At 57.6% G+C, this 121,896-nt stretch overlaps 2 protein-coding genes across 6 annotated transcripts; both read right to left on the bottom strand.

Moving 5' to 3' along the window:
- Window positions 1–666: 666 nt before the first annotated feature.
- Window positions 667–72,572, bottom strand: NACC2 (NACC family member 2). 3 transcript variants are annotated; one of them, XM_081238193.1, is made up of 6 exons: window positions 72,408–72,572; window positions 30,892–31,850; window positions 6,477–6,641; window positions 4,192–4,297; window positions 3,796–3,893; window positions 667–2,342 (listed from the first exon to the last, which is right to left on the bottom strand). In XM_081238193.1, the coding sequence occupies exons 2-6, from the start codon at window positions 31,775–31,777 to the stop codon at window positions 1,837–1,839; spliced, it is 1,761 nt and encodes a 586-aa protein (XP_081094319.1). In that variant the 5' UTR covers window positions 31,778–31,850; window positions 72,408–72,572; the 3' UTR covers window positions 667–1,836. The 3 variants fall into 3 exon arrangements, with proteins under 3 accessions (XP_081094319.1, XP_081094320.1, XP_081094321.1); XM_081238194.1 differs by lacking the exon at window positions 72,408–72,572 and adding an exon at window positions 33,212–33,317; XM_081238195.1 differs by lacking the exon at window positions 72,408–72,572 and adding an exon at window positions 32,750–33,069.
- A 16,316-nt stretch (window positions 72,573–88,888) lies between these two features.
- On the bottom strand, window positions 88,889–92,872 carry TMEM250 (transmembrane protein 250). Of its 3 annotated transcripts, none has more exons than XR_014016024.1 (2): window positions 90,576–91,151; window positions 88,889–89,247 (listed from the first exon to the last, which is right to left on the bottom strand). XR_014016024.1 is itself a non-coding variant. In XM_081236502.1 (2 exons), the coding sequence occupies exon 2, from the start codon at window positions 91,073–91,075 to the stop codon at window positions 90,656–90,658; it is 420 nt and encodes a 139-aa protein (XP_081092628.1). In that variant the 5' UTR covers window positions 91,076–91,156; window positions 92,505–92,872; the 3' UTR covers window positions 88,889–90,655. The 3 variants fall into 3 exon arrangements, 2 of the variants coding, with proteins under 2 accessions (XP_081092628.1, XP_081092627.1); XM_081236502.1 differs by adding an exon at window positions 92,505–92,872 and having other exon boundaries at window positions 88,889–91,156; XM_081236501.1 differs by adding an exon at window positions 91,481–92,495 and having other exon boundaries at window positions 88,889–91,156.
- Window positions 92,873–121,896: the final 29,024 nt, after the last annotated feature.

Genomic DNA, 121,896 nt, shown 5'->3' with positions numbered 1-121,896 from the left:
TCTGGGCCAGGTGGTTGGTCCAAAGCCCCAGCAGGAAGGAGCTTCAGCCCCTTGGGCCGGGACCACAGGGCTCGGCCCTCCCTGCGTCAGTGCCCACCCAGGGTCCCCCGACCCCGGCCCGGAGCCATCAGTGCTCTCTGGAGGGCAGCCACCTGTCTGGCCTGGCTGGAAGGCGCACCCGCCCCCCACCCCACCCCACCCAAGGTCTCCCCCAAGGGCCCTCCACAAGGGGGGGCTGCAGTCAGCAGGACAAGCCTAAGCCCCCTGCCCTGCCCCCCAGGCTGCCCTCTGCTGGGACTCACACCAGGGCGGCTCAACTTTGTGGGTCAGGGGGGTTGAGCCACACCTGCCTGACAGGGGGACGAGACGGGGGGTGGGGGGAAGCAGCAGGCCCGCTCAAGTCTGGGGGTGGGGCGTGCCTCTGGCCAGGCCTGGGGGCTACCTGGGACTCGAGGGGAAGGCAGCCCCTGGACGTCTGGACACGAGCACTTCGGACAGCCTGCGCCCCTCCCCGCAAACAGCAATTAAATTTCACAGTGAGCTTTCCAGCCTCAAACCGACACTTCCACGCCCCCGCCACCCCACCCGCCATGCATTCCAGAACCCGTGCACCTGCAAACCGCCCCAGCTCAGGCCTGTGCCCACCACCCACCCACCCACCCACCCACAGCCTCAGAGGCGCGCATACCGCAGGGCTCGGAGCGCATCCGGGGAAGTCCAGCACCGAGGGGCCTGGCTCCAGCCCCAGCCCGGCCCCGGCTCCCTTCCTCCGGAACACACCCTGGCTGCACTTCAACAGGAGGTGAGTGGGACCTGGTCAGGGGGCAGGGGGACATGGTATCCAGGTGGACCCACCCCCAAGCCGTAGTGGGTTGGGGCAGGGACCCCAATCCTCCCCAATTTTTTTGCTCTTTTGGGTCTGAAAGTTTCCAAACCATACATGAAATAGATCTGAATTAAGACGAAAACAAATAAACAAACATAAAACCCAACGTGGCTGCGGACTGCGTGGGCTGCCCCGGGGCAGAGGCCCCACCTCACAGGATGGTGGGCAGGTGGCCAGGCGGGTGGCCAGGCTGGAGCCAGCAGGTGCTGGGGCCGGTGGCCCACGCCCTGGGTCCCAGGTGGACCAAGGGTCCATGGAGCCGCAGGGGTCGGGCAGACCCCACGGGCGCGGGGCAGGAGAGCAGACGCAGCCACGATCGCTTCCACTGCCCACAGTGACCAGCACGGCCCATCACTGTGTCGTCACCACCGGCCCCGCGTACGCTCACACACGCTCCGCACACACACCCACACCCCACACGCACGGCGGACCCGGCGGGCCTGAGCCCCGAGTCTCAGGAAGAAGGGAGAACAAGGAGTTTGGCCCCTGGGGGCCCAGCCCTGGCCCGTGGTCCCGGAGGAGTGGGGGGGTTCCCATGGGAAAGGAACGAGGGTCCCAAGACACGTGCTCCTGCCCCACAGGCCCCTGGCTTCGCCCCAGGCAGAGGGAGCTGTGGGGGCAGGAGGCCGGGCACCAGGGTCTGGCGGCCTCTCGCCCCCTCCCCGCACAGGGGGAGGGAAAGCTACAACGTGGAGACTAACCTCTCGAATATCAAAAAGGAGCCCTGGGACCTTCCTCGCAACTAGGTCGCCAGGGGCCTAATCGTTTACAGTATAACGAATGCATTTGTTTCCTTCATGAATTTTAAATACAAGCAGAATAAAAATCACATTTTTTTCAGGCAACAGTAGCAGTTCAGTAGGTAAGTGGCTTGATCACATTTGTCTGTATTAGTAACGCATGCAAGCAGCTTCAGTACCCGCCTTGGCGCCCGGTCCGGCCTCGGGCCCCTACAAGGTCCCTGCGTACGGGCCCTCCGGTCTCCTCCCTGCGGCCGGGGTCGCGGGCCGGCTGCTGCTGGCGCTGCCCTGCTCGAAGGGCTGCGGGGGGCTCTGGCCCTCGGCGGGCAGCGGCTCGGGCGCGGCCACCTCCTGGACACCCGAGCCGGCCCCGTCGGCCTCCGAGCCGGCCTCGAAGGTGGGGTTGGTGGAGGCGGCCAGGTCGACGTTCACAGCATCAGTTCTCAGGGCCACGATGGTGGCGGCATCGCCCCGCCGCTCGGCGTAGATGCGCTGCTCAAACACCTGCGCGGTGGCGGGCGGGAACTCGGGGTCCAGGGGTGCGCTGGCGGCCGAGGAGCCCATGACCGTGCGGTACATCTCCACGCCCTCGGGCAGCATGGACTTGATCTTGGGCAGCCAGCGCTTGCGGACGCGGCGGGCATTGGTGCACATGTCCGCGGCGATCACATTCATCTCGCTCTCCTTGAAGCTGGGGGCGAAGTTCTGACAGTACACTGCAAGGACAGGGCGCCGGGCGGCGGCGTGAGCGGCCACCCACCGCAGGAACCCCACGATGCCAGCCCTCCGCCTCCTGAGGGGCCGTGGGACTGAGATGCCCTGGACAAGCCAGCGGGCAGAGCGCTCTGGGCTGGAGAGGCCACCGCGGGGCCAGTGGGGCAGGCCAGGCACCTCCAGGGTCTCCTCCATCCGCTCCTCTCTGGCAAGGGAGACCACAGGGCCACGAGGCCTCTCCTGGGTCAGCCTGAAGACCAGCAGTCACCCTTCTCACTGCTGGAGGCCCCGCCCTGCTCCTCTGGGACAGCCTGGGGGAACCTCCAGGGGAGGGGCAGTCACAGCAAACAGGACCCCAGCCTGCGGCTCTAGCAGGAGCACAGAGGGCCCAGGGGGCTCTGGCTCCTCCGGACCACTGGCTGGCAGTGCGGCCTTGGGTGGGCCCCCAGCTCTGGGCCTCGTTTTCCCACCCTGTCCCACCCACCTTGCATCCTTGGTCAGACAAGCCTTTGGGAATCCCTGCTCTGGTGGAGTGGGAATCGGGGCAGGACCTGGGCACCCACTCAGCTGTGAGGCTCGGGTCTCTCTGGGCCCGATCAAAGGGCTGGCAAGGAGTGAGGAGGGGGCCAGCTGACACCCGTCTTCAGCCCAGTCCCTGGCCCGGAGACCCCAGCCCAGCAGTGGCATCATCATCAGCAATAACGATACGCCCTCTGCCCCCTTCTCCTCTAGGAGCCTCAAGATCCAGCTCTCCGAACAGCACGGAACCCAGAGGCGGGTCCCCCAGGGTGAGCCCCCCCAACTGTGAGCCCTGCTCTGGGGCAGCACCAGCTGCACCCCCTCTCGGCATCTTCCCAGAGCCGCTGCCGGCGCCCCACCCATGCTTTGGGATGCGATTACTGGCTGCAAAGGCCCCTCTTTGCTTTAAAACAGAATTAGCCTCACAAGAGAGATTTTTTAAGCCAAAAAACTAAGACAGTGTTTCGTGCGCCGACAGCTACAGGAGGACGTGCTCCTGGCTGCACTGGCCCGTGCCGGGCACCGGTGGCTTCCTCCTCGTCTGGGGGGTGCGGGGGCGGCGGTCTGCCACCGAGATGGACCAGACTCCGCCCCCACGGGCCCAGCAGCGGGAGGCAGAAGCGGGCCGAGCAGATGGCAAAGGCTCAAAATAACCCCAAAATGTAAATAAGCGGTTTTGTTCCAAAAGGAAAATTAGATCTATTTCACATATTAAAATAGTTTCGCAGCTGAATTCATCACGCTTGGAAACCTACCAAGAATCTTAACACCTCGAGACCGGGCCCCCGCGAGCTGCTCTTTTCTCCCCTTCGACCCTGCGGCCCGGCTTGCGCCTGGGGAGAAGCCACCTTTCCCAGGCTGACATCCAAGGGCCTGGGGGCTCCTGGAGCTCCTTGAGACGCCTCCCCACCCCCGAGACCCCAGTCCTCCTCTTACATTTCACAGCGTTCAGGACGCGGCTGTCCAGCGGCTTGCGGCTCGGGTCGCTGGTGGACGAGCGGATGCCCGTGCCACAGCTGTTGGCCAGTGTGTTCCTGGCGGGAGGACAGGAAGGGGGGCAGCGTGAGGCCGCCGGCTGGAGGGGACGCACGGGAACGGGGTCCCTGCCTGCATGCCCCACCGCCCCTTAGGGGAAGGAGCCCCCCCACCCCAGTGGCGTGGAGCCGGTGTGGTTCTTCACTTTGGCGGGGGAGGTCCACAAGCCCTCCCCAGACCCAGGTCTGGCCGACGGCCTCGGGCTGACACCTGTGAGGTCGGGAAGGTGGGGGACCCTGGACGCACAGCCTTGTCTAGAGAAGATTCTAGAGACCGCAGGGCCCGCGGGGGACCTACCTGTCGAAGAAGGTGGCAAGGAGGCGCCGCAGCAGGACCTTGTGCTTCACCCCTGCGCAGAGGTGGCAGTTCATCAGCTGCCCGCGCGTGATGTAGACGCCAGAGCCTGCGGCCGCCAGACACAAAAGGGAGGCCCTCAACCCCAGACCCAGGGCCACGGGCAGCCCAGGGGCTGCTGGGGCCAGGACGGGCGGACCACGGGTGAGGGGGTCGGTGGGGGAGGGTACGGGGCAGCCCCCCTCCAGGCCTGGGACCCCGAGGGGCTGGGGAACAACGCTCCAGGGCTTCCTCGCTGCACCGGGGCCCTGTCACCAGAAGCAGGCAGCCTTGGTCACACGCTTCAAAGGGCTGTCCCCAAACTGCCCTCCCAGCCTCGAGGGCATTGCCTGGAGCTGACCTGCATCTGGGTTTGGGAAACACTCATCTTGCCTCTCAGTTCCCCCGAACACCAAGGAGCCGTGGGCAGTGATGGGAGCTGGAAGCATGGGGGTCGGGCTGCAGCTCCCCCCTGCCCAGCACTGACCTCTCCGGCTGCCGGGACGGAAGAGCCAGCCCAGGGCAGAGACAGGGCCAGTGAGCCCCGCAGTGCTCTCCACCCCGCAGTCTGGCCAGGCCGGGCCCCCACCAGGGCTCAGGCCAACTAAGGACAGGGACGACAGGAGCCTCGGGGAGGCCTCTGTTCACCCTGGACGCCGCCCGTGGAGAGAGGAGCTTCCGGCGTGAAGAACACCGAAGGGCAAGGGAATGCCGGCCCCACTCGGGAGCCTGCAGGGCCTCATCTGGGCCTTTGTCTACGATCTGACTTTTTACAGGGCACGTACTGAATCTCCTCATTGGAAAACATGAACAAGGCAGTGTTCCCTTCTGGGCAGCGGGGGGCAGGGCAGAGATGCGAGGACCCCCTGTGAAAGCTGCCACTCCGGCTTCGGGGGGCCTTCCCCGGCTTAACGTTTTGTTCCCCACGAGCCAGGTCCCCAGAGAAGCTCACAGGCGCCGGTTAAGAAGCATGTGGCTGACTCTGGATGGAGACCATCGGGCGTCTCCGGCCACGACACACCAAGGGTCCCGCAGGGCCTCACCCCACCCAAGGTCTGCAGAGCCTCAAACCCAACAGCAGGGCAGGCCACCCTGAGCCACACGGGCCAGACAGCCCCCTCGCTGTGGGGAGATCTGTAAAGGGGGGCTTAGCAGGAGGCCTGGGGCCAGGTGGGGCCTGGCCAGGGAAGGCGGCCGGCCTGCGCCCTTCCCAACCCCAAACTGATAGACAGGCCTCCCTGGGGACCACGCCCATCCCCAGGGTCCTGAGAACCCGGCGCAGCCTGATGCTGGTGCTCCCTGAACAGAAGAGCTGGATGCTGCTTGGAACGATGCCAGCCAGCAGGGGCGGGGGGCTCGGGGCATGGCCGGGGGTGTCCCCACCCCACCCAGGTCCACCCAGACCAGCCAACACCGCCCAGCTGCCCTCCTGTCGGCTGAAAGGCGAGGCCACCTGCTGAGGCGTGGTTCCAGAAGTGGGGACGGCTCAGGCAGAAAGAACCCCATGATGTTGCCAGGGGACGGCAGGCGGGTGCCGATCGGAGTGGTGGCCCAGCAGCTCACAGAGGAAGAGGCAAGGCCCCATCAATTCTCAGCTTCCCGCCAGACAGCCTTAAAAGTCTACAAGGAGGGACTTCCCTGGTGGTCCAGCGGTTAGGACCCTGCACTCTCACTGCCGAGGGCCCGGGTTCAATCCCTGGTCGGGGATCTAAGATCCCACAAGCCTCACAGCACAGACGAAAAAAAATCTACAAGGAGCTGTGAGGCCAAATGAATCCCAACACTGAGAAGATAAATATTTCCGACAGGCACGAGCACTAAGGGGCTTTGGACCCCATCGTGTTGTTTGTTTTTACCGAAGAAACAAGTCCATTGCTGCCCGGGAGCTGCCGTTTGGAAGCTCTGGTCATTACCCCTCGAACGAGGCAATTGGACACTTGGGGAGCTGGTGGGGGGACTTGTAAACTGTACGGGACTTGGTTTTATCCACGACCTAAATTAAAACACAATCATGATTGCAGCCCCTGCCAATCAGAAGCCCGACCAGCCCAGGGGATTCAATTAAAATGCTAAATTAATTCAATTGAATAACTCCTCTTAATGACACATTCTTCTAAAAGGAAATTAGAGGAAATTTAAGATGTTCTTTTTTTTGACTGACTGGTGATGATCCATTGTTTATAGCTCGGAAGAAAAAATAAACGGCAGGGCAGCTGCATACAATAGACTCGGTGGGGGTGAGGCCTCACCTGCCACCAGCTCCAGCTTCTCGCCGGGGTCCCCCTCAGAGTAGAGCTTGGGGTGGCAGCGGTACCCGATCTGGCTGATGAGGCTGGCGGGCAGGGCCACCAGGTCGCGGCGGATGAGGACGCAGGAACGGCTCTCCAGTGGCACGGGCTCCGGCTTCTCTTGCACTGTGGACCCAGAGGCCACCCAGTCAGGGACACAGCAGATCTCCCCTCCTGCCCACCCAGGCCCAGGCCAGGCCTGCTGCATGCCCGCCCTCCCTGCCACCAGGTGCTGCCCCTGCCGGGAGGACCCGAGTGAACCGGAGAGCAGAGAAGGCAGGCGAGGGACTCCCAGCCGGCCTGGGAACAAGTCGCTGGGGGCCTGGGAGGCTCCCAGGGTGGGGGTGTCCAGCAGGCTGAGGCCTGCAGGGTGAGCGGGAATGAGAGCTCAGGGCTGGGGGTGGGGGCAGGGAGGGAGCGGCCCTCGAAGGGGACGGGGCGGAGGGAGGGCACGCGGGGGAGGGGAACAGACCTGCCCGGTCAACCGCTCCCCAGCCTGTCTCCTCACAGCAGCCCCGTTCTACAGGTGGGGGGGAAGCAGCCCCCCTGCGCATGGGCACCCCGCCCCCAGAGGCTGCACCATGCATTCCTGGCCAAGAGCAGCTCCATCAATATTCGCCAACAGTAAAGCCAGGCGGTGGCACAGCCGGGCAGTGCCGACACTGTCTCCACACTGGCTCCGGGCCTCCGGGCTGCCTGGGGATGTTCCTGACAAACCACTACTGGGGGTCATCCAGGGACCCCCAGGCGCGCCAGCACCTGCAGCTACGATGGGGCGGCGGGGATGGGGAGTGGGGGAGGCACCCTCTGACGTCCCTGTGTCACACCCAGAGCCCAAGCACCACGCACAGGACACCAAGCAAAGGATGGCCTCGGCCCCGTCCCCCCCGCCCGGCCTCCTAACCACCCACCTACCCACGGGCCCTCTGGAGGGGCTCAAGGCTGGGCTGGGGGTTCTTTCTCAGGCTCATGGTGGGGGGCTAGTCTATCGGGCACTTGCTGGGCACCCAGCACACCCAGGTGCCTCCCCAGGTGCTGGGAGGCCGAGGGCCTGCCCCCTGCTCACAGGGAGTGCCCAGCCCAGAGGGTTCAGCAGGTGGCCAGGCCGGGTGAGGGCAGCGGCCACGTGGAGGCCCCCATGGTGGGCAGGACCCCACTTCACCAGGCTCGGCGCCCCAAGACCCTACAAGCAGGCCCCACTTCCTGTCCCGCGCCTGCCTCTCCACCCCCTCCTCATTTTCCTGCCCGGCACCAGCGGCCCGGGCAGCATCACATGCCCGGCTCCCACTGCAGGGTCAGCTGGAGGCCTGTACCCGGCCGGGCTCTACCGCAGGCCGGCCTCCCCATTCAGGCTCACACACGGCCATCCGTCCAGCACTCCTCACCCTGCGGCCCGCACTCAAGCCATCCCGGCCAGACACAGGGCAGGGGCACGGCCTCCCTCCTCTGTGTCCCCAGCACGTGGCGACCCTGGGTCACTCCTGGGAGGGCCACCTGCTGCCGGCAGCTGTTGTCGTTGAGAAATCACAGCTGCTCCAGGGCGGGCCCACGCCACACACCTGGCTGAGCAGCAAGACCTGCAGGTGAAGGCCCCAGGGCCCGTCCCCCCGGCGGGCACCCAGGCAGGGTCTGCAGGTTGGAAAGGCTCCAGGCTGCTCTGATGGCCACCCGGGGTTGGGTTTTCCTTGCTGAGGGAGGCGGCTCTCATTAGCAGCCTCAGTGACCACTGTGGGGGAGAGCACCGCTTGTAAAACCTCCTGGGGCTCAGACACCCAGAGGGCAAGGCTGGGCTGGAAGCTCTCCTCCAGCAGGCTCAGGGCAGGGGCCGAGTGGCAGAGCCTGTTGCGGAGGTCCCGAGGCCACTCCAAGATGGTCAGAGGCAGCCCCTTGGGCTGGCCAGTGTCCCATCCCCTCTGCACTGTGACACCCCCTTGGGGTCACAGGGAAATTCAGCAGAGGCACCTAAGTCTGGGGGAGGCCAGGTGGGGCTGGGAGAAGGACCTGGAAGCCCTTCAGGAGGGGGAGGTTGGCAAGAAAGGATGCCCAAGCCCCAGACCTGGCACAGTGTGAGCATGGATTAGCCCCTAGTTATCGCTGCACCAAGCTCTTGTGGGGGAAAGGTCAGGGCTGCCCGGTCCCTGAAGGGCCAGCACCCCCCAAACCACAGGGCGAGTCCCGCGGGAGAAGGCAGGATGGTCAGTTCCAGCCCCCAGGATGGGTTGGGGACCCACCTGTTGCTCTAGCCCACCCGGCCTCGGTCTGGAATCACCCGCTCCGGAGTCAGCCCCAGTCCCCACCAGGGGACCCCCAGGTCACCGGTCCTCCTGTCCCCTCGGGGCTCAGCCGTTCCTAAGGAGGCACCTGCCAGCATGCACAGGATGAGGGTGGCACGCAGTGCCTTCGGCCTGGCGGCGGCCAGTTCCAGTTCAAAGGAGGGAGTTTTCCTGAATCGGCCAAGCCCTGGGCGCGGCTGCAGCCCAGCTCAGGGCCGAGGTCAGAAGGGGGGCCACTTGGGGGGGTCGGGCAGCATTGCCCACCCGGCATGTTGGGGGGACGCCGGCAGTGGGTGGGGGCAGATGGGCAGAGAGCCGCCAGAATCGTCCAAACCCGGAATTACCCAGGGGCTCGGGGAGCACAGGAAAAACAACCCGGATGATATTTTAAAACATAATTGCCCGCCCCCCCCCCAAGCCTGCTGTGATTACACTCGCAGACGCAGACTCGGAGCAGGGCGCCAACGCTGGTGCCGTGGCATTTACATAAAGAGCGCTCACCAGCAGAAATAATCCCCATCTACAACTCCTCGGCCACGATGTTTCTCCAAACAGCAGAAGTTGTCTGCGCTCCGCACGACGCCCCCCCCAGCCCCGGCACGGCCCCCCCAGAGCCAGAGGCTGTCCGATCCAGAAGAACCAAAAGAGCCACTTCTATTTCTGCTTTGCCATGTGCCGGATACTGCACCGGCTAAAAATACCCTCAACAGAGTGGCGGCTCATCTGGAAAGGTGCTCCGAATTGCTTCACGTGCCCCCACCCCTTCCCAGTCCCAAATTACCCACCACGGCCCGAGCTTCCAGCAGCCTCCTTCTAGGGAGGGGTGCCGAGTTACAAACAGGTTCTGGAAACCCAGGAGAGTCTGTGCACCAGGGCATAGTGACGGGGCCCCTCCAGTCTCCCTGGTGGCCTCTGGCGGGGTCACTCCAGTGCCTGACGGCAAGGGTGATGGGAGAGCCCTCGGCGGGCTGTGGGCAGGGGTGTGGAAGCCTGCAGAAACCCCTCGGATCACACCCAGGTCTCCCTGAGCACAGGGGGACCCGGCAGCCTCCTGCTGTCCCAGGACCGGGGCGGCCGCCTGCATCATCAACGACCCCGGTTATAACCCTTTATAATGTTGGTTTCTAGGATCTTGGGCTCTAAATATTTAGGCCCCGTGAAATTTGGAGAGAAGCGCATGAAAGCAATTAGCTGTTTGTATCGGGGGGTGAGCAATCGCTCTGTGTGTAGGGAAGGTGAGTCACGGTCGTAAAGGTCCCGATGGAACGATCTGGAACAGCAGCTAATCTGGGCAAACGGGCAGCAGGGACAGAGGCAGGCAGAAGCTTCCCTCAGACCACAAGGGCCGAAGAAAACACCAGTGTGTCCACAGGGTGCATGGTGGGCCCTGCAGGGTCTCTAACTAGAGAGGAAGAGGGGTCCAGGCTGTGCTTTCAGGGTCCGGCTGCCCCCACCATGACACCTGCCTGAACCCAAACAGGGGAGACATCACACAAGGGAGGTGAGCCCGACACGGACGGACACAGCCTGCAGGACCCACTCGTGTGAGGTCCCGGAAGGAGTCAAACCCATGGAGGCAGGAAGTGGACGGTGGGGCCTAGGGCTGGGGCGGGGGGAGGGGAGCAAGTGTCGAGCAGGGAAAGTTCAGGAAGATGAGAAACTTCTGGAGCTGATGGTGGCACAACGCGCATGTGCCTGATTCTGTGCACTCACAAGTGGTCTTAACAGTAAATCTTACGTTAGCTACACTCTACCACAATAAAAAAAATTTTTTTAGAAGAATGAATGGGGGACTTCCCTGGTGGTGCAGTGGTTAAGAATCCACCTGCTAACGCAGGGAACACAGGTTCGAGCCCTCGTCCGGGAAGATCCCACATGCCGCAGAGCAACTAAGCCCGTGAGCCACAAGTGCTGAGCCCGCGTGCCACAACTACTGAAGCCCGTGCGCCTAGAGCCCGTGCTCCGCAACAAGAGAAGCCACCGCAATGAGAAGCCCGCGCACCGCAACAAAGAGTAGCCCCCGCTCGCCGCAACTAGAGAAAGCCTGCGCGCAGCGACGAAGACCCAACGCAGCCAAAAAAAATAAAAAAAAAATGAATGGAAGGAGGGAAACCGGGAGGGTCACGTTGACCTCAGTTCTGAACGTCCTCAACCTCCTGAGGGTCAAGGACTGGGAATCTGAAGAAATCACTGGACCCTCTCCTTGGGCAACACACACCGAGACACCCGACCACAGGATGCTGCCATGTCCAGGAGGCCCCAAAGGGCCCCTGTTCCCGTCCCCAAATCCATAGTGTGTCCTAGGGAATCACCATCAGAGACAGCATAAGCGGTCCCCGCCCCCGGGAGCCCCGGCAATGTGGGTGACCACCGGCAGGTGCCCGAGCTGCCCTGGTCCAGCCGCAGTATAGCTTTGCTGAGGTTGGGTGGGGCGGACAGGGGACAGAAAAGGTGATGCCCACTCCACAAAAGTGTATGCCATTTGTTCAGATGGCAGCGTAAGAAACCGAACCCCTAGTTCTTAACTATATAGAAAACTACAACTGAAAACAAAATGGAAAGGAAAATGCTGCACCACACCACCCAACACTGGCTGCCCACAAAGCACGGTGACCAGGCCTGCCAGACACACAGTGCACGGTCCAGAGACAGACGCACACAAGTCCGCTTGGCCGATCTGTGGTAAAGATGCACACACACCCAAAGAAGAAAGCGACAGTCTGCCAACAAACGGTGCCAAGTCACACAGGTCACACACAGGCACAAACCCATGAGCCGAACCTCACACCTTATGTGAAGATGAACACAAGTGGGTTGCAGATCTAAACATAAAACACAAAACTACAAAACTTTCACCAGAAAATCTGTGATCTTGGGTTCAGCTAAAAGCCTAGACATGACTCCAAAAGCACAATCCCTAAAAGAAATTAAATGAGAAACCAAACTTCATCAAAATGAAAAACTCTTGTCTATAAAAGATGAGAAGACAAGCCAGCTACCACCGACCAAGGAAAGATCTGTGAACCACGTGTCTCCAGGGAGGCCTCTCAGAACTCAACAGAAGGAAAACGAAAAACCCATTTTTAAAAATGGGCAAGCAGAAACTAACACACCATTGTAAAGCAATTATACTCCAATAAAGGTGCTAAAAAAAAAAATGGGCAAAAGATCTGAACAGACACTTCGCCAGAGAACACATAGATGGCAAATAAGCAGATGAAAAGATGCTCAACATCCTGAGCCGTTAGAAAAATGGAAATTAAAGCCACGCTGAGACACCACTGCTCGTGTTAGGACGGCTCAGTGGGACCGGAGCGCAGCACATGCCGGCAAGGACACGGAGCCACTGGAATGCTCGTCCCGGTGGTGAGGACACTGGAAACCAGGAGGCAGTTTGTTATAAAGTTAACCATATGCATAGCTGAGCCAGCAATTCCACTTTTAGGTATTTACCCAGGAGAAGAAAGAAATGAGGGCTGGACGCAACGAACCCCGTATAGAAATGTCCACACCCGCTCTGCACACAGATGCCCCAAACTGGAAACACCCAATGTCCTGCGTCAGGGGAAGGGACAGCCAGGAAGCCATCTACATGACAGTCACCACAGGGCCACAAGAAGGAACCAATGATTGATGCACAACTTGGATGGATCCCAGGTTCACTGCGCCCAGCAGAGGGGCCAGTGTCCAGGGTTATCTCCCGGGCAGGTCCATGTGTCGGACACGCTCCAAAGACAGAACCATGGGGACAGAGAACAGTGGCTGCCAGGGGATGGGGTTGGGGGGGTGACTGTTGGAGCAGCACGGTGGAGTCTTGGGGCCCTGGGGGGTGGTCGATGGAGCTGTTCTGGGCGGTGGACACTCAGGCCACACCACCCCATGCCCAGGCGGCCGCCCAGCCCTCCCCAGTCCCCTCCCACTCAGCTCCGGGTGGCCTCCACTCATGACAAACGCACCACGGGTGGGCGATCTAGCCCATCTCTGCAGCTGCCAGCTCAGTGCCACCCAGACTGGCAGTTTTGAAAGGGCCACACCCGTGAAGGACATCTGTGCACTGGACACACCTGTATCAGCATCCCAGGAACAGGGCAGGTGGTGGTTCCTACAGATGCACTTGGGCCCAGGTGGCTGGGGGGGGTCACCACAGGCATCATTCTGTATTTTACGTGACACCAACGTAACTGTGATACACCACCGACTGTAAGATGCATCCCATTTCTTGGATCTAAAACGGGGGCACGAAATGCATCGAAGAGCCAATGCAATTTGGCATGTGGGGTAAAAAATAGCAGAAGTCTGGCAGGGAAAGCCAGTCAGAAAGAAAAATAAAGGTGGAAACAGAAACACAAGGCCAAGAGTCGGGAGGACCTGTGTGTAAACCCCAGCTGCCAGGACACAAAGGGACACAGCGGGTCTCCAGGCCTTGTGCTCAGGAAGTTACAGGCATAGCTGCTGGGGAAGACGCGGGGCCGAGAGACCAGACCCTGGACGGTGCTCCAGCAGGGCTTTGCGGCCAGTGCAAGCCTGCAAGGCGGCCACCCGACCTGGTGACCGGCCCCGCGGGCCGCAGCTCGGTACACTTGCAACTCCCTCTGGGCAGCTCCCGCTCCCCTGAGTGAAAGCCCGTCCCAATGAAACCTGGTGCTGCCCCTCCCCAGGCCCAGGGTTCAGGGTTTTTTTGTCTCCTGCACCCAAATCTGGCCCTAGGAGACCCCACTGGTCCCCTACCTGGTCTCCTCACCCCCCCACAGTGATGCCACAGCTCTTCTATCGCCAGTCTGACCATGTCCCTTTTCTGTTCTCCATCCTGTCCAGTGCTGACCTTGAGAAGCTTGCAGCCTCCCTGCCCACCCGTGGATGCCAGGCCGACTGTGGATGCTTCTGGGGACCAGAGTGGGAGGCGGAGGGGCCATGCGGGAGAACGGCTTTTCACTGTATGGTCGTTCTACATTCTTTAAGATAACGAGCACACGTTAGCTACACAAAACTAAATGCACTGAACTTGTCAAATACCCCGGAGACGCCCACTGTGAGTAGGAGGCAGTAGCCAACAGTGGACTGAGCCCCTCGGCAAGAACGACTCTAAAAGCTGCAGTAAAAAGAGTTGCCCGGGGCTTCCCTGGTGGCGCAGTGGTTGGGAGTCCGCCTGCCGACGCAGGGGACGCGGGTTCGTGCCCCGGTCCGGGAGGATCCCACATGCCGCGGAGCGGCTGGGCCCGTGAGCCATGGCCGCTGAGCCTGCGCGTCCGGAGCCTGTGCTCCGCAACGGGAGAGGCCACAAGGGTGAGAGGCCCGCGTACCGCAAAAAAAAAAAAAGTTGCCCAGTAGAGAGTATCATACTAAGTGAAGTAAATCAGACAGAGAAAGTGGTATCATGAGATACCACTTATATGTGGAAACTTAAAACATGATACAAATGAACTATTTACAAAACAGAAACAGACTCAACAGACATAGAAAACAAACTTACGGGGACTTCCACGGTGGCACAGTGGTTAAGAATCCGCCTGCCAATGCAGGGGACATGGGTTCGAGCCCTGGTCTGGGAAGATCCCACATGCCGCAGAGCAGCCTGTGCACCACAACTACTGAGCCTGCGCTCTAGAGCCTGTGCACCACAACTACTGAAGCCCGCGTGCCACAACTACTGAGCCCACAAGCCACAACTACTGAGCCTGCGCTCTAGAGCCCGTGAGCCACAACTATTGAGCCTGCACTCTAGAGCCCGTGAGCCACAACTACTGAGCCCATGTGCCACAGAAGCCCGTGCGCCTAGAGCCCGTGCTCTGCAACAAGGGAAGCCACTGCAATGAGAAGCCCACGAACTGCAACAAAGAGTAGCCCCCACTCGCTGCAACTAGGGAAAGCCCGCGTGCAGCAACAAAGACCCAACGCAGCCAAAAATAAAATAAATAAATTTAAAAAAGAATGTGGTGTCCCATGTATGGGCTGGACAAACACTGAGATTTGGGGCCTGCCGAGGAGGCGGTGCTCTGGGGAACACCCAGGCTTTCAGCCAAGACCTGGGAACAGCCAGGGCCCAGGAGGAGGGCAACCAGCAGCTCCCAGCCTGACTTACTCCAGGAGGTCACATCACTGCTTGATAAATCCGACAGCGGCTCAGGCAGACCTCTAACAGGTCCCAGACCTCTTTGGAGCAGCTCTGCTTAGAGCTTCCAAAATGTCTTCACACAATGTGAAGCATTCAATAAAAAATTACCAGCAATACAAGAAAGCAGAGCCAAATGATTAAAAAAACCCACAATTTACAAAGAGACATTAGATCAGACCCACGGGCGATCTGTAACAGGTTAAACAGGCAGACACTGCCTTTCAAATAACTACTCTTAATTTGTGCAAGAAATGTACAAGATGGAGAATTTCACCAGAAAACTAGAATCAATAAAAACCATCAAATCCTAGAAATATGATTGGTTGAAAAGGAAATTAAACAGAGCAGATGAGAAGATTAGTGAACTGGAAAATAGTTCAATCCAAAACTTCCAGGTTAAAGCAGCAGAAGAAAAAAGAAATAGAAAAGTCATAAAACAGAATAAAAGTCACCTGGAATTCCCAGGACGCGGTGAATGCACATCACGTGTGTCACGGGAGCCCGGGAAGGAGGGCGGGTGCGTGTGGGAAGCTATCATGACCCAGAACTCCAAACTGATTAAAGACATGAAGTCACATGAAGAAAGTGATCCCAGATAAGAGGGCGAGAGGGTAGGGAATTCCCTGGTGGTCCCCAATGGTTAGGACTCGGCGCTTTCAGTGCTGAGGGCGCAGGTTCAATCCCTGGTTGGGGAACTAAGATCCTGTAAGCTTCGTGGTGCGGCCCCTCCAAAAAAAGAGGGCGAGGGTAAAGCAGGAATATGTGGAAAAAATAAATGTGCAGCTAAGTATAAACACAACTATTTAAAATGACAATAACAAGAGGGCTGGTGCAGCTCAAAACATGCCAACAACCCCAAGCAGTGTGACAGGGGCACAAAGAGGCTGAAGTGATGGAGGCCTCTGTGAGGCTCCTTGAAGGAAGGCTATGAGTCAGGATGAATGCTGAAACCTCCAACCCTTAAGAGACCAGTGGACAAACTTACAACAGGCATGGAAAAGCAAATAAACAGAGTAAAATGCTTGATTAACCTGAAAGAAGGGGAAAAAAATGGAGAAACAACAGAAGATCAGAGGGGACAAAGGGAAAATAGTTAAGATGGTAGATGAAACCCAAAGATACCAGTAATTACATGAAATGTAAGTGGACTAAACACTCCAATGAAAAACTGTTGTCTGGATTAAAAAAACAAAACCCCGGGGCTTCCCTGTTGATGCAGTGGTTGAGGGTCCGCCTGCCGATGCAGGGGACACGGGTTCGTGCCCCGGTCCGGGAAGATCCCACATGCCGCGGAGCGGCTGGGCCCGTGAGCCATGGCCGCTGAGGCTGCGCGTCCGGAGCCTGTGCTCCGCAACGGGAGAGGCTACAACAGTGAGAGTCCCGCGTACCGCGCAAAAAAACAAACAAACAAACAAAAAACCAAGAGACAATCTTAAACAAAAGAAAGTTTGAAGGCGAAAGATGGTGGAAAAGGTGCATCAGGTGAACACCAAAGAGAAGGGTGCCAGGGCAGCTCTGCTGATGTAAGACCACGCAGACTTTAAAGCAAGAAACTTTCCTGGTGCTACAGGATATTTCACAATGATAAGAGGGCCAGTTCACCAGGAAGATGAAACAAGCCTGCAATTGACAGGCACCCAGATCAAAACTTCATCATAACAGGCAGAACTAAAAGGAGAAATGGCAAACCTATAAGCCTATCTGGAGATCTGAACAGCCCACCTCTTGAGCCAACATAAGAAGATAAAAGCAAATCTGAAAGAGTGTGCAAGATTTGATTTAGTTATTGGTGCAACATAGTTTCTGTCTAGTGCATATGGAACATTTGCTGGGGCACAGAGTCTCAAAAGACGTCAGAGCAATGAAGTGGTCTGAATATATTCTGTGACCACAGGAAATTTAATTCAGAAATTACAACAAATAGATGACCGGAAAATCCAAAACATGTTTGAAAATTTAAGCAACACACCACTACATAACCCAAGGGTCAAGAAAAGAAAAATCACGAAAGCACTGGGAAATATTTTTGATTGAATGATAATGGAAATACAACATGTCAAAATGTGTTGGGTAGAATTAAGCCGTGCTGACCAGGAAATGGACAGCCCTAAAGGGCATATATTTTAAAAGGCTGAGAAATCAATCGATCAAAAAACTAGGAAAAGAACAGCAGATTAACTCAGAGGAAGTAGAAATAAATTGAAATTTAAAAAATATATATGTAAGTACAGTTGACCCTTAGACAATGTGAGGGTTGGTGCGCCGACCCCCCGAGCAGTCGAAAAGCTGCATATAACTTCTGTCTCCCCTCCAAACTTAACTACTAAGCGCTTACTGTTGACCAGAAGCCTTACATATGCAGTCAGTTCACACACATTTTGTATGTTATGTGTATTTGTACTGTATTCTTAGTCAGCTAGAGAAAAGAAAATGTTGTCAAGAAAATCATAAGGAAGAGAAAATACATTTACAGTACTAGACTGTATTCACCGAATATCGTAAGTTTACATCGTCTGTTTACAAGATGAATCATCTGTCTCTCAGTACCTGCATCAATATTGTCTTATGTGATACGGAACGCTGTAGGTATTATACGTGTTACCAGCACTAGACATCGAAACGGAAATGTGAAAAAGAAATGCATATTTGTTTACAGGTACTGTATTTATTGCAAAAAATCCGTGTATAAGTGGACCCATGCAGTTCCAAGGTCAACTGTATACATAAGAGAGAAAAATCCAAAAGTTGGTTCTTTGAAAAGACTAATATGTTGGAAAATCTCTAGCAAGACTGAATGAAGGATAATGAGGCAAAAAGACACAAATTAACAATATTAATTGTTAATATTATATTAACATGACACAGCAGATTCTACAGAACAGGGGTTGGCAAACTTTTACTGTAAAGGGCCAGAGGGTCAATCTTTTAGGCTGGGTTCTGTTGAATGTCCTTCGTTTTTGCTTTTTTTCCTTTTACACATCTCTTTAAAAATATAAACAGCACCCTTAGTTTGTGGGCTGTACCAAAACAGGCCATGGAGCAGATCTGCCCCATGTCACAGTTTGCCGCTTTCTTCAATAAACATTAGGAAGATTTTAAGAGGATATAAGTAGCAGATTCACGCCAATAAATCTAAAAATTAGATGAAACCTGTAAGCTTGAAGAGAAACACAACTTACCAACACTGACACAAGAAGAAAAAGAAATTTGAACTTGGACCTAATAAAGACATGAATCTAATAAATACTGTCCTGCAAAACACTCCAGGCCTAAGTGGCTTCATGTGGGCATTACTTCAAATATTTAAGAAATGGACTAATGTTATACAAACTCTTCCAGGTCATTTTTAAAAGTCGGGGGAAGGGTGATAATTCTCGAATCATTTTATGAGGCCAGATAACCTTGCTGGCGAAAAAGGGAGAGATTATCTTAAAGGAAAATTAGAAGGCACCCTCTCTCGTCCACATAGTGGCAAAAATCCTAGAGAAAATATGAGGCAATATGAAAAGCACGGGCTTGTCCCACACAGCCGGTGGTCCAGGCACTGGGTCCAAACTCCCACTCCTCTGATGTGGGTCTGGGGTACCTACACTGGCGCCCACACTGTGTGTGCCTTGTGTCAGTGGGGGGTATGCAGTTAACAGGTTTCCCTGTTTAGGCTGAAGCTCTGTGGGGGGCAGGGGGGCACCCCCAGCAGAGGCAGGGGCTCCACACTCAGGGTCTGGCCAGATGGGAGTGGCTCCCTCGATTCAGCAACTGCTGGACACCTGGCAACCCAGCTGAGGCCTCCTTCTAGGAGATGAACACTGACTGGGAGTGGTCACAGCTCCAGAGAGCCCCCCAAAAAAGGCAAAAAAATTAGGCAGTTGAATCCAGAGGTATGTAAAAAGGATACTACATCACAACTAGGTTGAGCTTATTCCAGAAACACAAGGTTTTTTAATATTTGAAAAAGCAATTTATAACATTAACAGAGCAGAAGAGGAAAACTATATGACTATTTCAATATTTAAAGAAAAGGCTGAGGCTTCCCTGGTGGTGCAGTGGTTGAGAATTCGCCTGCCAATGCAGGGGACATGGGTCAAGCCCTGGTCCGGGAAGATCCCACATGTCGTGGAGCGACTAAGCCCATGCGCCACAACTACTGAAGCCCGTGCACCACAACTACTAAAGCCCGTGTGCCACAACTACTGAAGCCCGTGAGCCTAGAGCCCGTGCTCCGCAACGAGAGAAGCCACTGAAACCAGAAGCCCTCGCACTGCAACAAAGAGTAGCCCACACTCACTGCAACTAGAGAAAGCCTGCGCACAGCAACGAAGACCCAATGCAGCCAAAAATAAACAAACAAATAAATAAATAAAAAGTCCCATTAAAAAAAAAAAAGAATCCGCCACCTGCCAATGCAGGGGACATGGGTTTGAGCCCCGGTCCAGGAAGATCCCACACGTGCGAAGCAACTAAGCCCACGAGCCACAACTACTGAAGCCCGCGCACCTAGAGCCCATGCTCCGCAACAAGAGAAGCCACAATGAGAAGCTCACGTACCGCAACAAAGAGTAGCCCCCGCTCACCGCAACTAGGGAAAGCCGGCGTGCAGCAATGAAGGTCCAACGCAGCAAAAAATAAATATAAATAAATTTTAAAAGGAAAAGGAAAAGCAAAGAGACTTATGGGACTTCCCTGGTGGCACAGTGGTTAAGAATCTGCTTGGCAATGCAGGGGACACAGGTTCAAGTCCTGGTCCGGGAGGATCCCACATGCCACAGAGCGACTAAGTCCGTGCACCACAACTACTAAGCCTGTGCTCTAGAGCCCACGAGCCACAACTACTGACCCGCGTGCCACAACTACTGAAGCCTGCGTGCCTAGAGCCCATGCTCTGCAACAAGAGAAGCAACTGCAATGAGAAGCCCGCGCACCGTGACAAAGAGTAGTCCCCGCTCGCCACAACTAAAGAAACCCGCAGGCAGCAACAAAGACCCAATGCAGCCATAAATAAATAAATAAATAAATAAATAAATAAATAAATAATTTTAAAATCCCCTTAAAAAAAAAAAAGTAAATCTTGAGCCCCATATCACACCACATTAAAAAACAAATCAATTCCAGATATACTACCGAGAGAAAATCCTTAATAAGAAAGCAGGAGAGTCTGAATCTTGACTGTTAGAGGGGAAAACAGACGTAAGGAAGAGAGGAGGCTGGGAGAAGCCTAGGACATTGAGTTAAATTTGGAGATATCAGTACAAACTCGTGATTTTTAAGTATATAAATCCCTAGCTCTGACTACTAAAAGGGTATAAAAACAGCACCCTAGTAGCAATAAGCAAATGTAGCACCCAGATCTTGGTTCCTAAATACCATTTCCCACTCAGAGGGAAAAGAGCTGACCCCAGGGCTGGGGAACAGAAAGCATACGATGAGCCTGGGATATTTTGCTGAAAAAGACAATATGAAAATGCTTAAAAAAAAAAGCAACTTTATACTAACACCAAATATACAACAACAATAAGTGAAGGAATAAAATAAATAAGCAGGGGGTCTGGAGAAGCTCTTCCCTACAAAAGACCACTAACTAATAGATGTAGGAGTTATGGAGCTCTGATCACCACTTTGCAACCATCAGAGTAGTGATCAATCCAGGCAAGAATCATCAATAAACACTAAAAGGGTTGGGTGAAAGGCTAATGACACACCTCCTCTTCTCACAGTGACTCCACCTGGCAGAGATCACCTTGACCAAATCACCTGAGGGGCCATCACCAACACTGAGCCAGACCAGGGTCGTGGCGGGAGAAGGACACAGCATTGCTCCTGTGGAATTTCAGCAGAAACGCACACCAGGCACCCAATCGTGAGACGAAACCCAGCAAACCCTAACAGAGGGACCTTCTGCAAAACAGCCAGCCCATGCTCTTTCAGAAGGAAAGTCTCATGAAGGATAAAGGCTGAGAATCTATTCCAGAATAAGAGGACTAAAGAGAATAACCAGAAATGCAATGTGTGATTCTGAACTGAATACTGGATCAGAAAAACCCAACATGACCACAAAGGACAATATTGAGACGACTGGAGAAATTTAAGCATGGAAATTTAAGCATCGTTGATTATACAGTAGTGCTGGGTCAAAAGTGAATTTCCTGGGGACTTCCCTGGTGGTCTAGTGGGTAAGACTCCGTGCTCCCAATGCAGGGGGCCCGGGTGCGATCCCTGGTCAGGGACCTAGATCCTGCACACATACCGCAATGAAGATCCCACATGCCGCAGCTAAAGACCCAGCACAGCCAAAGTAAAACAAACAAACAAACAAAAAAAACCCTGAATTTCCTGAGTTTTGAACACTGTACTGTGTTTATGCAAGAGAATGTCCCGTTTGTAAGCACTGCTCAGTATTTTGGGGTAAAAGAGCATAATATCTGCAACTTGCCTTCAAATGGTTCAGAGAAAAAAAAAAAAACCTATACATAAAAAAAAAAAATGATAAAGCAAAATGTGGCAAATTCTTACCAGCTAGTGAGTCTGAGGGAAAGGTATACAGTAGTTCTTTGTGCTTATCTTGAAACATTTCTATAAATTTAAAATGATTTCAAACCAAAAAGACAACTTTAAGGTACACAGAAGAACATCACACTGATCTGGAGGTAAAGGAAGATTTCTTTAAACAAGATATAAGAATAGCTATTGATAAAGAGAAAAAAGTTAATAAACTTACTACCACAAAATTCTATTAAGAAGATGACAAGTTGCAGAGTGGGAGAAGATATTTACGACACTTGTCTGACAGAAGAGGTCTATTCCGAGTACATAGAAGCTCACGAAAAGCTGTGAGAAAAGGACACACAACTCACTCTACAAAAGTGTGAGAAAGAAGATTTAAATGGGCACTTCCCAAAGGAAGACAGACACGCTGCCAAGAGTATGAAAAAGCACTCAAAATCATTACTCATTATGGAAATTCCACTTAACTCCACCATGAGAGACTCAGGACAAGACTGCTAGGGCTCAACATCCACGATGTCCAGCACCTGTTACAAAATTAATAGATATGTGAAGAACCACAAAAAGGTGATCCTAAAGAGGAGAAAAATCAGTAGGTAGAAACAGACCAAGAAATAACAAAGTGGACAGCATTAGCAGGCAAAGGCTTTAAAACCAGCTATAAAATACAATCAGAACTTTTAAAAAAATGTAAAAGCAGGAACTCAATGAGGGCAGAAATGGAACATACAAATAAGAACAAAACAGAACTGCAGAAAAGATCAGCAACCATGAAGAAACAGCAATGGAAACCACTCCATCTAAAGCCTAAGCAGAAAAAAAGGCTAAAAACGAATAAATAAACAGAGCCTTGGGACCTCAGGGACAAAAACATGTTTAATTGGAGTTGTGGGGGGAGGGGCACAAGATATTCGAAGGAATAATGGTATAAACGCACACGTCCAAAAAGCTCAACAAAATGTAAGCAGAAATAAAAGCTGCCTGAAAAGAAAAGACAGAACTCATACAGAGAAACTCAGAGAAGAATGACAATGAGTTCCCGAGGAAAAAAAATGCATTTCAGAAGACAAGGGCTTCCCTGGTGGCGCAGTGGTTGAGAGTCCGCCTGCCAATGCAGGAGACACGGGTTCGTGCCCCGGTCCAGGAAGATCCCACATGCCGCAGAGCTGCTGGGCCCGTGAGCCATGGCCGCTGAGCCTGTGCATCCGGAGCCTGTGCTCTGCAACGGGAGAGGCCATAACAGTGAGAGGCCCGCGTACCGCAAAAAAAAAAAAAATGTGTATCAGAAGACAAGAGAACGTCTACTGAAAGCAGAAAGTAACAGTCAGCCTAGAATTCTACATCCAGCAAAAATACCCTTCAAGAATGAAGGTGACAACTGTACAATGAAAACGGACTAATTTTATTATACATAAATTATACTTCAATAAGGCAGATTTTTAAAAAGGTGATATAAAGACCTCTTTGTAATTTTTCAGAATTCACTACTAGTCCATCACTAGCTTGAAGGAAATTCTCTAAGCAGAAGAAAAATAACACCAGATAGAAACTCTAATCTATACGAGGTACGAAGAACTGGACAAGGTAAATATGTGGGTAAACATAATAGGCTTTTTTTCATATTTTAAATTTCTTAAAAAAAATTAGACATCCACATGGAAAAAAAATCAGAACCTCGATCCATGTCTCACACCTTATACAAAAATTAACTCAAAATGGGCCACAGACTAAATGTAAAACCCAAAGCCATAAAACATCTAGAAGAAAACACAGGTGAAAAAATTCTTATAATCTTATTAGGTAGAGAATCAAATACAACACCAAAAGCATCATCTGTAAGAGAAATTACTGACCATTTAAACTTCATCAGGGGACTTCCCTGGCGGTCCAGTGGTTAAGAATCCGCCTTCCAATGCAGGGGACGTGGGTTCGATCTCTGGTCAGGGAACTAAGATCCCACATGCCGTGTGGCAACAAAGCCCGCGGACCACAACTACTGAGCCCGCACGCTGCAACTAGAGAGAAGCCTGCTTGCTGCAAAGAAGAGCCCATGTGCCACAACTAAGACCCGACGCAGCCAAAAATAAGACTTAAAAATTTTAAAAATAAACTTCAACAAAATGTTAAAATGTCTATGAAAGACACTAGTAAGAGAAAGAAAAGACAAACTGCAGTCTAGTAGAAAATGTTTATGAGTCACATACCCAGCACAGGACTCTCACACCTAGAATGTATAAGGAGTACACCATATCAACAACACTCAATATTCAAACCACCCAATAAAAAGAGGGCAAAAGACTCGAAGAGGCACTTGACCAGAGCAGGTATACAGATGGCAAATAAATACACAAAGGGTGTTCCACATCATTAGACATTAGAGAAATACAAATTAACACTGCACTGTGACACCACTATAGACCATGAGAATGGCTTTTAAAAAAAAGACAAAGCCAAGTGCTGACAAGATCATGGAATGACAGGAACTCTCCTGCTTTGCTGGTGGTGATATAAAGTGACAGAACTATTTTAGACAAGAGTTTGGGCAATTTCTTATAAAGTTAAATATGCACTTACCATATGACCCACTATCTCATTCCTAGGCCAATTTACCAAATAGAACTGACAATTCAAGTGTGCACAAAAACCTAGATGCCACGTTTGTAGCAGCTCAATCCATTACCACTAAAAACTAGAAATAAACCAAAGGTGCTTCGACTGGCCACTAGATAAACCCATCATGGGAATACTATTCAGCAGTCAGAAAAAAAAAAAAGAACCACGAGCTCACACAGCACGAATGAACCTCAAATGCATTGAATCAAAAGGCCACACACTGTGTGATTCCACTGATGAGACAGAAAACAGACCAGTGGTCGCAGGAGTTGGGAGAGAGGAAGAAAAGACTACAAAGGGGCCGCAGGGGATGATAAAATGTGGGAGGTGACTGCTCTGTATCATGATTGTGGAGGGGATCACATGACTGTATACGCTTGTTTAACCTCAGAGAACAATTTGCCCCAAAGGGTAAATCCTACTCTAGTTAAATTTTAAAAGTGACTAAAAGTGGAAAAAAGACAACTGTCTGTTTCAAGTAAAAACAATAACATCATCGTAAGGCTTATAGCCTGTGAAGAAGTAAAATACACGACAACCATTTCACTAAGGACCGGAGTGGGGAAATGAAAACACACAGTTTCGAAAGTCTGAGTTCCACAGGAGGGGGTGATATACCTGAGAAGGTTGATGGGATACGTCACAGATTCATGAGTCAGCTCCAGACGGCCGAAGCACGGAGGGAGTGGGGGGGGGATGTCTCACCACTAGGTCAACAGCAGAGCTAAAGAGAAACTCTGGAAAAATTCAATCAGAAAGTGGTGGAAAAGAGGAAAAAAAGAAAACATGACTAATAAAAAACTAATAGTGAGATGACAGACCTGAAACGAACCCCCTTGAAAATTACACTAAACGTAAACGGTCGAAAGATTCCCAAAGAATCCCAAAGATGGTCAGACTGGATAAAAGAGCAGATCTCAATCATGTGCTACCTGTAAGAATTGAGCTTTAAGACACAGGTAGGTTAACAGTAAACGGATGAAAACAGCCAACACCAGGTAAATAGTAAACACGAGAGCGCTGGCACGGCTATATTAATACCTGCATAGATCAGAAATGGATAAACTCCTTGAAAGACACAAATTACCACGGCTCGAGCAAGATGTGAGCGATAGCTGAACAGTTCTACATCTAAACTAACAGAATGTATAATTGAAAACCTTCCCATGAGGCACAAAAACAACAACAAAACTGCAGGCCCAAGTGGCCTCACTGGTGAATGAATTCTATCAAATGCTTCAGAAAGAAATAACATCAAACTTATACAAACTCTTTCAGAAAATTAAGGAGAAGAGACATAAGGTTAGCATATCCTCCTACAAAACCAGACAAAGATACTACAGGCAAACTATGGATAATTAACCTTCATGAACGTAGATGCAAAGTTCCTTAAGAAAACATTAGCAAATTGAATCCAGCAATATATAAAACAATAAAACATAATGACCAAGTGGGACTTATCCCAGGAGTTCAAGGGTGTCAACATTTAAAAATTAACTGATGCAATACACCACATCAGTAAAATTAAGGAGAAAACCCACATAATAATTTCAGTAGATGAACAGAAAAGCAGTCCCACGTGTACGTGGATGTTCACAGCAGCACGATAACGGTCACACACGACTGCCACTGGTGGCATGTCCATGGCATGGGAGAATACCATCAACCACAAGGACCAAGGACCCACACTCAGAACCACACGGATGAATCGACCTCAAGATACAGTAACTGAAAAAAGTCAAAAATAAAAGACTCCGTTCTGTGAGATCCCACTTAAGGAAAAATGACAGTGATGGAAAGCAACGGGGGCTGCGGGGGTGGGGTGGGATGGGGAGGACGCGGGGAAACATGTGAGGGAAGTAAACTGTTGTGTATCTTGACCATGGTACTTGACTGATTACAATGGCCAAACTCATCACCTGTACACTTGAAACTGGCATATTTTATTGCATGTAAACACTTTAATAAATAAAAAAGACAGGGAGAAAAAGGCGGGACTGCCCACCCAGCACAGGGAAGTCTCAAACTCATTCTGCTGACGAGACAGCCGGACCAGAGTGCAGACAGCCTGACTCTGTTTACGTGACAGACAAAAGTATCCAGAGGACAGAAAGCAGATCCAAGGCTGCCTGCGGCTGGGGGTGGGGATGCCAGCAAAGGGGCGCAAGGGCCCCCAGGGTGACGGACACATTCTCCATCTGATGGATCTCAAATGGGTAATTTCATACCCGTGTCACCGAGGTATTTAAGTTACACCTCAATAAAACCGGTTTAAGAAGAAATCTCAGGGTGTTCGGGGGTGTGAGGGTTAAACGTGACACTGCATGGAAGCTGAAGCCAGGGAGCCAGGGGGGCCGCCCCCGGAGGCCCTCAGGGATGAGCCCCAGATGGTGCCTGGGGTGCCCGGCCAGCCCTCAGGGTAGCCTCCGGGGTATACAGTGGGACAGACACACTGGCGCAGGCAGCTCCTTCGCCTGGCCTGAGCTGCCAAGATACTGCCTTAAAAGAGCGGGAACCCCCCGAGCCTGGGCAGGCCGTCCCCACCTGGGAACCGCTGTAGCCAGGCCAGGGGTTGTGCTGGGCTCTAACGGTGCAGACGCTCCTGGCCCAGGGCAGGAGGCAGTGTGGGAGGCGGGGAGTGGGGCTTGCAGAACCCATCCTGACTGCTCCCACTCTGTGGGACCCCCAAGCGACAGCTCATGAGCTCTGAGCTGTGGGTGGGAGCAGCCGCCAACCAGGCTTCCCAGAGGCTCTGCTGGAGGGACGCCCTGCCGTGCAGAGGGGGAACGCTGCAGGCTTGGCCCGCCCCCGTAAGACGGGACAGCAGCCGCGCTGACCTCACAGGCCGTGCTGCGAAGGCCTGGCCCGGGGCAGGGCTCTATCTTCCCGCGTGCAGGAGCCACCTGCGGCCTCTGCTCAGAGCGGCGGAACCCGGGAACAGACGTGCTGCCGCATGCCAGGACCCCCTCCCGCGCACCACCAGGGTCCGTCCCACGTCCAGGCGTGGGGACAGTGGGCAGACCCGGAGGGGAAGGGAGAGCAGGGCCACACGGGGCCACCAGCTCACTGGCCACCAGCAGGGCACCCCGCAGCAGTCCCCTCCTGGGCAAGGGTGAAGGTGAAAGCTCGGGGCTGGTGCGTAAACACCTAGGCAGGCCTGTGGCTCAGAAGCCCGTAGGGAGCACATCTGCCTGCAGGATTCAACATCTGCCCAGTGAGGGGGGCGGGCCTGGAGGCCAGAAGGGGGTCAGAACCACAGAGAACAGGGGAGGGGGCTCCCCCCCGCACCCCTCAGCCTCACTCCCAGGCCGAGGGGCAGCCTGCCCTGACGGTGGCCCCCTGCCACGATGAAACACCACATCAGGGTCCAGTCTGTTGTCTCTCTGTGTCCACAGCGGGCGAGGGCAGGGACTACGCCCATCCTGGCCACCACTGCTCGCAGCCTGTGGGTACAGATGTGCCCAAAGAGTGTGAACAAGGAGAGACCGTGGGAGCAGACCCCTCACGGCAGGGTGCCCTTGTGCCCTGCCCGCCCCCAGAACCAACACCAAGGCCCCCAGACCCGCACTGCCTTGACGGGGCGGCCCCTGGCTCCTGCCCCACTCCCGGCTAGAGGCCGATGTGCAGAGAGATGCCACTGGCTCTGGGCCCTGCGGAGCTGAAGCGCGAGCTGCCCTGAGCCCCGGGGTGGGGGGCTGAGCCCACTGCGATGTGGGGTGAGTCTGATTGGCCTCATCACTGTTAGGGCCTTCCCAGTGGCACCTCTCCTAACCTAACCAATTAGAAACCACCCACTATCCTCCAACAGGGAAGTGGATAAATCAACCATGGCATCTCCACGAACGGACGACGACACAGGACTTGGACAGAATGGAGGAACACACAGCACGGAAACGGGAAACCACGCGGGGGCTGCAGGGGGGAGGGATCAGGAGTCCATCCACTCATCTGTAATATTCAATTCCTCGATTTCCACAGCAAGAGGCCCATCACATGGGAGCTGCTCACAGCTCTTCACGGGGATGAGGGTGGGGACGGGGTCTCTAGTGCAGGGCTCTGCGTCCTTCGCTTTCCTGCACACGGCGTGCTGGAGAGAAGACCCCTGAAGGTCACTCAGGCCACCCCCTCGCCTGGCAGGTGGGAAAACCGAAAGGAAAGGGACTCCTGAGAACCCTTATGTGCCAGTTCACCTTAGAAACATTCCAATTCCACCAGCTCGAGAGCCCTGCCCAATCCTTGTCCAGGCCCCAGCACGGGGCACCTGGCTATTCAGCTGTCCATGCGGGGTGTGAGGATGCCCCCTGGCCAGACCAAGCCAGCACAGAGGGAGCCTGGGGTACGGGAAGCCAGTGCCCAAGGAGCAGCCAGCCTTTGGGGACGGGCCCCTCTCTGCCTGCCCGGCCCCCATGGACCCTCCCCCCAACCCTCTTCCCAGCGCACCCGGTGACCAGTGATGCCAGCAACGTCACTGCCGATAACCTAGATTTTAACCAAGAAATCACACCCCCCCTCCCTGCCCCACTTACGGGCTCAGGGAGGAGAAAACCCAGACCAGAGCCTCCAGAGTCCTGTTGGAGACAGGCTCCCAGGCCACCGCCCCCAGTCTTGCAGCTTCCCTCCACCCCGTCCCACCTCCAACGCTCCCAGGGATGTGGGATGAGGGGCTCACAGGCCTTGGCTGACCTGTGCCCGGCCCCAGTAGGACCCAGCAGCTGGTCTCAGTGCAGGAGGGGCTGGTGAGAAAGCGCAGTCACAGTCAAGGCAGTGGGGCAGCTCGGTCTCCCAAGCCGCACCCCGGGCTGTCCTCGGCCACCTCCCTTGGCTCCTTGGAAAATCCAAGGGTGCAGGTGGGCCACAACTGTTCAGGTGAGGAGAGGGTCCAGGCTCATGCAGCCAGAGGGGCAGGTGCCCTCAGACGGGCTACCGCCCTGCACCCACACCCAGCAATCCCAACACCTGTGGTGTCTCTCACCATCTCGTACACACCAAGGCCCGAGGCCACACTGGCGGGAAGGGGGCCATACAGGGAGGACCCGGGGGTGACACCTTAACTAGGGTCCTCTCCTGGTTTGGCACTGTACCACCAGGGACCACCAGTGGGCAGCCCCGCCCCTGGGCCCTCAGCAGATTCTGTCCTGACTCCTCCGTTGAGCCGTCCAGCTGCTGGCATTGGCAGGGGGGTGGGTGGGGCGGTCCTGCAGGGTTTGCCCTGAGCCCGTGTAGCCTGTTTTCCTGGGGAAGGGGCTTGGGAGCCACCCCAGCTCCCTCTGGCCCAGTCTGGGTGCCAACAGATCTTTCTACTCCTGGGGGCTGTCAGGGAGATGGCGGGGTCAGGCAGAGGAAACTGCACACGGGTGGTTCCCAGGGTCCCGGCCAGGCCTAACCCACACCAGAGCTGCGGGCTTCTTGGTGTCAGGAACACCAAGCCCTCCCCCCTACCACTAAGAGAAAACCCAGTCCAGACGGAGGTGGTCTGTGTGCTAGTACCCTGCACAATTCATACAAATATGACAAAACGCATTCAAATAAAGTCATGAGCCCTGGGAAAACCAAGGCCCAGGGCCCCTGCGGGGGAGCTGCCCAGGGCAGTGCCTCCCCCGCAGCTCTGAGAGGGACCCTGAGAAGGGCCCACGTCAGCCAGACCAGAGACGGAAACCCAGCCGCCCAGTGCCACATGGGGACCGGCTGTCCCAGCAGCCCGAGCTGGCCAGTGCACCAGGCTCCCTCTGCTCCCGCCCCCCAGGACTGATAGACCAGCGCCTGCCTGGAGGCGGAGGAGTGGAGGGGGAGGGGGAGAAGGGGCAGCGTCGGCCCCATCAGGACGCGAGGACGTGGTGGGTCTCTGGGACAGAAAGAGTCCCCAGACTGCCCTCTGGGGCCCCAGCTCTGGGATGCCACTTCCCACTGGCAGCACGCATCCGGGCCAGTCACTGGACACGGGCCCCGCATGCAAATCAGGACAGGCAGCGGGCCCAGGCACACAGCCAGTTTTCGGGGAACAAAACAGAAGGGAAGGGGACACCTGACCTGGGGCCTCAACTACGGGACCCTTCACATAGCAAATCCTGAACCGTCTCTGGCGATCGTGATGCAGTTTACAGGCAACACCAGGCATCGCAAATCAGTGCGTGTTGGGTTTACAGATCCCAAATGCGGGAGTCCCCCCCAAAACAAGTTGAGGGGCAGCATGTTCAGTTCAAGAGGCACCCTCTGGCCGGCCACTTGGTGCTGGCCCCAGGGAGACGGCCGCGACTGCGAGGGGCCCAAGGGACTCTCTGGCCTCCCTGAGTCAGAGGGAAGGCAGAAGCACATGGGTGGGGAAAGGGCTGAGATCAAAGGCAGCGAAGATGGGCCTGCCGGGGCAGGCACCTCAGCGACAGGGACACTGAGGCCTCAAGCAGGTGAGTGACCAGTCTGGGTCACACACTGCCCTGTGAGCCCTCAGGCAGGTCCCTGGTCCACTGAGGCCCTCAGTCTCTTCATCAGTCCGGTGCAAGCCAGGGATCTGTCCCACACGCTACACTGCGGCTGAACTTTCCCGTGGCCGCTCATCTCACCCAGGATGAGTTTAAAGTCCTTAGCTAAGGCCCTGCAAGACGGACCTGGGTCCTGCTCCTGCCTCGGGTGTCAGCTCCTGCCAGCTCACCTAGTCTGGGCTGGGGACTGTCCCCGTACACCTGCAGCACAGCGGCCACCCTGAGCTGTGCCCCCGGGGTGCCCTGGCCCCCGGACGTGCCCATCTCCCTGCCAGGCTGTGAATGCCATGTGGTAAGGCCAGGCTAGCCTCGGTGCCCACACAGGAGGTGCCGGGAGGTCCGCCCGTGCCCGCAGGCGGGCGGCCGCAGTGGCGGCGTGGGCACAGGTCCCCACCACGCGTTACCTGCGTAGCTGCCCGTCGCCTTGATGTACATCTGGCCGTACTGCTCCTCCACCATGGTGTCGTAGGCCTCGTCATCCTCCTCGTCCTCCTCGTTGTGGTAGGAGGTGGGGCTGTCGGTGGTGGGCAGGCTGCTGGCGCCCGGGCTGGTCCGCTCCCCCTGGGAGTACTGCGCCTGCTGGATGCTGGGGATGAGGGTGGCCAGGCTGGGCACCCCATAGTAGGAGACCCGGGGCAGCTTGAGAGGGGCCGTGCCTGCCGCCACCGCGGGGCCCGTCGCCACTGTCGCGCCGTCCCGGGTCCCCGTCTCCAGCGGGCGCTTGGGGGCCAGGCCTGGGCCTGCAGCCAGCGGCAGCTCCATGGCTTCGTGCTTGACGCGGGTTAGCAGCGGGATGGGCACAGAGGGGGACACGACGTAGGGGGGCGCGGCGGTGACCGGCTGCAGCTGGTTGCAGGGGCTCTGGGGCTCGGAGCTGGTGTCCTCGATCATAGCGGTCTGCGAGTCGCAGTGGGGTGAGCTCACCTTGAACATGAGGTCCGTGCCGCGCTCCACGATGTGCTGGATCTGCAGGAAGCCGGCCGTGTACATGACCACGAGCTGCTCGCTGGCCGCCATGGTCAGCCTGCCCGTGTAGCAGAAGGACAGGATCTGCTGGAAGCAGGCGGGCGGCACGGAGCCCGGCAGCTCGAAGGCGCTCTTGCTGTTCCCGCTGAACAGGTCGCGGAAGTAGAGGCTGCTGGCGGCCAGCACGGCCCGATGGGCCTTGAAGGCCTGGCCCTTGACCACGATGGACACATCGCAGTAGAGGCCCAGCAGACGCTGCTCGTTGAGGCAGCCGAGCACGGTGTTCCCGAAGTTGGGGATCTCGATGTGCAGCATCTGCGACATGGCGGGCGGGGGCGGGGGCGGGGGCGGCGGGTGGGCCTCAGACTCAGTGCGGGAGCGGCCGCGCGGGGCGCATCTGCGGGAGAGAGGGCGCCGCGGTCAGGCTCGGGCTCCCGGACGTCCAGCGGCCCACCGGCAGGGCCGGGCCCCGCACCACCCCGCTCTGCCCCAGTGCCCGGGCCCCCCTCCGGGGCACCCCAGACCCTCCAGCCGCCACGAGCCAGACCAGGTGTCGCCGCAGACCCGGCTGACGGTGGGACCCTGGCAGGGCCGTCAGTGCCACCCAGGATGCTAGAAGCCCCAGCTGGGTTTCCAGCCGGGGTGGGGTGGGGGACCCACACCACTCTGGGACGCTCCCAGAGTCCACCCAGCAGAGTGCGAAAGCCCTCGGGGCCGGGAGACACCCTGTCCTGGCAGAAGACGAGAACAGGCCTGCAGGCGGCAGACAGACAGGAGGACGGGAGGACGGGAGGACGGGACGGGGCGGTCCACCCACAGCACTGGAGGGGCGAGGGGCGCGTCCGCACAACTCTTCTCCCAGGAAAAAGTTAGCAGCAAAGGAGCCCCTTGCCGCTTGTCCCCTGAGAGGGGCCTGAACCCAGAGCGAGGGGCAGGGCACCGCGGTGTGTGTGGCCGGGGTCTCGTGGTGGCGGGCTGTTTCTCGGAGGCTTTGCTTTCGGTTTGCTTTTCCCCTTTTCCCTAGAGCAGCTGTGCAGAGGGCCCGCCAGGGGGGGCATTCTGCCCCGCCGGCTGAGAAGCCGCCCCTTCGGCCCTCGGGAGAGGCGGGCAGGAGTGGTTGCCCAGGGAAGTGAGCTGAAGCTGGGAGAACTCAGCCTCTCCGCCACCTCTGCTTGCCCTCCAGGCAAAAGAGACCTCGAGCCAGAGGGGCTCCGAGCCGCGCCCGGCTCCCCCAGCCCGAGCTGCCTCGGGGACCCGGCTGCCAGCCCAGGAGTTGGGAGCCTGTCGCAGCCCCACCTGCGCGCCCTCCCGGGCCCCCAGCTCCCGATGCCGGCCGATCCCTGCTGGCTCGCTCCCAGCCCAGGTGATTAAAGGGGTCGTGGGGAGACAGGGGAGGGCCGAGCAAGGGATTGGCCGTGGTCGGGATGCTGCCGGCCCGCCGGGTCTGGGGATGGGGCTCCCGGGCTGTGGATCTGGTGTCCGACTCAGAGAAGCGGGGCCGGGACGGACGGGCCGGAGAAGGCGCCGGCCCAACTCCGCGCAGCCGGCGCCCCTACAAAGGGCCGCTCGGTCCCGCGGGAGCAAAGTGCGGGCGGCCACAGAGGCGCCGGGCGGCCGGCGGAAGGAGGGCGGAGCGCCGGCCCGGCCGCCGACAGGAGTTGAGCAGGTGGGCGGCCGCCCGGGGGGAGGGCCCGCAGTGCCCCCGCTGCGGAGAAGTTGCCGGCCTGGCCGGTGGCACCGGCGGCAGGGGAGACCTACCTTTGGCCGCTGCCGCCGTGGCCCCGGCACTGCCCACTCAGCCTGGCAGGGGCAGGCTCGCCCGCACGCCGGCCGCCCGCAGCCGCCAGCTGCTCCGGGAATGCAGCAAACGGAGCGGGAGCCCTTGGGGTGGGGAGGGCGAGAGGAGCTGCGGGGGGAGGAGGAGGGGGAGGCGGGGGGGGGAGGAGGATGGGGGGAGGAGGGGGACAGAGAGTCTCGGCTGGGCTGGGCCGCGGCTCAGCTGCACCCAGCCCGGCTCTCCGGGGCAGCGCACAGCATCTAAATGAAGAGGCCGGATGCAGACGGACATTCAGGCAGCTCTGGGGAATGAATAGCCGCCTTTGATTTGAGAGCCGAAGTAAATGCCAGCTCCCAGCCCCGGCTTTAAAAACAGTGGAGTGTTGGTGCCAGAGGAATGCACGGCTCCGGGTGTTGGTACAAGACAGACTTTTGATGACTCACTGCAATGCAAACAAAGATGGCAGAAATACTGTACTGTACGTGGAGAGACGCTTCGTGGTGCCACGGCAACTGAGACAGCCTGGAAATTTATAGTGCAGTTTTGCATATGAATTACCCAGTAAACTGCCACCCTGCCATCCAGTACAGCCCGAGTGTCAAAGCATTTAAACTATGCCAAACAGTCTGCAGGGCTGGCAGAGCGGCCTAACTCCTGCAGTGCAAGGTGGGGGGGGGGTGCCGGGTGGGGGCCGGCGAGGGGGGCAGGGAGGCCAGGGGGTCGGGGCAGACAGGGCAGAAGCTGGGTGACCAGGGGAGGAAAAGAAGGGAGATGAGAAAATGAGGCAGAAAGAGGTGAGAACAAGGGGCCAGGGAGGAAGAGACCCAGCCCCCCTTCCCCCAGCGCCCTGCGGGCCCCAGTGCCCCCCTTCTTGGGGTCCCAGAGCAGCAGACCCAGCTAGTCCGGCCCCAAAACCCCAGGTAATCACCCTGTCCCCCAACTCCCCAGCCGGGGCAGCTCTCTTAAAGAAGTACAACTTTGTGATTACAACGGGGGGCCAGGCCCGTGGTGACCAGCAACCAGGAGCCCCAGAAGGACCCGCCCTAGTCCCTGATGGACCTGCCCCAGAGAGGTGGCAGCAAAGGCACTGCCCTCAGGTGACCCGTGTGGCCGGGCCACTGGTGCGGGGTCCACAGTGTCCGCCGTCTACTGAACCTTTCCTGGGCGGGGCGGCTGTGCGGTGCGCACTGCCTGTTTTGCTGCAGAGGACGGCACCTTGTTCTAGGCTCAAGCCCCCACCTGCTGGACAGCGTGGGCCCTGGGGCAAACCACTGGCCTGCCCAGCCTCAGTTTCCCTGCTTGCCACCAACTGTGGCAGCCTGCGAGAAGGGGCAGGGTTGAGAGTGGACATGGCCCAGAAAGGTCTGTGTCCTGCAGCGCCCAGCACGGCCACCATCAGGTGATGCTGGGGCAAGGCAGGGGGGCTACAGGCAGCACCCCCCCACCGTCCCTTCCAAGGCATCCGGAAAGAAAGAGCCATCTGGCGCCTGCCCATTCACACACCGTGGGCTCAGCTTCCGAGACCAGATAAAAAGCTGCTGAATGGAGAGAGGGAAGAAGTCCAGGTGTAGGGAAGCCGCCCAGCGAGCAGCGGTCAGCAGAGGTGGCTTGGTGCCTCCTGCATGGGGCTGCTGACGACTCGAGGGGTGATGGCAACACAGGCCCGCACGTGGAGCATTAACAGAAATGGTCCCCGCTCGGTGCTCTGGGGACCCGGGGGCTGTGTGGGGAGAGAGAGCGGGGCTTGGCCAGGCTTCCTCCTGCTCGAGGCCTATGTGGGGCGGCCACCATCTCAGCACCAGCCAGGTTTCACATGCTGGCTTGGCCTCGGCCACCAGGTGACGGACCGAGGGCCCTTACGTACCGCACTCTCGGGTCCACATGGATGCCCGGGTCTGCACACCTCCCCTCACCCCCACTGGGTAGCCTTGCCAGGCCCCCCAGACTGGGCTGTGTCATCCTGGTGGTCCCCCTTTCCTGGGGTCCAGGAGAAGCCCACTAGCCCCAAGATGAGGGACTGGGGCCTCGGGGGGCGGTGGGGGGGCGGTGCAGGCACAGCCCCATGTGCCTGCCCAGCCACAAAGGGGGGCAGACTGGGCACACATGGAGCCAGTGTGGAGAAACAGCGGGACACTCAGAGGCCCAAGGACAGTGGGGCCCGTGATGGGTAGGGAAGGGCAGGGGCCAGCCCTGGCCTGGGTGCAGGACACCCCGCCTTCCACCGCCCTACACGAGCTCTCCCCTCTGCTGTGCTGCACCCAGGCCCTCCCTGGGTGGAGGAGAGCTGCCACCTTCAGGCCCCTACTTCACTGCCAGCTCCGCAGGGAAGTCCCCCAGGTGCCACACGGGAGCTTGCTGAGGCTGGGAAAGTCTGTCCGATGCCTGACGGGCGTTTCACCCAATGCTGGGCTCAGCCACGGAGGGCCGCAAGAGAGGAGCTGTGCGGCCCAGGGACACAGCACAGTGGGGCGGGCCGCCACGGGGCCCCGTCACCCACCACCGGGAGCCTCCCAGAGAGTGAGGTGGGGCCTCCTGAGCCAGATGGGGGCTCTCGTGCCGTGAGAGGGGAGGGGGTGACCAAGCCTGGCTGGGGTGGGTGGAAGCTGCAAAGGTGCAGTGTGCACTGGCCCCCAGAGGGTCCCAACTGCCCAGGGCTGGGCAGGGAGCAGCCAGGATCTGAACTGAGAGCGGCGGGGGACAGCGAGGTCTGCGGAGCCGACCCTTCCAAGAGCACCTCCTGGGTTCCGCTGGGAACCACCCCACATGCCAGGCCCGGAGCCAGCCTCCTCAAATGCAGGTCCTATGGCCTCCAGCAGAGGACTCTACGTCTGGGATGCCCGCCTGGGAGGGGGGTCACGTTCACCCTCCGGTGGTGACCACAGGGTCGAGGCAGACGATGTTATGAGGAAAGCGCTCGGCTGGAGACCGGCACACGGTTAGAGACCGGCACACGGTTAGAGACCGGCACATGGTTAGAGACCGGCACACGGTTAGAGACCGGCGCACGGCTAGAGACCGGCGCACGGCTAGAGACCGGCGCCCGCCTAGGCCCCGTCTGTGCTTCATGGGTCTGCCCCCCGGGGCTGTGGCCAGACCGTTCACCCAGAGAGGGGACCATCCTCCCCCTGGAAGGTGACGGGGCTGTCTGGCCCCGGGGATGGGGACAACCAGCCCTGTTGTTGCCGTGTCCTCAAGCCACCTGTGCGGGTGAGGCCGCCGCCCCACGGCCCAGCCCAGGACAGCCCAGCACGAGCTGGTTTCAGGTTGCTTTCTTAGAAGCCTCGGCCGGAGCGAGAACAAAGCTGAACTTTAGGAGAAAAGAATAAAATAAAGGCTTGGCTTACACACCCAGGACTGTGAAAGCAGGACGTGCCGAGGGCCGACCCATGGGCAGTGGCCGGAGAGGAGAGGGGCCAGGGGCCTGAGCTGGCCTCCCCTGCCCAGCCCTACACGACCTCCTTCCCCTTCTGTGCCTCTGTTTCCCCACCCCCTGCTACCCAGGCAGCACCACCTCTTCTGTTTCCCTCCACAGCAAGACTCCTGTGCCGTCCACTCACGGAAGGTCCTGAAGAGCCGGAGGGAGCATCTGAGATCCTATCTTTGTTCATCCTGGCCATCCTCAAAGCCACTGCACCACGGAACCCTCCCCCTCATAATGCCCTTCAGAAGGGAACCCACTTTGGGACATAACAAAGCCAGAGTCCAGCCCCTGCAGTTGTGCTAGCCTCAGGGGAGGCCTGTTCCACACAGACTCTAGACCTCCCCAGGAACAGTGGTGGTGGGGGGTGTCTCTTCTCTGTGGACCCTCCCTTAGGAACGGCTGGGGTTATGGGCTGTCCACCAGAATGCCTCCCAGCCCCCGGCGGGCCATGCACCCACAGGTGGCCGAGAGAAGGATGTGGGGCTATGAGCCCCAAGAGCTGCAGACACGCATGCACACAGGGGCCAGGGGGCGTCAGAGTCCAGCCTCCCCCACCCACCCCCGATCCTAAAGGGCCTGCTACGGCAGGGGCACGGCGCCGCGCGGGAACGCAGCGTGTAATTTCTGCAGGAGCACCACCAGCGAGGGAAAAGGAGGCGAGACAAATTAAATTAAATTAAATTATTTTGCAGGATTTAATTTTACCAATCTAATAAGCGGACTGGACCTCGGCAAACGCACAGCCATTAAACACAGCCACCGCAGGGGAAGAACGGGGCAGGTGTGCCCGGGAACATTCTGGCAGCAGAAAAAGGAGCCCCTCTCACCCCCCAGCACCTAGCCCCCAGCTGGGGGCCCATCCCCGTGGCAGCCCCGCTGCCCGGCCGCCAAGCCCTGCCATCTCAGGACCTCGGGAGAAGCCGGCCTGGCAGCAAGGCCACCTCCTAAAAGGCAGGGCAGGGCGCTCCAGAGTTGGAGCCAGGCTCCAGCGGCCACATCCCCCAGGGCCGTGTCCTGCAGGGAGGTGGGCAGGTTACTGAGTCAGCACGAACACACGTGGGCTTGTCGGGGCATCAGGAATACCGCCCAGGCTGCCCCGCGGAGGCTGTCAAGAGAGCGTGGGCGGGGCGGGGTGTCGCTCTGGACAGCAGCCATCAGAGCGACGGCCTTGCTTTCCGATTCCGATTACGGCGCAGGCTCCAGTTACCAGGCTCTCTGGCACCCCCATCTGCAGTCCCCCGTTGATGCTCTGGCCCAGCTGTGAGCGCTGCTCCCCCGAGGGGCAAGGGGGAAGCGGTCTGGGGGCTGACCCTTCGGAGGTCCAGGTGGTTGTCTGAAGCAAGGCTGCCCGGCTCGGGCGTGCCAGGCCCCCTGAAAGCTGGGCGAGGCACCGGCCTGCTTGAGCCTCAGGTTTGCATTAAACTTTTAATACCCCACAAAGCAGGGCTGGGCTGTCAGGGGGCCAGGCTGCTAATGGGAGGCCCCGGGCAGGGAACCAGGGCTCCAGGGTAGGGTCTCAGCTGCTCGGAGCCCCTCCCCACGGTCCCGACGTGTGTGCTTGCCTCCCAGCCCCACCCCCTCCAGGTGGGTGCAGAAGAGGAGGCTGAGGTACCCAGAGGATGAGCTTCCTGCCCAGGCACCCCCCTCCCCCCCTGCCTGCTTTCAACACCCATGATCCCGGGCACCCGAGGTCATCAAGAGGGTGGGGACTGACCCTGCTGGACAGAGGGACGCTGAGGCCTGGACTTGCCCCGGGCCTCCAGGACTCTGCTGCAGAGATGAGAATTCCACCTCAGCCTCTGCGCCTGGCTGTCCTGGAGTCCCCTGTGCCCGGGGCAGGGGGCGCACAGGCCTTCGAAACCTCAGGGCCACTCGGGTCCCGGGCTGTGGCCACACCTCCAATACACCCCGCCCCCCAGCTCACTGAGCCCCAGCCTGACAGGCAGAGGCAAGAGGCCTCCTGTGTTCAGCCAGGCACCTGGGCAGCCTCCACCCAGACCACAGCCTGGACCGGCATCAGGCATAAAAGCCGGTTTTAACTGCACTAACAAATGTTTGCCTAGAAGCTTTTTTTTTTAAGGGCAGCCTGCCAGAATCTGCAAATTCAAAAATGTGCTTATCAGTCCGTCCCCTGCTGCCCCGGAGGGAGCCACAGATGCAGGGCTGGTCCTCAGAGAGACGGAGCACACACCTAAGTTCCCTGCCGGCCCTCCAGACAGCATCCCCAGCCCCCTGAGGGCCCAGGGCACTGGGTGCGGCACCCACAGCCAGGCCCCATCAGCCCCACTGGCCGCAGGACCACGGGGGCTGGGCGGGGGCTGGGTGGACGCCCTCCCAGATGGGACAGCGGGCCCTGCGTCACACAGCACGTGGCCCATGCGGTGGGCTCTGAAGAGGGTCCAGCCTAGGGGTCTGGGTGGCCCAGCCCATCCCATGTGCGGGGGGACAATGCAGCTGGGGCTCCTTCCGACATGCCACCGCCCACCAGGCATGACTGCTTGCCACCAACACGCCAGCCTCTGACCCTCCGCTCAGATATTTCGTGAGGAGAGGGGGTCGGGGGCCAAACAAACAGGGCGTGAACCTAAAGAAACAGTAGCGGCCGGCCCAGAGGGAGGGCAGTGGCCCCCATGAGCCCACCCGCCCACCCTGCACCCACCAAGTCCATGGACTAGCCATCAAATGGTTCCAGAAGGCTTGGGAAGAATTAAGCAGTGTTTTGAACAGAGCCGACAATCTCTCTCACCCGTCTTTGTAACTTAAATACCATAAGCTTGAAGAGCGTGCCCCTAGGGCATCGTTTAGTAACTTAAAAAGCCAGATCCATGCCTGCAGACGGCACCCTACGCCTCCCTCGCAGGCTGAAGCTGGGTCTCCCCCCTGCACCCAGGCTGGGGGCACTGGGGGGCCGGCACTGAGGGGCCCCTGGAGCCAGACTCGCCCCCCTCGGCTTTATAGCACCTTGCTGTCCCCTCCGAGGGCTGACGGGGGTCCTGAAGGCGGCCAGGTCCCGGGCGGCAGGTGGAGGGGGCGCGTGCCAGGCCCGGCCGGTCACCCAACTCATTAAGGACGGCGCCTCCGCACACACTCCCATCTTTAATATTCATAGCTCCCCTCATCTGCATATCATGCCATAAATAGTCGAGGTAAGACACAAAGCTCCCCTGCATTTCTAATTATGCTTAAAAATCTAATGTAAATCAGACCGACACAGAAATACTAAATCAGCTGCTAGGGTGCGGGGTGGGGGGGGAAATAGGCTGAGACGGGGTCACGGCGCACCAGCTCCCACCTCCACGCTCCCGTCAAGGTGGTTGCTGGCGGGCGCTGGCCCAGGGCACCCCCCACCCCACCCCACCCCCGGCCTGGAGCTGGGCGGCGGTGTCCCAGGCCACTCCGTAGCCAGCCTCACCCCTGCGGCCCTAAAGAAAGAGACAAGTGTGGAGCAGGGGATACGCCCGCGGCACCTCAGGGACCCCGCCGCTCCTCCCCTGGGGCCGGCCAGCCTGTCCCACCTTCTCCCGAGGGGCTTCCGCCACCGTGCCTCCTTACCCTCCACACTGGGGGACACCCAGCCACCCACCCCACCCAGGGGCCCAGTTCCTGGGCTCCCCTGCATCCACATTTAACTGGCTCTCCAGATGGATCTGAGTCCACAGCAGAGGAGAATCAGAGCAGATGCGCCCCCAGCCCCAGGCAGTGCCCCACTCTGGGGATGGAATTTGGCAGGCAGGAGGCACAGCCAGAGCACCAAGCCACTGAAGGGCTTGGGGACAGGCCTGGACGTGAGAGTGGGCCCCCTGACCCCCGAGGGGGCTCCAGCCCTGCCCGGACTGGAGAGGCCCGCGTGGGCCTCGGGTCTGCCCTCGGGGCCCAGTCCCCCTGTCTGCGGGGAGACACAGCGTAGGGGCTACAGAGCTGAAGGCTCCGGGCAACTCAGAGCCCAACACAGCACCAACCCTCATGGGGTGGGGCACCAGAGGGGCATCCGGGGCCCTGGTGGGCGGCACTGACACCAGATCTCAGGGTCCCTGAGGGCTGAGGTGCAGCTGGGGCAGTGGGGGCACCTGGGGGCAAAGCTGCTGCCCAGGGAGCCCAGGCGGTGCGGAGCCAACAACAGGTGACCCGGCCTGCCTCAGAGCACACGTCTGTGTCCGTTCCTGCAAACAGACCCCAGCACCCCGGCCCACATGTTCCCAGGCAGCCCCGAGCACTAGCGCTCAGCACACACCCTGCCCAGCCCTGGCCCCGGCCCCCCCAAATGCAGCCTGGAGTCAGGGCCCCTGGGCTGGTGCACCTCTGCCTGTCCTGGGGTGCAGAGGCGGGGCCCCCAGAGGGACCCGCAGGACACACAGGCCCGAGTGACACGGGGGTTACCCCACTCTGCCTTTAGAGAGAGACGCAGAGATGCCTGCTGCCCGCATCTGCCTGGCATCATGCCCAGACCTATTTTTAAGCCCATTTACTAGAAATCCCACAAATTAAAGGAAATACGGATAATGCAGTAAGAATCCTGGGGGCCAAATAAAAGCTACACATAATTGTCCTCGTGCTCCAGAGTGAGAATCTCAACCACAAAACCAGATCTCCCCGAAGCACCCCTGCGATGCAGACACGTCCTGGGTGAGGAGGAAAGTCCAGCGCGCAGGCTGAGGCCAACAGCAGGGCCATAAAAGGCAGTTACCGGTATGAAAAACAAAGACCATAAATACAAACACCCGACTTTACAGCCGGGGAACACCTATCACCGGCAGCTACTGACAGCGTGTCGGGTGGCGTGTTCTTTCCTAGAGGTGCGTCCAGGCTGTGGGCAGGACCCCCGCTCCCGCTCCCGTGGAGGCAGCTCCTCCGTGGGGCAGGCTGGGGGGCGCCAGGCGGGGACCAGGGGACCGGGGTCCTCCCTCCCAGCACCTGGCCATGGCCACAGCTCTGTCGCTTCTGCCCCCCACCCCACCGAGTTTCACGTGGTTCCCAAGACAAGCCAGGAGGTGGGGGCTATGGAGACCCAGATCTCCAGAAACCGAGGCTCAGGGAGGGGACCAGCCAACTGTGTTTGCCCGGGAACGGGGTGGGGGCTCCGTGGGCACCCCAGGAAGGGCCAGGCCCCCCAGGACAAGCTGGTTGGCTGAGGTGAGAGGTTGAAATGCCTCTCATGTGGTCCCCCAGGGTCAGGCCCAGTCCTCCTGGCCTCCAAGGTCGAGGGCCGTCCTGTAGGCTCACAGGCTCACCAAGGCCTCAAAGATGTGAGCAGGACAGAGGACAAACAGCCAGGTCACTCCTGGGTAAAAAGCCTCAAAGACGTGCCTGGGTGGGCACCAAGCCCCTGCAGACCCTCAGGAGCCCCAGGCATGTCCTCCCCAGCCCTCCCCAGCTCGTTCCACCTGCCAGGTATCCAGGTATCCAGGTATCCAGGTATCCAGCCACCCCTTCATCAGAACCTCCCCCACTGCAGCCTGAAGCCCACCAGCCCCGGACACACCAGGCGCCCTGAGAGACTGTGGGTGTCGGGGGCTGTGCACAGGTGGAAGGGGAGCCCGGGACGGGGAGGTGGGTGTGTGCATCTGTGTGTGTGTGAGAGAGAGAGAGAGAGAGATGTCCCTGAACCCACACAGTTCATCCTGAGCTGTCACTGGGTGGGGATAAGGCCCACCGGTCCCATCACTTTCTAGGATGGAACAGACCCTCCCCTCGGGGGGCTCAGGAAGAGGAAGCAATGCCAGGTGGGTCAGCTCTGCCCCAGGCCTGCTCCCCTGACCACCCTGGAGGTGCAGGAAGCCACAGCCACACACTCATATCCCCCCAGACGCTGGGTGGTCTCCTGCTGCCTGGGGGGGTGCGCGGTGCTACCGATGCGCCAGGCACACTGAAGTGGGTCACGGGTCCCTCCAGCCACTGGGACCACAGCGAGGGCCCTGCAACCGACACCGCTGAGTACTGGGAACTCGCCTCACTCAGGTGCTTCCCCCGCTCCACAGAGCACGCGGCTGATCCTCACGGGGACCTGGCCGTGGAGGCATCACCTGGGAGCCCAGCCTGCAGGAGAGGCTGGTGGCAGAAAGAAGGGTAGAGCCCCTGCAGCACCTGCTCCAGCAAGACCACCCCGGCCCCTGGCCCCGACGCCACCAGGTCGGGAAAGGCCAGACGGAGAGGCTCTACCTGCCCCGTGACGGGCAGGCAGCCGGGTGGGGGGCAAGCTCACGGGACACGCAAACGTCAGCTCCAGGTGGGTGGGCGACGGTTCACATATTAGAAACTTGGAAGTTAAGCAAAATATCGACTGCTCGACGCTTCACCATCCCAGGGGCTGCCCAGAGGCTTATCCGAGGACGAGGACCACTCTTCTGCCCAGGCTCCGCCCAGGCTCTGTCCAGCGACATGCACACGCATTCATTTCTTCGTCCAGGAAAGATGCAAAGATATCTCTCCATAAAAGAGACACCCCCAAAGGTTACGGGTTCTGCCCTGCAGGACATCAGCCAGTTTAGGGTCGGGCCTGGCAGGTCCAGGACATCCCGCCCCCTCCCCGGGGGGGCCCACCCTGCCGCTTCCTTCACGTCGACGTAGACACGGCCCTGACATGCACTCTCCCTGTATCTGTAGGAGGGTCCTGTTTACAACCTTTAAACAACTATACCTGACAGGTACCCAGGTGGACTCGCCTGCAGGAACAGTCCGAGCTGGTTGGTGGCAGTCTGTCAGTCCACCTGTAACCTAACGTGTGGTTTGGGCCACGTCCCTTTTCTGCGGTGAGGACCAGGGACGAGCTGTTACTGGGACCACTAGGCTGGTCTCACAGCCACGCTGTCCAGACCACCCCAAGGAGGCGGCAGCGAGTGGGGAGACTCTGTAGGGAGGATGACGGGGTCCTGTCTGTCCCCACCGGTCATCTATTTGTCTATTTGTCAATCAAGGAAATAGCTCATGTCCCCTGCAAAGGAAAACATCTCTCGGAGACAGGGAGAAGAGACATTTTCCATGTTTATTTCTGACCCACGGCTGAAGCGGAGGGTCCCCTGTGTCTAGACTCGAGGGAAGCCCTACCTTCACACTGAGGGTGGAATTTTTTCCTCCCTCTGAAGAGTATCCAGGAATTACAGACTCTTTTAAGAGCTGCGTCCTCGCCGGCTAACAGATGAGCAATTTTATATGCTAATCTTTTCAGAATTCCCGGAACATAAACGTAACTTCTAATAGTTTAAATGAGCTAGCATGTAAAGGGGAGGGGACCCTTTTCAGAGAAACCACTAGACCAAAAAGCACTTCCACATAATACCCCAAATTCCTGCAATCAAGGGGAATCCTGGGCAAATCAGACTGCTTTGATAATGGGTTAAAAAGACAACACAATGTCTTTTCCCTGATTTGTAAATCCGGCGCATATTTTAGTTTCAAGATCTAGGTGTGTTTTCTCATGAAGAAAGGAGTTAATCTGAATTTCCTAAACTCTATATACTGTTTCAACCAGAGAAGCTAGCATCTCTTTTACATGATGCTCAAGATCACGGAAACTATAAAATTATAAAGTCAACTATACTGAAGAACTCTGACACGCTGATATCAAAGTTAATTGTGACTATGTAATACTGGAATACTGCAGTGTTGCTTTAAAACCTCTGTCAGATAAACAACACAAAACAACAACAATACAAAAACAAACAAGACAAAAAAAACCCTCTGTCAGACGATTCCAACATCTGTCATCTAAAAACACACAGCACATAAATAACACATAAAAACACTCAGAACCTAAAAAATACTCAACCAGCTAGGAATGGGGGGAACTTCCTCAATCGGATAAAGGACATGTGTGGAAAACCCACAAGTAACATCGTAGCCCACGGTGAAAGACTGGATGCTGTCCCACTGACCTCAAGGACAAGGCAAGGAGGTCAACACTGTACAAGTTCTACATCTGAGTGAGGGAAATCAGGCAAGACAATAAAATAAAAGCATATAGTTGGAAAAGAAAAAGAAAAAAGAAAAACTATCTCGATTCACAGACGACATGATCTTGTACAAAGAAAGTTCTAAGGAATCAACCAAAAGACTATTAGAACTAAGAAACAAGTTCAGCAAGGTTGCAGGATATAAGATCAATAGACAAAAATCAAATGTATTTCTATACACTTACAATGAACAATCTGGAAATGAAATTGAATAAGAAATTCCATTTATAATGACAACAAAAAGCATACAAAACCTAAGAATAAATTTAACAAAAGTAGTGTAAAACTTATACTTTGAAAACTACAAAACTTTATTGAAAAGATCTAAAGATCTAAATAAATAGAAAGGCATCCATGTTCATGGATTAGATCTAATATTGCTAAGATGGGAATACTCCCCAAATTGATCTACAGAGCAAATGCAAACCTAATCAAAATCCCAGCTGACATCTTTGTAGAAATTGACAAGCCAGTTCTAAAATTCATATGGAAATGCAAGGGACCCAGAATAGCCAAAACAATACTGAAAAGGAAGAACAAAGTTAGAACACTAGTACCTCCCAATTTCAAAACTTACTACAAAGCTACAGTAATTAAGAGAGAGTGGTGTTGGTATGAGGATAGACATATAGATCAATGGAACAGAATTGAGAGTCTAGAAATAAATCCATGTGTCTATGGCCAACAAGGGTGCCAAGACCATCCAGCGGGGGAAAAACTGTGTTTCAACGTATGGTGCTGGGACAACTGGATATTCACATGTTAAAGAATGAATTTGGGCCCTTACCTCACACCATACACAGAACTTAAAGTGAATCAAAGATCTTAATGTTAAGAGCTAAAACTGTAAAACACTAAATCTTTGTGACCTTAGACTAGGCAGTAGATTCTTAAACACCAAAAGCACAAGAAAAAAAAAAAAGATAAATTAGAATTCACAAAAATTAAACACTTTTGTGGTTCAAAGAATACCACAGGGCCTCCCTGGTGGCGCAGTGGTTGAGAGTCCGCCTGCCGATGCAGGGGATACGGGTTCGTGCCCCGGTCTGGGAGGATCCCATATGCCGCGGAGCGGCTGGGCCCGTGAGCCATGGCCGCTGGGCCTGCGCGTCCGGAGCCTGTGCTCCGCAACGGGAGAGGCCACAGCAGTGAGAGGCCCGCATACCGCAAAAAGAAAAAAAAAAAAAAGAAAAAAGAATACCACAAAGAAAGTGAAAAAACAAAAAATGGGAAGGAATATCTGTAAATCATATTTCTGACCAGAGACTTGTATGTAGAATATATAAAAAAACTCTGGGGCTTCCCTGGTGGTGCAGTGACTGAGAGTCTGCCTGTCGATGCAGGGGACAAGGGTTCATGCCCCGGTCCAGGAAGATCCCACATGCCGCGGAGCGGCTGGGCCCGTGAGCCATGGCCACTGAGCCTGCGTGTCCGTAGCCTGTGCTCTGCAACGGGAGAGGCCACAACAGTGAGAGGCCTGCATACCGCAAAAAAAAAAAAAAAACCTGACAACTCAACAGTAAGACAAATAACCCAATTTTAAAATGGGTAAGAGACATTTCTCCAAAGAAAATACATAAACGTCCAATATGCATATGAAAAGATACTGAACATCGTTAGCCATTAGGGAAATGCAAATTAAAACCACAATGAAATAGCATTTTACACTCACTAGCATGGCTATAATAAAAAACACATTAAAAATGCAGGTGAAGATCTGGTGGGATTGTAAAATGGTGTAGCCGTTTTTGGAAAACAGTCTGCCAACTCTTCAAATGGTTAAACACAGAGTTACTACATGACCCAGCAATTCCACTCCTAGGTATCTACCCAGGAAAAGTGAATACATATATTCACGTAAAAACTTGTGTCTGAATGCTCATAGCACCGTTACTCATAACAGCCAAAAAGTAGAAACAACTCAAACGTCCATCAATGGAAGAATGGATAAAGAAAAGGTGGTCTATCCATATAATGAAATATTGTTTAGCCCTGAAAAAGAATGAAGTACTGTCATGCTACAACATGGGTGAACCTCAAAAATATCATGCTAAGTGAAAAAAGCCAGACACAAAAGGTTACGTGTTGCATGATTCGATTCATATGAGATGTCCAGAACAGTTTATGGAGACATAAAGTAGACCAGTGATTGCCTAAAACTCGGAGTAGTGAAGTTAGGGAGGGATGGAGGAAATGAGAGTGACTGATGAAAGATAGGGGGTTTCTTTCAGAGTGATGAAAATGTTCTAAAACTGATTGTGGCGATGGTTACACAACCCTGAATAGACTAAAAACTACTGACTTGTACACTGTACGGGTAAATTATATGGTATGGAATTATATCTCAATAGAGCTGTTACTTTTAAAAAACACACTCGTGCCTTGTGACCATCTAGAGGGGTGGGATAGGGAGGGTGGGAAGGAGACGCAAGAGACAGGAGATATGGGGATATATGTATATGTATAGCTGATTCACTTTGTTATAAAGCAGAAACTAACACACCAATGTAAAGCAATTATACTCCAATAAAGATGTTTAAAAAAGATAATAATAAAATAAAAAACACAGACACAGGGCTTCCCTGGTGGCACAGTGGTTAAGAATCTGCTTGCCAATGCGGGGAACACAGGTTCGAGCCCTGGTCCGGGAAGATCCCACATGCCGCAGAGGAACTAAACCCATGCGCCACAACTACTGAGCCTGCGCTCTACAGCCCACAAGCCACAACTACTGAAGCCTGCACGTCTAGAGCCCATGCTCCGCAGCAAGAGAAGCCACAGCAATGAGAAGCCGGCACACCACAACAAAGAGTAGCCCCTGCTCTCCGCAACTAGAGGAAGCCCACATGCTGCAATGAAGACCCAATGCAGCCAAAAATAAATAAAATAAATAAATTTTTTTTAAAAAGGAGGACTTATACCCTTCTTAAAAAAATACAGATACATCAAAATAAAATTTTTTTAAGTCTTCAAGTGACCCACAGGAAGGCAAGGGAAAAAAAAACAGAGAAACAATCAAGAAGAGAAAACAGAATCAAAAAATAAAATGGCAGGGCTTCCCTGGTGGCTCAGTGGTTGAGAGTCCACCTGCTGATGCAGGGGACACGGGTTCGTGCCCTGGTCCGGGAAGATCCCACATGCCGCGGAGCAGCTGGGCCCATGAGCCATGGCCACTGAGCCTGCGCGTCCGGAGCCTGTGCTCCACAACAGGAGAGGCCACAACAGTGAGAGGCCTGCGTACCACAAAAAAATATAATAATAAAATAAAATGGCAGATTTAAGCCCTGACATATCAATATTTCCATTAAATGTAAATGGCCTAAATGGACCAATTAAAAGACAGAGATTGGCAGAATAGATTTTTTTTAAAGACTCAATTATATGCTATCAACAAGAAACTCACTTCGAACACAATGATAAAGGCAAGTTAAAAATATATATATATATATACATATATATATGGCTGAATCACTTTGCTGTACACCTGAAACTATGCACTTTGCTGTACACCTGAAACTAACTTGATTTAAATCAACTATATTTAATAAAACTTTGAAAAATTAAAAAATAAAAAGGGATAGAAAAAGATAAATCATGCAAACTTAAAAGAAAACAAGGGTTTCTATATTAATATCAAATAAAGCAGATTTCAGAGCAAAGAAAATTATCAGAGACAGAGAGGGACATTTCACAATGGTCAAGGGGTCAATCACCAAGAAGACATAGCAATTTTGTGTATGTACCAGACAACAGAACAGCAAAATATATGAAGCACAAACCAGTAGAAAGAGAAAAGAGAGTTGGGGACTTCAAAACCCTCTCTTGAACAACTGAAAGAACTAGAAAGTTAATCAACAAAGATACAGAGAACTAAACATCAACTAACAGGATCCAATCGACATTTACAGAACCATCCACCACAAAATAGCAGAATACACATTCTTCTCAAGTGCCTATGAAACTTACACCAACATCCTGGGCCAGGAAACAAACTTCAAGAAATTTAAAAGAACTGAAATCATACAGAATGTGTTCTCCAACCACAGTGGGATCAAACTGGAAACCAATAACAGAAAAGTAACAGGGAAATCTCCAAACACTTGGAAACAAGCAACATTCCTCTAACTCATCCATGTGTCAGAGAGGAAGTCTCAAGGAAATCAGATTAAAAGAAAATGAAAATACAATATATCAAAACTTGTGGGACACCACTTAAGAGCTGTGAGGAGAATTTACAGCACTAAGTACATGTATTAGAAAGAAGGAAAAGTTTCAGATCAATAACCTAAGCTCTCATCTCAAGAACCCAGAAAAAGAACAAAATGAACCCAAAATGAGCTGAAGGAAGAAAAATAATAAGAGCAGAAATCAGTAAGACTGAAAACAGAAAATCAGTAGAGGGGGAAATCAATGAAATGAAGAGCTGGTTCTCTGAGATCAATCAAATTGACAAGCCTCTAGCAAGACTGACAAAGAAAAAAGAGAAAAAAGACAAATTAATTACCAATATCAGAAAGGTATTGGGGGTATCACTACAGACCCTGCAGATGTCGAAAGAATAATAAGGCAATAATAGGGACAACTTTAACACATAAACTTGACAATCTAAATTAAATGAACCAATTCCTAAGGGGGGGGACTACCACAATGAACAGAGCATTCAAATAGTCTTATAACTATTTTAAAAGTTGAATTTTTAATTTCAAAATTCTCAAAAAAGAAATCTCTAAGCACAGATGGTTTCCCTGGAGAACGCTACCAAACATTTAAAGGAAAATCAGCACCACATATATACAATCTTTTCCAGAAAACAGAATAGAAAGGAACACTTTCCAATTCATTTTATGATTTATCCCAATACCAAAACCAAAGATGATACAAAGAAAGAAAACTACAGACTAGGGTCCTTCATGATACAGATGCAAAAATCCTGAACAAAATATTCACAAACAGATTTTAACAACATTTAAAAGGAATTATATACCATGACCAAGTGGGATTTATTCCAGGGATGCAAGCTGGTACAATATCTGAAAATCAGTGAAACCACATGAAAATGTCATTCAATGCATAAGAAGAATTTGACAATATTCAACATCCATCCATGATAAAAACTCTCAGAGAATTTCCTCAACTTGATATAGAGCATCTACAAAAATCTTACAGTTAACGCCTTCTCCTCAAGATGGGGAACACAGCAAGGATGTCTGCTCACCACTCGTACTCAACACAGTGTAATGAAGCAAGAAAATGCACACAGATTGGAAGGAAGAAATAAAGCTGTCCCCGTTTGCAGATGACAGGGTTGTCTTCGTAGACAACGTCACAGGATATAAGATAAACTGTATTTCTTTGTACTAGCAATTACTAAAATTAAGAATACAATACCATCTACAATCACTCAAAAAAAATATACCTACATGTAAATCTAACAAAACACGTACAGGACTTACATGCTGAAAACTACAAATTACTATTGAAAGAAATCTAGGTCTAACTAAATGGAGAGACATACCATGTTCATGGATTGAAAGACTCAACACAGTAAAGATGTCAGTTCTCCCCAAATTGATATACAGGTTTAACACAATTCCTTTCAAAATTCCAGCAAGATTTTTTTGTAACCACAGACAAGATTATTCTAAAATTTATATAGAAGGGCAACAAAACTAGAATAATTAAGACCATTTTGGAAAAGAATTACATGGGAGGAATCAAGTCTACCTGATTTCAAGACTTACTATATAGTTACAGTAATCAAGACTGTAGTGGGGGGGACTTCCCTGGTGGTGCAGTGGTTAAGTGTCCGCCTGCCAATGAAGGGGACACGGGTTCAAGCCCTGGTCCAGGAAGATCCCACATGCCGTGGAGCAGCTAAGCCCGTGCGCCACAACTACTGAGCCTATGCTCTAGAGCCTGAGAGCCACAACTACTGAGCCCGCGAGACACAACTACTGAAGCCCACGTGCCTAGAGCCTGTGCTCCACACAAGAGAAGCCACCGCAATGAGAAGCCCCCGCAATGAGAAGCCTGTGCACTGCAACGAAGAGTAGCCCCCACTTGCCGCAACTAGAGAAAGCCTGTGCACAGCACTGAAGACCCAACACAGCCATAAATAAATAAATAAATAAGAAATGGTAATTAAACAAACAAACAAAAAGACTGTATGGGGATAGACAGACAGGCTAATGAACAGAATAGATAACCCTAAAAAAGACCCACAAATATGCCTAACTGATGTTTTACAAAGATGCAGAGCAATCAGTGGAGGATTGCCTTTTCAGCAAGTGGTGGTGGAACAACAGCACGTCCAGAGGAAAAAAAGTGACCCTGAAGCTAAACCTCATGCTGATACAAAAATTAACCCAGAATGGAGAAGAGCCTAAATGTATAACTTAAAACTAGAAGAAAGTATAGGAGAATATTTTGGGGATCTAGGACTATGCAAAGAATTATTCCATAAGGAAAAACTGATAGACTTGATGACTTTATCCAAATTTAAAACCTCTGCTTGGAACCCCCCAAATGCAATAATGTTAAAAAAAAAAAAAACAGAATCTGGAACAAGACAAGAATGCTCACTCTCACCAATCCTATTCAACATAGTATTGGAAGTCCTAGCCACAGCAATCAGACAAGAAAAAGAAATGAAAGGCATCCAAATTGGAAGGAAAGAGGTAAAATTGTATGCAGATTACATGATACTATATATAGGTAACCCTAAAAACTCCACACAAAAACTACTAGAACTGATAAACAAATTCAGCAAGGTAGCAGGATACAAGATTAACATACAAAAATCTGTTGCATTTCTTTACAGTAAAAATGAAATATCAGAAAGGGAAAGTAAAAAAAAAATCCCTTTGAAAATCACATCAAAAAAATAATATACTTAAGAATAAACCTGAAAGACTTATATGCTGAGAACTATAAAACACTGACAAAGGAAACTGAAGATGATTCAAAGAAATGGAAAGATATCCCATGCTCTTGGATTGGAAGAATTAATATTGTTAAAATGGCCTTACTACCCAAAGCAATATACAGATTCAACGTAATCCCTAACAAATTACCCATGACATGATATTTTTCACAGAACTAGAACAAATAATCCTAAAATTTATATGGAACCATAAAAGACCCAGAATTGCCAAAGCAATCCTTAGGAAAGAGAACAAAGTTGGAGGCATAACCCTCCCAGACTGCAGACAATACTACAAAGCTACAGTAAGGTGTTGGCACAAAAAAACAGACATATGGATCAATGGAACAGAATAGAGAGCCCAAAAATAAACCCATACACCTACAGTCAATTAATCTTCAACAAAGGAAGCAAGAATATACTTCAGAGAAAAGACAGTCTCTTCAGCAAGTGGCATTGGAAAAGCTGGACAGTTGCATGTAAATCAATGAAGTTAGAACACTCCCTCACACCATACACACACACACAAAAACCTCAAAATGGCTTAAAGACTTAAATATAAGACATGATACCATAAAACTCCTAAAAGAGGACATAGGCAAAACATTCTCCGACATAAATCATAGCAATATTTTCTTAGGTCAGTCTCCCAAAAAAAGGGTGTGGAGAGAAGGGAACCCTCCTACACTGTTGGTGGGAATATAAATTGGTGCAACCATTGTGGAAAACAGTAGGGAAGTTTCTTAAAAGGTTAAAAATAGAGTTGCCATATGATCCAGCAATCCCACTCCTGGGCAATATACCCAGACAAAACTATAGTTCGAAAAGATACATGCACCCAATGTTCATAGCAGCACTATTCACAATAGCCAAGACATGGAAGCAACTTAATGTCCATCGACAGATGAATCGATAAAGAAGATGTGGTATATATACATACAATGGAATACTACTCAGCCAAAAAGAATGAAATAATTCTTCATTTGCAGCAACATGGATGGACCTAGAAATTATCACACTAAGTGAAGTAAGTCAGACAAAGACAAATACCATATGATATCACTTATACGTGGAATCTAAAATGTGATACAAATAAACTTATTTACAAAACAGAAACAGACTCACAGACATAGAAAACAAATTTATGGTTACCAAAGGAGAAAGTGGGTAGGGAGGGATAAATTAGGAGTTCAGGATTAGCAGATACAAACTACTATATATAAAATAGATAAACAAGATTCTACTATATAGCACAGGGAACTATATTCAGTATCTTGTAATAAACCATAATGGAAAAGAATATGAAAAAGAGTATTATAGTATCTTGTAATAAGCCATAATGGAAAATAATATATATATATATATATATATCTCACTTTGCTGTACACCAGACACTAACATATCATAAATCAACTATACTTCAATTAAAGAAAAATCACAGGAGAATATTGATAACAGGAAAAAAATTTGCAGTATGTTAACTGAAGACACCAAACTGTAAAACCGAATGTATGCTCAGAACCCAGTTTTTAAAATAAATAATATACATACACATGTGCTGGAAAAAAGAGAGAAAATTGGCTAAAGTCATGGAAACTTCTCATGAAAGAGGACACACAGATGACAAATTAGCACATGAAAGATGTCCACCACCTTTAGCCATCTAGGAAATGAAAATTACTACAAACAGATGCACTACAGACCTATCAGAATGCCTGAAACAAAAAACAGCAACACACCAAATGCTGGCAAGCGTAGTGGAGAAGGACCGCTTACAGAAGCAGAGACCCAGGCAGTTAATGACTGTCAGAGGGTAAAGGGCGGGAGAGGAGGTGGGGGGCTACGAAAGGGTAGCCCCAGGGAGCTCCTGCAAAGGGTCCACTGCGTCTCTCAGTATTATCTTTCTTAATACCAGCTGTAATAAGATATAACCCATACATTATAAAATTCACCCATTTCAAGGGTACTTCTCTCCTTTCTATGGTCAAACAATACTCCATCATAGGGATGGACCACTTCTGTTTATCCATCCATTCTGTACTATTCACAGCAGCACGTGAATCTATAATTATCTCAAAATACAAAGTTAAAAAAAAAAGCAACTGTGTGGTATATCAACCTAAAATTCCCGAAATCCTCATTCACTTTAACACCCTATACTAATATTAAATTTAATTAACTACTAATGTTTAGATAGATGGATAATTTGTAAGTATAGGATCCAAACACTGGTCAGTAAGCCGAGCTTTAACACACACACTCTGCTTCTTACGCGTGTTCATCAGATTCCATGTCCAGGTTCCTGGCCACTTTAACAAGGTGTGAGAGGCACGTGTGTGTGTTGGGGGGATGCTGACAGGTGTGCTCTGGGTTTGCCTGATGTGCTAAGACGTTTACATAACACAAGCAGGTCCCTATCGTGTCCCTCCTATCACCTGCAGCCCTCTTGATCAGGGAGAAGTTAGTTACGGGAGTTAAAAGGCGCAACTAATAAAATGGGGTTACTAGCAGTGCGGCTTGTCACATCCAAGCACAGCGAAGGGTGTGTTTCCCTATCACAGGGAAAAGAGGCATTCTGCCCTAAAGTGAAATGTCTGGTTGCCCCAGCACGTGAAAGGGGATGGGGAAGATCAAAACTAGGACGGACACAGGGAACACTGTGGGAGGTTCACAGAGAGGAATCTTTATTTCCTTGGGTTTATAAAACCCGGACATGACGGGTCTGAAAAGAAGCCACGAAACGTTAAAATTTGGGCCAAATTTGCTTGGTTTTGATGGGCTTATTCATAAGACAATTTTTTTAAGGTGCTTATGGATCCTTTACTGCCAAGCATTGTATTTTGTAAAACAAGAACCTGGTGTTGTGTGAAAATGGTGACTGGTGCTGGTGTGTAGAGCCTGCATCACCGCAGGACGAGGAGACCTGGGTGCCTCACCGCCACCCTGACCACTCAGCCAATTGCCCCAGAGTAACTTTCAGTACTTTGCACTAGTCACATCCTTGATATTTTTTTTTAATTAACATTCTTCTCTCCCTAAGCAGTTAAGGTTCCTTAGAAAGGTGTTAAAGATTATTTTTTTTAATGTGTTGTCCCTTTGATTAATAGACAGCCAGGCTGAAACTATTCAGTGTTCTACTTGGTGGAATACCCACATCTCTTCTGGTAACGATACCGATTTCATCTTCCCCAAATCAGACCCTGAAATAAATGAAGTCAGACTTTACATCTGACTGTTCTCTGTAGTTTCCCAGAGTCAATCATAAACTACTGTTTTCAGCTGATGAATCTGGGGAATGCTGGATTTGATGTCCTGTAATTCTCAACTCCATGGGAAGAACTGCCCAGGAAGAGGCGTCAAATCCAGAGCCAGCCTTCCGGGGCTCAGCTTGGCCCATCCAGTGCCGTCCATGGGAACAGAAACCTCACGTGTTCCCTTCCAGGAGCTCCACGCTGGCCTCCATCCTCACCGTCCATTTATGCTCTTACTCTGGGAAACAGCAAGCAAACCCTCATGCTATGGTTCTGCTCGATGCTCCTGCAGGATGTCCCTTCCTCCAGGCTGGCACTGCTCGCTGCCCTGTGAAAGGAGCCGATCCCATCTGGTCATCCACGGGCGGCTTCTGCTCCCTGGAAGCTGCAGGCCAGAAGGGGGCTGTCCACAAAGAGGGACATACTTGCCCACGTGCGCACCTCCCAAGGAGGCACCCTGCACGGGCTCGCCCTTAGACGGCTCTTACCCGACCATGGAAGGGGGCCGGGTCTCCAGATGTCTTTAGGTCCACGAAGTGATGGACTGCTGACCAAGGTCCAGGCTGACCACAATGAGCAAGATCTAACTGTGGGGTTGGTCTTGGAATACTGGGTAAGAAAAGCCTCCTCTTCCATCCCAGTGCAGCTCGAGCCCTCCAGGCAGTAGATTCACTTCTGCAAACTAGACAAAACGTCCTGTACACTGTGTGCCTTCTCCCCAAGGCCTCAGAATTCAGAAACAAATACTTTTCCAGAGTCCCTTTACCTTTCATGGTAATGTAGCCATCTGCAGCAGTTCCATGGGAATCTGGTCTCTTTTATCCCCTGATGGAGCTGGACAAGCCGATCCTGCAGCCGAGCCTGAACCCAGGGCCACCGCCGGCAACACGCATGGGCTCCCAGGCTCTGGGGGGAGATCAGTAAGTGCAAAAACCCACCTCTGCAGTTAGCGAGCTTCTTGAAAACGGACCTGAGCCTCCTTGTGAAATGCAGAGAAACTGACCAACTTTAGCAGCTGCCCCGCGCCGGACAGCTCTGGTGTTGTTCTCCGCAGGGTGCCCTCTCACCACGGCGTGTGATGCATCAGAACACAAAACCCACTTCTAAAAACTATACTTGGGGGGCTTCCCTGGTGGCGCAGTGGTTGAGAGTCCGCCTGCCGATGCAGGGGATACGGGTTCGTGCCCCGGTCCGGGAGGATCCCACATGCCGCGGAGCGGCTGGGCCCGTGAGCCATGGCCGCTGAGCCTGCGCGTCCGGAGCCTGTGCTCTGCAACGGGAGAGGCCACGGCGGTAAGAGGCCCGCGTACAGCAAAAAAAAAAAGAAAAACTATACTTGGAAATTATGATCACAGAGGGATGCTGAACGATTATCAAAAACTTGGAAATACGGTAAAGAGGGACTGTGCCCTTTCCATGTCACAGGAGGGATCAGCCAACGAGGCCACCAGGACTGTTTCATTCTCCAGGGGACTGTAGGTACCTCTGCTTGGTTTGATCTCTGGTATTGATTATGTCCCAGACGCTGTGACCTGTTAACTCTTAAACAAGGCTGTGCCCAGAAGAGACGCAAATGATGATTTCTGCCCAGGAGCAAAGAGCGCTCACTGCCCAAGGGGGCTGGTGCTCTTGCCTGGGGGACACTCAGCAATTGTGTAACTAACTGAACAGTCTGAGTGCAACGTTCTTTCTTCAGTGACTATAAATACACTCAGTTCCTCAAACGCTCTTGGATCGAGCTTTCCTGCTCAGACCATGAAATATTACTCAGCCTTAAAAAAGAAGGGAATTCTGACACGGTGTACGACATGGATGACCCTGGAGAACATCATGTCCAGTGAAATAAGCTGGTCACCAGAAGACAAATCCTGTAGGATTCCACCCATGGGAGGACCTAGAGAAGTCAGCTTCATGGAGACAGTGGGGGCCAGGGGCTGGAGAAGAGGAGGGGGAGTGCGAGTTTTGTGGGGACAGAGTTGAAGTTTGAGAAGATGGGAAAATTCTGGAGTCGGATGTGGTGATGGCTGCACAACGATATGAATGTACTTAATGCCACCCTGAACCATACACTTAAAAATGGTTCCGATGGTAAACTTTATGTCATGTATACTTTACCACAATTAAAAAAAAACTTTTTAAAGTTATACTTCATCAGAGCTACATGTGAAAGGCATAAGAATCAAACTTCAAAAATAAAAGAGAAATGTGACCTTTGGTAGAAGGGTCCCCAAGAGGACACAAACAGCCCTAATCATAAAGGAAATTGTTGATAAACTGTATTTCATTCAAATCAAGAATTCAAAGAGTCCACCATTAATAGTGAAAAGACCACAGGGATGCGATGCCTATAAAACGAAGGCGGTGTGGTCAGAATATTTAAAGAATTCTACAAGTCAGTCAAGGAAAGGGAGGCTCAGAAAGGGGGTAGGGAGGCAAGGACTTGAAAGGGGGGAGGGGGCTCACAAAAAGAATGCCACAGAAGGCAGGCAGGGCACCAGTCACCGGGGATGCAAACAGACTCCAGGCACGCCACACACCTGTCCTGGGCAGGTTCTGCGGGGCAGGGGTCAGCTGCACGCACCTGCACCCCGGAGCCTCCTCGTCCCCCCCGGTGTTCACCCAGCATCTGCACCTGTAAGCTTCCGAGCAGAGGGTGTTCATAATAGCCCCAAAGCGGAAAGAACCCACAGCCCACAACAGACTAGATACTGAAATCGTGGAAGAGTCCCCGGGCAACACCACCCACCAGGACCCCTCCAGATCCATTCCACGGGACGCGTCTGAAAGTCTCAGTTCTGAGCAGAAGCCGGGCCCACTCGTCTCCGGGAGGTTCAAGAACAGTAAACTCTTCCAGCCACTAGAGGCTCAGGATTCGGGGCGCGGGGGGCTGGGAGCCGAGCCTTCACCTTCACCCTGGTCACACAGGTGTGTTGGCTGCATAAAAATACATCAGACTGTGGCTTCCCTGGTGGCACAGTGGTTAGGAGCCCGCCTGCCAATGCAGGGGACACAGGTTCGAGCCCTGGTCCGGGAAGATCCCACATGCCGCGGAGCAGCTAAGCCCGTGCGCCACAACTACTGAGCCTGCGCTCTAAAGCCCGCAAGCCACAACTCCTGAGCCCACAAGCCACAACTCCTGAAGCCCAGGTGCCTACAGCCCATGCTCTGCAACAAGAGAAGCCACCACAGTGAGAAGCCCGCGCACCACAACGAAGAGTAGCCCCCGCTCGCCGCAACCGGAGAAAGCCCGCGCGCAGCAACGAAGACCCAACGCAGCCAAAAATAAATTAAGAAAAAAAATACATCAAACTGTGCGCTTGAGATCTTTGCCCTTTTCTGTAGGCCACACGGCCGAGTGTGCTTAAGATATCCACTTACATGGTAATAAAAGGTAGGCGGAAGCAGTTTGAGAACCGAACAGTGAATTTAAATATTAGTTTGTACTTCGTTACACAAAGGTGTGCTTTTTAAAGGAGAAAATCACATAAATACGATCACTCTATTAATAGTTTTTTGGTCATAAAATTTTCAGTGCTGCATATAAAAAAATCCATGCACAAGTTTTTAAAAATATAGTGTCGAGGGCAGAGGGGGCAATGCCTACCCATAGACACTGCGTCCACAGGCCCAAGGCCCAGGCATGTGCCCCACCCTGCAGTGGGGCAGCCCGGGTCTCCCCAGGACCCTCACTCCCCTAAGCCCTGAATCCAGAAAACCTCAGGTCCTTTGACCTCAGAATCCAGTTTCCTTGAGAAGAGCAGACACGTGTGTGGGGTGGGGCGGGGGAGGGGAGGCTCCCTAAATAACCCCAGGGCTGGTTTCAATGGCCTGAATTCCCAGGTCCTGTGTCCTTTTTTAATTCAAGTTCAGAATAAATACCATTACCCCATTTTACAGATGGGGAAACTGAGGCTCTGGGTGGGGAAGGAACTCGCTCACTGGCCTGAGACCTGGAGCCTGGATCTTGAGAGTGGACACGAGACCTGTTCATCCACAGACAGGACTCAGGATAAAATGCTCCTGGGCCAAAAGCAGACACCAGAGAGAGGAGGATGAAGGCCCTGGGCGTTGGCCACAAGGGCTGAGCAAAGCCCAGAGGAAAGAGCCACCAAGGTGGGTGGGGTCACGCGTCCTCAGGGCCACAGCACAGTCCCCTGCCTGGTTTCCTCTGCCTCATCCGGGGAGGAGGGCCCCGGGGCCCCTGCGAGCGTCAGGGGAGCTGCAGGGGAGGCTGGGGGTGAGCGCTCTTGAGGACCACCTGCCCGGGGGGCCTGGAGAGCCGGGTGCCACCCTCGCCAGCAGGCGGCACTGTCACTGCACGCGGCAGCCGCCGTTGCACCTCTGCGATTCCCTAACGGTTCCCCTGGGAGCACCGAAGGTAAATATGTAAATTTGACTTCAATCACGGCTTTTTAAAACAAAGCACACACTAAATTAATTTAGGGCACAGAACCCGAAAACTACTCGTGCGTGTGTCTGAGCCTCCCGTCCCGGGCAAGGGGGACCCCGAATGTGAGGGGGCCAAGGGGGCAGGGGGCCAAGAGGGAGGCCCACCCGCCGGATCCCCAAACGTGAGCCGCAGCGGGGGCCTGAGCCTCGGAGGCTGAGCCCGGTGGCATCAGCCAGGGGTGCCGCCCCTCAGCTTCCAGGCAGAGGACACTCCCTACCGGTAAGCGGCCCGACGGCCAGGGCCGGGCAGGCGGAGCGGGGTCTGCAGACCCCGGGCTGCCCAGGACCCCCGGGAGGGCCCAGCTCCCTGGTTCCTCAGCCCGTGACCACGTCAAGGCACAGCCTGGAAGCAGGACCCGGCCCGTGGCCTGCAGGACCCCAGGCCCGCCCAGCTCACCTCTGTCTCCAGCCCTGTGGGCTCTACAGCGGCCCACGGGTCAGCCCACCGAGTGGGGTCTCAGACAGTGTTGTTAAGGTCATGGTCGGTGCAGAAGTGGCCCGGCCCAGACTGCACGGAATCAGCTGACAAAGGACACTGGTGCCCTTGCTCGTCATATTTTTCAGGGGGTGGCGCAGGTGGGGGCTCTCCTCTCCAGGCACCCGGGAGGGGGTGCCCTCCAAGACCCCAAAGCAGAAAGGGCTCGGGGAAAGGACGCCAGCCAGACGCCTGAGCCAGGAGGCCTGCGGGTGGCACAGACTCTCCAGCATCCCCGGGACCCGCCAAGCACCCTACACACCTGGGATGTCACATGTTTCCAGATGGTGCACTTTGGGGCGAGGGGGCTGGAAGGCAGTGAGAGAAACAGACCGGTTCCCAGCACTAGTGTTAAGATGACTTTAAGGATAAGTAACCACACCTGTGCCGTTCATCACCATGACGACAGCACGTCTGGGCACATCCGGACCCCGCCCGGCACTGGAGGTCCCTCTGGTCCCTCTCCGTCACAAGCAGCTGTGACCGTGGCCCCAGGAAGGCCCCGTCTCCGCGTGAGCCTGGGCAGGAGCCAGTGCACTGCTCCTCCAGCTGCATGGGGGCAGCGGGGCCGGCCTGGGGGCCAGGAGCCCCTCCAGGAGGCACGGGGATGAAGGGAGGTGCTGGAGAGGCTGACCTAGAAACACTGCAGCCCGGGGTCAAGGCTCTCCAATAGTCTCGGGGAAAATAAACAGTCTGTTCACACGTGTTCGTATGTTCTGGAACCAACGAGGGACACAGGAAAGAAGAGTTCCCTAGAAAAGAGATCAAATCAAACTCCGAACTGGGATGGCCACCTCGGGACCCTCCAGGCTCCCAGGCCGCTGGAAACCCAGAGGGAAGGGCGGCCGGGTGGACACAGGCCGGCCAGCTCCCAAGGGACTACCTTGGCCCACCTTGTTAACCAACGCCCTGCAAGCATCACTCCCCTGGCCACCCAGGCCAGCCGAGGCCAGGGCAACAGGCCAGCACCAGCCCCTCCTCCTGCTCAGGCCGGGCAAGTGCTCCCCCTGCTACAAGCCATCCGGGAAGGCGGTGCCGGGCACCCGCGTCCACTGCGGCTATAACAAATTCCCTCGTGAGGTTTCTTGGAAATCAGTGGCTGCAATGTAATCACAGCTGCCGGGGCTCGGAACGAGCCCGCTCGGGGGCTCTGTGCAGTTATAGTTATTACGAAAGCTCAGTTAAGAAACACTGAGGAAGAACTGAAACCTTCAGGAATACCCGAGAGCCAGGGGAGGGGCGACCCCTCACCCCCACCCCACCCAGGACGAGGACACGCTGCCCCTTCCTGCTGGTCCCTCATGCGGCCATCCTCACCCAGGGCCAGTCTGTCCTGACCCAGCTCCATCCACCCGGATGCACCTGGCCCAGGTAGCCGCTGCCGCCCGGGGGCTCTGTCTGTCTCTGCCCCACCACAGCCCACCAGGGCAGCACCCAGGAACCCCAAGAAACCCACGAGTGGGCACAGCTATCACCACCCCCGGCTCTGCTCTGTGACTCACCCCTCGGGCCCGTTTCCTCCCATGACATGAGCGGGTACAAGACACTCTCCAAAGACGCTCACCACCAAAGCAAGACCATGACCACCTGGTACTCCCTGCAGAGGGTGGGGCCGTGGAGGGGCTTCTCCCAAAGGGCCGTGGGGGTCTGATGAAAGGGAGCAGCCAGCGGGGCCATCCCAAGCCTCCACCTTGTGGCCTTGTGTCCATGGCTGGACCCGCCTTCTCCCTGGTGCCCGTGGGGTGCCCTCACCCAAAAAGCATGGGGCAGGGCCCCCGGAGTCACGCCGAGCAACACACACAGGAGCCAAGGTGAGGCCTCGTGGGTGCTGCGGAGCAAGGCCCGCGCCGTGCGTGGAGGCCCCACCTGCCCCCAGGCAGTGCCTCCCCTCCTGGCACAAAACCCCACTCCTGGAGCCCCCGGTAGGAGGAAGGCTGGGCCCTGCCCACACGCCTAGAGACAGGCCAGCGGGTGGAGGGGTCCCGGACCGCTACGCCCAACACCCGTCAGCGGCCAGCCGGCCACCGCAGAGCCCTGGTCCCACCATCCTCGTGCAGGTGAGGCTGGCTCGCAGCCAGAGCGGTCCCACCGGCCACTCCCAACCTCCAGGTGTTTCCTTCCGTCCTTCTCCCCGCAAGGAAAAACAGACATGTTTGCCAGAAGCAGCCGATTTTATCTTGCTAACTTCACCCTCACATATGGACCACTTCTGACCAGGGTTTCATGCCGACTGCCTCAACCCTGTCAAACCTCGGAGCCAGAGGGCTGATCCTGTGGGTTTTGAGGCTGCGAAACTCCTACCACTCCTAACTCCTGCTCCATTAGACGTGCACGCTGACATGAAAGTCATCAGACCAAACCCCCTCCACGCCCTCGTTCAGAGGGAGAGCCCTATGCGGGCAAACAGCCTTTCTGGCACTGGGCTGGAAACCCACAACCCTCTGAGCTGCAGAAATGGGGCCATCCCACCAGACAGGAGGCCTGGGCACTCCAGCCATCCCCAAGAGAGCGGAGCCAGAGGCCAAACAGCCCGGCTGGGCGTTCTAGAGGAGCGGCACAGGAGGTCAGAGGGCAGGGGGCCCAACCTGAGATCAGGAGACACGGGGACAGTACGGCAGTTCCTTCCAAGATTGGGGAGGGGGGAGCAGCCATGGAGAAAAGGGAACGGGGGCAGGTAGACACTTTGGCCTTCACCCTTCTGCTCGGGTGAACAGGGTTCCCCAAATTCATGTCCGCCTGGAACCTCAGAATGGGACCATAAGTAAACCAAGGTCTCTGCAGGAGCAATTAGTTAAGATGAGGTCTTAGAGGATTTAGGGTGGGCCCTGAAGCCAACGACTGGTGTCCTAAGAAGAGGGAAATCTGGACACAGGAGAAGCCGTGTGGCCAGGGGCCGGGAGAGGCGGGAGGGAGCTCGGCCCTGCGCTGCCTTGATGGGGGGCTTCTGGCCTCGGAACGGGAGAGCGTACACCTCTGCTGGTTCAGTCGGCCCAGTGGGCAGGGCTGTGTCTCAGCAGTCCTAGGAAACTCACAACCCCCCGCCCGCTGACGCTGACCTTGACCCGGGATCTGAGGGAACGGGGACCTGCTGGTTTCTGACAGATCTGCTCAGACTCAGACAACATCTGCCAAGTACCGGGATGGCCCCGGTGCAGCCCCAGGTCGGGAGATGGAGGACACGCGGGAAGTGGTGCTAGGGAAGCCGCTTCTCCCCGACCCCGCTTCTCCCCAGGGCTCCTCGTGGGCAGGAGGGGGCCAGGCTTGGGGACACCCCCTACTTCATCCTCGCAGAGCCCCACAGCCCAGAGGAAGAGTGGGCCGGGGGCTATGACAGCAACAGCCCAGAGCCCAGCTCAGAGCTTCTCCATGGGGGACACTGGGGGGACGTGGCCACTGACGGCCAGGACGGGACCCACCTTTCTGGGAGCAGCCGGTGCTGAGGAGACCCGACACCCCTCACCGCTCAAGAGCCTCCCGTTCCAGGGCCAAAGACCCAACTCTCCCCCGCACACAGGGTCCTGTGCGGCCCACTGCTCAGCCCGGCCCCACACCCCACATCCTGCCCTGCTCCCACGCACACCCCTGGCCATGACCCCCATGCTGGGGTTGCCAGACAAATTCCCCCAAGTGACTGGACAAAATCTACCACGGGCCACCTCCAGCCGGCAGGACAGTGGCATGGCCGCAGCACCGCTGTCCGAGACGTGCCCAGACCGGCGGCATTCTGCAAAACTGGCCTGGGCTCTGGGGGCAAGGTCACGAGAGCCAAGGAAAGACCTCAGATCTTGAAGGCTGAAAAAGCCTCACAGACACAACAAGACTTGGACAGACATGAGCACATCCGTGTCCACACAGCGCCATTCACAACAGCCAACCGTGGAAACAGCCACGCGTCCTCGGACAGAGGAAGGATAAACCCAACGGGGTCCATCCACACAGTGGACTAAACTCAGCCTTAAAAAGGAAGGAAATCCTGACCCAGGCCACAGCAGGGACGAGCCTCACAGACATCATGCTGACAAAAAGCCAGACGCAGAGGACACATTCTGTGTGATGCCACCCATGTGCGGCCCTAGCGGAGTCAAACCCACAGAGACACAAAGTGGACGGTGGGGCCCGGGGCTGGCAGGGGGGAGGGGAGTGAGCGTCTAATGGGGACAGAGTGTCAGTTTGGGAAGATGAAAGAGTCCTGGAGACAGATGTGGTGACGGTTGCACAACAATGTGAATGAACTCAATACCCCTGAACTGTGTGCTTGAAAGTGGTTAAGATGGTAGGTTTTACGTGTAAGTAACCAGAATTTTTTTTAATTAAAAATTTAAAAGCAGACCTGACAGGTGCCTGGGACAGGAACACCACAGTGACCCTCTGGCTGTAAAGGGCCCAGGCGTGGCGTGGGAGCCATTGGAGCCGTTCAGTGACCGCTGGAGCTGCGGTGAGGCGGGCAGCGGGCAGCCCTTGTTTCAGTGGGTCACCCAGCAATAAGGGGCCGCTACTCTCAAATGGTCTGGAAGAAGTTCTGTGTTCGGTACGCGCAGTTTCTCTGTAAGTTTAATATCGTGCATCTTTTAACTCTTTCCTCAGGCATCAGAACTAGCGTCCCCAGCTGCCAGCGCTGGGCAGAGGGTAGGGGCTCCTCCACCACACTCAAGACCTGTGACAATGACAGCGGAGCCAGGAGGCTGGAGGAAGCCAAGTCACCGTGCCTCCACTCCGGAGAAGGGGTGCCTACTCCTGGGGAACGCCCGCCCCCTGGGGTCCACCCCAACTCCTGGCCAGACGTCCTGAAAACCCTCAGAAATGAGTCTCTGAACGTGGCGGGGACCCTCCTTCTGAGCTTGAGCAGCAAATCACGTCCTGTCCTCCCAGGAGAGAAGCCCCATGCCAGGCGGCTGGTGGGGTGGGGTGGGGGAAGGACAGAGGAGCCCCCCTAGCAGAGCTGGGGGCCAACTCCAAAGGAGGCCTGGTGGGGGGACTTCCCACTTTCCCTGGGTTACTGGGAATGTGAAGAAAGGCCCAGCGCAAAACTGCACGGCAGCCTCCCAGGCCCTCAGGCCCTCGCCCGGCCGGGCGGTCACCTGCACTGGGACCAAGCCGGGGCCGCTGGGCTGGCAGAGCTGGGCGGGAAGAGGAGTGAGGGGGACCCGAGGACCCTACTCTCCTCCAGGAGAGACCCTGAGGCCCATGCCACGAGCCCCTGCCAACGTGCCCCCTCTCAGGCCTGCCACAGCTGCCTGAGGTCTCGGTCCAGGAATGGCAGGGCCCCCGGGGTCTAGAGGCACAACGCCTGGGTGCCCCGCCTCCCCGCCTGGACGCCGGGGCCTCCTCCAGACCCATCCTGGGCACCCACCTCCTCCCGAGGCATCTCTGCTCTTACTTTCTCTTTGCCTCCATTTCTTGGCCATTTCTTCTCACTTCATGCCCTTAGTTTTCTTCTGTGAGACGGAAGAGACACGGGGAGGAAGGACTTGGAGGGCCGCGGTGGCCCCAGTCTGCGCTGCAGTTTGGGGTCCAGCCCCAAGGACTCCACTGAGACCCACCTCCCTCTCCTTTCCAGGCTGCTTCCCAGGACAAGGATGGGCTGCTAAACTGGGTTATGACAATTAACACAAATTCTGCCTCCTGTCCCCAAACTTATGTAACCGCAGACACTCTTGTTTCAGGAAAATCCTTCTCTGTCAGTGGCCCCATTTCCCGCCCTCAACCCCAGCTTAGCTCCTGAGCCAAAGTTCCTTCCAGACTTCCCAGCCTGCGCTGGCCCTTCATGCCCGCGGTCCAGGCGCTCGTCGGGGCAGTGGCTACTGTCCATGCGTCTGGCTGCCCACCCTCCTGGGCAAGCACAGGGCGGAGCCAGACGGCCAGCAAGGCCGCCCCTACTTCTGAGACTGCCCCTCGCCTCCAGGCACTAAAGGGTTTCTGCGCCCACCTGGCCACACCGGGTTGACTAGGGTCCCCCCAGAATTCACGTCCATCTGGAACCTCAGAATGTGACCTTATTTGCAAACAGGGTCTTTGCAGATGTAATTAGTTAAGATTTTGAGATGGGAGTGATGCGTCTACAGGCCAAGGAACGTCAAGGATTGCCAGCACCATCAGATGCTGGAAGAGGCCAGGATTCTCCCCCACTACAGCCTCCAGACGGAACCAGCCCTGCCCACACGTTGATTCTGGACCTCTGGCCTCTAGACTGTGAGAGAGTAAATTTCTGTTGCTTTAAGCCCCCAGGTTTACGGTCATTTGTTAGCCAACCCCAGGAAACTGATCTCACCTCCACCCCGTTACACCCCAGGGTGACCGCAAGGCTCGCGCCCCTTCCAGCCTGTCCTCTCCACCGGCAAACAAACATCGCTGCCCTCCTGGAGCTGAGGGACCCCACAGGGAACCCCCAGAGCAGCGTTCACAAAATAGGGGGGATGCACCACCCTTGGTGAGGGAGCCACCTTCAGACTCGAGGAGGGGGCAGGTGTGAGTGGGCAGTCAGGGCCACACGCCAATCTCACCACCGCTTTCCCACGCGTCTGCCAGGGCCCGACATGGCAACACTCACTCAACAAACAGCACAGGGCCCAGTGGTGAGCCTGGGGGACGTGAGCCTCCAGCCCCTACCCTGCCCTGAAGCCTCCACTGGGTCCATCCTGCCCCACTGCTCTCCGTGTCCCCCCCACCCCACCTCCTCCCAGCGCAGACAAGGGGCGAGGGCTGGTGTGGAGGCAGGGGACAGACTCGGCCCAGTGTCCTGAGACTCGGCCCAGTGTCCTGAGACACGGCCAGGAACCGACGACGGCTGATGGGCCAGCGATGCAGGGGTGTCGCCCCGGGGGGACCCGCCTGTGCCCCACACCCCACGCACATCCCCATCCCGGCAGAAGGTTTCCCGGAGAAGCCAGTGGGCAATTTGCATAATATTCTTTGCAAGTTAATATCAGCCTCTGATAATGATCTCGGCATAGCTGGAGCGCTGAGGCGGCTGTTACAACACTAAGTAATCATATTTTAAATTATGTTTCCCTTTATAGAAAGGTGTTGCAAAAACACACAGACATGAAATCTGTTGCAGCCCCCTGCCAACCACCTGACCAGATTCCCAGCGCCACGGCTGTCACCGCAGCACGGGGGCTGGCGAGACCCGGGCCGCCCGGGCCAGCCCCGCGCCCTACACTGCCCGGGCCTCACCCGGGCCAGGGGTGCGTCCCAGCAGGGGCACCGCCCAGATCTGAACCACCACGGGCTCCGGCCATGGTCAAGGGTGAGTCCGTGCAGAGAAGTTAACGGAGCACCTAGGGCACGCTCTCATCGGGGGTCCCAACTCCCCTGGGGGTAGGCCAGGGGGGCGCTCCCCATCCCCACAGCCGCCAGCCCCTGCCTCGTGCTGGAGACTCCAGTGCCCACACCACCAGACTTCCAGGCGCGTGTCATGTGGCGGACGCGAGATCCTGAAAACTCAAAACCAAAACCATCGGCGCTTCCAGAACTTCCCTGTTGCAGCCCCTCACCCAGCACCTGGACTCGGGGACCCAGCCCCAGAAGGCGAGCTCAGCCTTGACCCCTGCACACCCACAGCCAACTACGGCCACGGCACACCCTCCCGCCACGGGTGAGCCGGTCCTGGCGTGGACGCAGGTCTGAGCACACGGCCACACTCGGTCCCCCTGGGGGGGCAGCAGGAGCAGGGCCTGTGTGGATGGAGCGGCCGGTCACCCACAGGGATGCAGAGAGGACCAAGGCCAGGACCTGGAGGAGGCAGGGGGCCCACGGCCGCCCCCAAGGGGAGCCCCTTCTCTCCTTTTCTCTTCATGCAGGAGCGGGGGCCACCACTCAATCTCTATTTTCTTAAAAGCTTTCTTTTCTTTTTTATTAAAAAAAAAATCCAATTATAGCTCAAATCTCTCAGCAGGGGTCAGTGTGGAATCAGAATAACCAAAGTTAATGGACACGACACAGGCAAGATTAATGCCTGAAGGGGTTCAAAAGTTGTAAGATGCAGATTTCATTAACATTTTAATTGTAATGTATCTTTTTAATCTTCTCTCACCCTAATGGCTTTATATGGCCAAAAGAAAAAAAACTGCTGACAACAACAAAAAGTATCAATACACAAAATTTAACAAAGGCGCTTAGCAGTGCAATGGAAACTAAATTAAAGGAGCAAAACTATGTTAACACTGTGATTTTTAACAGCACAAAAGTCGGAATGTAGCAGAGGCGGCTGCTTCTCCTTTCTTGGCGCAGAGACTGGGATGGGCGAGTTAGGAAGACAGGCGGATGCCCAGGACTAGGGTGGGGACGCCCCCCCACCCCCTGCGGGACCCAGGACAACCCGGGGGCACAGGGACCAGACTTCCTGCAAAGACCACCAGCAGCGCGGCAGGCCCTGCCCCTTCCCCACTAGCTGGGCTCCAGGCAGTGTCCAGGAGGCGGAGGGAGGGAGGCCCTCCTCCAGAAAATGCCAGCCATCTCTGGGGATGGGGAGGGGCCATCTAGGGGTGTCACCATAATGAAGGGGGCATTTTGTGGGACAGGGCTGTGGGTGATGAGCAGGCATCCCCCCCAGCCCACAGCGAGGGGCCCTCGGTGGCTCTGGCCTACAGGGCAAGCCACGTGTTATGGCCTCCAACTTTCAAAAATGGTGTCTCAAGAAATACACTTGGCCCGGACTACCAAGTACCCAGGAGATTTTTATTTTCAATCAACAAACACTTCTGGAGCACCAAACCTGTGCCTGCTGCTATATCTGATGCTTCACCCCAAATCCAGCTCCCCTCAGCACGCCCCTCACCCAGGGCTAGTCCGCCCTCGAGGACCTGGGGGCTGGGCCTGATGCTGGGCCCGGGGGCCAGCCAGCCCTGGGCCTGGGACACAGCCCCACGGCCGGCCGGGCTCACTGCTCACCCCAGTGACTATATATGGGCACTTTCAGGCCCCTGCGGTCCCCGCCCCCGGCCCTGCTGCTTCCCAGGCACACAGGCAGACACGGGGCGGGGCCCAGGAGCTCCCGGCCCATCCATGGCCATGTGCCCTCCTGGATGCCAGGGCCCAGGGCCAAGGGGGAGGGCGAAGATTCCTTCAGAGAGACCCAGAGCCAGCCTCTCCTTTCCGTGGGACCAGAGACCAACACCTCAGAGAAAAGTATGCCTCCATCCGCCCTGGAGACTGAGAAGCAGCCTCCCCTTAAAGGGGCATGAACCCCTCACTGGCTCTGGTCCACTTCCAGGGAGGGGGCGTCTCCACAGGGCCCCCAGGCCAGGCCTGCTCACCTTTGGCCTCCAGCAGTAGCATCACAACACACAGGCCGGGGTGGGGCTCAGAGGGGTTAAGTTACCCACCCAAGGTCACAAAGCCTCCAGCTGGATGTGACCTGAGAGAGACCTCAGAGGTCCTGCTCCCAAGTGCCTCCTTGCCTGGACCCAGGTCCAGCCAGCGGAAGCTGGGGGCGGGGCAGGCCCCAGAGAGCCCAGCGTCGCATCAGATTCCAGCTCCATTCCTCCTGCTCAGACAGGCTCCCAGGCCCGGGCAGGGGTGAGTATCCCCCACTGTCCATGTCCTCACGGGGGCTGCCCCACTCTGAGGATGCCAACCACAAAGGCGGCCACCAGGGAGCCCGGCTCCCAAGTTCATGTCCCAAACACCTCTGTGCCTGCCCCACCTGCCGAGACCCTCACCCATCGGGCGCCTTCTTCCAAAACCTGAACTTTAAATGACAAAGGCCAGAGGCCAGGGCAGAGGAAGGCCAGCTCCCAGTGAGCAAGCAGCTGCAGGTGACAGACACAATGAGGGAGCCGGGGCCAGCCGGGAAGCATACTTTGCAAATGATCTCATCGAGAGCCAGGCCTGGTGAGAGCAAGGATTTGCTAAAAGAGAAACAGAGGTCGCCAGGATCCCCGGCTCTCAGGAGGCAGGCTGGGTGGCAGTGGCGCCTCGGGCCTCGGCTTCGCTAAGGGGACTGCTTCGCCCCGCCAGCGGCCTGGGTCCCTGGAGCCAGGATGGCGGGGGGCGGGATGTAGGCTCCCAGGCACAACCTCGGTGGCTCGGGACACAAGGAAAGAGTGAGGGAACGTGGGTGTGGAGGGCAGGGGAGGACACACAGGCTTCGCCCGGGCCACGGTGTGAGGGGGTCACTCTTATCTCTGAATTGAGGTGAGGACACCAACGAAGATGCTGTCTCTGATCCTAAATTCTGGCCCCACCTGGAAGTACCCGAGGGCCAGACTGCTCACCTCGGGGAGGACCAAGGGGATGCCTGGGAAAGCGTGCTGGAGGCAAATGAGGCATTCGGAGAGGCGTGGGCAGGGTCCAGAACATGGACGGGCCGGGCAGCGCTCTCTGCAGACCCGGCAGGCAGGCAGGCAGTGAGAGGCCCTGAAGCCCCTCACCAGCCCCGAGTCGGACCCCAGACCCAACCAGACTTTACAAGCTCCCGAAGTGGGGCTGCCCACAGCCAGGAACAGCTCTGGGTCCAGCCAGGGACCGGTGGCCCCTGTCCCTGTGGAGGGAGACACCCCTCCAACTGTACCGAAGACATTGCTCCCCATCAAAAGACCGGGCCTGAAGGCCAGGTTCCTTGGGCCGGGACACCCCTCGGGGACACCGGCCACGGGAAGGAGCCAGGCCCAGGCCAACTAACACGATAGATCCTCAGCTGGAAGGCAGTTTGTCTTGTCCCAACAACCCAGCCCGGGTCAAGTTCCCCAAGTGCGCCTGTTACACGGGGGTCTGCAGGCTCTTGGGAGAAACACGCTGGAGTATCAGGAGCAAAGGGCCGTGATCTGGGCCGCAGTTCCTGCTCAAACGGCTCAGCAGACGTTCCCCACCCTGCCCCCAGCCAGGGCAGCTCATCTCACCCCCAACACCCCAGCAGGACAACAGAACCCAGGGAGGGACCAGGCCGGAGAAGAGCCAGGCGAGACGGGACAGGGTAACCTGGAAGGGGGCAGATTGGCCACGGGTTGCAGGGACAAGACTTGCCTCCCGGGGCGGAGGGAACGAGACCTCAGGTGCCTCAGACTCCAACCCTACTGACGGTGGGTGCAGTGGATGGCGCCGGAAGGCCCAGGGCCTGGAGGGAGTCCGAGTCCGGTGCAGCCCATACCTGGCTCTGCATTCCTGGGAACACAGACCTCAGAGGAAGAGGCGTGGCGTGGAACCCTGGGAACATCCTTGAAAGGGTCAAAGCCACATTTCTTACTTTCTGTCCCAGGAGGGGTCCCAGGCCCACCCCAGCCCAGGCTGCAAGTCAAGCACGCTGAGCCCTAGAGGCAGAGGTGCCCGAGGAACCTAGACTGTAAATGCCAGCTCAGCACTTGTCATCACCACCGTCTCTCTTATATGAATAATGCATCTCACGTTTTAGTTGGAAAACAGAGAGAGGATTTAAGGGTTCTGTTAAAAGTCACCCACGAGCCCACCTCCCAAAGACAGCCTCTCTGAGTGTCCCAGCACATCCAAAGACAAAGAACCCAGACGCACTCCGGGCAGCCAGGGTGGCCTGGTGTCCCCATGTCAGAAAATGCACAAGCTTTTTCTCCGGGTCCAAGATTCTGCAGGAGGCTCGGAACGGCTGCAGAGCAGAGGCCGGCCGAAGCCGGCTCCGAGTCAGCGCGCTTTCAGACACCGCGTCCGGCGCCCACCCCGCCTGGGTGTGACCACCGAGAACCGATCTCTGCCACCGAGAGGGCACGAGGGATATCCTGTTCTACGGCTGTGCCCCTTCCAGCCAGCTCACCGAAACAGCAGGGGGCCAACCGCCCTGGGTCTCGCCCCTCCCATCTCCTTCACTCAGGCTCCAGCCAAGGTACCAACAAACGGTGGCTTGTCCCACGGGAGAATGCCAACGGCCTTCTGGGAGGGGTGGACACCACAGAGGGCCACAGGGAGAAGGGGAAGGGGGTTTGTTGGAAGGGGGATGGCAGTGCCCGCTGCTTTGATCCTTCACCTAACTCCTTGTTTCCTCATCTCTAAAATGGAGCCAACACTTGAAGATACCTCTCCTGGGGTCTGTGGGGGGTTTAGACGACACCCCGCACGGAGTGCTGAGAAGCACCTGTGCTGAGACCAGGAGAACCGCATCCTTTGTCATCAGGGCAAACTGGGGGGGAGCGAGGGGAGAGGGGTCTAGAGCTCAAGAGGGAAGCGGAGGGGAAGGTGGGGGGATGGGAAGGGGAGACCCGGAGAGAGACCCGGACCGGACCAGACCAGACGGGTACAGGGGTGTGCGTGCAGGGTGCTCAGAAGACCAGCTCTACCAGATGGCCAGCCCACGCAGGGGGCTCTCCCCCCGCCCAGCCCCCCACTACACAGGACAGGCTCAGCTAGAACACACAGCCAGGGGACACATGGCTGGGTGCCCAACAGGTCCCTCCCTCGGACGGCCCGGGAGGGAGGGGCGTGTCCCCGGGGCCGTGTCCCCAGGCCGAGCCCGCGCGGGTTCCCCACCCCAGAGGGCTGGGCTCCGTCCGTCCGGTCGGGGAAGACCGAGTGTCCCGAGCGCCCCGAGAAACCCGGCAGGAGAGGAGACGCTCGGAGCCCGGGTGCCCGCTCGGCGGGGCGGGGCGCGGCCCGGCCCGGGCGAGCGCCTCCCCAGGCCCGGACGCCGCCGGCCAGCTCCGCGGGCGGCGCGCGGCGCGAACTTGGGCACTGCGGCAGGCGAGGGCGGGCGCGCCGCGGAGTTCGCGGGAAGTGCGGCGGTGGGACCCGCGGGCGGCGCGAAGTTGGGGTACCTGCGGGCGCCGGCCCGGTCCGGCCTGCAGCAGGAAGTGCTCCGGCGGCCCGGCGCTCCGGCTCACATGGACTTTCTCCGGCCGCGCCCAGCACCGGGCCGCACCGCGGCGGGCGGGGCGCGCGGGGGAGGCGCCGCGGGCCGTTTAAAGGGACAGCGCGCCGGCCGCGCGCGCGCACTCGCCGCCCTGGGGCGCGCCGCCCCCCCGCCAGGTGGGCGCCCTGGGAGGGGCAGGGGCGGGGGGATCCCCGGCTCTGGGGGTCCGGGGCGGGTAGGGGGCGGCCGCTCCGCGACCCCTCCGTGCGCCCCCTCCGCAAACTCCTGGCGTGCGACTCTGCGCCGGGCACTGAGCCGGGGCCGGACGCGGGAAGGGCAGGGGCGCCGACCCACACCCTCTCGAGGCGTGGAGCCCCCGGTCCTGGGGCGCCCCCTCCCAGCGGCGGCCTCGCTTGCACGGGACAGCCTCCGGGATGCTGGGCCAAGTGGGGCCGCCGGCAGGAGCGGGTGCGCGGCCTCGGCTGCACCGACGCTCCGGAGGCCGGAAAGCGGGGACGTGGGAGCGCCCTTGGGCGAACCGCGCGTCGCCGGCGCCTCCTGCGCGGATCCCGGTAACTGCGAGCTGCGTAGACGCGGCGGGGGTCTGCTTTCAGGCCCGGCGTGATCTGGGCTCATTGGCCGTTAGTGACTGCCACCCCCCGCCGCCCGTGGCTCCCGGTTTACTCGAGGTCACCCTCCTGTGGACAGAGGTGAGGTTTCAAAACAAGTGCGCAGAAATAAAATCAGCCACAAACCGGAAAGGACCCACAGAAGTCCCCCTCAGTCGCCCCACCCTAACCTGAGGCCTGGAGTCAGGACAGGCTGCAGTGGTCCTCCAAGACTAGAGACCTCCTGGCTCCCTCACCCCTACAGGGTCCGGGCAGGAAAATGGGGGTGGCACCAGGACAGCGGTCCTGAGCGTAGCGTCACCAGGAGGACGGGGTTGATGTGAAGAGCAAGATGCCCACCCCCACTTCCACCCCCGCTGAGCATATTCTGGGCCCCTTGGGGGTCAGAGGCTGGGGCTAAAGCCCTGCAGGACAGTTGACGAAGGTCACTCCTAGGACAGTGGTCAGAAGCCCGGTCTAAGTACTTCTGTCCCCAGTCTCATGGTAGGTCCTTGACCTTGGTCGTGGACTGACCCCTGACCCCCAACTTGAGGGTCTGCACAGAAAGCTTCCCCCCACCAGCTCACTCCTGCCTTGCCCTCTGGGCGATGGGTATGAACCCTCGAAGACTCTCTGAGCACACCCCCAGAACCCCACTTAGATCTAAGCTTGTCCCAGGTCCCACCCCCCCCACCAGCCCAGCGTATGCCCCAGCCTGCAGGGCAGTCTGACCGTCCTGAGGGGCCTCTACCGGTTGCCGGCACAGTCACGTGGGTTGGCGTGTGGTCCCAGCCCAAGAGGTGCACGGAGAGAGTGATAGGTAACTGCCACCCGCTCAGCTTAGGGACCAGCTGAGGCCCTGGGCCAGGAGGGAGGCCATGCCTTGGCCTAGGGCAGCTCAGCAGCCCCAGGATTGCAGCTAGCTACTGAGTGTTATTTAGGATCTCGGGGCCCTGGGAAACCGGGGCTTCTGCAAACAACACCTGTGAGCAGAACGTCTAGCTGCTTCCAGGCAAGGGGTCAGGACTCAAGAAGCCCTCCACTAGGCACCAAGGTCCTCCCCTGCCCAGGGCTGGGGTTACCGTGTGGATGGGGTCTAGAGGTGAAGATGGGCAGGGGTGCTGGCTGTTGTACACGCTCCCGGTGGGAACACACACTCGCCCGGTGAGCTGCTCACAAATTTGCACATTCCAGTTGTTTTCCTCACTTGTATTTTCTAACTATTAAAGAGATTCTTTCTTCTTTAATGAGGGACATTTGGAAAGTGTTGATAAGTTTTTAGAAGACAACAGATAACCAGAAACCAGTCCCAAGAATAAGGGGCTTCAGTGCAGTTTCACTGTGCGTGTGTGTGCGTGTAAACCACACTTGCACATTTTCAACGCTACCGCTGAATACCTACTAAAATCCAGGCCTGGGCTACATGTTCTGCGTGTTATCTAACACAACAGTTCTTTTTTTTTTAGATGTTGGGGGTAGGAGTTTATTAATTTATTTATTTATTTTTGCTGTATTGGGTCTTTGCCTCTGTGCAAGGGCTTTCTCCAGTTGTGGCAAGTGGGGGCCACTCTTCATCGCGGTGCGCGGGCCTCTCACCATCGCGGCCTCTCTTGTTGCAGAGCACAGGCTCCAGATGCGCAGGCTCAGTAGTTGTGGCTCACGGGCCCAGTTGCTCCGTGGCATGTGGGATCTTCCCAGACCAGGGCTCGAACCCGTGTCCCCTGCATTAGCAGGCCACTCAACCACTGCACCACCAGGGAAGCCCCTTCGCAACAGTTCTATAAAGTTGGTTCTCTATTCCTATCTTACTTATGAGAAAAATGCAGCTTAGGAAGAAAATGCAGCTGGGTTGGGGGTCCCTCACTCCGGGCCCCCAGCCGGCAGGGTGGGGCGTGGTCCTGCGAAGCCCCATGCCTCCATCTGTTGGTCGTTAGGACTCTTAGACGCTACAAACGATTAGCCTGGGCTGGCTGATATACAGGCCTGGCAGCGGCCCCAGTCCCCTCTTGAGGGATCTGATCAGCACCGCAACCCCCCTGAGATGCCAGCGAGGGTTTTCTCAGCTCAGGGAGGCCTGGCCTGGCCTCTGGTCCTGGGCTTTCATGGCCTGTAGCTTGATTTTCCCCCTTTTATCCAGAGAGCATCAGGCTGGGGAAAGAGGGTAGTCACAAGAGGTAAATCTGCAAACAAACTGATGAGCAGGGTCTCAGGGGCGGGGGCTCTGGGTGCACTTGGGAGCAAAGCCTGGTCACCTGTCTGTCCTTCCCTGGACAGTGGAAGTGTTTGGTAGCCGGCCAGGTGCTGCTTCGGCAGTCCTGCAGGTGGCTGAGTGCTCAGCGGAGGCCTGTTGGAGCAGCGGCTGGATGGAGCCGGGCTCCTGTGGAGGGAGGGACCTGAAGGGACGCCTTCCTCCTCCGGGCTCCCCGTGTCCACACCAGTCAGCTGAGACCACTGCGCCATGCACCCAGACTCTGCTCACTCTACTCTTGTCCTGGGCTCCATGTAGCACGGGGCTCCCACCCTGGGGGCTGTGGTCTTCAGGGATGCAGGGATCCCTGAAATCGAATGCAGACAGGCGGGTCTGCCCCAGTTGGCCTCACCAGTTCTGGGAAGAGGCTTGCTTCCTCCACCCAAGGCTCATCTCGAAGACGCATTAAGACCCATCAAACACACCAAGCCCAAGTCTCACTTAGCCAGGCGCTTCCCCGACCTGTCCACTTGGGTGGCTGATAGATGTCTCAGTGTGACATGGCTGAACAGACCCTGACTGTGCCCCAAAACTGCTCCCCCCACACACAACCTCCGCCTCAGCAAATGACGGCTCTTCCTTCTGGGAGCTCCATCCTTCAGCAGCTCAAGCCAACCTTGGATTCTCCTTCCCACTCTTCTCACACCCCAGTCCTGACAGCTCTGCCGCAAGGCTGTGTCAGGAATCCTACCCCTTCTTACCACCCCCGCTGCTACCTTCCTGCTCCGCCCCCCCCCCGTTCTCAGGTCACTGCAACAGCCCCATAACTGGCCTCCCCGTCTGCCCTCTCTTGCCCCTGCCTGGGTCTGTCACCACATGGCAGCACAGAGATGCTTCTAAACATGTCAGATCACGACCTTCCCCCGCTCAGGTCCCTCGGTGGCCCCCAGCTCACTTCTCACTCAGAACGCAAGCCCGAGTCCTTACAGTGGCCGGGACCTGGCTCCTCATCCTACACTCACCCCCGCTTGGTCGCTCTCCAGCTCTAGCCTCACTGGCTTCTGCATGGGTCCTCCACGTGCTGGCATCCTGCTGCCCCAGGGCCTTTGCACCTGCTGTTCCCACTGCCTATACCTTCTTCTCCAATGTCTTTGAGGCTTACCCTATCACTTCTTTTGGGTCTCTGCCCAGATGTCCCTGGACCGTGGGCCTTCCTGACCCTCCCATATGAAAGAGCCAGTTGGGCCATTGCCAGTCGGCTCTCCCTGACCCAACCCTGGTACTAATCCACTCTGACGTTCACAGCCCCCGTCTCCCCTTTGGGCACAGGCTCCCCGTCTCGTCCACTGCCCTGGTCTTGGGGGGTACCACGCACAGACAAGAGGCCCACGGACATCTGCAGAGTGTGAGAGCCTGAGGGGTGCTGTGTGTTCACTGACGAGGGGCCGGGACCACCCACCCACCTGCCTGAGTTCTTGGTGCCACTTTCCCTTCCTCAGAGTGTCCACGGTGCCCGGTCAGCAGGAGGGGAAGGAGCAGGCGGGGAACCCCAGGGTCAGACCCTCGGCCAGGACTGCGGGGCTGAGAACAGACTCCAGCATCAAAACCGGCAGAGCAAGAAAGCAGCGCTTCCCCACGAGGGTCCTGTCGGCTGCCCTGCGTGAGAGCCAGCAGCCGAGACAGCCCCTCGGCCCAGGCAGCCCAGAGAGCAAAGGGAGGCTTGTCTGCCTTCTGGCTTGACCTTTGCCAGTAGGACACGGAAAAGCCTGGGGTGGCATGGCCAGTGTTTACATTCTCAGGGGAAGCCTCTGGTTCTGGGGCAGAGGGTATACCTGACTTCAGGTCCAGTCCCTCCTTGGAAGCTGCCCCCAGGTGGGGGCTTCCTGGGCCTTGGTCGGGAGGGGCTCGTGGAGGGTTTTCCTGCAAGCATCAGAGCATCTGTGTTCCCAGCTGAGGCACAGTCAGCGAAGACCCCCACCCCAGACCAGGCGACTGTCAGGAAAGCGGTGAGGCTCCCTTTCCGGCTCCGAGAGGGGCCCTGGCCACCCCATTAGTGGCCGCACGCCAGCAGCCCACAAAGCACCTCTTTGTTAGGACACTGCTCCGTGCCAACCAGGCCATCCACTCGCGGTTGGGCTTTGAGCAGGGCCCCCTCCCTCCCCTAGACCCACAGAAGTCAGGCCCTCCAGTTTAGCTGGGTTTCTGCCCACCCCGTCCCTGGCTCGGGGTTCATCGAGGCCACCCCCTCTTTTAATACCAACCCTTCGGCTGACCTGAGGAGCCCCCCAGGAAGTCTGCCAGGACCCCAAGGTGCCGACCACCCAGGCTTGGAGGGGAGCATGGGGCTGCTCGCCATCACAGCCTCTCAGGGCGATGACAAGCCGGGACAGCGGGCACGGACCTCCCCGGCCACCCAGGGCCCAGTCTACCCACCAGCCAAAGCCCAGCACAGGCCGGTCAGGCTGGGCACCTCTCCGAGGAAGGCCCCAGCTGCCCTCCCGAGGAAACTGTCTCTGCTTTTGTTCCTGGCGGAGCCTGGAGATCCCATTTGCCCGCAGGGGCACGTTGTGTGCAGATTCCAGCACAAGGGACAGGACGTTGGGGAGGTGTTGGCTGGGACTTGTGAGTCTGAAGGGCCCCCCCCTCCCCGCAGATCCTCCGACAAAGCGGCTGGCAGCCTGGCCTCCTGGAGATAAGCACCCCTGGCTGCCCAGAGACCCCCCTGGTTCCTTGGCCACCACCTCCACTGCCACTGCTATTTTTCTGGCAGTTATTCTGGAGAACCAGTGAGACCCCCGGGGAAGGGCCACCCCTCCACCCCCCAGGTGTCCCTCCACTCCCCTCTGGGGTCGTGCTGGGCCACGGGCACCTGTGGGCACCCGTGGGCACTGTTGGCACTTTTCAGTGTCATTGCTGAGCTTACTCTGAAGCCTGGTGTGGCCTGCAGTGCCCAGCGGCACCTGGCTCTGCCTGCCAGGTGCCCGTCATCCCCTGAAAAGCCTACATTGGGGGGCATCCGCCTACATCAGAACTGGGACCGAGCTTGTCCTGCAGTGAATCTGGGAACAGACTCCCAGGGCTCCAGGCCCCCAGCCAGCCCATGTTCCCCTGTGGGTGGCAACTGGACCCCATGGGGGGGTGGTTCTTAAACTTCTGTGCACCCGATGGAAAAGTCCGGTTGTACTGCAGACATGGGAGCTGGGGACCAGGGTGATGCCCAAGGACAGAGTGCGGGGGGGAGAGAAGGGCTGGCGGGACCCCACTTTGTGTCTCTTCTGTGCTCAGTGACGTGTCACCTGGCCACTCCGCAGCCTTGGTCCCCCCCCACCCACGCACACTGTCTTCGCGGGACCCAGGCTGCCTGACTGTACTGGCTGCTCCCCCGTGCCTGTGGCCGCAGGGCCTTTGCACCTGCAATTCCCCTGCCTGGGACATCTCCGCTCTGACGTTGGCAAGTGAACTCCGGCTGGTTCATCCTTCAGGCCCGGGTAATTCACCTGGGCCCTCGGGGAAGTCATCCCGACCCCCCAGCTGGCTCTCACAGTTCTGGGCCCTCTCCTTGCGGCCCTACATATGGCTGAACCGCTACGCTTGTGAGCAGATGGTTTAGTCAGGAAGAAGAGACAGGACTTGCTCAGAGGGAGGCTCCGGCAGCCTGGGTGGGCTGCAGGCGAGGCTCTCCCTGAGGCTGCAGGGAGCACACCTGTCTCCAGACATCAGGTCCTCCTGGAAGTCCTGCTCTGTGTCAGCCCTGGGACCCTGGAGAACGTGATGGGCCAGGGCTGCTCCCCTGGGGCTGCTGTCCTAGTCAGGGAGACAGACAGCTAAAAAACCCCAAAATATCACGGACTGAAAAGTGCTGTGCACACAGTGAGATACTACTTCATCCATTAGGATGGCTAGGAAAAAAAACAAAAAACAAAAAACCCAGAAGATAACCAGTGCTGGGGAGGATATGTCGGGAGACGAGGGTGCAACGCTGGTGGAAATTTAAGCGGTGCCGCTGCCGTGGAGAACCGTGGGCCATTCTTCAAAACATTAAACATGGAGCTACCGTATGATCTGGCAATTCCCCCTCCTGGGTGTGCACCCCGAAGCATTGAAAGCAGGGTCTACGAGAGATGTGTGCACCTGTTCACAACAGCCAAAATGTGAAAACAGCCTGGGTGTCCACAAAGGGATGAACAAAATGTAGTGTATATGATACTTTTGATGGAATATTGTTCAGCCTTAAAAAGGGGAGGAAATTCTGATACAGGCTGCAGCATGGATGAACCTTGAGGGCATGGTGCTGAGGGAAATGAGCCCAACACAGCAGGCCAGATCCTGTAGGATCCACTCAGAGGAAGCCCTAGAGGAGTCACATCCACAGAGACAGAAAGTAGATGCAGGGGGGTGCTGGGGTGGGGGGCAGGTGGGCAGGGCCGAGGGAGCAGGGATCCAGGTATCACCAGGAACAGGCTCTGAGGGGGCGGGGCCAGGTGGCGAGGGGCGGGCCAGGACTCTGCCTTGTTCTGACCCGCCTGCAGATGAAGAGGTCTCCTGGCTGCTGGGCAAAGGAGAATGTTCTGCTAGACCCGCTGGGGCCTCTCCTGGGGTCCAGGGAGGGCTGAGGGGCATGGACTGGATCTGGAGGGGGAGCCAGAAGGACCGAGGGATCGGGGGTGCAGCGCTCAGACTGTTGCTGGGAAGGTGGCCCGTGATGGCCATTTCCTCAGATGAGGAGGTGGGAGAACAGTTTGGGGGTTCAAGCCCCCCGTGGAAATGACAAGTGGCAGTTGTTGCTCCTGTGTCGAGGCCCTGGGGAGTCAGACCAGGCTCAGCTGGGGGTCAAAGGCTCGGGGACGGAGGCCCCGCTGTCACCGGTGGTCACATGGTCTACCCTGACCTCTCGGCATCTGGCCACAGGGCCGACCCTCCCTCCTCCTCCAAACACCTTCTAGTGGCTTCCGGAGCCACGCTGCTGTCCTGGGTCCCCTACTCGCTGTGCTTCCCCTCTGCCCTCCGCCCCAGGCCCCGATACACGAATCACAGCGTGCAGGGCCCCAGGTGACAGGTGTGCGTGTTAGGGTCTGAGGTGCGCTTGTCCACGCCGGGGTCTGTGGGGAGTGTCCTGGGGCTGGCCTGGCCTGCCCTCCCTGCTGCAGGACCCGAGCCCTTGCCTGGGACTCACGGGCCCTGCCAGCTGTGCGCCCAGGGTACGCGGGGGATGGATGGGAGGCTGGGCCGGGGAGATGCTCTGGCAGCTCAGACCCCAGGCAGAGACACAGAGTCTGGGGTCTGCACTTGAGACAGCCCCGGGGCTTCTACGTGAGGCCGGCCCAGAGCGCTGGCCCAGGGTCTGGAACCCGGTCTGGTCCTGTGAGGAAAACCAAGTGCTTGGGGTCTGAGGCACATGCGGCTAAAAATCATTCCTTCTCCAGGGTGGTGGGGTCCGCACAGGGAACTGAGGGGAGGCCCACAGGGCGCGGCCATGAGCAGAGCCTTCCCCGAAGGGCAGGGGCTGGACTCACCCCCGGGTGCCCAGGGGTCAGCTCTCACCCGGCCCGCTCCCCAGGGTGGTACTCAAGGGGCTGAATGCTGCCCCAGGCCCTGTGAATCGGGGCCTCCGCGGGGGGAGGAGGTGACATGTCCAGTTGACCCCATTGGCCTCTGACCCCGCTGGACCATCATTCCCGTGCCCCTGGCTACAAGTGGGCCTGGCACCTCCTGGGCCTCTCCAAGGGCAGCCTCACCTGCTGGGTAGCGGGTCGTGAGGTTTGGGTAACAAATAAAGTCCACGTGGCCATCCCCTGGCCCTGGGAATCTTCCCCCAAAGTGGCGGCTTCACTGAACTCCTAACACCTCACCGTGGGCTGGGCTGATCCCTCGCCCTGGGCTGGGGGGTTCCCCACGGAGCCCTGCACTTCTGGGAATCGAGTGCCCAGCAGCAGTGCCCCCATGATGGCCGAGTCACCCTCTGAGCCCCCTCCAGCTCTGTCTGCTCCTGGGCCCACCACAGGCATGGCCTGACCCTGGGAGAGGGGCGTGGAGGGGCGGTGCTGCCCAAGCTGGCTCTGGGCCTCTGGGGATGGTGTGGGGCCTGGCCAAGGCCCGGTGGGCAGTGGGGAGCCCGAGAGACACCCCAGCGTGGCTCCGCCCCGCCTGCCGCGCCTGCCGTCTGGCTCAGGGACGAGCTGAGGCCTCCCGCCTGTTTCCCAGGTCCCACGGAGGGGCCGGGACCCACTCTCTGCTCAGGGGTAGGCACAGAGAAGGGATGCACAGGGGCCTCTGCTCTCCGAGCCCGACCCAAGTGAGACCCTCCCACGCAGACCCTCAGGGAATCAGGGCAGAGAGGGGAGCCATGGTCCAAGGCCCACAGCAGGTCACCAACAAGCGTGGCCCTGAGCAGGCAGGAGGATGGATGGAGGTGAGGTCCCTGCACTTTAAGGCACTGACTATCCGTACCCGGGGGGCTTGGGATGGCAGGGATGACCGAATCCAGCCCTGCCCTTCAGTTTCACGGTCCCAGTCCCTGCTGGCCATTGACATCACCGTGTCATCTTTCTTTTGCCCTGGGAAGTTCCGGGCAAGGACCTGGTAGCTCAGATCCAGGCTGCCAGAGCGGGGTGTCCAGCCTGGGGGAGGGGCGGGTAGGTCTTTTGGTCACCAGATACAGCCTTAGCTCAGGCCTGCGCTTTGTGCTAACAGCCAAGTCCCCATCTGTCCCTGGTCCCATCGCCGCTGGAGCCCGAGCCTCACCAGGGAGCTCCCGCCTCATGGCCGTGGATCTGCCAGGGTCCAGGGAACGAAGCCCTATAGGCACTTCTGTGCAGGAAAAGCCGATCCAGGGAACTAGGTGCCTACAGAACCACAGGAAGGGGAGGCTTCTCTGGTGGCGCAGTGGTTAAGCATCTGCCTGCCAATGCCAGGGACATGGGTTTGAGCCCTGGTGCAGGAAGATCCCACATGCCGTGGAGCAACTAAGCCTGTGCCTTACAACTACTGAGCCCGCGCGCCTAGAGCCCTAGAGAAAGCCTGCTTGCGGCAATGAAGACCCAACGCAGCCAAAAATAAGTAAATAAATTTATTTTAAAAACACAGGAAGGGCCAGGAGGGAGGAGCCGGGCTGAGTATCGGCCACAAAGAGCGAGGAGGCTGAGGGTGCAGGGCGTGGCCACCTCGCCCTGTGTCCGTGGGGACCTGCCCTGCTCCTCTCGCCCCTACCCCTGCCTGAGCAAGCCACTGGCTTCTCCTGGGGCGGGAGTCGCCTGGCCCCAGGCAGGCTGCAGGGGTGCCGACACCTGGAGATGGTGCCTCTCTCCTTGACAGCCTACCAAGCTCCCTCCTCTTTAGTCTCTACAGTGGGAGGGACGCCTGCCCCGGGCATTCTACTCACAGCTGAAGGACTGAGCAGGCACTGACTGGGTTGAGTACCGTTTATCACATAATCCACTGCCCTTCCAAACCCCAGGCAGAGCGCGTTCATTTCCTTCTGTTAATTCCCTTTACGGACCAGGAAGGAATGCCCACCCCTTTCAGGTCCTACTTGTGGCTCCAGCATGGGTCTGTGATGGAGACACAGATTGGCTTCGGAGAACCGGGGATTCGTAAACACCCCTGGCAGGGACCCGGTATGCTGGGTTTTCCTGGCAGTGACTCGGTGTCAGCACACAGACCCCACTCCAGCCTGGTGGCTAAGTCAGGGCACAGTGGTGGGGGGTGGGGGGGGTGGGACAAAGCCAGCAGGTGTGAAGTCAAGCCTGCAGCTCAGGACTGGGTCCCTGTTGGGGAGGGCGATCCAGAGGCCCACCTCCTGCCCTCTTCCTCTCTTACAGATCAACCCCCAGCAGCCGGGCCTAGCAGTTCCACTGAGGGTGGGGTCCTCATTCAGGGGCAGGAAGTTGCCGAAGGCTACTCTGGAGATTAAGGCTTGCTACTCTGGAGATTAAGGCTTGCTCACCTGGGCCCAGACTCCTCCCTGAAAGCCCTTCTCTGGGGTCAGCCTCTGCTTCCACTGGACCGTCTTCTCCAGCTGGGAGCCTCGTCCAAGAGCGCACCCATAGCTGGGGTGCAGGAGTCCGGGACTGCTAGGGTGAGGCACCGCCTCCCAGACCCCGTGTGGCCTTGGGCTGGAGCTGCAGCTGGGGGTGGGCCACCTGTCTGCGCAAGGGCCTCTGGCCCCTTCCCCATCCCCTCCAGGCCTCAACCTGGCCTGCACAGCAGGTGCACCTGCCAGAGTGAGGGGCCTGCGGTGCCCCGGGCCAGCTGAGGCTCCTTGGCAGGCGAGTTTGGATCCCTTGCACAGAAGGAAACTGGGTGAGTATTTTGGTTTCTTGTTGGAGGCTGCAAACCCGTGGCTCTCTCCGCACGTGAATTAGAGCAGCACCATTTTGGTTTCTGGATGCCTCCCCGCGGTTTAAATTGGACGCTCCAATCTTCTTCCTCTTTTGTCCTAAATTTCCCTCTAACATTTAGTGCAGCTGTTAAGCAGCTGCTGCTGCCTGCTCCCGAGAAGGCTGAGGGCCAGGCGGCTGCGGTGACTCACCCCCTCCCAGGAGGGACAGCAGGGTCTGGCGCGGAGTCATGCCAGGGTGGGCACGGCAGCTTGGGGGGCAGTCAGTGCCTCCACAGGATGCAGGTGAGAGCTGGGCACACGCTCCCCGGGGAGGAGGACAGGATACAGACAGGACTTGGGAAAGGCTTCAGCCGCTGCAGCTAGAGACACCCAGGTGAGACAAGCAGAAGGACTTCCGGGGGCCAGGTCCTAAACAGTGGGGCCACCTTTCCAGGAATAACTCAGCAAAATGCAAGCACCCATGCCCGTGGGCATTTCTGGAGGGAGACATCCCGCCCCTGAGACCCAGCTTACAGAGGCCTTGAGTGACCCTGGACACTGTCGTTGAGAAAGTAGAGGGCCTACTGAATGCGATCCCTGGGGATGCGGGGGCACCTATGGTCTGAGTGTGTGTGTGTCCCCCAGGTTCATATGTTAAATTCTAGCCCCCAGGTGACGGTATTAGGAGGTGAGCCCTTGGGGAGGTGACTAGGTCATGAGGGTCCCACCCTCAAGAACGGGGTTAGTGTAGTGACCTTACAAAAGAGGCCTCAGAGACTGTCGCCCCTTCCACCACGTGAGGGCTCAGGGAGGACGGTGTCTGTGATCTGGGAAGCTGCCCTCATCAGACATCGACGCTGCCCACCCAGGACCTTGGACTTCCAGCCCCACAAGTGTGAGAACAGATGTTTGCTGTCTACGAGCCCCCAGGTCTGCAATATTCTGTCCCGAAAGGGCCGAGACGGGACAACGCCATTCACTCACTCGCTCATTCGTTCGACCACTGTGTGCAGAGTGCCAGGTCTCCTTGAGAAGGTCCTTCTACAGGCTGTCCCCTCGGGACGTGTCTCTGAGGTCAAGACCAGGGCCATCCAATCTGCACCCCCCAGCAGGGCCTGCAGTCCCCACCCCTGGCTTCCGGCACCTTCCTGGAGAAAGGAGCCAGGAGACCTCGGCCACAGGCCGGTCTGGGCCGCAGGGGACATCAGAGCCCGCTGCGCCCTCTTCTGCAGCCCCCGCCCCGGGAGGAAATGCTGGCCTTGGGCTGTACTCCCCAGAGCCCTCTCCCCGCCCCTCTGGGAAGAGCCGTGTTCAGCAGCTCCGTCCACTCCGGGCTGTGAGTCCAGACTCCCTTATCTCACAGGAGGAGCTGGTGGTGGAGAGAAGCAACCCCTCCCTCCCCAGGGGCAGGGCACAAGGCCCCTCCCCACGTGAATGGGCTCCGACGACAGTGACCAGCTGACCCCAAGCAGGAAAGGCAAACGGAGCCAGGACACTAGCCTCCCAGCTGAGTACAGCCCACTGTCTTCTGGGCAGGAGCACGTGGATAATGGCCATCAGGGGCCTCCCATTTCCAGCGGCCCGAGCCCCCCAGCGCTGTCCAACAGCACCTAGAGGGAGCCCTGGGCGCAGAGGGTGGCAGGGCCGGGACCCGTCCACCTGCCCTGCTCAGAGCCTGGGTGAACAGGGTAGGACTTGAAACTGAGGACACACACAGGCATGTACACGTGTACATATGCACACACAGGCACGCACCGGCCAGCTGCATGGCAAGAGGAGGGTGGTGGGTCAAAAAGGGCTGCAGCCGCTCCGAAGTGCACCTCGATGACCTGTCTGCTCGGGACACGGGTGGGTATCGAGCGCGGGCTGAGTCAGCCCAGGGTGTGGATTAGGAGGACAGTCGTGTTCATGGGGCACTTTTATGCACTGAGGGAGCTGGGGAAACAGGGTCATGGCAGTACAGTTTGAAAAACGTACAAATAATTCGTGTTACCATTATGTCACCGTGCCGTGGTAAATGACGAATTCCCACCTAAAAGCCAGATTTCTATCATCGAAGGGCTGCCCACACCCACAGGCGGCAGAGGCCTTCTTGGTTCTGCAAAGCAAACTCCACAGGCGGGCATCCGGGCAGCAGCCCAGGCCTGGAGGAGTCAGAGCTGAGCGGTGGGGCCAGAGGGCCCCTGGGCTCATGGGACAGAAGGGACAGGGGTGCTCCGGACCAGAGCGAGGCCCAGCGCCACCAGCCAAGCTGGCGGCACGGTGGGGGGCGGGGAGAGGGCGCTGGCACACACTGGAAGGACCTGGAAACCCGTTCTCTGGTCGGGTGAATCCCTTCACAAGAGCAGCCGGTGGTCAGAGTGGGCAGCAACATTCCTACCAGCAGGGCCCAGGTTGTATGTGGGAACTCCCTGCACACCTGGCTGTGCCCGGCCCTGGGCCAGACTGTCCGCCTCCCCATCTCCGGGTCATCTGGGTCAGGGTGGCAGGTGACCACTGTTGGACCAGCCAGAGGTGGGGGAATTCTGCCCGACCTGGGCTCCTGGGAGCCTGCACACGGCCAGGCTGGTGTACTTGCCGTCTCTTAGGAGGACGAGCTGACTTCCTGGCTGTGGTGGCCGTGCCCGAGCACCCTCCCGTGGGCCTCTTCTGCATTGGACCGTGGATGTGCCTATACGGGGGCGCCTGGCACACCGCCCATCCGCCCACGCAGGCCCTCCCAGCATCAGTCTGCTACCCCCCACCCCGGGCGCTGTGCGGGCCACACAGCGAGAGCCACAGCAACCCTGCCTGAGGCCCCGTGTGACACAGCTGCCAGCCTGCCTGGGCACGTTGCCCGGCGGCGGCTGGGGGAGGGGCGGGCCCACGAGCACTGAATCAGCTGCTCCCGCGTGGCCCCGTCCCCTCCAGGGCGAGGATGCTGGTGAGGCGGGGGGTGGGGGTCGGGGGGGTGGGCCCTCCATCTTTGGGGAGCTGTCAGGCTGCCGGGGATTTTCTGGAAAGCAGCCCCTGCAGGAGCCAGGCCTCCTGGGGGATGAGAGGAAGGACCTTCCCGGAAGAGGGCCTTTTCCAAACAACACCAAAAAGGGAGAAGGGAGAGGACCGGCCTGTGCCGAGGGAAGGAAGCGCTGAGTCAGCACCAAGCCCTGCCATCCTCCCTCATCCAATCAGGCACTAGAGCGGACAGGGACCTCTCAAGGTCAGGGAACATCAATATCCGCAGGCGAGTCCCGGTGGATGGTCCTTCCTCCGCAGCGGCCCTGGGGGTCAAGCTCTGGTCCAGAGGTGGGCTGTGCCCGCCCTGGCCACCCTCGGTCCAGGGCGCTGCGCCCCTCCTGCTGGGTCGTCCTCCCAGGCAGTCGGGGAGGTGGGACCACCCGGGGGTCCGACTACCATCCCCTCCCGGGGCTGCCAGCAGCAGCTGCAGGGACGAAGAGGGCGTCTTCGAGGGTACCTCGTCCACCCCGCCTGGGGCCTGGACAGCACCTGGACTTTCTCAGATAACCACGTGGCTTCTAGAAATTCCCCTTCCTGCCACTGGCTCCCTCCCACTGTTGGCTCACCTCCCACCGGCAGCCCCTCCCACCCTCCGGGCCAGCCCCAGGGGCGGGCCACCACGAGGCCCCCAACACCCGGTGCGAAGGAGGCCACCACGCGGCCCTGTTCTTTGTCCAAGGGAAGCCCCTCTCCCCTCCTCCCCGCCCCCACCCCACCGCTGCCGGCTTCTGCCCCAGCCTTGACCTCCTGTCTTGAACACCTGCTGCTCTTCAGAGGCTCTCCTGCCTGGGATGGCCACCCCCAGATCTGACCATCCTTTCCCCAGGCCGCCAGGCTCCCAGCGCCGCCCCCACCCCCACCCCCAGCTCTCTCTGGGGCACTGCTCCTCCCCTCCCCTGGCCAGCTCCCTTCTCTGTGGTCACACTGCCTGCCCGCCCTCCCCCACCCTCCCCGACTCCCAAACTCAAGGCCCGGTGTCACCACCACCATCCAGGTGACGACTCCCCTCCAGCAGCGGCGCTGCTGCCAGGGTCCTTGGGCTGCGGTGCCCCGAGGGCCCAGGAGACCTCTCTCTGGATGGTGCCCAAACTGGTAACTAGGGCACAGTCGGGGCGGAATGAGGCTTGGCCGGCAAACCCCACAAGGCCCCTGCCTTCCTGCGGCGGCCGGCTCAGAGTGTGCTCTTTGAAAATGGTGGCTGTCCCCCCAGGGGGACATCGGGTTTGTTCAGCCCAGAGGACGGGCTGGTGGCCCCCGCACCAGACAGTGCAGACAGCATCCCCACCACACACAAGTCCTGCTGGACAGCGCTGGTCTAGAGACCCGCTGAAGAAAACCCTCCAACCTTGTGCAACACAAGGGGAGGCCAGGCCAGGAGGCCTGTGGACGCCGCCGAAGGTGGGCAAACCTGAGACTCCAGCGTGGTGAGAGGACCAATCTGGGACAGTGCTGCCCACTGCCACCTGCTCCCAGTGAAGCCAGCACGCCCGAGAGTGGTCTCCCGGCCGGGAAGCAGCATCCTCACCCGATCCTCGGCCAGGCTTTGTGCAGCAAACTGCACCTCCCAAGGGTCCTCTGCTACTGCTCCGGGGACCAAGGCTTTTGTGAGGATTTTACCAACTCTGCCACCACAGGCTAAACCCCAAAAGGACTCGGATTGTTTTCTTCTGAAACGTCAAGTTCCACAGGATTCCAGAGATGGCGGCTAGGCCGCTCTGTCACGGACCCCCAGCTCCTCTTCCGGGGCCACATTTTCTGGCCACACTGGCTGCGTGGAAGGGCATCACCCTCATCACCACGTGGGAAGAAGTCTTTGCAAGGGAGAAATGTGAGCGTCCCCTGCACAGAAGCCAGGGAAGCCTTTACACAATAGAGATACTAACTAATAACCTGTCACTCGTTTTTCCAATTGCTTTTTGGTTAAACAAGAATTCCTAACTTTGGTTTCCTTCCAGTTTTTCTCCTGTGGGTGTGTGTCTTCCCATCCTACTGCCATTCTGGCATTTGAGGGCATCATCTGTCTTATAAGGACGATACACACTCGCCTGTTGGTTGAACTCAGCCCTCCTGGACCTCACCAGGTGCCCCGCTTGGCCGGCGCCAACAAATTCTCGCTGCAACCCCAGCCAGGTCCCCAGGACAGGCTCCAGCGGTGGGGCCCCTGGACTCATGGCAGGGTGGCCCCACAGCCCGTCACACTCCTTCTCCAGCATGGCAGATGGCTGCTTTTCAAGGTTTGGATTTGACTCGTGAAAAACGGCATCTGTGGCATTTGGGGCTGGTTATATCCTTTAAACAAGGTATAAAGTTTTCGAGCTTTAAACAGTCACGCTATCAACGTGTTAAAAAAATAAGTTTAATGCAGGTGGCTCATTTCATAAAGAACTTCACAGGCACTCAAGACATCAAGCAGCTTTGTGTCCGCACCACCGTGACCCCCCTGCTGCCCCCGCCCCGTGGACACGTGCCCACCTCAGAGGGGGCCTCCGAGTAACGTGAGTCAACTAACACAAAACAAAGCTTTTAGGAAACAGCATGATTTGGTGCGAAACGTCCTCTGCAGCGCCGAGAAGTGGGGTCCGTGTGGGTCGGCTCCTTGCCTGCCGTCCGGGTATAACTGGGACAGACTGACTCCCAATTCCCTCGGAGGAGCCGTCCACTGACCTCGAGTGGACAATCGTCTGACAGAAGCTGGCTACAAATTAAAGAGCACAGTTTACAGCCAAGTGTTTTTTGCCTTCTTTACCTGATTTGGCTTTTTTTTCCAGTGGCACTCAACTGCCCCGACAGCTCCCCCTGGCCACTGGGGGACCCGGCCAGGTAGGGTTGAAGGGGCTACCGCCCGTGCCTGCGGGTGTGGGGACAATTTGGGGTGAAGCAGCATCGGCCTCCCTGTCACCCTCAATATGGGGCCCTATGTCCCGCCTCTGGCTGTTGTCCCAGCTGAATTATTCAGAGTGTCCCTCGCCTGCCCACAAGGCCTGCGGCTACCCTGTCCCCATCTGATGGAGGCCAGGGTGAGGGGTCTGGGCAAAATGCTGGCCCTCTGGTATGTTCTCTCTGCAACCGAAAGCCCCCCCTGGACCACTGGTTCTTTCCTGGCCCACATTCATTTTTGCTTTGTACTCCCAGCTGCTCTAACAACCGCCGAGACAGGGACAAACGGGCCGCCGAGCCCCTCACTTGGAGGTCCAGCCCTGGTGCAACCCAGATTCCAAGAGGTCTTTCTTCCTACAGACACGTCTCGAACCTGGATGTTCCCTGAGGGGAAGAGACTGAAAGCCCCCCAAGGCCAGAAAGAAACTGAGCTGCCTCCCCAGAAATCCACACTTGGAAGATATGACAACATCTGGCTGACATTCTCAACAGAGCTGCCCGGGAGGAAGGGGGCCGTGCCCTGGACCCGGCACTCCCCTGGGCTGGCCCCTCATCTAGGAGCTGCCAAGCAAACCAAGGTGCCACTGAAGCCCGGCCTGGGACTCAGGACCCCCACGCCTCGCAGGGTAACAAATGGAGGAGAGTCCGCGGGCTGAGCGAGGACTCGACGGCCTGGGGCAGAGTGAAGAGCTTAGTGGCAGTGTGGTGCACCAGCTGGTGGAGCCTGACGCTTTCCCAAGGCCGGGGCAGGGGCCGGCCGTGCGCAAGAGGGGGCTGTGCGGCCAGGAGGATCTCCCCTCCAGATCTGCACCTGGGTAGTACACCCCTCCCGGGAACCTCCCACACCGCCGGTGACACCACTGCCCTGGAGAAGGGACAGGGACACAGACTCTCCAAGTACAGACTGGACCCATACCCCACCCCCCGCCCCGGGAATAGCTTGGAAAATGCAGGCTGGAACCACAAGCAGGTGGCGCAGGGGACAAGGCACCGAAACCACACACAGAAAGGGTCCGAGCAAAGGCCAGCAGGAGGGAGGGCGCCAGTGTCCCCTTCACAGAAGTCTCAGCCCTTTCCAGAGCCAGAGATGCAGGCGCCGGGGGTGGATTATGCCTCTGACACGGGGCAGAAAGGGCCCTGACCTACCGCGTGGAGAAAAGCGCCCGCTGTAGGTGCGCCTACGGCCGGGTCACCAGAAAGCGTCCCCGGAAGAGCCCGCGGCGCCCTCACATGTCCACGAAGACCATGAAGCACCAGCCCAGGCCCCCGACCAGCAGCATGGTCACGTGGATGCCGTAGACCAGCAGCTCGTTGAGGAGGCGGAAGTCCACGCGCCGACGGCCCAGCAGCAGCAGCAGCGCCGACAGCTTGAGCTGGAAGCGCAGCAGGACGCGCACGCCCACGTACTGCAGGCAGAAGAGGGCGGCCAGCGCGCCCCACAGCGCGGCCGTGAAGAGGCTGCAGCTGAAGTAGAGCAGGAAGCGGATGAAGCCGTAGAGCCAGCGTGCCCGGACGTACACGTCGAAGTTGTTGTACTTGGTGCGGGCCGGGCGGGAGGCGCGCGCCGGGCCGCAGGCGGCGTGCAGGCAGGTGGTGTGCGGGCCCTGGAAGGAGCGCACCCGCCGGGGGATGGGCATGACCGGCATCGGGCCGGGCGGCAGTCAGCATAGGTGTCGCGGGTGCCTGGGCCTGGGAGGCCGAGGCTGAGTCCCGGGGGAGGCGTGGGCCTGCAGGGAGAGCGACACGGAGAGCAGCCAGGTCAGCCGGGACATCAGCCAGCCCGGGGCCGCAGGGAGACCGAGTCTGGGACTTGGGATCCGCTCACATCCCCCGGGGTTACTCTTTTCATAGATGCTACCGAGGACACTCCAAAGGGAGCCCCAATCACGTGGGAACCAAAATTCCACCAGCGACACCAGGAAGAAGGGTCAAGACAGTGGCCGCAGGCCCCCCGGCAGTCAATGCCAAAACCCACGAGGAAGGGCCGACAGAAACCCTGGTGAACCCCCCCCCCCAACCCAGGCTCGGCGAGTCCCCTTCACTGGACTCACCGTCCGGCTTTTATCTGGGATGCCCATGCCTGCCTGTGCTTCTGTGGCTGCTTTATCCAGGGCGAATAAGTCCCCGAGTGACAACCACAACAGGACAGGAGGAGGGAGAGGGTGTCCGCAGGGCAGACGGGGGCCGTTCTCTTCAGCAACTTGACAGGCCAAGTGCTGGGGACCAGGCAGCCGGCACCGGGCTCTGGGCTCCCCTGCGGGGCCTGAACCCTCGTGCTGTCGTTCACCAGGAGGGACCTTGGCCAGGTCGCCTCACCCCGAGACCGTCCCTGCTCTGCACAACGGGGATGTCGAGCGCTGGGCTCGCAGGGGTGCTGTGGTTAGGCAAATGGAACGGTACCGCGCAAGTGCTGCCCGTGCCTGGCAGAGGAGGACGGCCCAGGGCCAGTGGTGCTATGGCAGGGCGCGGGCCCTGTGGCTTGGGCCACCACAAGAGAGGAGAAACAGCAAGTGGCTCTCTAGTTTTGCCTGGTAATTGCCATTAATAGCTTGCCTGAATCGTGGCTGGAAACACAGAACTGGAATTTCAGGACGTGTAAAATCGGAGCAGCAAAGTTGGTTACAGGCTCTGGGGAGGCACTGCCGAGGGCATCTGCGTCCCATCGCACGGCTTGTAGCCTGAGGGCCTGCAGGGGGAATTCTGCTAGCTCCCTCTCCGGCCGCCCACGTGGTGCTCTGGCCGGAGGCGTCCACCCTCCCCTGCCCACAGGCCCAGGCCTTCCCGCAGGCTTCGGCCAGAACACGGTCTGACAGCAGCTAATGGCACTCAGACGTCGGTGCTCCCTTCACGCGGCGGAGTCGCGACCCCGGGCGGGCCGCTAGCCATCCTCCCATCGCCACCTGGCCGCGGGCAACGCATCTGCGCCACGGGCTTCCAGGTCGGGGCCGGGGCGTCCGCGCGGCACCCAGGCGCTCGCTTCTGGGGGGTGCCGGGCCCCAGATCTCGGAGGCAGGGCCGACCCGTGGCGCCCCCGGGAGCCGCCCCCGCCCCGTCCGGGCACCCCCGCCCGCTCACCGGGTGCCCTCTCAGCGCCGGCGTCCCGAGCCGCGCGGCCCCCTGTCCCTCGGGGCTCCGGGAGCAGGGAGGCCGCATGGTGCCGACGGCGCGGCCCGGACCCTCATGCGTCCCCGCCCGGGGCCGCCCCGAAGGGCCAGGGGCTCCCGCGCCCGGTGGCCGGCGGCGTTTGGCCTAGCGTGGGAGCCGTAGCGCCGTCCCTCTGCGGCCACCGTAGGACTTCCCTCACGCCCCTCCGCCCGAGCCGACACGGAGAGCGCCTCCCTTCCCCCAGCTCCGTGCCAACCCCGAGCGCCCGGAACTTGGCGCTTCCCCTGGGCGTGCGTGCGTGCGTGCGTGCGTGCGTGCGTGGCGTGCGCGCGCGGCGCGGCGCGGCGCGCGGCCCCTGACTTTGCCAGCCGACTATACCACCCAGCCTACGCCGCCGGCGCCTCGGCCCGTCCTGCGCAGGCGCAGATAGCGGACCTGCGCCGCGGAGTCCCCGGGCAGCTCCTCTGCTCAAGCGCCGCTGCGCCGGAGGCGGTTGGCAGTGCGCAGGCGCGGGCCCTAAGGGCGCAGCTGTTCTTCCGGCCCCGGGAGAGCGATTGCCAATGGTCCCGAGCTCGGCCGCGGTCCTGCGTGTCTGCCGCCCGGCGAGTCTGAAGCGGACTGCGTGACACCACCCATGGACGCACGTCCCCAAATGTAGGGAAGACTGGCCGGCTGACCACCCACGGACACCAAGGTCCCCAAATGTAGGGAGTCAGGGCGGGCTGGCTGACACCCACGGAGCCCTGGGGTTGCCCTTTGCCAGGAGAATGAGGATTTCGGTGTAGACGTGTTTAAACATTTTAATCCGATCGAGGTTAGGGTGGGCGAAACTTCACGCTCCTTGGATTTAGTCGGCAAGTTCCATTTGCCTGAATTCTATCAATTGTGGAGAAGCTGCTAGTGGCACACACGTGGGAACAGCTGGTTCTGTTCCCCAGTGCCTGCGGGTCCTGGTCTTGGTCGCTGTTTTGGATGCTGGACGTTCTGATAGAGGCCAGCTCCTGGGGCATCCTTTACAGAAGACGGCTGACCCTCCAGGGTGGAGAGCCTCCACCTGCAGGAGCCCCTACCTGCAAGTACATCACCTCGCTTTGCAAGTCCTGACCCCGACCCGCCCACGCCCCCTCCCTGTCGTGTGCGAAGGGGTCCGATGCCTGCCGGCACGTGTGGTCCTATCCCTTCAGTTTCAGCTTTGCTGGTGAGGAGAAAAACTGGCAGGGTCATGCTGGAGAGGGGAGGAAGGGGCCCAGAGAGTCTTGAGAAGTTTCTAGATCAGGCGAAGTGGCAGCAGGAGAGGGTGGGAGAGGAGAGGGATATTCTTCTCTGCTGCTGGGTTTCCACAGTGGCCCCCTGCTTTGCACCCTACCCCAGGGTGCTGGTTTTTTCCCCCAGTCCCTGGTCCAGCCCTGTCCCCTTGAGATGCCCTATACAGGCCCCCCTCCCCCGCTCTGTGAGGAGGCCCCATTGCTCCTGTCCATGACTTGTCCCTTCACACTTCCTTTTTCTGTCCCGCTACCCGTCCTCCACCCACCGAGCTCCTACTCACCCTTTAGGACCCCGATCACTATCCCCACCTCTGAGAAGCTACCTCCAACTATGTGCCACCCCTTCCCTGCCCCACCCTTGGCGGGGGGGAGTCCCAGTCCTGCCTTTCTTACACCTCGAAAGCTACCTTTAAGGACCAGCCTCTCCCACTAGCTCAGTTTTCTTACCGTGGCCCACACAGTCAGATGTATCTTTTCATTGTGATCTAGTCCACACACGCACATGTTTAAACAACTCCAGAAGCTTCACAAACAGTACTTCTCCTGACCATGCGCTCTGCTGTGTTCTGTTGCTTCATTCAGTAGCCCCGAGGACGAGGACAAGGCTTGTCCTCACAGCCAGCTCAGTCGCAGCCGAAGTGTGCCGTATTTGTTCGCAGGCTCGGCCCGGTGTGGGGATTCAGTGGGGGTTTCCTTCATGCTCTATCGGCCCGGGCATCCCTCCCTTCCCCTCCTGTCCCCGGCCTTCCCGTGGGTGTCCAGGCTGTGGGCAGTGGCCTGGCGCCACCTGCTGGGACGGTGCATGTGGTGTCGCAGAGCCGGCCGCTGTGATTACCTCGTGAAGGGCCTGAGAAGCGCCTGAGTCCATCAGAGGCTTCGAGGCCCGGCTGTAAACCAGGGCACTCTGGGCCAAATCGCACCCGCTCCCTGGTTGTCTGTGGCTGCTTGGGAGTTACCGTGGAGCTGAGTAGCCTCCTACAGCAGGCCTGATGGCCCACAAACCCTCTAATCGCTGCCTTTGCAGAAACCTAGTTTAAACCTGGTTTTATATATATATATATTTTTTGGCTTCACCACATGGCATTTGGGATCTTAGTTCCACGACTAGGGATCGAACCCAGGCCCCCTACATTAGAAGCTCGGAGTCTTAACCACTGGACCTCCAGGGAATTCCCTCACCCCTGTTTAAGCAATCATTTATCACAGGGCTCATAGGGAATGCTAAAGGTGCAGACTGCCAGGTTTGGGACGGCTTTAGCCACCCACACCCTCCACTGTCCCTGCACTTGCTAGGGAGTGAGGATCCAGTCACTTCAGGGGCCAGACAAGGAGTGGCTCTTGCTGCCCGGACAGTAGAGGCTGACTGACCCTAGACATCAGGCTGTCCTGCAGGTTTGGGTGTGGGGAGGGGCTGACCTCTCTGCGGTCATTTTTTTTTTAAAACATTTATTTATTTGGTTGTGCTGGGTGTTAGTTGTGGCAGGTGGGCTCCTTAGTTGAGGCTTGCTGGCTCCTTAATTGTGGCATGTGATCTCTTAGTTGCAGCATGCATGTGGGATCTAGTTCCCTGACCAGCAATGGAACTCGGGCCCCCTGCATTGGGAGCGCGGAGTCTTAACCACTGTGCCACCAGGGAAGTCCCCGCAGTCATGTTTTAACTGTCCAGTCCTCGGGCAGGGCCAGTGTGACTTCCAGCCCCGTGACAGTGGGTTTTTTTTTTTTTTTTTTTTTTTTTTTTTTTTTTTTTTTTGGTACGCAGGCCTCTCACTGCTGTGGCCTCTCCTGTTGCGGAGCACAGGCTCCGGACATGCAGGCTCAGTCGCCTTGGCTCACGGGCCCAGCCGCTCCGCGGCATGTGGGATCCTCCCGGACCGGGGCACGAACCCGTGTCCCCTGCATCGGCAGGCAGACTCTCAACCACTGCACCACCAGGGAAGCCCTGACAGTGGGTTTAATCCTCACAAATGTCCCGACAACGGAGTCAGGCACATTAGCATTCAGCGACCACACAGTCCTTGTAAACGGCCCTACAGTCACCTCGCCATCAAGAGACGGACTACCATGTGATCCAGCAGCCCCACTCCTGGGCATACACCCGGACAAAACCCTGATTGAAAAAGATACACACACCCCTATGTTCATAGCAGCAATATTCACAACGGCCAAGACATGGAAACTGTAAATGTCCGTCGACAGATGAATGGATAAAGAAGATGTGGTACACATATAGAATGGAATACTACTCAGCCATAAAAAGACTGAAATGATGCCATTTGCAGCAACATGGATGCAGTTGGAGATTATCGTACTAAGTGAAGTAAGTCAGAAAAAGACAAGCACCATATGATACCACCTATATGTGGAATCTGAAATATGACACAAATGAACCTGTCTACGAAACAGAAACAGACTCAGGGACGTAGAGAACAGACTGGTGGTTGCCAAGGGGGAGGGGCTTGGGGAAGGATGGAGTGGGAGTTTGGGGTTAGCAGATACAAACTATTAAATATAGGATGGATAAACAACAAGTCCCTACCGTATAGCACTGAGAACTATATTCAATATCATATGATAAACTGTAATGAAAAAATATTTTTAGAAGGATGTAAAAAAAAGAACGTAGAATGTGTGAAAATGATTATGTGCTCAAGGGAGTGAAATTGAAAACCACCACCAAACAAAAAAAGAGACGGACTTGAATTCCCTCCCCTTAGCTCTGGGCTGCCTTAGTGACCAGATCCTGAGGCCCAAGTGACACCTGTGATTCTGGGGCTGTGCAGCTTCGTGCTCAGCCTCCAGGATGCTCCATGGAAGCACCAGCTGCTGCGCTGTGAGATGCAGGCCCACGTGGGGGTATGTGGACAGCCTGTCATGGGCAGCCCAGCTGAGCCCAGCCTTTGGGTGTCCCTGGGCAGGTGTCAGACCTGTGAGTGAATGGCCCTCCAGGTGATTTTGGCTCCAGCCCTTTGGGTCACCCACCGACTTTTGAGTCTTCCCAGCTGAGCCCCCAGATGGCACAGAGCAGGGAAGCCCTGTCTGGGCCCTGTCCAAATCCCCGCCTCATGGACCCTGAGGTTACTGCTTTACGGTACCAGGTTTGGGGTGGTCTTGTTACATGCCCAAATGGTTTGAGCGAACGTATTTCACATCCTTATAACCACCTTCAAGGGAAATAGTCTTGCCTCCACTTTACAGACGAGGAAAGAGATTTTTGCTCAAGTCAGGCCTGACTCCCAAACTCCTCATCACCCATGGATGGCTAATATGTGGCATGCATCTGGGCCATCTCCTCCAGACTCGCTGCAGACATCACTAGTTGATTTGGCACTCTGGCAAAATCCCTAGTCATCTCACCAACGGCTGTTTCCTTGCTGGTCCTCGGTTACAGAATCCCAGCCTATCTTTGGGGGGCATCGTGCCCGGCTAACAGATCACAGCATCTCCCACTCCTGATGTGATTCCTCCTTTAGCCCTGTGAATCCAGAGAGGATGCCCTCTCCTCAAGGTGGATTCTGGGCCAGTGTGTCACAAGGGCCAGTCGGACCCCCAGAGGTCACCACAGAAGCAGTGGACAGCATTTACAGAAGGCAGTGCAGTGAAATGGCTGGAGCGTGTGCTCCAGACCCAGCCTACCTGGTTGGGCTCTGGCTCCACCACTTTCTAGCTGTGGGCACCCCACTCTCAACATGGTGGTGCCTGGCAGGGAGGCCTCCCGCTGTCCGCCCCCCACCCCATCCCACCCCTCTGGAGCTGAAGCTCCAGCTGTAGCCCTGGTGCCTGGCACACAGCCGGCCCAGTACTACTTGAGTTGTTGGTCGGTTGGCTGGTTGGTTGGTTGATTAAGTGCCTGCCCTGTGCCAGGCATTCAGAACTGGGGGCCCAGGCTTTGGAGGGAAACAAGCCTCAGCCTGGCATCACCCAGTGACATCCACGGGCATTAGCTCACCTGGCTCCAGTCCGGGCACCCTGGGTGCACAGTGCAGGGGTAAAGGGCGTGGGAGGGAAAGCAGCTTGAGCTGCTTGCCGGGGAAACACATAGATTCCCGGCTACAGGCCTGGGGGGTGACGCCGGGGGCTGGTCCAGGCAGCTGGACTTGCCCTGATTTCAGAGGTGTGTCCACCCTCCCTCCCCACTCCCCCCGGGCTCTGCAGTGGGTGGACTAAGCTACGTAACCTCCCTAAGTGTCCAGCCTCCATCCGTGAGCTGGATGTCGCATCCCCAGTGGCTGTTGGTGAGGGTTTCAGAGTGTGGAGCCCTCAGCCAGGGCCGGGGCAGGATGCGTGTGCATTAAATGCTGCCAGCGACTGAGCTCCCGGACTGGGACCCAGCCTCTCACCGTGGGAAGGAGACCACACGGCCGGTCTCCTTAGCGGCCCTGGCCTCCTCCCGGGTGGCAGGCCCACCATCGCATGGATGTGCCCTCCTGAAACCCAGACCCAGGCCGCGAAGCGGGCAGGGGAGGCTTGGCCCCTTTCCAGCGCCCACCGCCCCGGTCCCCTGCCCAGGTTGTATTTTCTCCTGTGCTAATTTCACAAAAGACACAACTCACACTCCTGTTGATTGAACAGTTTTGTGCTGACAGGAGTGAAGATTTGTGGCAGAGTTATCATCACCCCGAGCGTGTGCGATTTGTCTAGCTCAGTGGAGACCGGCGGGGCGGATATGTTTTATGGCACGCTTGGAAGAAAAACATAGGCATTTATATGTCACTTGTTGCAATATAAATGCTAACCTGTACTTCTTTCAAAACTTTTAATGAATTGTATACATTCCGGAAGATCTATAAGGTGAACACAATGGCTCAAAATGTTACTTTTAACATATTTGTCAGTTTGGCAACAGCACCAAAAAAATCTGGAAGATATTGCATTCAGAAATAAATCATAAATAGATGCATCTTAAAAGAGGTTTATTCTGGTCGTTAATGGTTGATGGGCCCCCCAGTGCAGGATTTAAAGGTAAATTATGCAAAATCAAAAACAAACCTTATAATACTTAATCAAACATGCATAAAACTGTCAGGGCCAAATAAATTCTCTCAATTAACTTGCTTCAGATTGTGATTACATTCGCTAATTTAATCAGCCCCAGAATAATCTGGAGGCCCGGAAATGATGGATGGCTGTGTGTGCACGCCCCCCGGGAGCAGGGGCAGAGCTAGGCTGTAGCAGGACGGGGAGGTCAGGGCCCACCTGTTTCTACAGCGCGGCCCTTTCCCTCTCCCACTCGTGGAGTCTAGCCCATCACCAGGCACTTGGCTTGGATCCCCGTCAGCTGCTGCCCTGGGAATGCAGCAGCCTTCACATGTGTCACCTGGATGGCCGGGCCTGGAAGTCACCATCTGGCACCAGTCCCACTCTGGTTTTGCTTGGCTCCAGAAGCCCTGGCATTCACATCGGAACAACGGAACCGAAATGGACTGGGAATGGTTCCCTTGGCGTCTGTCCGTTCCTCCCTCTGATTATTGATTAAATGAGGGTTTTGACTTAAACTGTGTTTTGTCCATTTTGCGGGGGTGGTGGTGGTGGGGTGGTGGTGACAGGCAGTCAGGCCAGGGTGAACCTGCGCCTGGGCCTGCACGGGGAGGAAGTGGTCTCCACTCAAGGCCTGGCCCGAGGTGGGCACGGAGCCGAGCTCGCCCAGTGCACCCTGTGGTGGGGACCCAGGCAGTCCTGTTGCCCCATCACTTTGCTTCCCTTCTGACCAAGGCTGTGTGCCCTTGTTTCCCTTGGTACCTGCCAAAGACCTCCCTGTCCAACAGGACCACCCAGACCAGAGCAAATCACCAAGGAGAATTGCACGAGGCTTTGTGCTTTAAGAAGGGAACCGAAGCTTTGTGGAGCGTGTTTCTTTTTGTAAAATCTGGCAAGTGTATTTCAACCAGAACCAAATGTGCTTCTTGTGTAATTCTAGCAGATGAGAAAAGGAAAACACACAAGGAGGGAGAGACAGAGAGAGGGAGAGGGGAGGCTCATGTACACCACCTGTTCGAGCTGATCAGGGACGGTTGGGTCTCTGTGCTTCAGTCTGAGCTCCTGACTGCTGCCCGGATCTCGGGACCCCACCTCGGGACCCGCATCTCACCCAGGGCCCCTCTTTACCCCTTTCCCTACGTTTTGGTGGATCTGGCCTCTGCTAAGCCATCAGCACACACCCTGCCTCCGCTGCCTCACCAGCTGCCCTGCGGGGCCCCTTAGGGACAAGCCCAGCTTTGCCCTGGGACGCGGGGGGACAAGCTGTGTTCCTTGGTGCCTGCATTCCTCCGGCGAAGTGCTCTAGTATTGTATTTAATTGTCAAAGCGGGACCCTGTTGGGTACCTGGGTTTGCACTCTGCTCTCTCCCACTTGGCCTTTCGTAAGGAACGTTTTCCATGTCAGTGGACACTCTTCATAAATCTGGCCTTTGGGGCCACCTATGTTCTGGTGCACAAGGTCCTGTCACCTCATCATTCCTCTCCAGCTGGACACGAGCCTTGGCGTCAGTGTTTTGTGAGCGTATACAATTCTGTGATGCGCAGCCTGGTGCATAAACCTGGGTGCGCACACCTTTCACCCTCCCTTGGGATGGATTGCCGACGCTGGCTAACTTTTTAAGGCCCCTGACAACTGCTGTGACTGGACCCCTGTTCTCTCTGCTGCAGACAATGACTGAGGCGTGAGGTTCCGGGCGGGGGGGCGGGGAGCTCCCCGCCTGCGGTTCCGCCTTCACCACCCCTTGCCTGCTCTCGCCGGTACAGACATAGCCTCCTGAGAACCGGCGGCCCCTCCTGCCAACGGGAATTGCTCCTCCTGTCATTTGCAAAACAAGCCGCAAAGAGTGTCCATGCCTCTGAGAAGGAGAGCTGCGACCTGATTATTCTGGGGGCTCTGGAGCCACAGGCTTCCATGGAAGCACAGAGGCTGGTGGTCCAGGACACGGCAAAGGGGGACACTTATTTGGAACACGGTGTCCGTACTCAAGATGGTCTTAGCCAGCAAATGCACTGAGGGTCACGGGGGCCAAAGGACAGCCTGTCTGCTGGACTGTCAGCCCATAGGGGCACCAAGCTCCTTCAGTAAAAGGCAGTGAACCTGGAAAGCGTCGTGCTCAGTGAAATAAGCCGACACGACAGACAAGTACTGTGCGGTCCCGACCATGCGAGGCCCTAGCGTAGTCAAACCCACAGACAGGAAGTAGATGGAGGGGCCGGGGCTGGGGGAGGGGAGGGGAGTGAGTGTTTCCTGGGGACAGAGTTTCAGTTTGGGAAGAGGTAAAAGTTCTGGAGAGGATGGTAGTGAGGGTCGCACAACAACGAGAATGTACGTAATGACCCTGAGCTCTGCACTTAAAAATGGTTAAGATGGTCAAAAAAAAAAAAAAAAAGGTTAAGATGGTAAATTTTTTTTTTTTTTTTTTTTTTTGCATTACACGGGCCTCTCACTGTTGTGGCCTCTCCCGTTGCGGAGCACAGGCTCCGGACGCGCAGGCTCAGCGGCCATGGCTCACGGGCCCAGCCGCTCCGCGGCATGTGGGACCTTCCCAGACCGGGGCACGAACCCATGTCCCCTGCATCAGCAGGCAGACTCTCAACCACTGCGCCACCAGGGAAGCCCAAGATGGTAAATTTTGTGCTATGCATATTTTACCACAATAAAAAGAAAAAGAAATGGGGGCAATAAAAACATACATGCCGAAATTCTTGAATTTGCATAAAAAGCACTGGAAGAGCAAGAAGGCTCGGGGTGGGGGAGCAGGTGAGAGGGGCTCTCCCTGTGTGGACAGCGGGATGTGGGCCTGATGGGACCCAGGCCTCAGCCCTCACACACGCCGAGTGGGTGGCCTTGTGTGGATGTCCACTAAGGCGTGCATGCGTCCCTGCTGTGTTCACACCTTTCCAGCTGACCTGTCCCCTCCCCGCCACACCCTATATCCTTCCAGATGCTTTCAGTGGTCCTCCTGCAGCTGCCTCCGCTGGGACTCTGAGCTCCTTTCTGCGCCCCTAGAAGCTCTCCAGCCCGGCCAAGGGTCCTAGGCCTTCCGGCCCCTCTGGGCTTTGAGGGTTTAGTGGAGGGAAATAAACTAAACTGAACCCGGGGAGGGGCAGAGAGCCGGTCAGCACGTGCCCCTGGAGGGAGGCCGGGGGTGGGGGACTCCGGCCCCATCCAGTTTCACCTGGCCGGCGTCCTCGTGGCGTCCCCGCTCCGTGGAGACGCAAGGCCCCTGGACTCCGACATTCCAGCATGCAGGTGTCCTGAGCAGTAAAGGGATTCTGGGGGCTGGTCTGTTGACCCTCCGAGAAGGACAGCGGAATCTGTATGCCCCCCACACAGAAACTGCTCTTGTCCAGCAATAACCCAGGCCTCAGCTAGGCTCCTGCATCCCAGGGACAGTGTCCCCCGTGAAAGAACGGGTCCGACCCCACTCACCAAGCACTGACCCTCTCAGGCAAGGGCGCTGGGGCCAGACTGTCCTCGGGGCCCCCAGGTCCTGGCTGCATCTCTGGGGTCTCACCACCCCTGGGGCCCAGCTTCTTCCACTGTGTGTGTGTGTGTGTGTTGGGGGCAGGGACAGGTGTGCATTAGCTCTCAACAGTGCTGGTTGACACTAGGGCAGACCGAGGCCCCTCCCTCCATCACCTCTGACCCATGTCCTGGGGCCCTGAGAGCTGTGCTGCTGGCTTCTGGGAGTGCTAAGGGTCTCAGGCCCAGGACTCAGGTGCTGGATGGAGCCTGCCTTGAAGGTGACCCCAGACCAGCTCTTCTGCACCCACCTGGCGTGTTGCTGCTGCAGGGGCTGTTCCGCGGGGCTCCCCTTTCCCGCCTGCAGGCCCTGGCCCTGTGGTCTGCGTCTGGAGGGAACAGACTCCCGCAGCCCTCCCTGCCTGCTCCCAGGAGTGGTAAGGGCAGGTGGTGAGGCCCTTCCCTTATGGGCTGGTGGTCTCGGGGTAGGTTGTCTTCATTGAATGGGAACAATCACAGCATTCAGAACTCGCTTCGGGGCAGCGACCCACTGTCATACACCTAAGACTGCGTGAACCGCAGGCCCACCGTTGTTTTATACCCCCGGGAGGAAGAAAAAATATTGCCAAACACTCACCCTCCCGCCCTCATGGACAGGAGGAAGCTGCGCTTCAGGGGCATCCGCACAGACAGGTGAGCATCTTAAAGGAGCAGGTGCGCACCTCCACGCCTGCGCAGTGAGTCATCTCAGCACGCAAGGCTGTCGGTGATGGAGCCACAGCACTAGAAGACTCTCCCAGGACAGAGGCTCCCCAGCTCCGCGGCCCGGGCTCGGTCCGGCTGGTGCGCGCGGCGGCCGGCAGGGGGCACCCCCGGGCCGGGCCGCGCACTCGGGCCGCGGCCTCGGTCTCTCCAGGGCGGGGCCGTAGGTCTCCCGGACACCGCGCAGGCGCTAGGCGACTGGAGCCCGCCGGGCACCCCTGCTCACCCCCGCTCACCGCGGGGACCCAGGGGCACCCTTGCTCACCCCCACGCGCCCGGGGCACCCTGGCTCATCCCTGCTCACCCCGGGGCACCCCCGCTCACCTCCGCACACCCTGGCTCATCTTGGGGCACCCCTCCCTGCTGACCCCCGCGCACCCAGGGCGCCCTGGCGCATCCCGGGGCCGGGCTGGTCGCCCGCGCTCTCTGTGCCAGTGTCTTCCCCGGGTAGCTGGGCGTGAAACGGGGCGCGTTGCCCCCTGGCCCTGGCTCTGGGGAGTCCTCAAGATGAGGGGTGGGCTGCGGCGGGTCAGGGTGTAGCCGCGCCGGGAGCCCAGGTTTTTTTGGGTGAGCTGAGCGCTGATCCCAGGAGGAATTTGTACCCCCTGTACATGGGACCCCCGCAGCAGAGCAGGTGGGGAGCACCCGGGTATGGAGAGAGTGGACCGCGCCAAGAAGAGGGCTTTGTGTCCTGACCCGCTCACTCCGGGGTCCGCACCCGCCCACTTGACCGGCCGAGCGACCTCACCCGGCAGACCCCACCCCCTCGAGGGGCGTGTCTCCCTCCCGCCGCGGGCGGGGCGGCCCAGCGAGGGGCCTGGAGCCACGCTCCTCCAACGGCGCTAGGGGGCGCCCGCTCCCTTTCCACCGGCTCCTGGGAACCCTGGTCCTCCTGCTCCGCGGGGTTGGGTGGGGCAGGCAGTGGCAGGACTCGCTCTGCAGCATTCCACCCCCCGCCCCGCCCCAGCAGCCTTCCTCCTGAAACAGGATAAGTCCTAATCAGGTGGGGCGTGGAGGGGCTGCAGGTTTTCTTGCAGGGACGCACCAGATGGGGGATGACCCGCAACCCAGGCCTGGGCTTGTGTGTAGAGAGAAGAGACAGAGAGAGACAAAGAGAGACAGAGAGAGATGCATATACAGGGGGAGGAGGTGGGTAAGAAAATGAAGGTGCGGAGGTTAAGAAGCCTGACTCTGGACAGAGGTCTAGAATGGGTGAGGCCGGCACCAGACACCGACCCAAGAAACCTGGCGGGGTCATGGGTCCAGCAGGACGACCGATCACCCAGGCTCCTGCTGCCCGGGTGGGGGCACCCCTAGGAGGTGGGCATTATGACCTCCCATTAAAGGAGGTGAGTGGGGCTGCTGGGCACTGGTTGGGCCCTCGGGGGGCCACTGTAGTGCTGCGGAGAATGTCAAGGGCCCTGAAGACAAGCTGCCAGCCTTGCAGGAGCCCGCCGCTGATTTCCTGGCCCAAGTGTCTGGTGGGTGGTCAGGGCTGCTGGGCAGGAGCGGACAGGAGTCTCGCAGCCCCGTGGAGTGGCTCCTGCTCTCATCTCCCCGGGGGTTTGAGGCACAGCCTGGGTCTGCCGCACCCCAGGGAGCGGTGCCCCTGCCCACCGTGTCCAGACATCTCCTCGGGTTTGAGACAGAAACATCTCTTGGGCAAAGGAGTCTTCCAGGCACAAGGGGGACACGTGGACCTGCGAGCCTGAGAAAGACAGTTCCTTTAGGTCTGGGGGGACCACCCAGCAAGTTGAGAAAGGGTTCTTACAAGGAGTTGTGCTGAAAAACCGCTTAAGTAAAAATGGCAATGACCTCTGAGGGTGTCACTTTAAATATGTATGTATAGACCACTTTTTTAGAGCAGTTTTAGGTTCGCAGCAAAATTGAGAGGAAGGTACAGAGAGTTCCCCGTTTACCACTCCCCTCCCCGCACAAGCACAGGCTCCCCCATGACCATCCCCCACCAGAGCAGTCCATTTATTACAACTGATGAATCTATGCTGACACTCGTAATCACCCAAAGTCCACAGTTTCGTATTCACGTGCTTCAGATGGGGAGACTCAGGTTTGGGGGTGAAGGAATGCACACCCTCAGGACCGGCCAGCCAGGAGGAGGACGGACCGCCGGCCTCAGCACGCAGCTCCCAATGGCAGCGCCAGACTCCACACAGAGGACAAACACCTGGGAAACGCATCCTTCCGGTGGCCAGTCGGGCAGTGCAGTGGCGCCCACCCCCCGTGGGCCGCTCATGCTTCTGGGAAGAATCACGGCCACACTGAGCTGTTTCGTTGTCACATGCTAAATGGGAGAGCCAGGGCAGCCAAAACTGTAGAGGCCACGGGGAGGCCAGGCACCTGACCAGCTCTCAGTCAAGGGCACAGGGGAGAGTCTACGGGGGTGTGTCACTCAGCGCTGAGCGGGCGGCTTGGAGGTCGGCGATCTGCCCGTGTGTCCAGCAGCTCCCCCAGACGCTCCTGTCCGGCCCACCTCACTCACCGCTGTACCCCACATTCTTTTGTCGAATGTGTGAATGATTCCATGGATGAACAAGTGCCTTCTCCCATGAATCGGCTTGCTGCCCTGGGAGGAAGGACCAGAGGCCACACCACCTGGCTGTTAGAGTCGCAGGGAGACAGCGTGGCTCACCTGTGTCTACCCCGCCCGCCCCCAGGGTCATTTATCGGCAGACCGGATCCCCACGGCAGCCAGAGCTCAGCAAGGACCCCCATTTGACCAGCCACAGAACACTCACCCACCTCATGCCAGCTCCAGGTAACAGTTGGGGGACAATCACCCCTGCTGGGGCCATGCCTTGCCGCTCTGGCCGGACACGGTCATAGGGGCGCCGCAGTGCATTAGCATTGAAGCAGTGTCCCACCACTGTTGATATCAGCACTTCAGGGTTATTTATGAATTCATCTATTTGCCTGGACAAGCTTTTCTGCATTCGGTTGCCATGGTTGCCTTAAAGCCGGTCTCTTATTAATTCTGCATGTTATGAAATAAATTTAGATCAGACAATCGCCGTGAAGATTCTTTTTTTATTATTATGCCGTTTAGTTCTTGACGCCCGGGGTAGGAAGTTTCCAGCACAGAGACTCACGTCAACACACATCCATCAGATTCTGGGCACCTGGGCGGGGTGCAGGGAGGATGGGGAGGGGGACGGGGAGCTGCAGCGGGGGAGGGTGAGGCCAGAAGGACCCAAGTGGCCTCAGCAGCTCCGGAAGGGATTACACAGCTGGATGGACAGCGCCATCAGGGAGGGAGGCTGGGTTCCCTCTGTGGTGTTTCAGCTGGGATTGCAAGGCGTAAGTGAGTTGGAATCTCCCCAGACTGCTGGGTGCTGAGGGTACCAGGGTGAGGGGCCGCTCCCTGCCCTGGGGCTGCCTAGGACAGCTGGCAGAAATTCATCACAAACAGCATGAGCTCCCAATGGGGTGAGTTCAGGCTGGCTTGGTAAGCCTGGCTGAAGCGTCCAGGAGGGGCCCTGCTGGGGTCTCTTTTGGTCAAACTGGCTGCATTTGATGTTACCTTCTGTCCATTACCTGCCCCGGATCACCTTGAATCTGCCTGGCGGCTCAGGAAACACCACTGTTTGACCTCCAATTTACAGAAGAGGCAAGAGGTCACAAGCACCCAATTTTGCGATGGCCGGGACTGGATGCAAGTCCGTTTACTGCCCACATGGGGCCCTCGAGGGCCCCTCTGCAGCCTCTGAAGCAAGGCCTCCCCATGAACCCTGAAAAGCCCCCAGGCCTGTTCCCTGGCCCACTGCAGCCTGGGCAGCCACCGCATCCTGCTTGGCCACAGTGTCATCCCCGTGGAGCTCAGTGTGTGGGGCTGGGCAGCTGGTGGTCTGAGGGCCAGTGGGGCTGGTGCCCAGTGCCCAGGCCCCAGCACAGATGGCTTCTATGGAAGCACGACAGCTCTCACCAGGCCTAGCCTTTGCTTCCACTGACCGCTAAGGCCCTGGGCTCAGGGCCAAGAGGGCATGAGGAGCCCGTACAGGCAGGAAGAGGTAAGCGGGCAGAGGGGGTCCCAGCCCGGGGCTCTGCAGGCAGAGAGGACCAGCCTGGCCGTGGAGTCCGGGCTGGGAGCTGCCTTGGCCGCCACTGCTGCCTCTGCCCTAGGACACCGAGACCCCTGGAGCCAGGCCACCGCAAGAAGAGGAGGCTGGAGCTCGGCTGCCAGGTGCCCTAGGCCCAGTAGTGGGGAGGCCCGGCACCAGCTTGCTGTGTGACCTCAAGCTGTCGCTGGCTCTTGGGGGGCCTCAGTCCCCTCTGTCAAATGGCTGGGCGTCTCCAAGGTCTCCCCAGCTGAGCCAGGAGGTGCTGAGCCTCTGCAGGGTGACTCCGTCACGTCACACCTGCCGTCCTGAAACACGCCAGCCCACCCCCGAGCCCTGCGGATGCGGCCCATCAATCCCCCTCCCACCAGCACCGTGTGGTCTCCTCGGACGCTCCGAGCCCCCCAGGGCCTGATCAGGGCATCGACAAAGCTGCACTCACCATTTAATTAAACTCAGTTTAATTAAAAACCTGGGGTTCGTTATTAGACTTGGTAATTGATTTAATTTTCTGTGGAATCCAAGTGCCCAAATCCTCTATTCCGTGAACTCCCAAATTCTGGGGGGTGGAGTTGGACGGACCAAAAGGAAAAGCTTCCTGAAGTGGGAGGTTTGCTCCCACCCTCCGGTCTGCAAGGCCCCTGTGGCCGCCCCTCCCCCCCACCGCCCCTGCCCCCACTGCCTTGCCTCCCACCCCCTTTCCCAGCCCCCCCCCACATACCTTAGGTTTTGTCAGTTGAAGATTCCCACCTGGAGCTGGGGGCTCCCCTCAACCAGGCAGGTTCCCTAACAGGAAAGGTGGGCAGGGCTATGACCTTGCTGCCCGGCAGGGTTTCTGGAAACCCTGCAGCACAAGTGCCTACAGTGGCTCAGGCCTCTGCTGGTGCCCCCAGCCTGGGGGATGGACAGGGGTCTCCTCGAGAGGTCCCAGCAGACAATGACATGTGCTCTGACTCGGAGGGGCTCAGGATTGGGGGAAGGGGGCTGCCCCACGCTTTCTCCCAGTGTATGAGGGGCGAGCGTGCCTGCCCTCCGGAGACCCCTACTGCGGCAATCACGCCAGAGAGCAGAGTGCCAGGCGGTGGCTGCACTGGGGCCTGATGCCCTAGGGGAGAAGGGGGGGGCAAGAGAACCAGCGATGCTTGTAGTGGAAAAGCCTCTACTCATCCTCCGAGAGAGAGGACAGGAGTTGTGGACCCTGAGGTCACCTGTGAGATTAAACGCCTGGACCGTCTAGGGCAGGGCACGGGGCAGCGATCTTTCATTATCAAACGCCTCGGGAGGACTGGACACCCTCCTGCCTGATATGCAACGGCGACCTTTGACCCTCGGGTCCTCCCTGGGCTGAGAACATCTTCTGTAAAGGGAGATATCTCCTCCCTAATCATGGTGGATCCCGAAACCACCTTTAAAAAATAGAGGCTGGGAACAGCCTGGTGGTCCCTCCAGCACTTGAACCTGGAGTGAACGTTTGCCCCAGCAATTCCACTCCTGGGTCCACACCGAGAGGACTGCAAACACGCGTCCATGCGGGAGATCGTGCACGTGTGACCCAAGCGGCTTTATGCCTAAAGGTCAAAGGGGAAACAACCCAGATGTCCATCACTTGCTGAATGGATAAACAAAACACGCTCCATCCACTGGATGGCATGTTATTAGGTGATAAAAAGGAATGAAGCACCGACACGTACAACACGGACGGACCTCAGAGACACGGTGCTGAGTGGGAGGAACCAGACACAAAAGCCCTCTTGTGTGGGGCCCCATTTATGCGAAGTGTGCAACGGACAGACTGCGGACCAGCGATTGCCAGGGGCTGGGATGAGGGGTTTGCGGTGAGAACTCATGGGTACAGAGACTGCTTTCCTTCTTTTATCTTTTAAGTTGCAAAATACACACGACACAAAATCCACCATCTTAACCACTTTTTTTTTTCTTTTTTTTGCGGTACGTGGGCCTCCCACTGTTGTGGCCTCTCCCATTGTGGAGCACAGGCTCCAGACACGCAGGCTCAGCGGCCATGGCTCACGGGCCCAGCCGCTCCGTGGCATGTGGGATCTTCCCGGACCGGGGCACGAACCCGTGTCCCCTGCATCAGCAGGCGGACTCTCAACCACTGCGCCACCAGGGAAGCCCCATCTTAACTACTTTTAAGTGCACAGTTCAAGGGCATCAAGCACATTCACATTGTTGTGCCACCATCACCACATCCGTTTCCAGATGTTTCTCATCTTCCCAAACTGAAACTCTGTCCCCACTAGACACTCACTTCCCCGCTCCCCGGGCCCCTGACCACCCCCCCACCCCACCCACCCCCATCTACTTCCTGTCTCTGTGGGTTTGACTCTTCTAGGCCCTCCCATGAATGGACACCGTAGGACTGGTCCTTTTACATCTGGCTTTTTCACTCAGCACAGCGTCCTCCAGGTTTATCCTTCTTGGAGCCCGTGTCGGGATTTCCCAGGGCCTCTTTCCGAGATGATGAAAATGTTTGAAAATTGACCTTGGTGATGGCTGCACACATCTGTGAATATATTAAGAGCCGCTGAACTGTACGCTCCACCTGGGTGAACTGTATGGTGTGTGAATTATAAATAGAGGTTGGATCCAGGCTGCCTGCCCGCCTTCCCTTCTCCTGTCCTGCAAGGGGCTGAGCTGTAGAAGCCAGAGGTGGTGGGCTTTGCAGCCACTTCCTAGTGACAGGGGCACGTATGTGGCTCCCTGGTGATGAGAGGCTTCTGGAAACTCTTGGACTGAGGGACTCAGCCAGCTTTCTTCCTGCTGGGACCTGTCCCACCCTGACACAGCCCCTCCATCCACCCCACCTGGAGCCTGAGGACCTCAGCCCCTGCTGGGCTCTGGCCACCCCAACAGCATGGGGAGCGTTCCAGGGCAGCAACTGTGTTGTCAGCGTTGTCACTGCCACTCTCTACAGCTTAATCCTGCCCTCACCTGGTCCCAGTCAAATGCCTGGTGCAGCTGTGCCCAGCGCCCGCCCCAAGATGCTCAGCCCAGTGGGTGCCCTCTTCCCAGGGCTGTGACGGTAGACGCCTGAGTGGATAAAGCCCTGGCGTGTGGTGCCCAGTGAAAGGTGGGTCAGACCAGCGTGCAGCGGGGTCTCCGCTGGCCAAGTCCCCGCCGGGCCTTCGGCTGGCACCGAGGCGGGGGGGGGCTTGTGCATTTGGCACCATCTGCAAAGCTTGGCGCACTTCCTGGGCTGAGTCACACACTCACCTTCCCCAGACGCACATCCGCTGTTCGGATTAAAGAACTTTCACCGAACAGAGTGTTCGATGGACAGCAGGAGGCCCTAGGACACCCGGCCTGCGGTTCCGCCCGGGCGCCTGGCCGACCCTGCCAGCCCCCCAGTTCCCCTTTGAGGTCAGGGAGGGTCCTCCAGGATGCCCACCATCCACCTGTGTGCCCAGGGCCCTTCCCCCAGCTTGAACCCGGGCAGCAATTTATTCTGCCTGTTTTACATCGTAATATGGACTGGCTGTGCTGTGTCCTACAGGTATTGATTTTGCTCTATTTTACTGGTTTTAACTTAATGACTAGAAACCCCAAACAAATAAAATTTGCTTTAAAAACTCAGGGAGATCAATGATTGAGGGCTGGAATCACTATTCTATGAGTCGAAGGGACGGTCCCCCAGGCCTCCTGGCATCATCGCTCATGGCCAGAGGTTCCCCAGGGAGAGAGTCCTGGGGTGACGACGGGGCGTGCGTGCCTGGGGCCTCCCTGCTTCCCTCATAAAGCCAGACCCCCACCTCTCTGCACAGTGAGGCTGTTTGAAAGCCTGTCTCCAGGTTGTAAAACTGGAAACATCTAAACTTGTTATTCATGTTTCCATGAGTCCCAGGTGGCCGCCACCCTCGGTGACCTTGGAGGCTGGCCAAGGATAGAGATGGCCCAGGCCAGGCCAGGCCAGGTCGCAGAACCCCCGGGGAGGAGAGGGCTCCTTCTGAGTTTGGTTCGCTTGGGCGGCTGCTGGGCCATGTCTGGGGAAGGGGCCGCTGGCAGCCCAGGAAGAGGGGCCCTGGTGATGCTTCCCTTGGGGGCAAGCAGGGTGGGGACCTGTGTTTGCCTCGGCTGGTCCCCAGTGCCGCGCACCCCTGGCCCTGCGCGTGGGTGCAGGGGTGGGAGGCCTCCTGGAAACGCCCAGCCAGAGGGTTCCACCCTCCCTTACTGATGGACTGGGGACGAGGGGAGTGATGGTCCTGCAGCCCAGGGATGGGGCCCCTCCAACTGCTCCCCTTACCTGGACTGGAGGCCGCCCCCGTGGCCCGGCTGCCTTTCTGACCCCAGGGTCTCCAGTCCATCTTGGGAAGGGGAAGCTGAGGGGGGACCCTGGACAGGGAGTCCCAGCTACACACCCTCCCTTGAGGCCTGGAGCAAGGCCCCCCACCCAGGGCCCCAGGCTTGTGGGCGTTCACTTCCACAGATCCCTGTCCTCTGTGTTGACGTGTGGGCGGCCCAGCCACAGGGACCGACAGGGGGCAGCAGAGGAGAAGGCCCCGCCTCCCCTCTGCTTCCCCATCTGCCCCAACCCTGCGGGAGGGGGAATGGCAGAACTCCCCCTGTGCACCGAGGTCACCCAGCCTGGCCTGGCCCAAGTCTGGGACCCAGGAAGGCACCTCCTCGTCCCTCCCCACCAGGGGTCTGGGTCAAGGACTGGGGGGCTTTCTTGGGACAGGCTTCCACCCCCACCACCCATGAGCATCACTTGGGAAGGTTTTGGACCAGCTGGGACCAGTTACCGGGAAATCGGAGTCCCTGAGCCTGGTGAGGATGGCGGGGATGTGCAGAGCCGGGTGGGACGCCCCTCCCCCAGGGCAGCCCCCCAACCCCTTCCCAGGTGCAGGGCCAGGGGTTCATGTACCCTTTGCCCACCGACCCCAGCCCATCCCCTGATTGCCCTGGCGGGGGGGGTGAGTTCAGACAAAAAAGTCAGTTTCCATCTGGGGACTCAAGAGCATTTCTGAGCGGAGGCTCTTTCCCAGCCTTTGGCGGGTGCCCTGCCCCACCGAGCTCTGCGCGTTGCTGCGGCCCACCCATCCCACTTCTCCATGGCGGGTGGTTCCCAGGTGCCCCGGGTCACAGGTCCCGTCTGGTGCAGGCTTACGGAGGGAGTTTCTGGACTCACAGGGATGCTGCTCCCACACCCCGCCCAGCTCCACAGTCTAGGGGCCTCTGCTTTGAGGGAGGTGGGGAGCAGGGCCACGTGGACACAGAATGCGCCCCCCTCCCGGGCAGGGTCAAGGTTGGCAGAAACATCGACCGGAAGACGCCCTCGGAAGTCCAGTAACTTAGGGACAACTAAGGGACGCTTCTGTAACGAGGAAATCATTGACTTGGGAGGGGCTGGGGAGGTGGGGTGCACTTCCCAGGTGTGAGGGGCCGGTGGGCGGGGCTGCTCCTGCTGGGCAGGTCCTGCAGGGCCCAGAGTGTCAGGTGCCCCCTGGCTGGGGCGGGCTTGGGGGGCGGGGAAGGCAGGCGAGCGGTCCGAGGCCCTCACTTGGCGTTGGCTTGCTTATCCCGGCCACCCATCCAGGGCCCCTGGGCTGGGGTTGCAAGCCTACTCCCCTCGCCCAGCTCCTCCTCAACCCCAAACAAGGGGTGTGGCTGGCTTTGGGAGCTCTTCCATTTCCTCTCCACAGACCTAGTACCTGAGTCCAGAAAGCTCCGGAGCTGGCCGCCCCTTCACCAACCCCCACCAGCCCACAGGTGCCCCCTGCCCTTTGGGCCTCCAGGCAGAGTGCAAGCGGGCTTTACACCAGCTCAGGAGGAGGATGGTGCCATCGACCGGGTAGGCACAGACAAGGAGCTCCCTGCCCGCCGAGCCAGCCATCCGGGCTGCCAGGAGCCCACGTGACCTGGGAGGGGGGCGGTGCAGTGGGAGGTAAGAGTGAGGACTCGGGCACCGGGTTTGGAGCTGGGAAGCACTGGGCAAGTCCTTCTCCGCCCCAGGCCTCAGTTTCCTCAGCTGCAAAATGGGATGATGCTGTTGAGTTGTGAGGATTAAACTGAGTGTAATGAGCAAAGGGGCTGGGGGGCCAGCTCATTCTGTCCCGAGAGCAGCCGATTCAGGGTGAAGGGATTCCTGTGCATCCGTCTGTTGGACTCTGATGGGTCTGACAGAGCAAAGCCCTCCCTGGGGACCAGTGGTCAGCACACCACCCCCCGCCAGGCCCCAGGGGTCTGGCTGCCTCTCCGGCCCCTTGCCACCAATCGCCACATCATCCTGCAAGCAGCCTGCAGTCACCGGCCCACACCTCCACCCCCCGGCCCCTCGCACCCAGGCCTGCGTCCTAAGGCTCCCTCCCACTCCGGTGTGGTCAGGCCTCAGCAGGAAAGAGGCTGCCCAGTAGGTCTGCCAGTTGCTGCTTCTACAACCAGGGTGCAGGCCCCAGACAGGACTGCCCGTTCTTCCTTCCCACCTCCAGGGTGGGGCAAGGAAGGAACTTCCCAACCTGGGCTGGAAGAGGTCCCTGCCGTCCCCAGAGCCAGCCGAGATGGCAGGTGGCCCTCACAAAAGGTACTGTGCACATGTATGTGGTGTGTGCATCAGTGTAAGTGCACGCACGTGTGCAAGCAAGCATGTGCATGCACAACCTGCCGTGTGCTCATGAAGTGTGCATGCCCAGGCATTCAAGCGCGCATGTGTGTGTTGTGCACGGTGCATGAGTGTACATGTGACATGTTTGCACATGTGTGTGAAGGGTTGTGTACATGTGTGGTGTGTGTGACTGGTGTGTCTGTACATGCTTGGGGGGTGTGAGAGTGCGTACTCGTGAGCGCCTGCCCCAGCCCAGGCACCCGGCAGCCCCCTTTGCAGAGGGACACCCCTGCCCCGGCAAACCCCATGTTGCAGAGGGGGTGCCCTGGTCGCGGGGGCCAGACGGGGGCAGGGAGTGGGCACAGCTCAGGGCCCTGCCCCCCACCCAGCCAGCACCCCTCCTTCTGCAGAGTCAGTTGAACCTGATGCTGCCACCTGGGTGAAAAGCCCTCCACCTGCCAGATGTTCTGCAGGGTCAATTGTTAATGCCTTTCATCAATTATTTAAGGAGAGGGAGCCCTCTTTTCTTAAAAAAGCAGCAGCAGCAGCAGAGGAGCGGGCTCAGGTGACCTGGTCTGCAGGTGCCCACGCGAGAAGAGAGGTGGGGGTGCCTAACCCTGGGCCACGATGGGCAGGGGCAGCGCCCCAGGAGCTGGCCGGCCTGGGAGGGGTTCCTGGGGGCCTGGGTGAGCCCGCCTGGCCTCTCGCCTGTTTTGACCCTCACAACAGCTTTCCAAGCGGGACCCCTGGACCGAGAAGGAGACGGCAGAGGCCCTGGCGGTGGCCACACCACAGAGGATCCCTTCTCTCTGCTTAGCTTGGCCACGCTCCCCTGGGGCCGGGTGTCTGGGGGCGATGAGGTTAAGGCAGCTTTGTGGTCCTGGAGGTTGGGTCCTCTGTGCCTGGGTGTCCTGAGAGTGTGTGGCCAGGCCGAGGTCCTGCTGGAATCAGCCAGCAGCAGATGGGGGCGTGCAGAGCAAGCATGCCCCACCCCCCATTCTCTGTCCAGGCTGAGAACTCTTTGTGGTGATCATACCTGAGATTCAGGCCAGGAAGTCCTGTGAAGGGTCAGCCCCTGCCCGGTATCGTCCCTGGAGAGGGGGCCAGTGAGCTAGCCCATCACCCAGTGGCCCGTGGCAAGGCCGGGATGAAGAGCCCCGAAGCCTGGACCTCCAGGGAAACCCACAAGCCTCAGGACAGAGATGCGGTGGCTGCAGCAGTGGGCCCCTTGGAGCTGCTCTGTGGCCCCCTTGGGGATGGCTGGGCGTTCTGGGTGCTGCAGACCGAGGTCTGAGATCTCATTTTAGAGTCAGACGTGAGAGGCCAGAGCCACCTCTCCAGTTTCATCAAGCGAGAGGGCATGGCCTGGGGAGGGGAGGTGGTGCTCTCAGGACCAGAGCAGCCGCCCAGGCTCAAGCCCGGGTCTCCAGGACTCCAGCCTGGAGCTGACCAGGCTGCTGGGCCTCCAGAGGCCACGGCTGGCCGTGCCTTGGGGCAGCCCTCACCGGTGGTCATCCTCATGCCTTTCCAACCCTGAGTGGCAGGGCTTGCCCTGGGTCCATTTCACAGACGAGGAGATTGTGGCCTGAGGGCTGGAGTGTGGTCACCCAATCAAGCCACCAGCAGGAGAGGGGTGGGGCTGGGGTCTGAGCCAACCGCTGCCCACAGCCCACTGGAGCAGCCCAGCCCCTGGATGTGTCTGGGGCACCTGCAGCCAACAGAGCCCCCCACACCCGGGAGACCACCCACAATGCTCCCTGCCCACTGTCACCAAAGCCCAGACGGGGCAAAAGGACACCCGTCCTGCTCATCGCGTGTCCGATGTCACGACATCCGATCAGGCTCGTCGGGCCTCGTCAATACTCGTTTGCTGGGGCCTCTCCAAGACACCTGAATTATGCACAAGGCCCAGCTACGCGGGTGGCAGATGGAGACGCATGCAGTAACCAGAGCCGGGGTGGGGGGGCAGGCGGGCTGTCCAGGGGGAGGCAGGCAGGCCGCTCCTGCCCCCGGGACTCGTCGTGAGGGAGGGAGCCGGTGGTCTGGTCCCGGGCACGTCGTCTTTGAGCCCCTGGCTCTTGCTGTGTGGAGTCTGGCAGCCGGGGGCCTGGTCCTCCTGGAGCCCCAAAGGGGATGCGGGCACCAAAAGGACAGGCTCCTGGTCCAGCCTGGGGAAACGTTTGGGAGGCAGAGTGCACGGGCCAAGGTTGGGGGTCTCGGGAGAGGTGCCAGCAAGAGCTGGGCAGCCAGGGTTGGGCTGCAGCGGGGGATGCAGGGCCCAGAGGAGCCTGGGGCGGGGGGCTCACAGCCGGCGGTGCCTGGAGCCTGGCAAGGCCCGTCTTTCATTGAAACACCAATGTCATGGAAGTTCATCTGGTTACAGGAGTGGAGGCGTTGCCCAGGGGACCCAGACGGGAGGTGGGCGTGCCGGAGGGGTGATACCCGAGGGCAGCAGGGGCACCCTTGTCCCCAGGGTCTGGGGCCAGAGCCCACCATGAGGGCGTGGGACAGAGATGTGGAGAGAGTCTTGCCGAGGATGGGGCCTCCCGGGTCATGGGGCTCAGACCTTCCCCACGAGGCCTATTCCTCCCCATCCCAAGGTAGTCCTTCTGGTTCTCACGTCTGTTGAAATGGCAGCCTTGAGATTTCTCGAGGAGTCACGGGGTATCCCTCAGCCTCCCCCTCAGCCCCTGCCCCCGGCCCCAGTACTGGCCCTCTCACTCACCTCCCAGCACCAGGAAGGACTTCCAGACCAAATACGCCCTCGGAATTGCCCCTCGTTCCAGTCCCAGGGCCGGCGACGCCCGAGCCCTTCCCCAAGCGCCCCTGGTCCCCTGGGTGGGGTGGGCTGTGCCAGTGTCTCTCCAAACAATGATTTATTTCAGAATTAAGTGTATTACACCGAGAACCTGCCAGTTCCGTGCCGCCAATGTGCGTAGGAAATCTGGCTAATTAAATATATTATGCAGTGTAGCTTTGATTGTTGGGAATGAATCAGTTTAATTACGGTTGGAATCACGCATCATAATTAACGTTATAGCTCTAAATCAGAGATGGGGCGCTTTCCTGCTCCCCACCCTGGCATGAGAGAGACATAGAGGGGCTCCCGTAAGACCCAGGACGCCCGGCACCCCCCTCCTGGTCTACCCGCATGTTCCCTTTTGGGGAGACGGGGCCTCAGGCAGCCAGATGCCTTAGTCCACCCTCTGGGCTGGCGAGCAGGGCTCTGGGTCCAGTTCTGCCCTTATTAGAGGGGAGTGGCCTGTAAAATGGGGAAACAAGCCCCCGGGGCTGGTGGGAGGGTCAGGGAGACACACGGGCAGGTTCCAGGACAGTGTCTACCGGGGGCTGAGTCCAGGGAGCCCAGCTCTGCTCTCCACAAGGTCCTGGCCTCAGAGCCAGATCAAGCAAAACACGTAACTGGGAAAGTCCAGGATGTCGTGACGGAGGCGGCAGGCCAGGGTGCTGATCCCTTCAGCCGCCTGGGAAGTGGCCTGTGAGCTGATTCCTGAGTGGCAGGAAGAAACAGGCCACACGAGGCCCCGGGGGAGGGAAGTGGCAGGTGCAAAGGCCCTGAGGTGGGGACAGGAGGCACCCAGGGAGGCTGGGCTGAGAGCCTGGCCGCGTTGGGCCCTGTGCTGTGGGTCACCTGTAATCCTGCTCACCACCCCACCCCCACCCCCCAGCTAGCACAGGCTCACCCCGCCTCTACCCTCTGCCCCTCATCATCATGATATATTTAACTACCAGATTTCCTATGCACGTTGGCAGGACAGCACTGGCAACTGGACCTGGTGGCCTTGCCGCTGTGGGCCCCCAGGGTAGGTATGGGCCTGAACTGTCCAGTTCCCAGGTGGCCTGAGTGGGGACAGGGCACCAAGAGTGGCTCGGGAAACGTTGACCAAGTACTTAGAAGCCACCCTCGTCCCAGGCATGTCCCAGATCCTTCCTGTCTCTGGACACAGCTGCATCCTGGCTTGAGGGCCATACAGGGAGGCACGAGGTCACGACCCAGGTGAGCCCCCCAGGGCCTGCTCTGGCTTGGGACCAGCGGCCGCTGGGTCCTGACCTGTCTCTACCATGGGCCCTGGGTGGCGGGGCCCCTGGGCAGAGGCTTTGGCCACAGGTCCCCCACCCCCTGTTCCCCAGCCTGAAATCCCACCTCCTCAGAGCCATCCTGGAGGGTCCTGAAGACCCCCCTCCCTCTCCTGGAGGTCCTCCTTGGGAAGCTACAGTCTGACTGGCTGGGGGTCTGGGTGGGGATGAGGGGCGGCATCTCTTCTGTGTCTTCAGGATCCAGCGCCAGGCCTGGCTTGGGCAGGAGCCCTGGGCGTCCACGGAATGACGTGGGCGCATGGGTGCAAATGAGGAAGTTCAGGGGTGGGCATCGAACCCCAAGAGAGGGGAACTGCAGGCTCCCAGAAGCCCCCCTACTGCATTGTGGGGTCTTCCTGGGGTCCAGGGCCTGAATTCCTATCACGTTCACCAGTCAATCTGATTGGGGGTGCACAGGCCACAGGAGGGGACACTTCAGGGACCTGCCTTCCCATGCCAGGGCAGAGGTGCTGGTGGGACCGACCCAGCTGGGAGTCCTGCAGCAGGCGTCCAGCACCCCTGCGCTCTCCGGAAGCTCTCAAGGTCAGGGCCACCCCCGCCCTCTACAGCGGGAGGCAGGGGTCAGGGGCCAGGCGGGCCTCAGAGAGCTGTGTCCAGGCGGATACCCAAGCAGCTGAAGGGCAGAGCACGTGGGGCAGCCCAGCAGCCTCCTGGTTCCACTTTAATTTCATTTCCCTGATGAAACTGCAGGATCAATCTGCTGGCCGGTTAGCAAGGTGTCCCCATTTGCATACTTAAAAGATGCTGCTGGTGGGGAGGGGCGGACTGGGGATGGGAAAACGTGCTTGGGCTGATTGAAGCCAGGCTCGCTTTGCTAAAGGGAATTTAATTTCCAAGTGCGCACTCCGAATGCGTTGGGGCTGAGCCACACACAGGACGCCCATGAGCCAGGAGGAGCCACGCAGACAGTGTCTTCAGGGAGGTGACGAGCGTTTGCCCGTGTCACTTCCCTTCAGTGTCTCTGTCCGGCCCTGGGGTTTAGCTCGAGTTATTGATTTTCTAAACACTAGAGGTTTCCCAGCCTTCTGGAGAAAGGGGAATTTAGTCCCCAGGAAGGTGACAGATGGATCGACCCCTGGCTTCCCCATCTCCCAAAGAATCTGGGGTGCAAGGGTCCCCCCATCCGTCATACAGAGCACCCCTAGCACCGGGGCCTGGGGAGGAGCTTGGACCCTGCCGTCGGGCTGCTCTCGGCCTCCTGCTCCGTCCCCCATGGGGCCAAAGCCACGCTAGACCCCGCTGCCTTGGGGCTCAGCACGTCTGGGTGAGGGGGTGGGGCTCCCCTGGGGGTCCAGGCGGCTGCCCTCAGCCAGGCCCCCCGTCACGGGACGCGGCCGTGGTGCGGTCCCCGGAGCTGCCTCAGCAGAGGGGCCGTGACCAGGTGAAGTCCCGAGGGAGAGCTGGGCGGGGCCTACGGGGGGGCCCTCAGACCCATTCCCTGGACACCCTGGATCGCTCAGAACCCTGCGGACGCAGCCTCGCTCTCCTTCAACCGTGAGGGGACCCTGACCAGGCTCTGTTCAGGACAGCAGCCAGCGCCTTCCTCCTCCGGGATCTGGGCTTCACCTGGGGCTGGGGGCTGGGCTCAGGACCCTGTCTGCCCCAGGGATGGGATGCAGGCCCTACCAGGGCTCCAGGTCCAGACTGTGACAGGACTCAGGGCCCACTGCCCCTGCTGCTCCCATTGCCACCTCTTTGAAGGGCCACTTGGTAGGTGGCAGAGTAGCTGCCCTGAGGCCCTGCGGCAAAGAGCCCACCAGGGTTCTGTCACCGGCTAGCGTCAGGCCTCGGAGCAGGTGACCTCATCTGTAAAATGGGCATAACAGGGCTTCCCTGGTGGCGCAGTGGTTGGGAGTCCGCCTGCCGGTGCAAGGGACGCGGGTTCGTGCCCCGGTCTGGGAAGATCCCACATGCCGCGGAGCGGCTGGGCCCATGGGCCATGGCCGCTGGGCCTGCACGTCCGGAGCCTGTGCTCTGCAACCAATGGGAGAGGCCACAACAGTGAGAGGCCCGCGTACCTCAAAAAAACAAAACAAAACAAAACAAAGACATCAACTCTCCCAAAACTCATTTGCAAATTTAATGGGATTCCATTAAAAAAAATCTTAAAAAAAAAAAAATGGGCGTAACAGCAGCATCTCCCTCATGGGTGCAGCCATCAAATGAGCAACTACGGTTAGACGCTGAGAACAGAGCCGGCACAGTGAGGGCTGAGTTGGCGGTTCTGGTTCTGATTCTAGCTCGTCCACGAACCCGCATGTCCTGGAGGGGGAGCCCCTTCCTCCTGGGACACACAGTGGAATCTCCTCTGGGACCCGTTTCAGAAGCTGGATCACAGTCTCCCCAGGACTGAGCCTGGGACAAGGAGGGAGCAGGCCAGCCCGTCCCTCCTGCCTCTCAGCCCCTGGGGCGTGGGGACTGGGATAGCTGATTGTGCCCTTCAGACCCTCCAGGGTCAGCTGGCGACCCAGAGGAAAGAACGGGACCTTCTGTGGGTCCAGGTTGCTCACAGAGAGAGAGGCCCAGGAGGTGGCCAGTCTGAGCCACATTCCAGGCCCCGAGGGCCTGTCCTGGTCTCTGTCCCTGGGCCCTTGAGCCGCTCAACACCAAGAAAAGGGGCTGAGCGGGAGGCTGTGAAGGGGTGGACGGCACCTCCCAAGAGGCCTGTGCTCAGACGCCACCATCATGGTGTCACTCTTTGTACCCAGGAGCTCCAGGACAGAGCAAACAGTGGGGCCTCCACTGCCCAGAGCATCAGGAAACCGTTTAAAATGACATGTAGGAGGGTTTTCACCAACACAGAGAAATATTTATGCTAAATATTTAACCACAGGAGAAAAGGCAGGTACACAGCTGAGTGGTCTTGGCGGGCAAAGATGGGCCCCAAGAAATCCGAGGGGAAAGCGGGCCTGCCTCCGGGGTCACGGGTGGGGGCTTTTGTTTGCTTTGCCTCTTTCCACTTTTCTGTACCTTACAGATTTAGGACAATGAGCACGTCCGACTTAGATCATGAGGGAAAAGTGGAAAAATAAACCGCTGACAATCTGGCCGTTCCCCAAACGATTAAACACAGAATTACCGCAAGACCCAGCAATCCCACTCCCGGCGTGCATGTGCCCAAGAGAAATGACACCTTCCCTCCACGCGAACGCTCATACAGTTCAAGCAGCGCTACTCACAAAGGCCAAAAGGTGGAAATGTCAGCGGGTGATGGATTAACAAAATCTGGTCCATCCGTTGTTCACCCGTGAAAGGATGAAGCCCTGACATGCACTACAACACGCGTGAAGCTCAGAAGCATCATGCTTAGCGGGAGAATCCAGACACAAAAGCACATGCACTGCACCGTCCGTTTACGGGAAGCGCCCAGGACCTGCATCCACGGAGACGGAAAGTAGCTGCCAAGGATGGACACGGGGGGGAGGAGGGGTAATAGCTAAAGAGTAAAAGGCCTTTTTTTCCTTTCTAAAAATAGACTTTATTTTAAGAGCAGTTTTAGGTTCACAGCTATATAGAGCAGAAGGTCCAGAGCTTTCCCATGTGCCCCTGCTCCCACCTCCACGCACAGCCTCCCCACCCTCAGCATCCGCCACCACATGGGGTCCGTTTGTTACAACTGATGGACCTGCACTGACACGTCATCATCACCTAGTTTGCGTTAGGGCTCACTCCTGCCCTACGTTCTATGGGTTTGGACAAGAGTACAATGATGTGCGCCCACCATTATGGTATCACACAGAGCAGTTTCACTGCCTTAAGGGTCCCCTGTGCTCCACCAGTTCATCCCTCCCTCCCCTCAACGCCTGGCAACCCCTGGCCCTTTCACTGTCTCCATAGTTTCGTCTCTTCCAGAATTTCACATTGTTGGAGTCATACAGTCTGTAGTCTTTCCCCACCTCAGTTTTATTGAGACAGACTTGACATACAGCCTTGTATTAGTCCAGGGTGTACAACATGACGATTTGATACACGTATATATTGTGAACTGATCGCCACATAAGTCTAGTTAATATCCATCACTTGACATCCTTACAGCTCTCTTCTTGCTGTGATGTGGACTTGTAAGATCTACTCTCTTGGTGACAATATGTACAATGTTAACTACAGTCGCCGGGCTGTACATGACATCCCAGGACTCACTTATTTA

This window comes from Mesoplodon bidens (genome assembly GCF_964165515.1).
Source record: "Mesoplodon bidens genome assembly, chromosome: 6".
In the NCBI taxonomy this organism is placed as follows: Eukaryota; Metazoa; Chordata; class Mammalia; order Artiodactyla; family Ziphiidae; genus Mesoplodon; species Mesoplodon bidens.
The sequence above is the reverse complement of the archived record's forward strand: the minus strand, read 5'-3'. Positions and strand labels throughout refer to the sequence as shown.

Excerpts from the sequence above, each read along its gene's own strand:
- TMEM250 (XM_081236502.1), bottom strand. The coding sequence starts at position 91,075 with ATGCCGGTCATGCCCATCCCCCGGCGGGTGCGCTCCTTCCAGGGCCCG.
- NACC2 (XM_081238193.1), bottom strand. The coding sequence starts at position 31,777 with ATGTCGCAGATGCTGCACATCGAGATCCCCAACTTCGGGAACACCGTG. Across the intron at positions 4,298-6,476 it reads GAAGCTGGAGCTGGTGGCAG|GCTCTGGCGTCTACATCACG; the intron begins GTGAGGCCTCAC and ends TGGCGGCCGCAG. Across the intron at positions 2,343-3,795 it reads CGTCCTGAACGCTGTGAAAT|TGTACTGTCAGAACTTCGCC; the intron begins GTAAGAGGAGGA and ends CTGTCCTTGCAG.